At 43.3% G+C, this 135,234-nt stretch overlaps 1 protein-coding gene across 1 annotated transcript; it reads right to left on the reverse strand.

The window, feature by feature from the left end:
- Positions 1 to 50,080: 50,080 nt before the first annotated feature.
- On the reverse strand, positions 50,081 to 120,143 carry HECTD2 (HECT domain E3 ubiquitin protein ligase 2). Its single transcript, XM_054982977.1, has 21 exons — positions 119,901 to 120,143; positions 104,865 to 104,988; positions 102,961 to 103,099; positions 95,924 to 96,026; positions 92,421 to 92,510; positions 81,291 to 81,355; positions 80,826 to 80,871; positions 78,726 to 78,835; positions 76,301 to 76,449; positions 74,948 to 75,071; positions 72,317 to 72,413; positions 71,230 to 71,337; positions 66,754 to 66,886; positions 65,496 to 65,584; positions 63,367 to 63,525; positions 58,297 to 58,371; positions 57,260 to 57,347; positions 56,971 to 57,077; positions 56,078 to 56,193; positions 55,841 to 55,984; positions 50,081 to 52,851 (listed from the first exon to the last, which is right to left on the reverse strand). The coding sequence occupies exons 1-21, from the start codon at positions 120,141 to 120,143 to the stop codon at positions 52,731 to 52,733; spliced, it is 2,430 nt and encodes an 809-aa protein (XP_054838952.1). The 3' UTR covers positions 50,081 to 52,730.
- Between the last annotated feature and the right edge of the window lie 15,091 nt (positions 120,144 to 135,234).

Below are 135,234 nucleotides of genomic sequence, written 5' to 3' on the forward strand. Positions count from 1 at the left end.
GCAATATGAGATCATTAACTCTCAAAAAAGGCAAACCTTATGAGTTATATCATCCTGCTTTCAGATAACACTGCCAGTCATTGCTGCATCTCAAAATAGTCTAGGAGACTCAAAATTATCTCAGAAGTCTCAGTCAACTTGAGAGGAACAATCCTTACTGAAACTACTCCTTTTTATCTCTCCAGAGAGCCAGCTAAAAAGAAGATAGCAAACAAACTAAGTAACTGCAGACAAAAGTATCTCCTTTTCAAGTACAACATAATTCTCTCTCTCATTGTCTCACAGCAAACATGAGAAGGGGGTGGGAGTGGAAGACAGTCTGTTGTGCCAGCCAGGAAAAAGGTGGGGAAATAGCTTCCAATGTAGCTGAAGGAAATACCAATTGTTTAATTACTAATAGATTGCAAATGCTGAGTGCCATTAATACTGAATGATTATAATGAAAAATAAACTTTGTTCTAAAATTTTACAGTAGCCTGCATTCAAAGTGAAAGAGGGAGCTATGTAGACATGCTTATCTAAAATAGCCTGCATTCAAAGTAAAAGCGGAAGCAATGTAGACATGTTCATCTAAAATGTCAGTTGAAGTGCCTCGCGGTTAGATGGGAAAACAGATACATTCTAGCTAAAATGAGCTTAGCTTACCTGACACCAACACCATATGATGTGTCTATATGCTGTATGTATAAAATGAGGAACTGTGAATGAATCGGGAGCTCAGTTCTTTGTGGCACTAGTCACGCTGAGCTCTGCCGGCAATAAACATCATTCCTTCCTGAAGATTCTGTCTAGTCTCAATTCTTGGGAACACTGAACCCTGCTACACCAATGCTACAAAAAGAAACTTTTCAGCAACTTGAGGAAGCCAAGCAAGAAGTGAGAAGGAAAACAAAAGGGAAAAGGTGGGAAACTGCCTCCAGAGCTAAGAAAAAACCCACTTCATAGAGCAAACTGTATCCCAGCCACACCAAGAGAAGAGGCAGAGTGGAAAACACTAAAATCTTCACAGCTATTCTGCTGTGTCTGGAAAGAAATGGGGAGAAAGTCAGCTTCATGGATGCAATAAAAGGGAGGAAAGTAGGGAAATTCTGCTGTAGCAACGCGCAGAGCATACTTGCTGCAGAGGAACAAGTGCAGGGAAAAATACCTCTGCACTAGAACCTACAACTATATAGCCAAGCTTTTAAGGTTTCCTCAAAATCTGAAAATCCTTTAAAGAGTTATGATGACCTCATCCAATCCTTCAGGCCACTTTTGGTAGGTGCTCGAGAGGGAAAACTGGTCAAGACCAATTTGTCATCTAAACCTGGGTTTGATCAGAGCTGTATTTGTGCTAAAAATGCTTTAATCTATGCCTATAAGATAGCACTGAGAGCTCATGAAAAGACCAGACAAGATGCATATCGTTCTCTTTCATTTTTTAAAAAGAAATATAAATCACTGGTTGCCCGCTGTAAGAAAGAACATACCAGAAAACTGTGGGCCAATATAATTGAAGCAGCTACGAGCAAAAACTCAGTGGTGTTCTGGAAACTAGTGTCAAACCGCGCCTCCACAGCTGCCTCCCCCTTGGCTTCCTCTATCCCCCCCAGATAAATGGACTTCTTTTTTCCAAAAAATGTATGATGATCCTATTCAACCCCCTCCTGCCCTAACAATAGAAAATCTGGCCAAATGCCCCCCAGTTCATGCCGAAGAGGTAAACGCTTATATTAGCCAGTTAAAGAATGCAAAGGCTTGATGGAATATCTCCAGAATTACGAAAAACAAATAAGGACTGGTGGGAAACTTTCCTAGCCTCCCCATTTACTTATATTGATGAAACCGGCTACATCCCCAATGATTGGGGAATGGCTATAGTAGTCCTCTTCCATAAGAAGGGAAAGAAGGAGGATCCATCCAATTATAGACCAATCAGCTTACTAAGCATTGTAAGCAAGTTGTCTACAAAACATCTGCTGAAGAAATTTTTAGACTGGTTAGAACAGGAAGATAAAATTGCTGATGAGCAAGCTGGGTTTAGAGCTGGCAGGTCAACAATAGATCACTGCCTAGTAATGCAAGACCTTGTAGAGAAATACGCTACAGAAAACCAAGCATCACTTTACTGGGCAGTTGTTGATTTAAAAGCAGCTTTTGACACAGTCTCTAGAAATAGACTTTGGAGGAAACTGCAGGCCTCCTCTATTAATAGGCGACTGATGTCCCTTTTGGGGGCTATGCACAAGCAAACTGCCTTGAGTAAGGTGCAGCCGAATTGGGCATTTGACTGACCCCATTCAAACTTACAGGCAGGTGTGCCTTCTAGCCCCCTTTCTGTTTATCTTCTACATCAACAATTTGGTAAACCTTTTGAATGCCCCTGGATTGCATCCTCCCAAATTAGCAAATAGGCACATTCACGTACTGCTCTATGCAGATGATGCTGTATTACTTTCTAGGACCCCCATAGTGCTGAAACGAGCCCTAAAAAAATTCTCCCAATTCTGTGATACTGAACACCTTCTAACTAATTACCAAAAAACTAAGATCCTGGCTTTCGGTAAAAATCCAAAGACCAGACGATGGGAGCTTCAGGGGCATCAGTTAGAACAACTTACCAGCTTCAAATATTTGGGTGTAGTTTTGCAAGCCTCAGGTACCACACATACAAACAACACATAGCAGCTTCATTGCTGATGTGGGAGAAAAAACAGCACACGGTATACTGAAATTCTATCAATCACAAGGGGGGCAGTATGTACCGGCTGCGCTCAGATTGTTTAAAGCCAAACCATTAGCCCAATTAGTATACGGATCATTCTTGGGGCTGCCATCCTCCTCTTTCTCTCAACTTGAGAGAGTGCACTCCAAATTCCTTAGAGCTCTATTACAAGTGCCCAAATGTATGCCTAACTCATGGGTTAGACTGGAAACAGGAATGTTAAGGGTAGAGTTGATCAGGACGGAGCCTGTTGGGAATCCTTGCAAGCAGGGGACCAGACACAGAAAAACAAGCCACACCATTCCAGATTGTGAAGCATAACTGTGAGAGCCAGCCAGAAGAAAGGCACCAAAGACACCCAGCAGAGCTTCTGGCCTGTGTAGGCCCAAAGCTGGCACACTCTTGTTTTAATCTTAAAACAGTAGATCAAGCTTAAAGAAGGCAAGCACAACAACCAATGCTGAACCCCCCCCCCCCACCATCAAACATTGTCTGCCCAACCTGTCCCCCAGGCCATGCCAAGAATAAACTGCAACACCTTTTTGCAGAGGCAGGCCACAGCAGCACATTGCCCAGCATCAAAAAAATACTCAAAAATTTTAAAAAGGCCTACCAGGTGTCCTCTCAGGATGTCCAGCAGCACAGTTGATCCTCCAGGCAGATGTCCTCCAGGCTCCAGGTGCAGTGCAGTCTCTCTTCTTCTCCTCTCTCGGTCAGCAGCAGCAGCAACAGAGGTGCTCCAGACAGTCTAGCTCCAAATTTAAACCCCCTGCTGCAGCCTCAGCCAAAGATTTAAATCTATTGGCTGGCATGAAAATACAGCAGAGGGATTGGTGACTCCTAAAGTCCCCCCTCCCCTGCCTTTCCCCACCCACACTCCAAGAGCCACCCTCCTCCTGCTCCCCCTCCCCTACTTGTTAGTTTTGGCGGGAATCTCTGCTGCTTTGCAAATGCAAAGTGCAATGCAATGCTTGCACCTTGCATTTGCAAGGCAAAGCAGGATTCCCTATCCTCCTTTGCAAGAGGGGTGGGGGGTGACAGAAGGAGTGAGTGATTCACTCCTTCTCCCCCCCTCCCCTCTTCTAAGAGCCTGCAGGAAGCCTTTGCTTCCAGCAGGATTTTGCTAGCCGCTTGCTAAGGCAAACGGCTAGCAAAAACAAAATGGCGATTCTCGAATGCCGAAAGAATGCCGAAAGAATCCCGAAACGTTTCGGCTTTTTCTTTCGGCTATGCCGAAACGTTTCGGCATTCCCCGAAACGTTTTGGGTTACCCGAAAGAAGCCGAAACACTTTTGTTTCGGCATTCTTTCGGCATTCTGAATGCCGAAACGCACATCCCTAATTCCCTGCCAAATTTTTACAAAAAAATATATTCACCTACTTTCAACTCCACTAACTGCCACATGCAACTCTTTTATGTTAGGAGGTAGCATCCCTCTATCTTGGTCAGAGGCTGAAATAGTAGTTACTCCAAAAAAGGACAACCATATTACAAATACTAAATCTTCTCAACCAATACCCTTCCTGAATCAAGACCAAAAGATCTTTACAAGCATATTTGCCAAAACATTGTCTAAATTTAAATAACCAACTACATTCACCTTGACCAGACAATACACATAACACTTTAACTATAATTAATTTCTGTGAAGCATACAAAGCCCCTGCATTACTTCTGGCCTTTGATATAGAGAAGGCATTTGATTAAGTGGAAATACCATATCTAAAACTTTTACTTCAAAAAATGGGTTTTGGCGACCAATTCTAAAATGCCATTAATGCTCTTTATCTTTCTCCAAAAGCTACAGTTAGGACTAACAATGTACATTCAATAGATATACATATAGCAAGGGGAACTAGACAAGGCTGTCCCCTTTCCCCATTTCTGTTTGCCATAACTATAGACAGGGCCAATGCTACCATTAGACCAACTAGGCAGCCGCCTTGGGCACAGACCTCAAGAGGGGCATAGTTTTAAACAGATTACTTTCTTGAAAAAAATGCAACTGAGAAAACCTATTGAGCACGCCCTAAATGGTCCTGTCCACAGACATCAAGCAGCTCAAAAGCTCACTGTAACTTTTTTATTTATTTATTTATTTGATGTATACCCTGCCCTCCCCACAGATGGGCTAAGGGTGGCTAACAACATTAAAAAATACATTAAAATCACAGAAACATAAAATCAATATATTGTCGAAGACTTTCACGGCCGGAGAACGATGGTTGTTGTGGTTTTTCCGGGCTGTATTGCCGTGGTCTTGGTATTGTAGTTCCTGACGTTTCGCCAGCAGCTGTGGCTGGCATCTTCAGAGGTGTAGCACCAAAAGACAGAGATCTCTCAGTGAGACGTCAGGAACTACAATACCAAGACCACGGCAATACAGCCCGGAAAACCCACAACAACCATAAAATCAATAATTTTTTATAAAAAATAATTAAAATGGTCCAGGAGCAGGCTATTTAAACAAATATTGGGAGTCCGTATACAGGCATGGCAGATGGCTGAGGGCAGCTCCGGAAGAAATGGTGGTCTTAGATGGAAGAAGAAGGACACTCGCTGGCACTCAGCCAAAGGCCCAGCAGAACATCTCCGTTTTACAAGCCCTGCAAAACTGTAACAGGTCCCACAGGGCCCAGATCTCCAGCGGGAGAGCATTCCACCAGGCCAGGGCCAGGGCAGAAAAAGCCCTCGCCCTGGTTGACGCCAGATGGATGTCCTTTGGGCCAGGGACCACCAGGAGTTGCTTGTCTGCAGAGCGCAACACCCTGCAGGGGACGTAATGGAAGAGGCGGTTCGGCAGGTATGAAGGTCCCAGTCCATGAAGGACTTTAAATACCAAGGTTAACACCTTGAACCAGATCTGGAACTCCACTGGAAGCCAGTGCAGCTGGCACAGCACATGATGAATGTGTGCTTGGATGGGCGTTCCGGTAAGGAAGCGTGCCGCTGCATTCTGGATCAGCTGTAACTTCTGGGTCAGACCCAAGGGCAGTCCAGGATAGAGTGAGTTGCAGTAGTCTAGCCTGGAGGTGACCGTTGCATGGATTACTGTGGCCAGGTCCTGTGGTGAAAGACAGGGCGCCAGTTGCCTGCCCTGTCGAAGATGAAAAAAGGCAGACCTGGCAACAGTCATGACCTGGGCCTCTGGGAGCCGGTTCCCAGCTCGATTGCCCCATGATCCAGACACAGAACCTCTGTCTTCAGGGGATTCAATTTCAGGTGACTCTGATGTAACCATACCGTCACAGCCTTAAGACCCTTGACCAAGGAATCCAAAGCAAGATTGGACTGGCCATCTGTAATGGGGGGTGAAGGAGTGGGGGGTGAAGGAGATGAATGAGTGAGTGATATGAGTCAGGCTATGGCATTCCATACTTGATAGTCTGTTTCACTCCCTTCTGCAAGAAGGCAAGGTCTTTTGATTTCAAAAGGTTTATTGTGAAAGACAGCATTCAAGCCCAGATGTGCATATTCCAGGATTAGAGATCCTGGCCGAGCAAAGCACTGCTAGGAATGAATCATAGAGCAAAGGTTGTTACATTTCACACTCCCGGAGCCCAGCCTCCCCCCCCCAAGTTCATACAGCAAAACTTCTCAGAGGTGCGCTGAGCTGGCCAAGGTCGAAACAGCAGATAAGACAGGATCCTTTCCCATGGAATCGGCTCCTTGCTGGTGTTGCCTGGAGGGAAAGAAGTCTAAACACTACACGATTAAATATGGCGTTACTTAGGTTAAAACAGTTTCTGACAATATGATTGGTTGAGGACTGAGAGGGTGGGTGGAGTGAATGCAGTTTGAGACTGAGAGTAGAGAGAAAATTTTTAGTCAGAAGAAAGCAGGCTAGCTGTGTGCTGCCTGAATATGTTAAAGTGTTTATGTGAGAAATATAACCTGTGTGGAAGCTGAACTGAGCATGTTTGTGAAAGGACACTCAGTCAGGGAAAGAGAGGCCAGCTGTGTGAATGAGAGTAAATGAAGTAACTTTAAGAACCGAGAACTACGTTTATGAAACCGATACGCTTCTCGAATAAATAAAAGCTTATTTTTGTTTTGCTATATCCCAGTGTAGCTGTCATTGCTATATCCCATTCCTATCTTCAGGGCCACATAGAACCACGAAGGAGCCTGATGCTTAGGAACGTTACCAAAGGGAAAATTTAAATAAAACATCTTGGAATAAAATATTCCGGGTGGCAGCAGACTACCCAGAGGGTTAAGGGATAGATTAAAAGAATATACCCTAAAGAAAGTAAAGGTCATAACACCATCCATCAGCAGATAGAGCTGAGTGTCATCCGCATACCAGTGACAACCTAGCCCAAAGCTGTGAGCAAACGGGGCAAGGGGGCACATATAGATGTAAAATAGCATCGGGGAAAGAATCGCCCCCTGAGGGATGCCACATACCAAAGAATGGTAAGCAGACATCTGTTCCCTGAGTGCCACCCTCTGTCCTAGATTGTGAAGGAAGGAGTTCAGCCACTGCAGGGCTGTTCCACGAATCCCCACATAGGCAAGGCAATGGGTCAGAAGATTATGATTGACCATGTCAAATGCTGCTGTAAGATCTAAAAGTATCAGCAGTGCCGACCCACTCCGGTCCAGGTGTCGCTGCAGATCATCTGTGAGGGCAACCAGAGCCGTCTCTGTACCATGGCCAAGCCTGAAGCTGGACTGGAATGGATCCAGGATAGAGGCATCACCCAGGTATACCTGCAGCTGTTCTGCTACTGCCCTCTCAATTACTCAAAGTTATCTCAGAAGTCTCAGTCAACTTGAGAGGAACAATCCTTACTGAAACTACTCCTTTTTAGCTCTCCAGAGGGCCAGCTAAAAAGAAGAAAGCAAACAAATTAAGTATCTGCAGACAAAAGTATCTCCTTTTCAAGTACAACACAATTCTCTCTCTCATTGTCTCACAGCAAACATGAGAAGGGGGTGGGAGTAGAAGACACTCTGTTGTGCCAGCCAGGAAAAAGGTGGGGAAATAGCTTCCAATGCTACAAAAAGAAACTTTTCAGCAACTTGAGGAAGCCAAGCAAGAAGTGAGAAGGAAAACAAAAGGGAAAAGGTGGGAAACTGCCTCCAGAGCGAAGAAAAAAACCCACTTCTTAGAGCAAACTGTATCCCAGCCACACCAAGAGAAGAGGCAGAGTGGAAAACACTAAAATCTTCACAGCTATTCTGCTGTGTCTGGAAAGAAATGGGCAGAAAGTAAGCTTCATGGCTGCAATAAAAGGGAGGCAAGTAGGGAAATTCTGCTGTAGCAATGCACATAGCATACTTGCTGCAGAGGAACAAGTGCAGGGAAAAATACCTCTGCACTAGAACCTACAACTATATAGCCAAGCTTTTAAGGTTTCCTCAAAATCTGAAAATCCTTTAAAGTGTTATGATGACCTCATCCAATCCTTCAGGCCACTTTTGGTAGGTGCTCGAGAGGGAAAACTGGTCAAGACCAATTTGTCATCTAAACCTGGGTTTGATCAGAGCTGTACTTGTGCTAAAAATGCTTTAATCTATGCCTATAAGTTAGCACTGAGAGCTGATGAAAAGACCAGACAAGATGCATATCGTTCTCTTTCATTTTTTAAAAAGAAATATAAATCACTGGTTGCCCGCTGTAAGAAAGAACATACCAGAAAACTGTGGGCCAATATAATTGAAGCAGCTACGAGCAAAAACTCAGTGGTGTTCTGGAAACTAGTGTCAAACCGCGCCTCCACAGCCACCTCCCCCTTGGCTTCCTCTATCCCCCCAGATAAATGGACTTCTTTTTTCCAAAAAATGTATGATGATCCTATTCAACCCCCTCCTGCCCTAACGATAGAAAATCTGGCCAAATGCCCCCCAGTTCATGCCGAAGAGGTAAACGCTTATATTAGCCAGTTAAAGAATGCAAAAGCCCCTGGGCTTGATGGAATATCTCCAGAATTACGAAAAACAAATAAGGACTGGTGGGAAACTTTCCTAGCCTCCCTAATTACTTATATTGATGAAACCGGCTACATCCCCAATGATTGGGGAATGGCTATAGAAGTCCCCTTCCATAAGAAGGGAAAGAAGGAGGATCCATCCAATTATGGACCAATCAGCTTACTAAGCATTGTAAGCAAGTTGTCTACAAAACATCTGCTGGAGAAATTTTTAGACTGGCTAGAACAGGAAGATAAAATTGCTGATGAGCAAGCTGGGTTTAGAGCTGGCAGGTCAACAATAGATCACTGCCTAGTAATGCAAGACCTTGTAGAGAAATACGCTACAGAAAACCAAGCATCACGTTACCGGTCATTTGTTGATTTAAAAGCAGCTTTTGACACAGTCTCTAGAAATAGACTTTGGAGGAAACTGCAGGCCTCCTCTATTGATAGGCGACTGCTGTCCCTTTTGGGGGCTATGCACAAGCAAACTGCCCTGAGTAAGGTGCAGCCGAATTGGGCATTTGACTGACCCCATTCAAACTTACAGGCAGGTGTGCCTTCTAGCCCCCTTTCTGTTTATCTTCTACATCAACAATTTGGTAAACCTTTTGAATGCCCCTGGATTGCACCCTCCCAAATTAGCAAATAGGCACATTCACATACTGCTCTATGCAGATGATGCTGTATTACTTTCTAGGACCCCCATAGTGCTGAAACGAGCCCTAAAAAAATTCTCCCAATTCTGTGATACTGAACACCTTCTAACTAATTACCAAAAAACTAAGATCCTGGCTTTCGGTAAAAATCCAAAGACCAGACGATGGGAGCTTCAGGGGCATCAGTTAGAACAACTTACCAGCTTCAAATATTTGGGTGTAGTTTTGCAAGCCTCACGTACCAAAACAACACATAGCAGCTTCATTGCTGATGTGGGAGAAAAAACAGCACACGGTATACTGAAATTCTATCAATCACAAGGGGGGCAGTATGTACCGGCTGCGCTCAGATTGTTTAAAGCCAAACCATTGGCCCAATTAGTATACGGATCATTCTTGGGGCTGCCATCCTCCTCTTTCTCTCAACTTGAGAGAGTGCACTCCAAATTCCTTAGAGCTCTATTACAAGTGCCCAAATGTATGCCTAACTCATGGGTTAGACTGAAAACAGGAATGTTAAGGGTAGAGGCCAGAATCACCATCCTTTCAATTTTCAAATGGCTGTCAGGATGTCTAAACCCGCAAGGTCTGCTCCCTCTGTTATTCCAAGACAATCTAATTGGCAAAAGGCGACTCTGAAATCCCTGGGAAAATTGGGTCTTTCCCCTCAAAGTTTGCTAGTCATGGGGTTAGACCGAACAAAATCACTCATTAAGCAGAGAGTGACAGACATTGAAAGACAAACATTTTCTTAGAGCACCAGGTTTTATTTCTTCAGATACTACTAAATATATTGCCGCTCCTGCAGCCTATTTTTACTTTCTTGAATCCAGTAACTCCAGAAGGGCATTTGCTTTAGCTAGAAGTTCAACTCTACCCTCTGCCGTTCTGGAAGGAAAGTTTAAAGCTGTCCATTACTCCCAGGCTTTGCTCCTATCCCCTAAGAGAAACTGACTCAATGAAGCACATCTTCTTCAACTGCCCAAGTCATAGTAAAATTAGAGCGGAAACCATTAGTCTATTAGTGGAAAGATTCCCTGGAAGTTCAAATAAAATCAAACTTGATTATCTTTTGTCTGATCAGAATCACCAGACACCATGTCAAGTAGCAAGATTCTGTGCCCAGGTCTACAAGCAACGTAAATCACATAAGGCAGCTTAAACAACTAATTTATGATGATCTTATTTTTTTATTCTTATATTTATTCATCGTTCTTCCCCGGTTTCCAGTCTCGACGGCTTTTAAACTGATTTGCAAATGGTTTTATATGTACTGGTCGCAGACTGTAATAATAAACTTGACTTGACTACCTCTGCACTAAGAACAGCAGAAATACCTGAGCCTACTTCATGGGGTGAAATATCCTAGCTACCACCAGAAGAAGCTGAGAAATGGAGAAAAGCGGAGGGTGTGGTGTCGGTGTTGAAGAGAACGATAGCACATTGAAAGAGCTCCATCTCTCCCATGCCGGAAATTTAAAATTTATGTTGAAAGGGTAAAGTAAAAGTATTTACCCTTCCAACGTAAAAATACACTAAGAGATCCGAAAGGCAGATTCATATTTATTAAAGGCACTATAGAAAACCAAACTTACACATTTGGCTCAATTTATGCTCAAAAACAAGACAGCCTAATGAAATTCTAAAACAAAGTTCATTAGAATACACATGTATCACTTAGTATAATTTGCTCTAAACCATATTTTCATGACAAACCCAAAGAAACAGCAGCAACATAATCTAAGAGTATAATGGAGAGCAAGAAATAGAAACAGAAGGATTGAAAATATCATGCTCACTAGATTGGAGGCAAGTTCTGACGACAACAGGGCCAACAACAAAGATTCTCAGGTCAAACTCCAAGTAACAGATTCCAAGTCAAGTAACAGATTCCAAAATCAAAGACTGTGACCCACCAAGGCTCAGGCAGCCAGAGCCTAAGAGCTCACCAACAGCCAAGTCGAGAATGCCACAATTCTGACTAGCTAATCCTATGCTAGCTGCAGCCTTATAAAGGGAGTTTCTCCTACAGGTGAGGCTGGGTTCATTAAGCTTCTTTCTCCAAGCTGGCTCATCTCTGCTACTCACGAGGAGTAGATCAGATCCTGTACTGGCTCTCCTGACATTTCCTCAGCAGGGGGAAGGCCGTGGGCTGCCAGGCATGCGCTCCTGTGCTTGGCCCATGCCTCTGCCCTTACCCTCAGCCTTCGCTGCTCCTGGGGTTCTTTGGGAGACAGTGGCAGTTCTGGCAGCAGGCAGGTCCATGCTAAGGCTGCCTGGCTTGATGACTCTGTGGTTGTCAACCCTCCTGGAGATCCCCACAAATTACAACTGATCTCCAAATGCCACTGTCTCCCAAAGAACCCCAGGAGCAGCTTCACAAACTGGAATGGTGTGGGTTTTTTTCCTCTGTCTGGCCCCCTGCTTGCAAGGCTTTCCAACAGGCTCCGTCCTGATCAACTGTGCCAGCCTGCGGCCCACACACAGGTATGCTGCTTTGGCTTTGGTAACCCTTCCCGTTTGCTGGCCTGGCACTCACAGTTTTGCTTCACAAACTGGAATGGTGTGGGCTTTTTTTCCTGTGTCTGGCCCCCTGCTTCCAAGGCTTTCCAACAGGCTCCGTCCTGAACAACTGTGCCAGCCTGCGGCCCACACACAGGTATGCTGCTTTGGCTAAGGTAACCCTTTTTGGTTGCTGGCCTGGCACTCACTGTTTTGCTTCACATTCAGGTTGTTTATCGTTGGTGGACCTCTTCTGGACTGGACTGCACTTGGTGGACATCGGCCTGCAGATCTCTGCGTGGAGGATCAACATTGCTGGACATCTGCAGTGGTGGACTGGTAGGGTTGTTGTAAAATTTGTTTTTTGAGCTTATGTCTGCTGCTGTGCCTACCTGCGAGCATATGCTTTGGCTCGGTCTTTATGGCTTGGGCTGGGGGGGGGGCATTTTCTGGTTGGGCAAGAGGATATTGTTTGGGGGTTAGGGGGGGCCAGCATTGATTGCAGTGCCTGCTTTCTTTCATGTTTCATTTGTCAAGTTTGAGTGTGGGGTGGGCTTGAACTACTGTTTCACAGGATTAAAAAATGAGTGTGCCAGCTTTTGGCCTGCAAAGGCCAGAAGCTCTGCTGGGTGGATGTGTTTTGTTTTGCTGCTGGTTGGCCCTAGCCTTTCAGGGGGGGGGGCTGACTTGGCTTGTGCAACGGGGCCTTGAATTTTGGGGGTTGCGTGTGCGGCGTGTGGTGTTGACTCTGTTAACATTTCCAATTTTCTTGACAGCATCGCGGAGGAGAGGAGGACCAGCTGCAAGACCGCCTGAACATCGCTGGACTGCAGGACTGGTGTTAGTGTGAGCGAGTCCGGGTTCACATTTGGGTGGGCTTGGGGGTGGGTTCTTGCTAGCTTGGGAGGGGGGAGGCTCATCTTCAAAACACCACATCCACACCCCACACCGACATACCACAGATACATTGGTCCCGCTAAATAGTGTCTCTTAGGTAGGTAGGCCAGTTGGTAGGTGATCAGTGGATAATTGCCCTCAACATAATTATTAGGGAAACCAAGCCTAGTTTTTTTAAAAAAACTAAATAGGGACTCAGCAGGGAAAGCATTAGTGAGTGAGTGTTAGGTTTGAATTCTATCTATCTATCTATCTATCTATCTATCTATCTATCTATCTATCTATCTATCTATCTATCTATCTATCTATCTATCTATCTATCTATCTATCTATCTATCTATCTATCTATCTATCTATCTATCTATCTATCTATCTATCTATCTATCTATCTATATATCTATCTATATATATATATATATATATATATATATATATATATATATATATATAAATTTGTAATAGCTGTCAATAGGCTTCCCATTAGTGCCCCCATAACTAGGGTTCCACTGCCCATCTCTGGCACCCGTGGTGGTGCCAGGCCGGCCCGGGCATACTAGTGTGTGAGTGTTTAAGGCTTAGTCACCTCAGTTATTGGGGTTTAGGGCCAACTCAATTCCAGAGGAATTCAGCTGATTGGCAGGCTCAGGTTCCCTGACATAAATAGGGTTGCTTAAAAAGGCACTTGATTGTTCATCTCCAAGTCACAGAGCCACTAGAAGCACAGATTTAGAGCAGGTTAGTTAGGTCTTGAAAACAAAGTTGACCTTTGTTTTCCAAATCTTTTCTGATTAGTTAGGGTAGATTTTGGGAGGGGAAAGTATGTCAGAGAGGAAAGCAGAGAGGGGCCCCGGGGGAAAGGCTAGGGAGAAATCTAGAGGGGAGGAGGGGAGGGGGAGGGGGACTGCTGCGGCAGCCCCCCCATCTGAGCGGAGGAGGCCCTCCCCTGCGCTGCTGCCGTTCACCAGCCTGGCTTCTGGTGACAGGAAGAGGGTTCGCAAGACTCTCTTTCCTGAGGCAGCTGCTGGAGGGCCACCCCCAACCCGGGTGCGTGAGGCAGGGGCTGGCACTGGGCGGGGGCCTGCTGCTGAGGCTCCTCCTCCAGTGGTTGCGAGTCTCCTGGGATGGGCGCGGAGCACATGACTTTCCCTGCGCTCCCGCTCACCCCAGGAACCCAGAGGATGTTGGAGGAACTGCCCGTGAGACCCCCCCTGGGGCGGTCCACCCCAGTTTCCTCTGAGGCCAGCAGCAGGCCTCTCGCGGCTGTGCAGGAGGAGAGGATGCGGGAGGAAGAGGCAGAGACTGTGGTGGAAGAGCCCACATCTCTGCCCCTTCAGCCTCGTCCATCCCCACCTGCCCGGCCGAGAGTGGGACACGGTGTGTCCGGCCAGAGCACCTCACAGGAGGTGCCTCAGGGTGATCCGGAAAGCGCTTCTCCTGGGAAGCGTGGGATGCCCTTTTCCTCCGAAATCTGGAAGCACTTCCAGACAGCGGAGGATCCCCGAGCAGCCCTGTGCCTGCATTGTAGGCAGCGCGTCAGCCGTGGCAAAGATGTGTGGCATCTCTCCACGTCTGGGATGAGGTACCATATGAAGAGGCACCACCAGGCGGTGCTTCTTCAGGAGGAGGGTTCGAGTGGCGCCGCACGGCCGCCAGCTAGCCAGAAGGAGGCAGGCTCCTCTGGTGCTCTCCCCCTAAGGGTACCTGCAGGAAAGGGACGCCAAGCCTCTCTCCCGGAGATGCTTGGTATGCAGGGCGCTAGTGTGCCCAGAGAGGGGATCCGGAGGGCGAGCAGGCGCATCACGCGCCACATCGTCAACATGATAGCAGTGGATGGGCAACCGTATTCCGTAGTTGAAGACTTCGGCTTCTCAGGGCTGCTCCGAGATTGCTTTCCCTGGTACGCCGTCCCTGCTCGCACGTCGTTGAGCAGATTGGTGGTGCCCTCGTTTTACAGGGCTGCCAGGGATCATGTGAAGGCACAGCTGTCCCGGGTTGCCGGGAGAACTGTGCACTTCACATCGGACATCTGGACCTGCCCAAGTGTGCAGCAAGCGTACCTCTCGCTTACTGCTCACTGGTGGGAACCCGAGTCGGTTCTGGGTGGGGGCCGGGGGGAGGTGCCTAGCACAGCTAGACAGGGAAGGATGGGAGACCGCCAGGCCGGCTACTGCAAGGCCTTGCTTCACGCCGAGGTGCTCGACGTGTCCCACACGGCGGAGAACATCGCTGCCACCTTAAGGAGACAGTTGGATGAGTGGATAGGCCAGGGACCCGCCACCGTGGGATGCATGGTGACGGACGGTGGCAAGAACATGAGGGCAGCGGCGCATCTAGTGAGCCAAGAGAGCGTCTACTGTGCCGCTCACAAGCTTCACCTAGTGGTGAGAGATGCGCTGGGGTTGGGCTCCTCGAAGGAACCCGTGGATACCCGGACCCGTGAACTCCAGTTACTTGTCCAGAAATGTCGGAGGCTCACGGGTCACTTCTCGCGCAGCATGAAGGCCACGCACGAACTGCGCCAGACACAGGTCAGGACAGGTGTGCCAGAGCACGCTCTGATCACTGACGTCAGCACTCGCTTGAACTCCACCTGCGCCATGCTTGAGCGCTTGGTGGAGCAGAAGGCCGCACTCCACGCGTGGCTCTCCGAGAACCGCGGTGCGAGTCAGGTGGGTGAGTTCAGCCGGGAGGATTGGCTCACCATCACCCAGACAGTGGAGGTCCTGAAGCCCTTCAAGGACTTCACTGTGGCGGTCTCGTCAGACACGGCGACCCTCGGTCTGGTCATTCCCCTGGTGCACACGCTCCAGAGGAATCTGGCCACCCTTGCAGACCGGGTCGCGCCCCGTGCTGACCTTGTTCCAGCGGTGCACACATTAGTGAGAAGGCTGCAGCAGGGCATAGCTGCCAGGCTAACTCCTCTCACTAAGGAAGAGTCATACATGTTGGCGACCGTGTGTGACCCGCGCATAAAGGGCACTTTCGCCGAGCGGGACGGGAACCTCACCCAAGCCAGAGACGGGCTCTGCTCTTGGGTGAGGCGCAGGCAGGCCAAGAGGGGACGCCTGTCGACAGGGGGGACGCAAGAGGGGCCCTGCCGTGCGGGTCCCTCTGACGCCCCCTCTGCGCAGGCCCCCCCCGAGGCCACCACCGGAGTGCCGATGGAGATGGAGATGCTCCGGTGGGCCCTCGTCCCCTCTGGGGTCGTGAGGACCGTGAGAGAGGATCCGGCGGAGGCGATGGTCAGGGACTACCTCGCGGAGCCCTGCGAGTCGCTCTCCACCGATCCGCTCAGCTACTGGGCCAGGAAGGAGTTGGTCTGGCCGGACCTCTCCCTCGAGGCGCAGCGGCTGCTCTCATGCACTCCGACGAGCGTGGAGAGCGAGCGCGTCTTTTCACATGCGGGCGACATTGTCGGCCCACATCGCACTCGCCTTCTCCCATGGAGAGTCGAGCAGTTGACCTTCCTGAAGGTCAACTCTCGCCTCTTCGATTTCTCAGGACTGGACTTCCAGAGTGACTGAGGTGAGCCCAACTTGTGGCCTGCATCCTCTGTGAGTCCAATCCTTTGGAATCGCGCTCTCCCCTGTATAAAACCCTGTATATACAGTTAAAACCGGCCAGTAGAGGGAGGGTGGTTAGGAACCAGTGGCAAAGGGAAAACACCCAGCAATTTGAAAGCCCCCCCCCCAGGGTATTCAAAACATCTCCCATCACTGAGACAGACCCTGTGGGACCAAATTTATTATGAAAAATAATGCCCCAGAAACATGGATTGCTACTGGAGGGAGAAACAGGTTAGATAGGGATTGCTTAGGTGTTTTTATCAGATGAAATCCTTGTAAAAAAAAAATTGAAGAAGAATTGTTGTACTGTTTTTTGAAAGTTGAAGTTCTGTTCATGTAAAAAAAAGAAAAAAAACCCCAAAAATGTTGTGATTATGTTTTTTAAAAGTTGATTGAATGTTAATGTTTAAAAAAAAAAAACCCAAAAAAAATTGTTGATGTTAATGTTGGGTTTGCATGGTTGGGGGATGCGGGAAGAGTGGTGGATGGGCACCGGCCAATGATGATCTCTCGCAGATGTTCCCAGGTAAATTCTGAGGCTGGTGTGGGGGTGGGGGGAGACCTCTGCAGAACTGCTCCAGAAATACCATTGTCCAGTGCCTTGGAAGTGCCCAGTTCAGCTTTTTGTGTCTGAACTGAAAGCACAGCCACAGGAAATGACATAGGTTCTGCTGGACCCTGTTGCAGTGGTTCCCCCCCATTAAGTCATTTTATGGAGGGAGAGTTGTATTAGGCTGGTAGTTATGATCATCTTCTGTTTCCACGCCCTGTTGTGCCCGCTCACTATGTAACCTGTGGAAATGTTCAAAACTTTACAGTTTGTCCATTTCAAAAGAAAAATTGTTTTTAAGATTCTCTGATGTGTAGTTAATTGTGTTGTGTTGTGCTGTGAGGGACAATAAGTGTAATATGTTGTGTGATTTGTTGACCACTTGTAATTTGAAAATGATAAAATAAGGTTTTTTTTAAACTTAATGATTGTGTGTCTGTGTTCCCTTCTTTGATGGGAGGTTGGTTCCCAGCATAGGGAACAATGGGGCAGGCTGGCCAGCCTGTTCCTGGGGTACTGGGTGTGGGGCAGCTGAGGGTGGTTTTGGTTCTGAGAGGGGCTGAGTGGAGGATTTGGGTCTGTGTGTGGCAGCTGGGGTGGGGGAACTGGGTTTGTGTGGGGCTGTAAGGAGTGGACTATGGGGGATGAGAGCACTGGTCGTCCTTTGTGCCCAAGTAGGCCCCTGCTACTGTCCTGGTGTGGGCTTCCATGCCTCTATCAGTTGCTGGCCCTCCTTTGCCATCTTTTTCTGAAATTTTCCTAGGGCTGCCAAACTCCTGGTTGGGCTTGGAGTTCAGGTTAGAGAGAGTAGTTCCCTAGAGAAACTGGCTGCTTCCAAGGGCAATCTCTTTAGAGGGCAAATATGGACCATGGATTCTGGGGGAGATCCCTACTCAGATTTCCCTTTCCACAAGTCCCACCCCCAAATTGCCAGTAACTTCCAAGGCCAGAGTTTGCCACCCCAGAGAGATCCCGTTCCCACCCTCTTAGCCTTGGAATGAAAGTTGTAGCCCCCATGGAACACTTCCAGGTTCCTGATTCCAAGCTGAATGACACCAATGTAAGACAATCCAGACCTCCATCAAAAATGGATTTTAAGTAGCAGTGGGATTGGGCTGCATTTCAGTCATTCACATATCTGGTTGTGTACCCAAACATTTAGCTTATGTTTTTTAAATCAGCGTATGGCACTTAAAGACACTTTTAAATGGTTTTAAAAACATATTTTTATTATGAAGTATTTAATGTGGCATTGCTCAAGGGCAGGCCTTTTGGCCAAATGAGCAGTATCAGTACAGTAAAATTTAGACAAAGCTCATAGGAAGAAAACGCATTCATACTGTTAAGTGGGAAGAAAGTTTCAATTTACATGTACCATGGACTCCGAAAAAGACATGTAAGTGGCATCCAGACCAAATCAGGCCTGCTTTCTCCCTTGAAGATATCAATTGATGATAGTGCTTATGTCACATCATGAGAAGACAAGGTTCACTAGAAAAGACAATAATGCTAGGAAAAATTGAAGGCAGTAGGGAAAAGAAGAATACCCTAGATGTGGTAGATTGACTTCGGTTTGCAATACATGGACAAGGTTTTTGGGATATTTTGGAGCTCAATAATTCTAAAGTACACCATAAGTGATTTGAATGCATAAAACATACAGACACATACACATAAAATGTATATACCCCCTCCCCACCAAATTAAAGGTTTATCTTATGCCCCGGTTTTCTCCCCCATGGGAACCTAGAGTGGTTTACACATTGCTGTTCTCCCTTGATTTGTTTCACCCTCATCACAACCAGGCTAACAATAGACAGCTGCTCCATGCCTCACATTGGGAGTGACTACATCCACCGATGGCCTTCTTAGTTGTTGGGGGGGGGGAGGAAGGAAACAACGCACTCCAGCCCACTCTATCTGGGGCCTAGGTGACCAAATTGCTTGGCCTTGGCAAGGAGCCAGTGGTGGGGCGGCACTGGTTCTGGGGCCCCGTCCAGAACATTTGTCCAGGGCCCCAAAATCACCTAGACTGCCTCTGGAAAACACAACACAATTGTTTACTTAGGCTGAGCCAAGAACATCCATCAAGCCTACAAGGCACAGAATCAGAGTCTGCCAGATTCTAGACCAACACTCTAGCCATTGCACTACAGTGGATATCTAAAAATTGTTCATACCCCCACCAGCAACTTGAACATTTTTCTCCAAAAGGCACACAACTTGGCTGGGTCTCAAAAAGGACTATGATGCATGGGCCTGTCAATGCATACTGTTACTAAGGCTCTGGCCGGGGGGAGGGGGACATTGTGCCAATGCCACCCTGGCTTTGGAAGGGGACAGTAAAATAGAAGAAATAATCTAGGTTCAGTGCCTCCCCCCCTTCTCTGTCTCTCTCTCTCTAATGTGTGTGAAAACATTACTGACAGACTATACCATCACTGAAGCCTACAGGATACTTAGGGACTGTTCACACACGCATGATCATTTCATGGCAATGCTCTGGCATGATGATGTCTGTTCTAGGAAGTGATGTGATCATCACACAAGGCTGGGGAGCACGCACAATTCACAGCAGGCAGATTTGGGCCACAAGTGATCCTGCTTTGGCCTGTAGGGCCCAAATCAGCCCACTGCAAAGCACAGGAATACTCTCAGGGCAGCCAGATGACATCAGTGACATCACGGCAGCAGCCCCAGGAGCGTACCTTGAAGGCTCATTCCCTGACTTTCCCCCCTCCAGCCAGGTAAGCAGTGACAGGGGGTGATAGGTGAGAGTGGGGGATCCCCCACCAAGGGGAAATGGATCCCTAATTGTGTCTGAGGTTGTGGAAATCAAATGGGTCATCATTACCTCCATATTGCTTCTGTCTTTGAGGGACTTACATGCACATTATATTTAACTCCAGATTTCTTGATTGTCAAGGAATGCATGTGGTGGGGGGTGGTAGGAAGGGTGGGAGAAGGGCCCCTGAGGGTAAGGGTGGCATTTGGCATGCAAAATGCCACCCCTGGCAAGACAAGCCTCCCCCAGCTGTCAGTGGTAGAGATGAGAGCAGAGCACCTACTTGGGGAGGCCATGAAATGCCCCCCCCCAAGTGGGAGCAGGCTGAGCCTTGGTGGGGGGGTGGGAGGAAGGGTGGGAGAAGGGCCCCAGAGGGTTGGGGGGGATTTTGTTGCAGTGGTTCCCCCCCATTAAGTCATGTTATGGAGGGAGAGTTGTATTAGGCTGGTAGTTATTATGATCATCTTGTCTAGTGTGGGCTTCTGTTCCCATGCCCTGTTGTACCCGCTTACTATGTACCCTGTGGAAATGTTCAAAACTTTACAGATTGTCCATTTCAAAAGAAAAATTGTTTTTAAGATTCTCTGATGTGTAGTTAATTGTGTTGTGTTGTGCTGTGAGGGACAATAAGTGTAATATGTTGTGATTTGTTGACCACTTGTAATTTGAAAATGATAAAATAAAGGTTTTTTAAACTTAATCATTGTGTGTCTGTGTTCCCTTCTTTGATGGCTGAGCCTTGGTGGGGGGTGGGAGGAGGGGTGGGAGAAGGGCTCCTGAGGGTAAGGGGGCATTTTGCATGCAAAATGCCACCCCTGGCAAAGGAAGCCTGCCTCTTCATTTTTTCCCCATAGGAAATAATGAAGAAAGATTAGCAGCAGCATGCTAACAATATGCTGCTCCTTCGCTTTCTTATGGGAGGATGGGGGGACCTGCTTTGGGGGGCCATAACATGGCCCCCCAAAGTCCAATCTGTCTGAAACTTGGATGGTTGTTAGAGAAGGGTTAGAGGAAGGTCCCCACCAATTTTGGGCTTATTCGGTGGGAAAACGCCTCCTCCAGGCGTCCTGGAAGACGGAGGCATTTTCCCATAGAAAAAAGCCAAAAGAATGCCGAAAGAATGCCGGAAGAATGCCGAAAGCCGAAAGCCGAAAGAGATTCTTGTTTCGGCTTTCGGCTTTAACGGTAGAGAATCTTGTTTCGGGTAATGCCGAAACAAGAAAGCCGAAAGTTTTTTCCTTGCACACCCCTACAGGGAATCCATCCCTGTCTGAAGCTTTGTTATTTTTTTCAAGGATTTGATAGTGACTGTAACATCTTCTGTTGTGACTGGTTGGTCCAGATATTGTTTATGTTCTTGTGAGGTTTTTTTTCCAAATTTACTGTGATGATAAATAATTTAAAATATGATTAGTGTCAGGATTGTCTGATGTACAAATGGTTTGGTAGTATTCAGCAAATACATCGGCTAATTTTACAGAATTAGTTTGAGTTTTTCCTGGGTGCCTTTAATAGCTTGTATAGAATGTGAGGAGGTTTTTTCCTCTAATTTTCATGCAAGCAAGTTTATAGATTGGGTGGCCTTTTTTGTGTTCATCTTCTAGTTTTCTTATTCTAGATATCATTTCATTTCTAATGTTTTCTTTTTGCTCTTCATGACAGGAGGCAACGAAGATTAATCTCCCTCTAAGTACCACTTCCATAGCATCCTACACGTGGATTTGAGGAATGCCACATAGTTTGTTTCTATTGTTTAATTTCTAAAGAGACTTCAGAAGAAATTTATTTGTTAAATAAAAGTGATTTATTTAGTTTCCAATTTGTTTGATGTCATTTATTCTCAGTGTACATTCTGTCCAAGCGTAGCCTGTCCACAACTTGTCACCCATCCTTGATGTAAGAGTTTGACTAATTAATTTAGGAGATAAGAATGTCATTTAAATATGTAATTTAGAAGATAAGAATATGTAATCAATCCTTGTGTATATATTGTGGATAGAAGAGAAGTATGTATAGTCTGTTACCAGTGGGTTTTGAAGATGTCACTAGATCAATAGATAAAGCCTAAGAGCCATTAATTGATCTTAGCAGCTTAGTAACTGTATTGTTAATTTTAATTGCTTTGACACGATAGGCAGTAAAATTTAAAAGGTCATTCAGAGAGGAGTGATACAAATGTTTACTGCTGACACATCGATTTACCCATGTTGAACGAAAGCAGAATTGAAAGCCAAGAGAATCAAGCACACTCTGCATGAAGACAGCTCGTCAGGTTGTTTTGATCTACAAGCAGCTCTCCACACTGAAAGCAGTGAAAGCAGCTTTCTCAGTAATCATGCTTTGCGGTATTATCCAATACAATTTTTAAAGTTTGTATATGTACACTCACACATTATGCAATGCATTTATATTTGGTATCACTTTCATATTTATCAAAATACTTAATTTCACAGGTCAAGGGATGGTGTCATGGAAATATAAATAATAATAATAACCGTGCTTATATACCGCTCTTCTACACATATTAGTGCCTCACCCAGAGCAGTGAACAAGTTAGTGTTATTCTTATCCCCACAATGGAGCTGGGGCTGAGAGGAGTGGCTGTCCCAAGGCCACCTACTGAACTCATGTCAGTAGTGGGATTCAAACCAGTAGACTGCTGATTATGGTTTAGAACACATACTTAGTGAAACATATGCATTCTAAATAACACTGTATGAACATCACTGTAGTTCTTTTTCTAGTATGGTGTATAACTGGTGCTTCTTTATCTTTGACAGCCAATTAAAAATAGTGAACAGTATCAGATACATGTTCTGTAATTGTTAGCAGAGACCAAGGATGATCTGGTCATGTAACTTTTCTTGTCAGTTTTACTATCCATATCTCTTATCTTACAGCTGGGCATAGTGGTACTTTTGGCTAGGTAAAATGTCACATGATTGGAAATAGTAAAAAAGAATTAAATTATGATTGGTTTGATATTTATCTTTGTTATCATATGAAAAGATCTTAGATTTCTGCATAAGATAATATATAAAAATGGTAATCCAAATAGCAGATCAGGGTTTTGGCCAAAAGAAATCTCATGAAGATCTAGGCAGGAAACTTACCCTTGTAATATGTGCTACGGTAACTTGAATGCATTTCATCGTTAATCTGACTGAGTTAGATTTCATTAAGAAATGTTAGGAAACTTAATTCTTGTTGCGTTCATCTGTTCTATTTTTCTATGTTTTATTTAAATAAACATTTATATTTTGATACCTCACGTAATGAAAACGACTAGCGTTTGTTAATGAAAGAAGCCATTAAACTCTTAGGAGGAGTCTGTCTCCTGGTTGGGAGAGTGCAACAAAAACATACATCCCGTTTATTTTGTACTGAAAAGCAGTTTCTCTAAAACAGAGAAACATGTTTTCAGTTCTCACTTGAAGGTTTCAAGGTGCTCAGGATTTAAGATAAAACCTTCAACCCATCTCTACCGAGTGTTTAATACTTTTTACTTAATGTTTAAAAGTTATGTTTAATATTTATGCCTAATATGATTATAAAAGCAATACTGTTTGAATTGTCTATAAACTTATTTGAGTTGGATTGTTAGTAAAATTACAATTTTATGAAATTTTTACCATTTTATAACATTACAACTTTGTACCAAAAAAGTTTTGCATGTAGAAGAGGTTGCCAAAAATAAAATTGCCCATGCCCATGCCCATGCCCATGCCCATGCCCGTGCCCGTGCCCATGCCCATGCCCATGCCCATGCCCATGCCCATGCCCAGGACGAGGACGAGGACGAGGACGAGGACGAGGACAGCCGGGCCCCCGGGGGTCGCGGCTGCGCTGCTCCCCCCGACGCCCCCCACCTCCGCCATCAGTTATCAAACTCAGTTCAAAGTCTTGACTGTGAGATGGCCTTGGCCTGGCATATTGGTAGGACAACCTCTTCCTCTATGTTCTACCACAGCAGCTTTGCTCACCTGATCAGGGCTGTCTTCAGATACCGTTGAGGAGGGAGGGAGAAAGCTGCCATTTGTCTACTGAATGTAAAGCCTTTGTCCTTCACATATGTGAGAAGCTGTTCTCTTCCACATATGTGACAGGGGGAGGTAAACCGCCCCCCCCACCAATCCTTGCCTTTTGAGTGCTGACATCTACAATGGATGCCCTGGCTCCATTTTTGGGGGTTCACCAACCCACACTTTACAAACCAGTGGGTGAAGAAGACATCATTTGTGCATGTTATCTACCTACCTCTTTGTGGCTGCATGGCAGACAGATGTTTGGGATATAAACTTCCGTGTCCCAAATACCTGGTTCCAGGTCACAGCGTTAGCAAATATGAATGCTGTGCTGTCACAGGATGGCATTGTCAACGATATCAAAAGGCACTAAGAAGTACAGGAAAACAAACAAGGATGCAGTTTCCAAATAAGAGGATCAGTGTAGGGCATTCATCAGGGCAACAAATGATCTTAGTCTGCCATGATGAGGGCAACAATCAGACTGAAATGGATCATCTTTATCACGTGGCAACGGGGGTGGACAGGGTTGCCAAAGAAGCCATGGAAAATGGTTCTTCACCATTGGTCCCATCCCTCTTCCATCAACACTGCCTCATCTGGAGGAGATCCAACAGATAATGGGCTAATATGCAAGTACAAGCAGGAGGCAGCACCACAGTGAAGCCAAGGACTATTGCTGCCTGTCTCCCTCGGCTCGTCTTTGCCTCACTTGCCTCATCGTTGGTCATCTGTGGCTGGTGTCTCTGATCAAGAGGGATCACTGATGGGGAAACTGAGGCAAAGGCAAGCCAAGTGAGGAGGATAGGCAGCATCTGCAGCACCAGGCTTTTCTCCACCACTAGACCACTGGCTGATTCTTGCCTAGCCAGCCTTATTGGCCCTCCTGGCTGCCTGGGCACTGACATGTGTGTGTGTTGTGTGCAGACAAGTGGTACCCCAGACCACCATCCTATAGGAAATTTTCTCCTAGAGGCCATAATGGCAAACCTGATCTTGCTTACAAGCCCTTTATCTGTTACATTCTAGAGTATGATATTTGCTGCTTCACCATCCTCAGCCTCCCCAGTCTTACAGTTGCTGACTCCTGCTTGTGCCAGCAGATTTAGGGGTAATATCAGAGGATGGTGTGGTTTAGGAAGGAAAGGAACCTCGGTGGCATATAATGTCATAGAGTCCTCCCTCCAAAGCAGCTATTCCAGGGGAGTTGATCTCTCTTATCTGGAGATCAGCTGTAATTCCAGGAGAACTCCAGGCTCTATCTGGAGGTTGCAACCTTACCCAGTCTCCTTCTCTTCAAATCAGCTCTGCTGTTCCCTCCTGTATGCTTGAACCATCTCTCCAAGCACCTGCTGACGCTTTAGTCAAAACCCTCTTCAGATACCAATACTTCATGCAGCTTTCCAACCAAGCTGTCACGAATTTTTGCATCACTGATTTTGTTCACATTAATCCACTGTTCACTGTACAAACACACACACCCTTCGCATCATTTTTGCACTCACCTTCATTTTGACCCTCTAACTGAATTGGTCTATGGGAAGCAATCCTTAAAGTGGATTCCTTTTTTTGGTTTATTATATATATTAATCGGACATCTCTTAATTTTTTTTCAAATAAATAAACAAATAAATAACTGAAAAAATAGGACATATTTTTGATTGTTACTTGGAGAATCCAGCCAGGTAACTCCTCTTCACCTGAGGCTAAGTCCCAGGCTACCAACAGATAATTGTTGGGGTGGAGGGAAGCGAAAAACATGGTCTGGGTGTGCTTTCAGTCCCGAGTCTGCAGAAAACTGCAGTCTGTTTTGTGTTGTTCCGTGAGCATATTGGCATAGAAAGGGTTAATTGAAGGGTGCCAGTCCAGAGTTTTCATTTCTAAAATATTGTTCTGGAGTGTCTCTAACACATCCCACTGTTTTTTTGTGGCACTGGCGTTTCTTTAGTGCCCGTTCCGGGCTGTTTTGTGCTGTTCCGGGAGCTTTTTGGCATGGAACGGGTTAATAAAAGCGGGGCCGTCCAGAGTTTTCATTTCTAAAATATTGTTCTGGAGTGTCTCTAACACATCCCACTGTTTTTTGTGGCACTGGCATTTCTTTAGTGCCCGTTCCGGGCTGTTTTGTGCTGTTCCGGGAGCTTTTTGGCATGGAACGGGTTAATAAAAGCGGGGCAGTCCAGAGTTTTCATTTCTAAAACATTGTTCTGGAGTGTCTCTAACACATCCCACTGTTTTTTTGTGGCACTGGCGTTTCTTTAGTGCCCGTTCCGGGTTGTTTTGTGCTGTTCCGGGAGCTTTTTGGCATGGAACGGGTTAATAAAAGCGGGGCAGTCCAGAGTTTTCATTTCTCATAGAATCATAGAATCATAGAGTTGGAAGGGGCCATACAGACCATCTAGTCCAACCCCCTGCCCAGTGCAGGATCAGCCTAAAGCATCTCTGACAAGTATTCATCCAGCCTCTTCTTGAAAACTGCCAGTGAGGGGGAGCTCACCACCTCCCTAGGCAGCTGATTTCACTTTTGAACTACTCTGACGGTGAAAAAGTTTTTCCTAATATCCAGTCGGTACCTTTGTAGTTTTAGCCCATTGCTTCGCATCCTACCCTCTGCTGCCAACTGGAACAGCTCCCTGCCCTCCTCCAAATGACAGCCTTTCAAATATTTAAAGAGAGCAGTCATGTCCCCCCTCAACCTCCTTTTCTCCAAACTAAACATTCCCAAGGCCCTCAGCCTTTCCTCTTAGGGCTCAGTCTCCGGACCCCTGATCATCCTCATCGCTCTCCTCTGCACCCCCTCGATTTTGTCCACATCCTTTTTGAAGTGAGGCCTCCAGAACTGCACTCAGTACTCCAGGTGCGGCCTGACCAAGGCAGTATAGAGAGGGGCTATGACCTCCTGCGATTTCGATGCTATGGCCCCTTTGATACAACCCAGGATTGAATTAGCCTTTTTTGCTACCGCATCACACTGACTGCTCATATTCAGTTTACAGTCCACTCTTACCCCAAGATCCCTTTCACATATACTACTGCCCAGAAGTGTATCCCCCATCCAGTATTTGTGCTTCTCATTTTTGTGGCCCAGATGTAATACTGTGCACTTGTCTTTGTTGAATTGCATCCTATTCACAGCTGCCCACTTCTCCAGAGTATTCAGGTCTTGTTGAATTTTAATTCTATCTTCTTGGGTGTTTGCTACCCCTCCCACTTTGGTGTCATCAGCAAATTTAATGAGCAGCCCTTCCACTCCTTCATCCAGATCATTGATAAAAATATTGAAAAGTACCGGGCCCAAAACCGAGCCCTGTGGCACCCCACTGGACACCTCCCTCCAATCTGATGAAACGCCGTTGACCACCACTCTTTGAGTGCGGTCCTCCAACCAGTTCCCTATCCACCGAACTGTCCTATAGTCTACTCCACAGTCTTCCAGTTTGCCCATCAGAATGTCATGGGGGACCTTATCAAAAGCTTTACTGAAATCCAGATAAATCATGTCAACAGAGTTCCCCCGATCCAGCAAGCTGGTCACTCGATCAAAGAAGGAAACCAGGTTGGTCTGGCAGGATCTGTTAGGAACAAAACCATGCTGACTTCCCCGGATCACTGAGCGGTCCTTCAGATGCTTACAGATTGATCCCTTTAAAATCTGTCAGACTGACTGGCCTGTAGTTTCCCGGGTCATCCTTCCTCCCTTTCTTAAAGATTGGGATAACATTCGCTCTTCTCCAATCTTGTGGCACATCCCCAGTCCTCCAGGAGGCCTTGAAGATAATGGACAGGCCTTGAAGATGATGTTCTGGAGTGTCTCTAACACATGCCACTGTTTTTTGTGGCACTGGCGTTTCTTTAGTGCCTGTTCCGGGCTGTTTTGTGCTGTTCCGGGAGCTTTTTGGCACGGAATAGGTTAATTAAAGGGTGCCAGTCCAGAGTTTTCATTTCTAAAATATTGTTCTGGAGTGTCTCTAACACATCCCCCTCTTTTTTGTGGCACTGGCCTATCTTTAGTGCCCGTTCCAGGCTGTTTAGTGCCGTTCCGGGCTTTTTGGCATGGAACGGGTTAATCAAAGCGGGGCAGTCCAAAGTTTTCATTTCTAAAATATTGCTCTGGAGTGTCTCTAACACATCCCACTGTTTTTTGTGGCACTGGCATTTCTTTAGTGCCCGTTCCGGGCTGTTTTGTGCTGTTCCGGGAGCTTTTTGGCATGGAATGGGTTAATTAAAGGGTGCCAGTCCAGAGTTTTCATTTCTAAAATATTGCTCTGGAGTGTCTCTAACACATCCCCCTCTTTTTTGTGGCACTGGCCTTTCTTTAGTGCCCATTCCGGGCTGTCTTGTGCTGTTCCGGGAGTTTTTTGGCATGGAACGGGTTAATAAAAGTGGGGCAGTCCAGAGTTTTCATTTCTAAAATATTGTTCTGGAGTGTCTCTAACACATACCACTGTTTTTTGTGGCACTGGCATTTCTTTAGTGCCCGTTCTGGGCTGTTTTGTGCTGTTCCGGGAGCTTTTTGGCATGGAATGGGTTAATTAAAGGGTGCCAGTCCAGAGTTTTCATTTCTAAAATATTGCTCTGGAGTGTCTCTAACACATCCCCCTCTTTTTTGTGGCACTGGCATTTCTTTTGTGCCCGTTCTGGCCTGTTCCGTCTCGTTCCGGCTGTTACCCTGTCCCGCCCACTTCGAAGCTCTTGCTGCCTGCGCTGCCCCAGGCCGAGAACGCGCGTCGCTCCAAATCCATGCGCAGATTCTCCCCGTGTTGAACTCCGAGCGGGCACCGCGCGACTGCGAAGGGGGCGCAGCACAGGGCGGAAGAGAAAATGCCTGCTCAGCCTGCCCTGCCCTTTCTAGAGCCTGTTGGATTTCCCCCCCCACAACGGGCTTTGTTGCTAGTCCTACTTTATAGTTCCCTTAGCAGGTTTCCGATGCACCAGTAAGTGCACCAGGCAGGCCGCTTCTGGAGGGTGCCGCTCGATGCCGCAGGTTTCACAGCCCGTTTGGAGGGCGGTGGCAGCGGCACGGGAAAGGCAGCGCGTCAGCAAGCCCTGAGGGAGCAACGGCGGGAGAGAAGCCCGCCACCCTCTGATCCATGCTGGAGCCAAGCCGCACCGCTTTTGGAAGGGACGGGGTGACAGTGCGAGGGCGAAGTGCTCGCTGCCGCGTCAGCCCTGCCGGAGCCAGGTGTGCCACTCTGCAAAGATCCGGGGCTTTGCACGGCAGCAGCACTCCGCTCAGCCCTTGCACCACAGCGGTGCCCCTCTCAGCCCTTCCCGCAGTGGCGCAGGAAGGGCAGCAAGGGCGGCGTGTCAGAAAGCCTCAGGGGAGCCGTGGCAGGAGAGAAGCCTGCTGCCCTCTGACCCCTGCCAGAACCGCGCCGCGCTGCTTTTGGCAGGGACAGGACGAGGGCAAAGCACCCGCTGCCATGTCAGCCCTGCCTGAGCCGGACACGCCACTCTGCAAAGACCCGGGGCCTTGCATGGCTGCGGTGCTCCTCTTGTGGTGTCTCGACCCGGGTTCGAGGAGAGCAGTGCACACGGCTCCTGGGGCCTCGCAGGGCAGCAGTTTTCCACTCTCCTTGGGCCCGGGGAAAGGCAGCGTGAGTGGAGTGCCACCACCCTGCAAAGCCTCTGGAGCCACGGCACTCCGCTCTCCAATCCAAACCCCCATTGCCTCCCTCCCTGCCTTTTCTTTCCACACCCCACCTGCCTCTGACCCCTCCCAAAAACCCCATTGCCTCCCTACCTGCCTTTCCCCTCCACACCTCACCTGGCTCTCAGCCCTCCCCAAAACCCCATTGCCTACCTACCTGCCTTTCCCCTCCACATCCCACCTGGCTCTCAGCCCTCCCCAAAACCCCATTGCCTCCCTAACTGCCATTACTCTCCCCACCCCCACCTGCCTCTGACCCCTTCCCAAACACCCATTGCCTCCCTACCTGCCTTTCCTCTCCACACCCCTCCTGCCTCTCAGCCCTCCCCAAACCTCCATTGCCTCTGTACCTGCCATCCCTCCCCAGACCCCTCCTGCTTCTCACCTCTCCCCAGACCCACCATGCCCCCCACCTGCCAGCCCTTTCTAACCACAACTTCCCACCAGCCCTCCGCAGCCCAAGCTTTCTAGAGCCCATTGTATTTATTTGCACAACGGGCTCTGTTTCTAGTATAAAATAACAAAACTTCACCCCCTACCCACCACCCATTGAAAAGGCAATATAATGTTGATAACAAAAACTATTGAACTCAAATTAATAAGAAAGCAATTTTCATACCAAATGCTAAATCAAAAAACATGATATATGTACAGCCTCTGAGAGACTCTGTGGAAAGTGAACTCATTTGGGCCTGTTGAACAAAAGTGCAAAATCAAGGGCCTGTCTTTATTGGGAGCAAGAGAAAATGCCCCCCCTCCCCGAACCTCAATACTGCTTGGTAGCACAAACTGCTAGTGACATATTAAATTGGTTTTTTAAAAAAGTTTGGATTGTTTCCCCCCTTCCCCACTTATACGGCTTGCAAGGAAATGGGGAAAAAAACAATTTCTTGACTCTGGAATGCTTTCCATTTTGTTGCTCAGTTGTTTCTTACTGGAATTAGTTCCTTTATGAGGAGTAGGGGCTGAATGAGTTAACTTTTTTGTGCAGATTTTGATAGGTCAGTGGAGGTAATGTTGAGTTTATACAGTAAAGCTTGTCCTGATACGATAGAGTACCATACGGCAAATATTTTCAAGTTTAAAGAAATAGCATTAGCAAGGAGCCAAGACATAATTTATCGCACCCACGGGCCATCATTCCAGTCAGGGGCCTGTTATTCCAGTCCCAGAGCCCTTCTGGCACACCCAGGGTCCATCATTCCAGCATAGAGCCTGTCATTCCAGTCCCAGAGCCCTTCTGTCACACCCAGGGCCCTTCATTCCAGCCACGGGCCTGTCATTCCAGTTCCAGAGCCCTTCTGGCCCACCCAGGGGCCGTCATTCCAGTCAGGGGCCTGTCATTCCAGTCCCCGAGCCCTTCTGGCACACCCAGGGCCCGTCATTCCAGGCAGGGGCCTGTCATTCCAGTCCCCGAGCCCTTCTGGCACACCCAGGGCCCGTCATTCCAGGCAGGGGCCTGTCATTCCAGTCCCAGAGCCGTTCTGGCACACCCAGGGGCCGTTATTCCAGTCAGGGGCCTGTCATTCCAGTCCCCGAGCCCTTCTGGCACACCCAGGAGCCGTCATTCCAGCATGGGGCCTGTCAAACCAGTCCACGAGCCCTTCTGGCACACCCAGGCACCGTCATTCCAGTCAGGGGCCTGTCATTCCAGTCCCAGAGCCCTTCTGGCACACCCAGGGGCCATCATTCCAGTCAGGGGCCTGTCATTCCAGTCCCAGAGCCCTTCTGTCACACCCAGGGCCCTTCATTCCAGCCACGGGCCTGTCATTCCAGTTCCAGAGCCCTTCTGGCCCACCCAGGGGCCGTCATTCCAGTCAGGGGCCTGTCATTCCAGTCCCCGAGCCCTTCTGGCACACCCAGGGCCCGTCATTCCAGGCAGGGGCCTGTCATTCCAGTCCCCGAGCCCTTCTGGCACACCCAGGGCCCGTCATTCCAGGCAGGGGCCTGTCATTCCAGTCCCAGAGCCGTTCTGGCACACCCAGGGGCCGTTATTCCAGTCAGGGGCCTGTCATTCCAGTCCCCGAGCCCTTCTGGCACACCCAGGAGCCGTCATTCCAGCATGGGGCCTGTCAAACCAGTCCACGAGCCCTTCTGGCACACCCAGGCACCGTCATTCCAGTCAGGGGCCTGTCATTCCAGTCCCAGAGCCCTTCTGGCACACCCAGGGGCCATCATTCCAGTCAGGGGCCTGTCATTCCAGTCCCAGAGCCCTTCTGGCACACCCAGGGCCCTTCATTCCAGTCAGGGGCCTGTCATTCCAGTCCCAGAGCCCTTCTGGCACACCCAGGGGCCGTCATTCCAGCATGGGGCCTGTCAATCCAGTCCCCAAGCCCTTCTGGCACACCCAGGTGTCGTCATTCCAGTCTGGGGCCTGTCATTCCAGTCCCAGAGCCCTTCTGGCACACCGAGGGCCCGTCATTCCAGTCAGGGGCCTGTCATTCCAGTCCCCGAGCCCTTTTGGCACACCCAGGGCCCGTAATTCCAGTCAGGGGCCTGTCATTCCGGTCCCAGAGCCCTTCTGGCACACCCAGGGCCTGTCATTCCAGCATGGGGCCTGTCATTCCAGTCCCCGAGCCCTTCTGTCACACCCAGGGGCCGTCATTCCAGTCATGGGCCTGTCATTCCAGTCCCAGCGCCCTTCTGTCACACCCAGGGCCCGTCATTCCAGTCAGGGGCCTTTCATTCCAGTCTCAGCGCCCTTCTCACACACCCAGGGGTCATTATTCCAGTCAGGGGCCTGTCATTCCAGTCCCAGAGCCCTTCTGGCACACCCAGGGGCTGTCATTCCAGCATGGGGCCTGTCAATCCAGTCCCCAAGCCCTTCTGGCACACCCAGGTGTCGTCATTCCAGTCTGGGGCCTGTCATTCCAGTCCCAGAGCCCTTCTGGCACACCGAGGGCCCGTCATTCCAGTCAGAGGCCTGTCATTCCAGTCCCCGAGCCCTTCTGGCACACCCAGGGCCCGTCATTCCAATCAGGGGCCTGTCATTCCAGTCCCAGAGCCCTTCTGGCACACCCAGGGGCCGTCATTCCAGTCAGACGCCTATCATTCCAGTCCTTCTCACCCTTCTCACACACCCAGGGGTCGTCATTCCAGCATGGGGCCTGTCATTCCAGTCCCAGAGCCCTTCTGGCACACCCAGGGCCCGTCATTCCAGTCTGGGGCCTGTCATTCCAGTCCCAGAGCCCTTCTGGCACACCCAGGTGTCGTCATTCCCGTCTGGGGCCTGTCATTCCAGTCCCAGAGCCCTTCTGGCACACCGAGGGCCCGCCATTCCAGTCAGGGGCCTGTCATTCCAGTCCCAGAGCCCTTCTGGCACCCCCAGAGGCCGTCATTCCAGCATGGGGCCTGTCATTCCAGTCCCCGAGCCCTTCTGTCACACCCAGGGCCCGTCATTCCAGTCAGGGGCCTGTCATTCCAGTCCCAGAGCCCTTCCGGCACCCCCAGAGGCCGTCATTCCAGTCAGGGGCCTGTCATTCCAGTCCCAGAGCCCTTCTGGCACACCCAGGGTTCGTCATTCCAGCATAGAGCCTGTCATTCCAGTCCCAGAGCCCATCTGTCACACCCAGGGGTCGTCATTCCAGTCAGGGGCCTGTCATTCCAGTCCCAGAGCCCTTCTGGCCCACCCAGGAACCATCATTCCAGTCAGGGGCCTGTCATTCCAGTCCCAGAGCCCTTCTGGCACACCCAGGGCCCATCATTCCTGTCAGGGGCCTGTCATTCCAGTCCCTGAGCCCTTCTGTCACACCTAGGGGCCGTCATTCCAGCACAGAGCCTGTCGTTCCAGTCCCAGAGCCCTTCTGGCACACCCAGGGGTCGTCATTCCAGTCAGGGGCCTGTCATTCCAGTCCCCGAGCCCTTCTGGCACACCCAGGGGCCGTCATTCCAGTCTGGGGCCTGTCATTCCAGTCCCAGAGCCCTTCTGGCACACCCAGGGGCCGTTATTCCAGTCTGGGGCCTGTCATTCCAGTCCCAGAGCCCTTCTGGCACACCCAGGGGCCGTTATTCCAGTCAGGGGCCTGTCATTCCAGTCCCCAAGCCCTTCTGGCACACCCAGGGGCCGTTATTCCAGTCAGGGGCCTGTCATTCCAGTCCCTGAGCCCTTCTGTCACACCCAGGGCCCGTCATTCTAGTCAGGGGACTGTCATTCCAGTCCCAGAGCCCTTCTGGCACACCCAGTGGCCGTCATTCCAGCATGGGGCCTGTCAATCCAGTCCCAGAACAGGTTATCTGAGCCCAGACACTTTCCTTCAAAATCCATTCCACGTTTTCTTTGCACCTCTTTTTTTGCTCTAATGTGTTTCAATGGAGCCCATGCAAGTCAATAGGCATTCCAGTTTCCCATTATTTCCTATGGGCATTCGAGCCTCTCCCATTATTTCCAATGGGCAATCCTGTCATTCGTTTTAGTACATCCCCCCACTGATATTTTTTTTTAAAAAAGAACCCATTCAAGCAGCAGCAGTGAAGATTTTTTGGATGCCAGGGTCAGAAAATCCAGTAGACCCTGCCTGCCTGAGCGAGGAGGGTGGAATAAAAATAGAAAATAAATAAATAAAATAATAAACAACCAACAACATTCTCATCTACTAACTGGGCTGCCAAATGATAGAGTTGGCACAGTAAAAAGATGGCTGCTTGTCACATTTTACAGCTACTGAGCCCATGGGCTGTTAAACTGAGTAAACTGAAACTGAAACTGAGCATGCTCACTTACAATACAACATGCTCAGTAACATTAACTGAAGCCATTTGCTCTTTTGTTGCCCACAACTGGATTTAATCAAAGTTTTAGAAAATATGGTTGAAATAAGTGTAAATTGTAGAAAAGAGGATGTGCCATGTGCTATTTTATATTCAGATACTGCAAAAATTTGAAGATGGGGGAGTATAATATTGTTTCATATTGTGGCTACACAAGTCTTACATTTTAGATTTTTGGAAACGGGCACATTCTAGTAACTTAGATATTACTCCTGCATATTACAGGTACGTACTTTTGTGAAGTTGGATTAAGCATCCTCACATCTGAAATGGCCCTATGAGATGAACAAAAATAAAGAAAACAACACTAATTCCCTTAAATATCGGGAGTAGAATTTACTATATTCTTTTCCTTTCCTGTTACAGCTCTTTTGGCCATAGCCTTAAACCTGTTCCCGCGTTAACAAAGACCAAAATACCAAAACCACTATTGCCAATAATAGTAATAAAAGAATCTCACTCCAGTCACAAAAATTTCCTAATTTTAGGCTGGACTACTAAAAGGTAGGATGCCAGTGACCTGGTAATATATGGGTCCTTATTTTGTAAAAGAAAAAAAGCTCTGATTAATATTTGTAAGCTCATTCTTCGCCCTTACTTCCTCTAGTCGAAGAAGGATACTTGTATCATATGTTAATACAGGTCAATTAATGGTTATTTGATAAATTAATACTTGAATAAAGGCATTTGTCAATAGCCTTTCCCTTATTTTTTCATGGGAAAAGAAATTTTATCTTTATAAATAGGCACAGATAAAGGTAAAATGTGTAGTGTTGAATGGCAACTTCTGGAAGGAAATATCTGTGGAATAAAGAACAGAAAGTTTTGCAATTGTATAGGATTGCAGTTGTGAATCTCTGTCCTATAGGACAAATCTTTGCTTTCTCTTCCATGGCTCCCTCTATGGCCATATTGATGGTATTATTCCTTTTTTATTTTTATTTTTATTATATATTTAGGGAGTATACAAAGCAAGTCTGCTCAGAAGTAAGTCCCATCTCATTGAATGGAATTTATTTATTTATTTATTTATTTATTTTCAATTTATATTCTGCCCTCCCCACATTTCCAGCGGGCTCAGGGTGGATTACAGAAACTTCCCAGAAAGTGCCTTTAGGATTGCAGCCTTATTGTGTGATTTATTAATTATATTTTAACAACCTATAAAGCTGAGTAATATGAACTAAGACAAAATCCAAAATATTTACTGAAAACCAAGACACACTATCCTTCATAAAGTATCTGTAGAAATAAAATATATTAAGATACATTCCCATTTTACTGGTAATAATAGTAATTTTTTTATTTGTGTGCATGAGTTCATGTATGTGTGTATATTTGTGTGTGTGTGTACACACATGTGTGTATAAACACACGTTCTCCAGGGCTTGGGGCAATCACAAAATGAGCAAAACCTTTTACGCCTTATGTGTAAACTCACCCATCTCTAGGTCATATTTTATACATATTTACCTCTTTGGATGTGCGGATGCAGCAATTAATTGCAGCTAAGTAGGAATGAAAGAAACAGGAACCTGAACTGACTGTACAGATGAAAAAGGATTGAAACAAGGGTCCCAAGGAATCCGAGACTGGATGAGAGATTGCACAATGGGCTGAACAAGACTTTGACCGTTTCCAGATGGCTTACCGGTCCCCAGAACGTCACGCCACGTTGCGGGGAAAACACGAAATATCGCGTTTTCCCCGCAATGTGGCGCGACGTTCCGGTGACCGGTAAGCCATCTGGAAATGGCCTTTATGGCATTTGTATGTCCACCACTGGAACTTTCCACCACACTGGCGTTGGGCCGCACAGCACAGGAGGGGGGGCACATAATCCCCCCATCATAATCCCCCTCCATCATTTTTCTGAGTTGTCAGAAGGGCTCCACTGCATGCTGCTGCAAAGGAAAACAAAATATAACATTTCTGTACTTAATAAGTATTTATTTACAAACTATCTGCAAGATCCAAGGAGGGTAACTCACAAAGTGGAAACACATTATCTATTTCTACCTTGTCCTTTAAGGGCTTAGTTCCTCCTCAGTACAAAACCAGAAAACAGGCCACAACTGAAATCAGTCTGTCTCATGCTTAATCAAATGTTGCAAAACTGCTGTGAAGCAGAAAATGTAGAATTTGATGGAAACTCATCTCTGCCAGCTGTATAGATCTGAGCTGTGCTGGCGTTCCTCCTCCATTGCAGGTATTTAGCATAGGCATGCCCAAAGGCAAGAGCTAAAGCACTTTGGCTCTTAATGCATGGCTTGTTGCCCTGCAGGCTCATAAGACCAGCAACAGACCATGTGTTTGTATTTGAATAAACTGATTTTGCATGATTTTGTAAGCCACTTATGAGACGTGGGAGAAAAGTGGAGTATAAATGCTTAAATGTATAAAAATAAATTGGAATTGGACCAAAGCTGAACTCATAGACATTGCTAAATGTCTTTTGGCTACTGGCTACATTTCCAAGCTGTGTCTTGCCACAGAGCTAGGATGCAAAGAAAGGCAAAAGAATTTGCTTTCCCTTTCATACTCAAGCAGAAGAGGGGATTTCAACTGGTGCAGCTTGTCATGCAACTCCTGCCAAGGTTTCTTCGTGTGTACATTGATTAAGAGTATGAGAGCAAGAGGCATATATGAGAAAGGAAGATTAACAGTGCAATCCTAACCCCCCAGGCTGCACTGTCGCTCGTGCGCCAGTGCAAATGGAGTGGCGCTGGACGGCACCCTAATGACTTTCGCAGGACAGTCCCGCCAGCGCCCAAGCATGGCAAGGCAAAATGCAGTGGCCCCTAGGAGGTCCCACCCACCGTTCCCCTGACAACCCCGTTCTCACCAGCCAATGGCCACACCCCTCCCCTCACATCCCGGTGAGAGAACAGCAGTGGCGTAGCCAATGGGGAGGCTGCGATCGTCGCCGCCGCTGCCAATAGGCCCCCATCAGAGGGCAGGCATCCCTGCTAGGGAGGGGGCAGAGGTGACAGTGAGGGTCCATATCGAACCCCCCCTCGCCTGTCCAGCCCCCATTTCTGATGAGGGCCAGGCCAGTAGCCCCAGATCAGTGCGCCTGCACATACCCACTTCCACTGCTACCACCAAAAGAAAAAGGCCCCCCCCCTGAAAAGTAGGGCCAGACAGTAGGGAGCTGATCTCTGTTGCCTGGAGAGCAGTTGTACTTCTGGGAGATCTCCAGCTACCACCAGGAGACTGGCGACCCTAATCAGTCCCCAGGTTCCAGAGAAACAGGTGTGGGGGAGGCGGGGCCGGCAATGAGTGACAGGAATGCCCATTGTGAACCATGTGGGAGGCCGGGAGGCCACTTGGAAACGAGGGGAATGAAAAGCATGCTCAGAGTTGCTGCCACACAATGGGAACACATCACTGCATCTCTACAAAGCGAGAGCGGGGGCTGGGCCTTGACAGCCACGTCCCAGTACGGGGGAGATACCCCCCCAGAGTGAACTGAGAGACCCTCCCCATGCCAAGCCCATCTCTGCTTCCGCAAACACAACCTCCACCCCTTGGCAGCAGCTTTCCATCTGCACCCCATCTTCCTGGCTTATCAGATGTCAGCCACTCAGCCTACCAGAGAATGAAAGTCCTTGGTGCCTCCCCCGTCCTTGCAGACATTTCTGGGCCATGGTTCAAGTCCCACCCCTCTGCCTGACATTACATTGAGGGAGGAAGGGGGAGGGGAGGCTGAATGGGGTCTGCTTGATACATTTGTAGGGATGTGAGAGTGGAAATATGCCACGGGGGTGTTGGGGGAGGGGCTAAGGACAAAGTCAGGCACGCAGACACAGAAGTTAGTTGTTTTTCAATTCGTTTTATTAAACTGGAAAAAGCACCATTGTTTCTAGGCTGGAAAGGGAGCCAAGGCATTTCACACAGCCCTCCTTCTTGCTCCCAGGGGCGAGGCTGAGATGTGGGCTGCTGTGAGATATTGCTTCCTGGGCTGGATCCGAATGTCATTCGCAGAGGATTGGGGGGGTGGGGCGGGGAGGAGCAGATATGCTCGGGACATGCCTGCAAGAGAAAGACACACATGTGGGCTTTGCCTCGGTCCACGGCCGAAGCAAACCCCACACTTCAACATCTGAGAAGATGCACATAGTAGAGAGCGGCAGCGGCAGCAACCAGCTGATGCCAGACCGTCTGGCGAGGATGCACTCTGCCTTGGGGTGCTTTTACCTTTAAGGGAGGAAACAAGCTGGTAGTTACAAACACCTGGTCAAGAGGAGTTTTCTGGGCAACTGCCTCTGGGGTGGGCAGGGATGGCCACCATCACCCCCTCCCCTGCTGAGCCTCATCTGAAGAGGCTAGTGGTCAGGTGGGTTCAGGTGAAGGGGCAGTTAGCACTAATCAGCGGGACAGGTTCGCCGTCACCCCATCTCCTCCGTACCTGTCAGCGGTCCCTTGTTGCTTAACGAGCTGGAACTTCAGTCAGGACACCTGCAAGGAAACAGGAGTGGCTGCTGTTAGTTAGTCAGATATTCTGGACTTTGCCCTTCTTCCCTTCAGCGAGTGCAGTTCTCTCTCTTTTCTTGCAAAGTCCCCAAAGTGCGCCCAGTGCCTGACACTGTGCGACCCTCTCCCCTGCCTCAAAGTGGCCACAGCACACAGCAAATGGGCAGAGATTCCTGCTATGTGCTCACTTACCTGAGAGGTGTGGGCGGCGCTGGCCGGATGTTTTATAGGGCACCTTCGTGGGTGATTGAGTGCGGGGAGGAGGGCGCGTCCACACTGGGCGCGCACGCTGATTGGCCCCCAGGATAGTTCTCATCCTATGCTCCCTCGGGCCATGGGGGCGGGGCGGGGCGCTCGGAGAGGGGTCTGAGTTTTTGCTGTTCCATGGGCGCCTATGGGCTACGCCTTCTTCTTCTGTGGCGTAGCTATTTTGCGCCGCTGTGGGCGGTCCCGCTTCTGGAAGGACTTAGGGAGTGAACTAACTCCAGCCCCGCCCTCCTCCCCACCCCCCTGTGCCGGCACAGGGCTCTACGCCACTCCTCCGCCTCCGCCCAGTCGCCTGTTGCTTGTGCTGGCGCCAGCCTGCCAGTGGTGCAGCGCCTCGTCTCACCGCTGGCGGAAGGCCATTTATGCTCATGTAAGAGCCAGATCTGCCATCGCAAGCCTTAGTTCGGTTCCTATTCACTTTCCCCGCCCCTGTTAGGATTGTGCTGCCCGAGTCTTCCTTTCTATCAGGCCACCTTACACAGATACCTGTAATAGAAATACATATCAAAATATATACTTCACCATGCCAGAACAAAATAACCTCTAGTATTTGTTTCTGCATGCTGGGGAGTCCTCAAAGTCAACACTGCATATTTATGTGAAGGACCTTGATGCCTGCAGGAATTGCCCATGAAAACAAACACTTCTGAACTCTATTCCACATGATTTGCAGATACTTGTGTAAACAGAATTAAAATGCTGTATTAAAGCAACAGCAATACTTACTTTTCAAACGAAACTGAAACTTCTTTTTTCAAAAATGTAGGTTTATTTCAATGGCTATATTTATTTTAAAAGCTTACTTAGTGATTAATGATTGACTTCAGAAGGCAGGGGCACTATTTGGGGAGGGCATTCCCTCCAAAATAGCAAATGCAATCACATACTTTTATTTCTCAGAAGCACCTGCAATGAGATAGCGAAGTATAAAGACGTTGACAACAAATGCTTGTTACACTTTCTGCCAATTTACTCTTCACTATAACCAGGAGTGGCTTTTGAATCTTGCTACTGGACTACTAAAACCTCTATCACCCCCCAGAACCCAGATGGTTTCTGTATTGGGCTGATGTTTTCAGGGCTGGGTGGCAAGAGCTGAACAGATAGCAACATCCCTGCCTTCTATGGAAATAGTTTTTTCCCAGGCTCCGGGTGAGCCTGATCTCATCAAATCTTGGAAGCTAAGCAGGATCAGCCTTGGTTAGTAATTGGATGGGAGCAGGGGTCATTTCGTAGAAAAAGAGCTGGAGGAACTCATTAGCATAACTCATGAGCATAACTCACCTGTTAGAGGCCCGATCCGGGCTGTTTCGGTCCCAATCCAGGCTGAAACTGGCCCAAAATGGCTGAGAGTCAGGTGGGCGGGGTCACCTGACATGTGACCTCTTTGGGGAACTGCCAGAACTGTGTTCCTGCGCGTTCCCTCTCGAAATGAGCCCTGGATGGGAGACCTCCAATGAAGACCAGGGTTGCAAAAGCAGGCAACAACAAACCACCTCTGTTAGTCTTTTGCTTTGAAAACCCCAGCAGGGGTCGCTATAAGTCACCTGCAACTTGAAGGTTCCACCACCAAACAGTGCCCCGCCTCAGATGGCCTCTGTGATGTATGAATTATCCCCTATCAGAAATGGATGTTTCACCAGTTTTAGGCTCCTCCTTTCTTAGGAATCCTATGCTTCACATGTAAATAGTCGGGCTTCAAGTTAAGCTACTTTTAAATATAATGGCTTTACTAATAGGGTAGAAATCGTTCTCAGGACTGATTTGAGCAAGATGGGCTGCTTGCATGTCAGCATTACCACTGGATGTAAGCTGCCTAACTTGAGATAGAAGTGCCACAAAATACCCTGGGATCTTTAAGTTACAGCAGAAGCTGAGTTTAAAGGGGGAAAGTGGGGGGGGGGGGAGAGACAGAGAATCTAGTTCCTGAGCCAATAATTGTTGGCAGCTGTCTCTGTGCCCCTAGTTTTTTTAAAGGAAAGAAGCAGAAAAGTAGAGATTTATTTTGGCTTCCGGCAACTTTTGCTGCAGCCTAACCCATAATTGTTTAAGCCCCAAACCACAGACCCAGAATTATCTTAATTAACCATTGCTTATCAGAGCTCCATCACTATTTTCCTGTACTGGCTAAGTGCTCTTGAAACCACCTGAACTTTCCAGTGCGGATAATGTTGCTTAAAACGGCAGTTTTCAGAGTCTCTCTACACAAGACATCTTACATGGGGACGCTCAAGTGACTTACATTCTGTGTGGTCTTATATTCAAGTGTACTCTGTCTCCCTAGCACTGCATGGGTATCCACAATGGGAGAACAAGTGCAAGACCTTTCTCTTGATCCTCCTCGTGTAAGACGTCTTATGTGGAGAGACTCTCAGTCTCAAACTATGCCAGCTGGGCCACAGAACAACCAAAGCGGAGGAAGATGTGCATGGCCTATGACTGGTATTTCTGAATGCAGACTCCTCTTCTCTCAATACAAGTTAGTAGAGAGATATTTGTTCAGTTGGCTTGTATGGGAAAAGTGGAAAATATGCAATTGTGCACCGCAATTAATAGAGGGTATATTGCCACCTATTCTCAGACATAGCAATCTGATTTAAAATGTTTTTATGGACCCCTAAGCCCTCCACTCCTCCCTCATCTTTATTACCCATATGCCAGACAGCGCTCCCCTTGATTGCGCCTAGAAAGAAAATAATTCTCATTGAATAATAACTTCTGGCCAGATGCTAGTTGAACACGGGTGGGACTGGGACTGGAAAAAATATTCAGACAACCCCACTAAAGCCAATCTTTCCTTTTCTTCTGAAAGGGAAAGTTTTGGCCCCATTCCGTACAGCCAGAGGGGCATGAGAGAGACTTGCACTCTTTCCTTATGCAGCCCCTGGAGTACCTCAGAGACTCCCAGCAGTCCCTGGACTCCAGCTTGAGAAATGCAGGTATGGATCATACTTATTGAACCATGAGCCTGTGGTCCTCAAAATCAACATTCCCATGTAGGCTTCAGTACAACCTCTTATGCCTTATCTGCTATCAATACACTGATGGTGTGCACACAAATTAATTATCAAGAAAGAAACATACTTTTATCTACCTTAGGGTTGTTAACCCTGGGTTAGGAAATTCCTGTGGATTGGGGGTGGAAAATGGAGAGGGTGTGTTTAGTGCTGCCAGTACCCTGGTGGGGGCAGGGGATTCCCTGCTCCCAGCCTCCACCCCCATCACCACTCACCTGGCCAGCAGGAGGAAGGCATGGGGAACGAGCCTGGGAGGCAAAATACCTCCCATGTAAGCCCTCAGCGGGTGCACTCCTAACAGGGCACAATGACATCACTTCCAAGAGTGATGTCATCACACTGGCCACAGGAATGCTCCCACACTTCACTTGGGGCTCCCACACGTCACTTAAAGAATAGGTCTGTTGCAAAGCAAAGGAACATTTCTGGGCTGAGTGCAATGACATCACTCCCAGAAGTGACATCATCATATCAGTGCCAGGAGTGCGCACTATGAAGATTTTCTAAGTGTTGGGCCTCCCTTCCCACCAGAATGGTAAGGGGACCAGACAACCCTAGGTGGGGTTGGGAAGGAAGGTGTTCAGCTTCAGGCAGGTGCCAGTGTCTGCAGGGTTCACTCAGAAAAATGACAGGAGATGGCTTATCAGGATGCCAGAGTCAAATAAATAGAGTCTGTAAATTGTACAAGAGTTGTCAAAACAGGCCAAGGTTGGTTTTCTGAGAAAGCACGTTTGATAATAGCAACAAGACCATGTCCATGGTGTTGGAATATGTGTTGCAAGGCCTGACATTCAGTCATTATGGGGTTAAATGTATTTACTCACTGTGCTATTGTTTGTATTGACCTGGAAGAGAACCTGGCACAGAGCCAATAGCTTGGAAGCCTGGGAAACTGAGATGTGTTTGTAAACTGTTATTGGTCAATAGGTCAGGTGATTTTCTCTCAGGGTCAAGAAGACAGGAAGAATCCCCATTGTTACTTCTTCTCCTTCTCCTTGTGGTCTAAGTTTGTAGTATGTATCAGCAAAATGTAGCTCATAGATTTTCTTATTTTGTAGCAATCCTGTGTACCTATTCCCTTAGATGTAAATGTTTTTTAAAAGTAAGCAGACTTTGACTCTCTATTGATTCAAGATCCATCGCATCTCTGATTTTAAACTATTTTAACCCATTTTCCCCAACACGTGGAACATGATGAAGCCACACCGAAGGGCCCCACCTTCATACTTTTATACACTGTGAGCCCTACACCACGCCTGCAACAGCTGCTTCACGTCTCCTCTGATGATGCCCCTCCTTCCTCTGCAACTTCGGCATAATAATATGGCATTCCAATCCATATTAATGCTTTCCCCTAGGCATTGCAGGGGCTTGCAGTCCAGCCCTTAAACAACTGAGTTATGTGAAATCCTGTTTCAGAAAATATTAATAGTATGTGTGTGACCCCAATAATTAGGCTTGGAAAGAATCATATCAAGCGTCTACAGACCTGAAAGGAAGCTCAAAGGAGACACTGCTTCTCATCTCCCACCTCCCACAAGAGAATGAAAGATATGTGGATTCTAAATGCAGGAAGAACGGAAGTGTTGTGATAACCAACCAGAGAAGTTTCAAAATATCCATGGGGAATTTGCACTGTATTAAATGCAAGTATAGTGATAGCCCACCAAAAGAAATGCTGTGGGATGATTTGCAATTCTGACACATTAATGGCATCAGGTAGACACATTTCCCATGGGAGCCTTAAATAATGGTTTAAGTTGCTTTCCATTACTGTGATTACATTTCATAATTGTGCATCAAGATAAAATCAATTTATGCTAATATAGAGAGATTGCATATGAAATAGCATTGCCCCACGTTTTCATTAAAAACAAGTCTGCTTAAAACTGCCTCTGTGTGTTGGTTGATTGTTGTTCCGTACAAGCAAACATTTCTCTATATTGACTTACTATTGACATTGGCCCCCGCCATGTGCTTGGGCCTCCAGGCTGCTGCTAGCATCACCAAGGAACTCCAGAGCTATTGCTCCCTTTAAAAGTGATACTGGACACAGAGGAGAAGGAGGAGCCAAGGCTTTGCCTCCCATTTCTCAATCAATCTATGTGTTTCAGCTTGCCTTCTTGCAAGCTGAACAGTTGCCTTGTAACTGTGAACAGCAGTTTGGATTAATGGGAAGACATACAAAAGTTAAAGACTGAAATATCATCCTGGCTGCAGGAGATAAGTTAAAAAAATCAAGAAAAATAATCAAGATATTCTAGAAATTAAGACAAAGCAAGGAGAAATCAAATTTAAAAAATGAATTAGGAAAAGAATTATAGGCAAGCTGTTTAACAGAAGCAAATCAAAGAATTGAAGTTTTGGAACTGAAACTCAGAAGTAAATTGGATGCAAAGTATCTACAAAAGACAACAAGATAGAATTTTAAAAAATGGGTTTTTAACAGAAAAAATTGAAATAGCAAGAGGAACGTGGCATGGTTGTCCAGTATCATTGTTATGATTTATTCTGGCAATGGAAATATTGGCTATAAAAATTAGACAAAATACGAGGATTGCTGTAATAAAAAACGATAAAGAATAAAAGATGAAAAGTTATGCGGATGATGGTGTTATATCAGTAATTAAACCAAATATTTCTCTGAGATATATCATGGAACAAATAATTAGGTTTGGAATTTATTCTGGATATATATTAAATAAAATGAAGTTTTATTTAAGTTTAAAACGAAGACAAAGATAATGTTATTAGCAACAACCTTAGCGGAATAAGAAGAGAGAGAAAAAATAACTGAATGTGTTATTACTAAAAACCTATCTATATGCCAGTTTGGTGTAGTGGTTATTAAGAGGGGTAGGGCTCTAATCTGGAGAACTGGGTTTGATTCCCCACTCCTCCACTTGAAGCCAGCTGGGTGACCTTGGGTCAGTCACTGCTCTCTCGGAGCTCTCTCAGTCCCACCCACCTCACAGGGTGATTGTTGTAGGGATAATTATAACATGCTTTGTAAACTGCTTTGAGTGGGTGTTAAGTTGCCCTGAGGGTATATAAATCGAATGTTATCATCGTCGTCGTCATCATCGTCGTTGTCGCCGTCGTCGTCATCATCATCATCATCATCTAGATGAAAAGATCTTTTAAAAAATGGCAGAAAATGAGAAACAATTTTATATGGGGTGGAAAGAAGCCAAGAATAAGGTTTAAAGTATTAAAGGATGAAAAAAGAGGTTTACCTGTACCAAATTTTAAATTGTGTCACCAAGCAGCCGCATTAGTCTCGGTGTCGGAATGGATTATAAATGCAAACTGAAGGAATGTTAAATTGGAGATAATAGATATTAAAGAAGGAATACATAACTATCTATGGATTAAGAAATCACTAAAACAATTCAAAACTAAGATGGTAATCATATTTTGAGAAATAGCCTACTAAAAATATAGTTTCAATGCAGAAATAGGATAAGTCTGCCAATCTTGCCATTGACATCCCCAGCTGACATTTATATAAGAAAGTATAAGAAAGAAAACTGACTATCAGAATATGATGGATAAACTAGAAAAAACACAGAACATAGAAACAGCCACTACCTTTTTAGAAAAGTCCTAGCAGGTACTAGGGCAGTTCTGCTCCAGATTAAAGGAATAGATTCATCACATACACTACAGTTATACACAGTGAGAGACACAGATATCTGAAGGAGTAAGATGAACTCACAAAAGCTCATAGCAAAAAAATGTTAGCCTTTAGGGAGCCACTGGGCTTTTATCTTATTCTACAGTGGTGCAATCTGCTATTGGAGATGTTCAGTGACCTCAATTTATAACACTTTGAGCAATACCCTTTATGTCCCAAGATGGGGTTAAAATGTGTTTCATGTTCCTTTGAAAGGGGATGGTAAAAGGATCATAGTGACCTGTTGATTAGCAGCTTAAAGGAAACATTTCAGCAGGGGAATCCTGCTTCTCACACAGGCTTACAGCATTCACAGTCTACACTGTGTGCAACCCAAGGGTGGCTCACTGCCTCCTTGGCTGGGCCCAGGGTAGCTTGCTGCAGCTGCACTTCAGCAAGGGAGAGGAAGAAGGCCAGCATGCAGGATGGGTCCCATTCTTCAGTGGCAGAGCATGTGCAGCAGGTAAGTGGTTTAGAGGATTTAACCCCTCCCCCCCAACTGTGCTTTTTGTTGTTAAAGACCTTGCTGCAGCCCTGGGGGGTTTCCCAAGGTTGCAGAAGCATCTGCTTTATAGCTTAGTGGACAAGACAAAAAAATAGTGCAAAGCACCAGAGGTTATAAATATTTATAAGGTGATGATAAATTATTATACATGTACCTAAGAGTAGAGTGTAATACAAAATACCAAAAATATTGCACAGAAAAAACAGTGAACAATGTACAAGAACATTGACAATAATGTACAGGAACCACATTAGTTCATGCACAGAACTCAGCAATAACTTTCACAATAAAGCACCAATAACACAGCAGTATATGCAAAAACAGCAGTGGTGGAATGCCGGCTAGTATCCATTTCGAGAAATTCTTCCTTCAACTGTGACCTTGTACTTAATGGCCTGCAGTCAAAATAAACAAAGTCATTTTCTTCTTCCAGCTTCCAGCTGAGTTAAGCAAAAATGTCCTATGTACAATGCAAATAACATTAACAACCAAATTAAAAAAAAAACCTTATGTACATGATTGCAATAGTTTACAGATTTACGGCTGCTATCTGTCTTTTAGGAACCAGCCAAAACATTTTTTACCCAGGTTTAACTAAAGGGTTCCATATATTAGCTGCCTTAGCCTGAAGACTGGATTATGAATGTTCTTTTGAGGCTGTTCAATGGCTGTTTTATACTATTTTAGATCTGTGATTTATTTTTAATGTGTTTTTATGTTTTATAGTATCGTTATTACTTGTGAGTTGCCTTGAGCAGGTCTTTGGAGAGGTGGCATATAAATTCCACGAAATAAACAGATTCATGAACCGTCTCTCCAGTTAAGAAATTTTAATGGCAGTTGTAGGGCTGCTCAGTTCAGCTTCATGTAACCCCCACCCCATTCCCCCAAACTTAAACTCCCCCTGACCTGCTGTTTGCTCCACTGTGAGAGGGGCTGAGAGGCTGCAGGAAACCCCAGCAATATTCTCCACACATGGGCAATTCTGACATCACAGAGGCAAGGCCGGCGTGTCCATGGAGGCAGGTCCGGCAGCTGCCTCGAGCGCTGATGCGCTTCAGGGGGTGCCAGGGGTGGGGGCATGCACCGCGGAGCTGGCAGCGGCAGCACTGGCAGCTGAGCGGGAAGGGTGAGAAGCCACTCACACGCCACTGTGGCCACCTGCTGCGCCTGGCCCGCAGCTGCTGTGCCCGGCTGGAAGCGTGGAACACTCTGAGTGGGTAGCCTCCCAGCCCTCTCGCTCAGTTCCCCGGTGCTGCCGCCACTACTGCCTGCACACAGTTGCGGGCCAGGTGCAGCAGGCGGCTGGGGTGGCGCGGGGCAACTGAGCGGGAGGGCTGGGAGGCCACCCACGAGCCATCCCAGCTGCTTGCTGGCGCCAATGGGGCCGGCTCGCAGTGGCATGCTGCATGATGATGTCACACACAGTGATGTCATCACACAGTCCAGGTGTGCATGCATGTGCACGCGCACGCGCATGTGCACACGCATGTGCACGTGCGCAGCAACAGCCCTGAAGCTGCCCCGGCCCTGCAGAGAGGGATGGAAACAACCCTGAGCAGCACAGGGATGGGGCATGTTTGCAGACACCACCCCACCTGCCATCCTTTCTCTTGCTGCTTGTACAGCTGGAGGGCAGCTTTTCCCATCCCCATGGAGCAACAGTAAGCACAAGGTCTCACTATATTGGCTGTATTTTTTCTTAAATTTCAGACACAATTTTCAGCCAAAGAGGGCTGTTATTTGTTAACAGTTTCAATGCACTGGGATAGTTGAGTTATGAATTGCAGCCTAAAAATGCAAACACTGCTCTAAGAATCAAAGATCAGTGCTTATGATACGTCTTATGTTTATTAGTGCAAGGACAGCTGGTTTTCACCATATCATGACACTCACTTTAAAACAAAGAATGTTTTCCAGCTGTATAATTCATTTCATACTTACCATTGCAGTAACCTTTTCCCAAGGAAGAAGTAACTTGCTTAAAAGGAGCATCACTTTGTTCTGAACTCATGTATATTTCTTCGTAACTGTAACATTATACTGCAGATGTAAAAATCAAGCAACAAACAGGTTTCTGCTGAATGACGTAGAAATATATTAATACTGCATATAAGCTCCCAGTAGCCTCCCATTTGTATGATACTCATTCTTTATATTAGACTTTGGCAACAACATGACAATTCATACTTATGTCAATGTCACCTCCCTTGTTTATAAAGCTACTCTGAAAGAAACTGTTTATTGCAGTTCAATAGATTTTTTCCTAATTCCTTTAGGATTCAGTCAAAGATATTAGAGAGTTAAATAGATTTTTGTTCCAGAAGTTCATTTCTATTGTAAGTACTATGTGGCATGAATTAAGGGCACAACAAGGTAACCTTGTCCTATGCTTGTAGAAATTCCCAGGATGCTTTTAGCATTAGCATTGTTGAAGTTCTACAGACTTATAGCTGTTGATTAGGAAGGCATTATAGCTAAGTTTAAAACACTCAGTGTGCGTAGCTGAGTGAAGAGATGGGAGAGATCTGGAAGAGATCTGCTTGTCCCCTGGGGGGCAACATGTGCTGCAATTAGTACATGGAGCCCTACAGTACACCAAAAGCCCCCCCTCTCCAGCAGTTTCAACTCTGGAAAACAGCAAGGGAGGGAAGGCTAAAGCACCTCCTCACCCCTTGCCATGCTGCTGAGCCAAATCAGGCCCCAGATTTTGGACCCTCAACCTGATTTATGTCATATGTATCATCTAGTTTGGCCTAGAGTACGTATTTAATCAGTACATTTGTTAGAAGGCTAATCAAGTAAAAGGTGTAACAGACAGAAGTAATTTCAGCTCTGCCTCTCCTGGGAAACAGCCAATGAGAGCTGGAAGAATGCTGCGCTAGTGACAGTTGGAAAAGCCGTTAAGGCAATTGCTGAGAGTCTTTCTACACAAGACTTCTGACATGTGCTCTTCACATGTCGGGAGACACAATGTTAGCTGGAAAGTGTAGTTTTAAATGACAGAGCTGACAAAGATAACTCTGGAGGGGATAGATTCTCTCACAGCCCTCTGCAGCCTCTGGCGTGCCAGACTGTCTCCCTTTCCAAGGGACTTGCCAAGGCTTGGTTAATTCAAAGTTTTAAGCAGTGAGGGCAGCAGGGCAAAAGCTCAGGAAGGGGAGACAGTCCAGTACACAAGAGGCGGTGGACGGCTGTGAGACAATCCACCCTCTCTGGAGCCATCTCTGTCTTTTAAAACTATGCTTCCTGGCTAACATTTCCTCTCCTGGCGCTTGACAAACACATGCCCAGGCATATATTGTAGAGAGACTCTGAGAGAGAAGGTGGTTTTGGGGGCTGCAGGAGAAAGTAACAGATAAATACCTGGTTGTAACTGCCTATGTAGTCCCCAAACCTGTCAAGGGAGGTTTATAGTAGGTGGCAGTGTAAAAGGGGGTCACAGAAGGTATTTAATAATGTTGCAACCCTAAATGTTTTCATGCCTGACATATGTAATGATACCGAGAAGGCAGGAGAATACTAGTTCGCAATTTATTGATTTTGACTTGATAGTGAAAAAAATACTTTGGCCTGTGAAAGAAACTATATACAACACTGAATCAAATAATAATGAATGTTAACTTTCCAGGAATCAAACTATAGAGAGCTAAAACGTTTTTATTAGCTAATAAAGGCCAAAATGATTAAGGCAACTTAATCCTATAAGAACCCTATGTTTTCACTGACCCATTATATCAGATGTCATTTGTCAAGGGGAAAAGAGAATTTTAAAAATTTATTAGCATTTTTATCTCACCCTTCTTTCATTGAGCTCTTCCAGAAAAATATGCAACTCAAGGGCAATACCTTTCTCCTGTAATTTGTTCTGAGAAGCTGATAATCAGAAGTATACCGTTCTTGAAAATGGATATACCATTTATCCGTAAATGGTGTTAGGTACTGACAGACCAGCCCTACAAGAATTTGTCTAATCCTTTTTTAAAAAACCATTTAGACAAGTGGACACCTCCACAAGTTATGTCGAATTAAATGAACACTAGAACACACACTATGGTTTTATTACATTTACGTTTGTATAAAAACTCGATTTATTTTAAACCTTGTGTAAAAGATTTACAGTATCAAGTTTCTAATTAAAAGATGCATAATTTAAAAATATCAAAAATTACACTTCTCGTGCTGAGAGGTGACTTGTTTTTCAATTATACAAATCCAGACCTATCAATACACGTTAAATTTCTTCTTTTAAAGTACAGATAAAACATACAACAGCCAAACCATCTTAATATAAATAAACATGCAAACTATCTAATACTGAATGTTTGTTCATGAATATAGATTAATTTAAAATAGCAGCTTTTATATTCCTGTACAATTACACTCTGTTCATCTTTAAAAGCTGAATATATAACATCTGAAACTCGATACGTTGTAAAAATAAATCTTTAGCTGTAAATGGCACTATCAAAATCAAAATTGTTCCACAGGCAGTTATTTACATGCTTTTAAAATAACTACATTCATTTTTGAAAATGAAAACCAGAGTATTTACATTGTATATTTCATCTATACTAAATCTTATTTTTTTGCCTTAACATGAAAAACAACCACACGTCTTGGATTAATGGCAGTTAAAAGCAGCGTGAGTGCTGAATGAATATAATCCCTCATTGGGCTTAACTAATCAAGTGTTCTGGCCTCAGACTTCTTGGACTGATGGTCTCCTTGAGAGCCAGGAGTTACCCTGCTGATTATCACCTAGTCTAAAGCACAGGAGCAGATTTGGTTCTAGAACCCAAAGACTAGAACTTTGTGAACTGGCTGAACCAGCAGGGTTCTCTGTGTAGCCCAGGTCATAAGTATCCTGGAGGGCCCCACCTGTTCCTGGGCTTGCTCTGATCCTGCAAAGTACTATGTGCACTTAGTTTAGGGATCCCATTCCCATAGTGGGGGTGGGGGAGTCCCTGCTCCCACCCTCTGCCCCCTGCCTCCACTCACCTAGCCAGTGGGGGAGGGCGAGAAGGTGCAGGAATGGGCCTTCCTGGTGTGCTCCAAGGGCGGCGTAACAATGTGACTCCTGGGAGTGACATCATCACACCATCCTGGGAACACACTCGCACTTCACAGTAGGCTGATTTTGACACTAAAGAGGCTTGTTGTGGGCCAAAATTGACCCGCTATGAAGCGCACACGCACCATTGCATGATGACATCACTTCCCAGAAGTGATGTCATCACGCAGGCACGGGGGGAGCACAAAGAGCATGATGGGAGCAAGGAAAAGGTATGTGCCAGGAGGGTAAGGAAACTTGGCAACCCTAACTTAGGTAGTGATGTCATCATGCAGGCATGAGCTCAGTAGCTCAGTAGCTAGAACATAGGCTGCAAGCCTGGCACTTCTCCATCACTGCATTTGCCTCCCCACAGGTCAGTCATCTCTGTTGCTCTCCCCAGATGGTCCCCAGGATCTGGCTCTAGAAAAGCTGGGAACTAGCTGCCTGGATTCTGGTATGTCGGCAGCATTGCCAGCACCTGAGCCTTAATGTGTAAGCCTTTTGACTTAGGTCTTGGGATCCAGGGGCACTGGGTCTGGAAGGAGTCCAATGGTGCTGGGTTTGCCTGGGCCTACTGGTCATCCATCAGAATGGGTTCTGGCTCCTCCTAGTCATCATCTGAAGAATCTTCTCCAAAGTCCAGCTCAGGCAGCTTCCCAACACCAAGAAATATATTATTTATATGTTGTAATTCTCAGTTGGAACATGATTTACACTGATTGGCCCAATGTACTCTACAGGTTAGCAGCAGCCAATGGGAAGAAGTTGCCCACTACATCACTGAACTTCCGCCTGCTGCCTCCCCACATCAGAAATAGGGTAACCACCACTGGGAATGGCAAAATATGCCATTTGACCCTCCCTATCAACATGCCCAGTCATCCCCAACCAAACAGAAATGGTTTTAGGAAAGAAGCTATTTTGTGCTAGCAGACATGCTTTTTGATCTGCAAGAGATCATGATGGCTGCTTTCTCTGGGAATTGTTGTGATGATGCTGAAGATGAATATGACTCCAAACCCCTTATTACACAAAAGATGTCTAGAAGGAGGAGCCACAGTTATATTACTCTGATGAGTAGTGCTGCTCTTACAGTTCAAGTGGGAGCAATTCTGATTTACAGAAGACTCATGCAGGATATGTTTTACTTACTGTGAGTTGAAATGCAGCAATTCTTCCTCAAGCCTTTAGAGGCAGTGGAGGGGGGCACTTACCAAATTTCTAAGAATGCCTTAGAAAGCAACTTGGGTAAAAAGTTCAGAAACTATGGTCTCTACTGCTGTGTACAACTCATACTTCATACTATGCTTCAGTTCTGTTCTCAAATTTCTGATATATATATATAAAAAATTAAGATCAACAGTAAAGTACTCTGCACCTCTTGCTTGTATAGTTTGGGCAACCAAGGTGATGGGGTTGGGTCTGTTAACAAGCCTTTCCTCAGAAGGGCGTAGAGGCCATTCTTGTCATATGGACATATAGTGTTTGTGTGTGTGTTATCTACATACACAAAAAGTTGTTTTTACTGTAAGAAATAGAAAGAACATTTTGATATAGAAAAAAGAATACTCTTTTTTCTTTAAAAACAAACAGTCACTACACAGTTCTGAAATAAGACTGTCACATTATAAGAGACAGGGATATGAAGAACTTTAAAGGCACAATGAGAGGAGAGTGAGTGCTACATCTGCTATACTTTTAAAATCTTCTTATTCTATCCCAAAGCCCTCTGCGTTTGAAATTCCAATGGTTAATTTTTCCTTCAACTCCTTTTTGGTCTTGTAAGGAGGCAGGCAGAGCTGATTGAAGCAAGTGTGAGCAACAGGTAACCTAAAAACATTGTAAGAGATAGACATTGTTAATAAGAAATGATACAGTGCATTGATCATCAGTAAAGCACCGGTGGGGATGAGAGGCTGAGACTCATTCCAATGGTACTAAGGACTACAGGTTTTTTTTTCAAAGCAGTTTACACAAAGTAGTTGGCATTAAAAGCTTCAACTGCCCATTTCTGTATATTAAACTTTTATTAAAAGATAGGATATTTTTCTCCATATCTACTGGCAACTCTATGTCTGTCTGTCTCTCTCTCTCTCTCACACACCAGTACTTGACACAATTTTTGCTGTATTCACTAATATCTGGGATTAACAGAGTTCCCCCCTGCTCAGCTATGGGCAATAGGTGAACTGGCAGCAGCAATGCCAATCCAACTTTGTTCTGAGCCAAGTGTGGGGCAGGATAATGGACTGTGGCCAGGTGAGTGGCAGCTGGCCAAACAAAAAAGTTTCTCTGTCTCTGCTCATTCAACCTCCTGTGGCTTGAGTCAGCTGAGGTGGTAGGAGCCCACTCCCAGGAAGAAGCTTGAAGAGAGTGGAGACAGCCCTTATCATTTATTTACACTGGAAGCCAATGAGAGACTGACATATATAAGGAAGAAATTTCTACAAGACTGACCTGTTTATTCAATGTAGAGAGGAATTCCACCAGGCCTTCAGCAACTTCCACCCCACCATCAACCTGACCGTGAACCAATTCACACAGGAAGTACATTTTCTAGCTATCATTGTACAAATACATGACAGATCCTTAAGAACCACCTTATACCATAAACCCACCAATCGGCAAACATGTCTCTGGTCACTATCCCAAACACATCAAATAATCCATTATCTGCAGCCAAGCTCTGCATTATAACCACATCTGTTCCAATCCCGTAACAGATTCTCACCTGCAGGATCTACAATAGACATTTTTGGAACTACAGAGCTGACCTGATGTAGTAAGGAAACAGATTGAAAAAGCTAGAATGATACCAAGGGATAATCTGCTACCAGACAGGCCCAAATGAAACAACAATAGAACACATACAGTTCCCTGCTCAACCTAACCTATGCAACCTATGCTGGACAATGATACTCTTCTCTCACAAGTATTTGGAGGCAAATCTTCCTTGCCCACAGACAGCCCCTAACCTTAAACAATTTCTCACTCACAATAATGTGCTTCCCAGCACTGGCACAGACTCTGGAACCAGAGCCTGAAATAAACCAAGATGCCAATTCTGTCCCCATATTTACTCCGACAGCACAATCACTGGACCTAACTAGACATGGGCATGAACAGAAAAAAACCCCGAACATGGTGTTTGTTGTTTGTTGCCATCCACTAAAAAGGAACAACGAACAATGATGAACACGACCTGTTCACGAACATGTTCGTTGTTCGTGGGGGCCAGCAGGCTCTCCTCCAGCCAGCAAGATCCCTACCACACCACTCCCAGAAACCCTACCTCAGCAGACAGCAGGAAATGTACCAATAATAAATAATAGCTTGGCCCCAGAGCCTGGCAGCAGCCCTGGAACCTGAAGAAGTAGATTCCTACTGCACCACTCCCAGAAACCTGACCTGAGCAGGCAGCAGGAAAGGTACCAGTAATAAATAATAGCTTGGCCCAGAGCCTGGCAGCAGCCCTGGAACTTGAAGAGGTAGATCCCTATCCCACCACACACAAAGAAAATTCAAGCTCCAATGCACTCTCCCTGTCTCTCTCTCAAAATGCCAACAGCAACTGTCTCTCCCTCACTGTCTGCAAAACCAGAGCTGGGAGCCCCCCTCCCTCCTGCTCTTTGCTTCCTTGTAACAAATTTGGAGCTCCACACTTGAAAGGAAGACCTGCCTATCAAGCTAAATTGGGCTTAGATTGGGGTTTCCAGGACAACAGCAGAAGTTCATACAGAGTTCAGGCAGTCCCTGCCTCCGGTTGCCAAGGGAATTGATTGCAGGTGCCAGATTGTCTGGCTTGATGAACAACAAGGAACAGCAACAAATGAGGCTTGCAACGACCACCTGTTTGTTTAGAATGGGGCCTCACGAACAGCTTGTTTGAGAACAGCTGATTGGACTGTTCGTGGCTTTTTTTAGTTCGTATTGCTGTTTGTGTCCATCTCTAGATCTAACAACACTACTTATGCCATCTCAGATTCATTCACTTGTTCATCCTCTAATGTGATTTATGCCATCATGTGTCAGCAATGCCCTTCTACTCTCTACATTGGACAAACAGGCCAGTTCCTAAGCAAAAGAATAAATGGATGTAAATCTGACATTAGAAATCACAGCACTCAAAACCCAGTGGGAGAACATTTTAATTTTCCAGGACATTCCATTGCTGACCTAAAAGTGGGTGTCCTCAAAGTTCAAGGGGAGATTACAACATGAGATTGCTGAAATTGAGTTTATTCACAAATCCAGAACAATGGAACTTCCCCCCTCCCCAGGTCTGAACAGAGAATTAGGATTCTTATCTCACTATGGATGCTAATTTCTGATCAAATCAAGCTGCATTTTACCTTTATATCCTGATGCCCTCACTTGTAACACCCTACCCACATTAGGCTGGGGTATAAAGGCTCAGGGATCTCCATTCTTACTTGTGTCTAAAGAAGGGAACTCAGACTCTTAAAAGCTGACACTGAAAATCTTGTTGATCTCTAAGGTGCCATTGGACTAAAATCCAGCTGTTCTACTGCAGACCAACATGGCTACTCACCTAATATGTCCCTGAATAATCTTTATTTGGAGGATTTCTCTTATTCTCCAGTCCAAAATACGAATGATATACACAGTAACCATATAAATCCATATAATTATATGTAGTACCTTTCAATCAGCAATTAAGATTTTTCAGTGTCAGTTTTTCATGAGTTAAATCATTAAACATCTAAAGCTTTAAAAAAAATCCACATAATTTTTTTTATAAGATTAGGCCGAAGTTTTAGAGAAGTCAAATAAGATGAATAAAAACCAAATCATTTACCAGTTTGTAGATGCTTCACTCTTTGAAATCTTGAAATTCAAGTCAGCCATTCCTCCCACAGGTACTCTATCACTTCCTGTAGCAAAATGTAGGAGCTTTTTTTGAAGTTCAAGAGGAAATTCAAGTACTACCTCCCAGAAATGTCTATAATATGCATAAAATAAATTTTAGGTCTTAGTTACAGTCAGTTTCTACCATATGTATTACCATTAAAGATTCAAAAGAAAAAATATCTACCGGACAGTAACATCTGTTTTCTGGTAGCCATCATACTGAGTGTGTTTCTGGAGAGCATGCATATCCAGTTCAGGACTCCCACAAACTAGAATTTCAACCTCTTCAGGGCGAAGCAGCTGTCAAATAATTGAATTTGAAAATTAGATCACATAAACCAGTTAAGCAAGAAGTACTGGCTTTAAGCTAATTTCTGATTGTGACAGACCTGAATACATGTCCATATTGGCTATACTGTGAGTTACGACGCAAATATATAATAGAGGATATTTTTAAAGGGAAAAAAACCCACCCAGAACACTTTCATTACTATCTTGTACAAAACAAAAAATAATGATGTGTTCTGAAAGGAATCTACATCTAAATATCTCTACTTTGCACGACCATTTATCCAAGGAGCTCAAATATAGGTTGTGTTTCATATGTTCAAGACAAATATTCTAACAGCTATATCACTGTGGTTTCTGTAGAGCTTATCTTTAAAAAAAATCTTTTAATGCTCAAGAAGACGCTGTCTTCCTTTACCGTTCCCCTGCTAGTTTGGCACCTAGGGTTGTTAACTCGAAGTTGGGAAATTCCTGTGGAGTTGAAGATGGATCCTGGGGAGAGTGGGGTTTGGGGAGGAGGAGGCCTTCAGTAAAATATAATGCCATAAAGTACACCCTCCAAAGCAGCCATTTAGTCCAGGGGAACTGAACTCTGTAGTCTGGAGATCAGCTGAAATACTAGCAGATCTTTAGGCCTCACTTGGAACCCTGTTGGCACTCCATACAGCCATTTGGGTATTGAACCAATTCAGCATATTATGCATGCACAATCCCTTGAATACAATCCATTTGCTTCAGACTTTACTGCTGAACAAGCATTGAGAATTACTTTGCAATTTTTATTCTTACCATCAATGCATATGAAGCACAGACACTGTGAAATCCATAATAAAATGCTGCAAACTGTTTGTAGATTGATTTGTTGAGAAGGAAGTCTACATAAAGCTGCACATATTCTAAAAAAGAAAATAACTTGATTTCTATTTTGCTATGCATCAATAACGGCTGTTTATGGCGATGTTATCTTAAACTTGGCTAGAGTTACCTGCAATGCTCTCAGAAACCATCTAAATAAAACTAAAATTTCCATTGACAAAAACCCCTGAAATTTGCAGTTCTGATTATACAATCAATTTACCTTTTCTATTCTGATTGGTAACTGGAATTTTATCACCACCAGGCTTTAGGTTGTAACACTTAATGACTCCAAATTCTTCTTGAAAAACCTGAGGAAAGAAAATAGCAACATCTATTATTTGAAATTCCTTTGTGAGAAAATGTGGGACAATCAGCAAGCAGTTATACTGCATAGGGAGAAATGTTCCTAGTGGTTCAATGTTGCCCGAGTAAAACAGGAGCTAGAAATCTCTGAGGCATTCTGCTGTGCTGTCCCTGAAGCTAGTACAATACAGCTGGACCATGGTGTAGATGTTGAAGGATACAGCAAAAACACCGTGTAACAGATATTTAAAGTAAAAACACTAGGTTTATTTATACCAACACTTGAACATATACCATCAACATACATATTTTGTTCAAACATGCCATCTTCTTTTCAAGATCAAGCTCTGGGGAATCTCTCCTTAACTGAAGAAGAAGCAAGCTATGAACAATGGCTTAGTCGTGCAGGCATAAATTGGCAAAGTTTTTAAAGCTGTAGAAACCTTGCCATTAGGCAGGCCTTTGCATGCATAGTCCCATGTAGGAATGCACGGAAGACCAACAATGAACAATGCAATTTCTCATTATATGGAGAAATTTTCTGGGAAATTTTTCTCATAGAAGGAAAAACAGAAAAGCAAAAGTCAACGAAGCTCTAAGAACTTCAATATTTACAGTCAGAAACACAACTTTTCTGACAGCCCACAACCAGGTGAACAGAATAGAGATGGTAGGGTGATGTCTCTCCCACAAACTGAAGACTATAATTTGCCCCATCCATGGGCAAGGATCTAACTGACTGAATACAACCCAAAGAGGAGGGGAAAAGCTAATGATATAACAATATTGACTGGTGTTTTAGAATACACAAGAGATATATTTCAAATCAAATTTCCTACTTTTAACATTAGTTTAACATACATTTATTTTATTTTTTGTTCAAAATAGGATATAGAAAATGTATCAGATTAGGTTAATACATTCTATTTTACAATAAACATGTATCTTCTATACCTGGAAGGTTGAATAAAAATCTTCTTCAACATTCCCTTCGTATGACAGAAGCTCATTTAGTCCATGAGCCAGCTCCTGCAATTAGAAAAGCTTACACAATATATAACACATAGGGATCAAACTTTATCTGGTTGTTGCTTTCATGTACTTTAAATTTATATATGTACATACCCTTCACAACTGATATGGTATATGGGGGGGGGGAGGTTTTACTCATTTGATAATCACCCACATTTCAGTTGAATGACTTATATCAAGAAAATGAGCAGAGAAAAAAAAAGGTAACTACATTTCCTCCAACACTAGTTCTTCAATCATATGAAGACACAAACACACACCCATCCCAATGTTGAGGCAGCCAATCAAATATCTTGTGCATTCCATGTATTTTTAGTTGTAGGGAATTTGAATGGGCTGTTTGCTTTGAATCTTTTTCTCGGCTTCTTGGAGCATCATGAAATATTATATAAAGTTGGGAATTAAAAAGAAAACAAGACCTAATTGGGCAGAGTTTATCTGCAAAAGCAGTGTGTATGGGGGGTGGGGGGGGAGAGAGATGCTTCAGGGCCACAGTAGGAAGGAAAAGTTGCCTTAATAACATTTCGTTAACTGAAAATGCCTCCAGTCCTTGTTAAGCCCCAACAGAGAAAAAGACTGCTTTGTTAACATCTTCCCCAACTCCCAGGATTAAACCAGTGTGTGCACGAGGGGCTCCTTTTTTATATCTAGTGTAATGTGCAATTTGGTCCTTACTAGGGGTGTGCGGTTTGGATATCCGATTTGGGAAAAAATCCCGAATCGGACCTGATCTGTAAAGATTCGGGATTTCCGGATCGGGGCCAGATTTGGAAATCCCGAATCAAAGCTTTCCAAAGCATTCGGAATGCCTTGGAAAGCTTTGGGGCTTAGTTTAAAGGGACCCACCGCTGCTTGCAAGCAGCGGCAGGGCCCTTTAAACACCATCAAAAACAGCCCCCCACCCCCACCCACTCCCTGCCCCCACTTACCTTGGCCCCACGGTTGGTGGTGGCTCTGGCCCTCCCTGCCGCCCACAGGGCCACAGAGCGGCAGAGAAGGTGGTGCAGCAGCAGGCAGTGTGGCGGCAGAGGAGCCAGGTGGCACCACGCCACGGCCGCCGCGTGACACTGCCGCTGCTGTGGCAGCGGTGGCTGAGTGCTGCTACCACAACAGCCACCACTGAGTGCTGCCACTGCCGCAGCCAAGCACCGCCGAGCGCTGCCTAACAATGACGCTGCGGCGGCCGAGCAACACTGTCACCATGGCCGCTGCAGAGTGACACTTCTACTGCTGCTGAGCGACGCTGCTGCTCAGCTGGTCCCCTCCCCCTTTCCCTCCAACGCAAGGTAAGTGGGTGGGGGTGGAGGGGTTGCCCTAGGGGGGTGGGGGTGGAAGGGTTGCCCCGGGGGCGGTCGGAGGTGGGGGTGGTGGAGTCGCTTCGCTATGCTCCAAATATTTACGGAGCATACCGAAGTGAATAAAATACCATAATTCCGAAGCGCCTTGCCACTTTAGAATTATGGTATTCCCGAAGCGACCTGGCCACTGCAGATCCTTAGTCCTTACATTCAAAAGAACCAATTTTCAATGAGGGTTGCAAAGTCCATATTGTAATAAGCCCTTCATGATAATATATGTGTTTCATATGATTGCTTTTTATGCTACCTTTTGTTTTATTTTGGTGCTGCTTCTGTTACTGTTGGGTTTTGTTTTACAGATACTATTTTAATTATTCTATGCCATTTTTAGTCTTTGTGTGTCCAAAGGTAAGGCACAATTTTTCAAAATAAACAGTGCAATAAATATTCTTGTGTTAGGAAGTAGGGGTGTGCAGTTCGGGAATCCGAATCCCGAAAAAATCCCGAATCACCCTGATTCGGAGTGATTTGGGGCAATTCGGGAAAGCTTTTTCAATGGGAAAAAGCCTCCCCCAGGCTTCTCTGAAGCCTGGGGGAGGCATTTTCCCACCGAATCAAGCCAAAATTGGTGAGGGCCTTCCTCTAACTCCCCTCTAACAACCCCCCAGGTTTCAAACCTATTGGGCTTTGGGGGGCCATGTTATGGCCCCCCAAACCAGGTCCCCCTATCCTCGCCTATAAAAGGGCATAGCTTTAGGTTGCTGCTGCTAATCTCCTATTTTGTGCTTGCTGCTGCTGATCTCCATTATTTCCTATGGGGAAAAATGAAGAGGCAGGCTTCCTTTGCCAGGGGTGGCATTTTGCATGCAAAATGCCCCCCAACCCTCAGGGGCCCTTCTCCCAACTTTTCTCCCACCCCCACCAAGGCTCAGCCAGCTCCCACTTGGGGGGGCATTTCATGTCCTCCCCAAGTAGGTGCTCTCAGCCCCCAAAGTCCACCCCCTATAGCCCCACACAAACCCAATTCCCCCCCAGCTGCCACACACAGACTCAAATCCCCACATTAGCCCCTCACAGACCTAAATCCACCCCCAGCAGCCCTATACCCATAACCCCAGGAACAGGCTGGCCAGCCCTCCCCCTTTGTTCCCTATGCTGGGAACTTCTAAACTCTCTTTCCCAGGGCAATTCCACACAGCCCAGGGGTGCCACAATGGTGGGCAAACTTCTGAGTGCCAGCTTGTCCCTGGGAAAGAGCACCTGACCTGACACACAGACAACCACCCCCTGACACCCCCACCACCTACAGAGGAGGCTGGCTAGCCTCCCCATTGTTCCCTATGATGGGAACCAACTGTACAACAAAGAATAAAACACGAACAACACAAAAAACAGTTTTTAAAAATTTATTTTCTCCCTTTCAAAGTACAAGTAGGCAAAGCATTATGACACATTACACCAGCAGTCCCCCACACAGAAAAATAACACAGCTCTCACTTAACATCAGAGAATCACAAAAACACAATTCTTGTCAAAAACACTTTATTTCTTTAACTGCTTTAGGTTACACAGTAGAAGGGCATAACAGGGCATGATAGCAGTGTACTACACAAAATAATACAACCTACTTCACCGTTTTTGACAGCAATTGTATTTGGGTGATTCTCTGATGTGAAGTGAGTTGTTATTTTTGTGTAGTACACTGCTTTCATGCCCTGTTGTGCCTTCCTACTGTGTAACCTAAAGCAGTTAAAGAAATAAAGTGCTTTTGACAGCAATTTTTGGGGTGATTCTTTAATGTGAAGTGAGTTGTGTTATTTTTGTGTAAGATACTGCTGCCATGCCCTTTGGTGTGCCCCCCCTGCGGTGTAACCTAAAGCTGTTCAAGAAATAAAGTGTTTTTGACAGGAATTGTGTTTTTGTGATTCTCTGATGTTAAGTGAGTTGTGTTAATTTTTCTGTGTGGGGGACTGCTGGTGTAATGTGTCATAATGCTTTGCCTACTTGTACTTTGAAAGGGAGAAAATATATTTTTTAAAACTTTATTTTGTGTTGTTCGAGTTTTATTCTTTGTTGTGCAGTTGGTTGCCATCACAGGGAACAATGGGGCTGGCTGGCCATCCATCTCTGTAGGTGGTGGGGGAATTTGAGGGAGGGTGTCTGTGTTTCAGGTGCTCTTTCCCAGGGACAAGCTGACACTCAGAAGTTTGCCCACCATTGTGGCACCCCTGGGCTGTGCAGAATTGCCCTGGGAAAGAGAGTTTAGAAGTTCCCAGCATAGGGAACAAAGGGAGAGGGCTGGCCAGCCTGTTCCTGGGGTTATGGGTGTAGGGCTACTGGGGTGGATTTGGGTCTGTGAGGAGCTAATGTGGGAATTTGGGTCTGTGTGGCAGCTGGGGGGGTATTGGGTATGTGTGGGGCTGTAGGGGGTGGACTTTGGGGGCTGAGAGCACCTACTTGGGGAGGCCATGAAATGCCCCCCCCCAAGTGGGAGCAGGCTGAGCCTTGGTGGGGGTGGGAGGAAAGGTGGGAGAAGGGCCCCTGAGGGTTGGGGGGCATTTTGCATGCAAAATGCCACCCCTGGCAAGACAAGCCTCCCCCAGCTGTAGGTTGTAGAGAAAATGTCACCTACTTGGGGAGGCAATGAAATGCCCCCCCCCCAAGTGGGAGCAGGCTGAGTCTTGGTGGGGGGTGGGAGGAAAGGTGGGAGAAGGGCCCCTGAGGGTTGGGGGGCATTTTGCATGCAAAATGCCACCCCTGGCAAAGGAAGCCTGCCTCTTCATTTTTTCCCCATAGGAAATAACGGAGATCAGCAGCAGCAAGCACAAAATAGGAGATTAGCAGCAGCAACCTAAAGCTATGCCCTTTTATAGGCGAGGATAGGGGGACCTGGTTTGGGGGGCCATAACATGGCCCCCCAAAGTCCAATAGGTCTGAAACTTGGGGGGTTGTTAGAGGGGAGTTAGAGGAAGGCCCCGACCAATTTTGGCTTGATTCGGTGGGAAAATGCCTCCCCCAGGCTTCAGAGAAGCCTGGGGAGGCTTTTTCCCATTGAAAAAGCTTTCCCAAATCGCCCCGAATCGCCTCGAATCGCCATTCCCGAATCGGGAAAGCCGAACCACTGTGCCTTTGCACACCCCTATTAGGAAGCATTAGCAAATAATTTGCTTTAAAGAGCACCAACACTCAACTTTGATTTTTAATATAAATGTACAAAAGGAAGTAGGGCTGTCTGCTAGGGGTGTGCTATCTGGAGATACTGCAGCCAAAAATAACCCCAAAATGTCCTATTTTGGGCTGGCTTAGGGATATCTAAAAACACCCAAACGCTCCTGAAACTCTGGGAGCACCAAAAATTCAGGAGTGTTTTGGGAACCAAGAGGGAGAGAGAAGGAACCTGGCCCGGCCAAATAGTTGTTTGAAAGTTTTTGGGGTCCCTTTAAATTTTAAAGGGACATTATTTTCTATCTGAAGACCTGACCTCCAAAATTGGGAGGTCAGGTCTATTCCTATAGAAAATAATGGTCCCTTGTAATTTAAAGGGATGAGAGACACAGACTAACAACGGATCATGTAGACCTGGCCTGAGAGGTTAGGTCTCCTGCTCATAGAAAATACACAGTCATTATTTCCTATGGGCACTACACGACAAGAACGATTTCTTACAAGTTTTTTTTAAAAAATACATACTTACCGGCATAACCTGACATAGGTCATCTATCATAACACTACCAATTCCTACAGGTGTATTTTGGTCACAGGGTACAATGGGAGGACTAAGCAATTTTTTGTAACAACATGGTGGAAATCGAATATCCAGTGTGATGCTGTTGTAGACTGCTAGTCCCATTAGCTAAATGTTGCATGTTAAGTTTAAAGCCACACTCATCTATTAGGATATCTTAATATACATATAGTAATAGTTGAAAAAGAAAATCTAAAGATAGCTTGTAAATAATAAAATAAATGATATATTGTTGAAGGCTTTCATGGCCAGATAACGATGGTTGTTGTGGATTTTCCAGGGTGTATAGCTGTGGTCTTGGCATTGTAGTTCCTGACGTTTCACCAGCAGCTGTGACTGGCATCTTCAGAGGTGTAGCACCAAAAGACAGAGATCTCTCAGTGTCACAGTGTGGAGATGATGTTGGCAGGTAATATCATCTCCACACTGTGATACTGAGAGATCTCCGTCTTTACCCGCCAACATCTTCTCCACACTGTGACACTGAGAGATCTCTATCTTTTGGTGCTACACCTCTGAAGATGCCAGTCACAGCTGCTGGCGAAACATCAGGAACTACAATGCCAAGACCATGGCTATACAGCCTGGAAAATCCATAACAACCAATAAAATAACTGACAGATGAGAAATTGACAGTTGAGAAATGTTGTTCATTTATGTTTAAATGACCAGCATTTTAGGAAACTGTACTCTAATGTTGTATAGTAGCCAATTAACCAATTACAATAAAACATTTTTAACAAGTCACTAAATACCATTATATTTTAGAGCAAAAATGTATGAAAGGAAAAACAGATAACTTGAAAAAATTGAATGTGAAATGATAAGAAATCTGAAATCTAAACTAGAAAAGTTTCATAATTTCAGCCTTGCAATTTGCCACTGCTGAGTATCTTCTAGGAGGCAAACTGTACTTGCATGTGCATCCCTTTCTGAGAGCAGTTCTACGTTTCAATCAGCAATCATGTCTCAGTAGATACCACAATGTCATACCAGTGTTTCTTGTGGCAAACACAAAGTGAGAACAACAGACATAAATCCTCAAACATGAGTTTAAGGACATGTATCTGTCATTCATATGTCATTCATATTTGCTGCAGAAGACACCAGGGTACATTAAAAAACAAGGTTGCTGCATGAAGTGTGCACTCCTTTCCCCAATAAAGCAAATAAAAGAAAATAACGCAGGGGAAGTCTTAAGTCCCCTGTTCCTGCATGCTATGATTCAGATCAGGCCTCCATGTGGCTGGGAACTTAGTTCTGAGCATTGAACTCCCAGTGCACATCAGATCAAAAGTACTTATGGTGGACTTGGGTGTGACACAAGGATAACATAGGGTGCCATTGGGCCTCAAAAGACAGCGACTGTCTTACAGTCACCCAGAAAGCTGCATGGAGTTTCCCAGATCCTAGTTTGACATACTACCACTATGCCATTTTGTCTTCAAATTCCAAATACAGCATCAGAATACGGAATTTCAATTTACTCCCCAAACCCCAAACAGAAAACCTATACTAGCACAGTAAAGGTCAGAGTGCTAGGTTCAATTAAAATGTCCAACAAACATACCAGAGTTTGTTCATAACAAGCATGAACCTGATTAACTATCAGGCTCATGCATTCTTTCCTTCCCCTCTTATACAACCATGCCAAGATAAAAATCCCAATTTTTCAATGATCTCTACTTAGTCATGACAACCAGATGTGGCCAGTAATCAGGAGGACTCACATTTTAATCCTGATTAAGAATACCAGTTACTGCGGAAAAATAAGTTTTGGAAGGTGCATTTGAACATAAGAACCATCTAGACTCAGTTAATCAATGAGCACCACATAAGTGGAGGGGAAATGGAGTGTGTGAGCCAGTGATTAATTCATTCTTGAATTTTACATTTAATGAAATACAGATGGTACTTTTTAAATTCACAAATATTTGTACACAGATATTGACTTCACAAACAATGCAATGATTCTATGAAAGACCCCTCCCCCAAAAGAATACATAAAGTATAAAATATTCTTGATATTTTTCTGTTTGCTATGCATACAGCACCTTCTAGTGGGCAGTAAAGGATACAGCGCCAACCAATCGGAATTCAGAATAATTATCACAGTTTAAGCTACTAAACCAATGACAGTGGGAATCCTTGTGATATGTAAACATGCCTGTAGAAGAGAGCAAACATTTTATATTAACTAATATCTCAAATACAGGGTGTCAAAAGTCAAGACAATTTAAGCAGGATTCTTTCAAACTGACTTAAATAATCACAAATCAGTCAAAGGTGCAGCACTTTTAAGTGGTTTATTTTGTCAGATAAGAGCTTTCATTGACTAAATTCTTATGATATCTGAGCACTAGAAAATAAACTCCATTAAATAATTGCATGTGGCTCACAGATGGTTTAAACAGTTGCTTTTATTTCCAATTGCTTTTCCTTTCATTATTTATCAGAATGTATAATTGTTAAAGTAAAACACAAAAATCCTAAACAAGATAAATTTGGAGACTGAGTAGAAAAATAGTGCTATAAATCTAACAAACAACAACATCAACAAAGTTATAAGGAATGATTTGGCACAGGTAGCTGATGCAACAGTGGCTGTCGTCACACGGGCCCTTATTTCGTCAGTTTTGCACCAGAAATCATTTCTTCTGTTATCATTATTAGAACGGATTCTCCCATCTTTTGATGACTGCTTGCACTTCCAATCAGTCACATTAAAAGGGAAAAGTGCAATTCGACGGTCAGTCAAAGTGCCTCTGGAAACAGGGCCCTAAAAATCCCGCCCCTTAAATTTTTTTCCTGCATATTTGCACTATATCGCTCTTCTGTTAAAACAATGTTGTGCTGGGCCAACCCAAAAGCCAACCGTGATAGGTAGCAGAGGTTTCCAGCCCATGGCAGAATATCACTATAGCGCTATAAGGCTGATGTTTTTTAAAAAAAAAATACTTTGAGGCTTAATTGTGGGTCGCGCTGGGGCTTGTGGGAGAGTAGGGCAGGAGAATCAGTGTTAGGTGAGACAGATGATCAGGGAGAGTGAGCGTTTTGGTCTTGCAAAGTGTTCATAGTCAATCCAGGGCATTCACATGGAAGCGGATAAAGACGACATAAAGAGTCACAAAGCATGAATTGGGGAGAATGGCGAAATCGCAAGAGAGCCGGAATAAGGTGAGCATTCAGCGGGAGATGGCGCTAGTTTGGTGCTAAATTTATGGCCGTGTGATGATGGCCAGTATTCATTTTGCTTTTCAAAAGAAGACCCCTTTACATTTATTAACTCTCATCTTATTTATGCAATTTTAGAAGAGCTTCAGTTTAGATATTTACCATAATCTGGATGAAAAATCTGTCGAATCAGAAGCAGAAACCATTCTTTTGTTAGGCCACCCATGTCAAGACCAGCCTCTCCTACAAAAGTAACTTTTAATTTTTTTTTCAAGTCTGCCCTCTTCCTTGTCAACTATTTAAAAGAAAAAAATATAAACAGGAATACAATTGAACTGAATAACAAAGACAAATAGATTTTCTTTAGCTTCCTTCCGAGCAAAATATCATTTCTATCATTCTTATTTAACACAAAATATTAATTTACTGGATTCTCTAAAGTTCAAACATGGCTAAACACAGCTGGTTGGCTTTAGAGGACTCATTCTCCAGGATGTGGGACTGGGTTTTCTTCACTCTTTGAATCAGAGGGAAATATTTGAATGCCATGGTTACAGGAGCTCAAGCTATGCTTTAATGCACTTAGTTTCCATACTGCTTCTCTTATGGGTTCACAGTGTAATTTCCATGGGAAAGAAATGGTTGACATACTGAGGGATTTTTTTTCATTGCCAGCGTGCAGCAGTCTGTGTGTGTGTGTGTGTGTGTGGAATGATATGGTATAACTTGATCTTGAAAGCTAAGCAGGGTTGGTACTTGGATGGGGGACCACCAAGGAAGACTTTGGAGAGGAAAACAGTGGAAAACCATCTCTGCTTCTCATTTGCCTTGAAAGCCTTTGCTGAAGTCACAAGTCCATTGAGACTTGATGGCACATACATACATGGATACAGCATTCAGGGAGGCCTGCCTGCAGCAATAATCCATTAAAACATGCATGCACATGGAATCAGTCTCTACACAAAATTATGAGACCCCAGGCAACATTTTGTTCTTGAAGTTTACAAGAAGAACTTCTCATAGGTCTAATGTAGCACTATCATTTTGTCTAACAGCCAAAGACTGACCCCCAGGTGAACAGCCATATCTGTGGAATAGGATCCACCATGGCTATCATTTAAGATTCTACAAACCCAGGGGAACCTAAAGTACTGTGTGGAAACTAGTGGTGGCCAGGTCCAGAAGAAGAGGAACAGTAGGTGGTAGCCAACTAGAGAACGAAGCAAGGGGCGAGAGCCAGCAGGAAGGGAGGGAACAAGCCAAAAATGTAGCCAGCAACAAAAGGAAAACTAGGATTATTACCTTATATCATAATACATAAACATGTGTGTTGAAGAGTATTAGGTACTAAATACTTCAGGTGAATTACTAAAGATAAAGGAAGAGTACCTTTAATTATCTTGTTCCATGTAAGGTTCACAAAGATGTGTTTTACTCAGTTCTTCCAGTACTATCCATGTTTGTGGTAGCATTAAATTGATTTACACACACTGTGGTACAATTCTCACATCAGTAAGATATAAATATGTTCCACAGTTTTCAACTGAGGCAAGCAGTACTGAATAAATTATGCATAGTTTCTTAAAATTGTTTTGTATGTGGTATTTCTTCAATTACCTTCCCATGTCTTCCAAGATTTTATACCACAGAACATGACTGTGGAAGTATAGAATCATCTTTATTTCTCAGAAGGACTCAGGCATCACAATCTTGAAGGAGGGACTGGAAGCCAATTAGGAGCTATGCTGGCGTATCCTGGATTTACGCTGGCATAACCCCGCCCCCCATGATGGCGCAGTGGCCCATTTATTAAACCAGGTGTGTACACTGCACTTAAAGCCTCTAAATATACAATAATAATGCCAGCCTGCACTGTGTACTCTACACTTCACTATATTAGCCAGCTTTTCTGTTGGTCCAAGATAGAAAAGAAGCCCCTTTTGACCTCTCGAATGGCTATGCCTGCAATTGTGGGACTCAAATGAACTAAACGCTCTATAGGATAGGGTTGCACTGTGGAAGTGAACTGTATGATTGCCCCTCCTTACTCTTGTGTCAGTGGAAACATTTATTTATTTACTTCATTTAAACTAAAGCAGCTTACATCATTTTTCTCTGCTCCATTTTATCCTCTCAACCCTGTGCTGTGACAGTGACCAGTCCAAGGTCACCTAGCAAACTTTCATGGCACAGAAGGATCTCCCAGATCCTAGTCTGCTACAGGTCTAATGAAAACTTGTATATTAGTAAGGAGGTGGTGGCCTAAATGTGTTTTAATTGAGTTGTCCTGTTCTGAGTTAAATTATTCAATATGTTTATATTTTATATTTTTATTGTTTTATATTTGTATGTTTTATTTTTGCTGTACACCGCCCTGAGTCCTTCGGGAGATGGGCGGTATAAAAATTCAATTAAAGTTAAAGTTAAAGTTAAAGTACATCAGTAAAGAGATGTGTGTTAACTCAGTTGTGGGCATCAGCACTCATGTAGATGTGCCTGAACACAATTATAGAGTACGAAGAATCAGTTACATTCTGGAAAAGTAGATTGATGAGCAAGGTATTTCCAGGATGGTTGTTGTGGGTTTTCCGGGCTGTATTGCCGTGGTCTTGGCATTGTAGTTCCTGACGTTTCGCCAGCAGCTGTGGCTGGCATCTTCAGAGGTGTAGCACCAAAAGACAGAGATCTCTCAGTGTCACAGTGTGGAAAAGATGTAGGTCATTTGTATCTACTCAGGAGGGATGGGGTTGAGCTGAGTCATCCTGTAAGAGTTTCCCAGGGTGTGGAATGCTAATGGTGGGAGGCTTCACTGTATCCTGAGGAGGTTCTTTTGCATATGGATTGGTACTTGATGTGCTAATCTTCTCTGCAGGGCTATTGTCGGGGATAGAATGTTTTGTTAGCCTGGAGTTTTTCAGAACTGGAAACCATGCTCTGTTCATTCTTAAGGTTTCTTCTTTCCTGTTGAAGTTTTGCTTATGCTTGTGAATTTCAATGGCTTCCCTGTGCAGTCTGACAAAGTAGTTGGAAGTGTTGTCCAGTATTTTGGTGTCCTGGAATAAGATACTGTGCCCTGTTTGAGTTAGGCTATGTTCAGCCACTGCTGATTTTTCAGGTTGTCCAAGTCTGCAGTGTCTTTCATGTTCTTTTATTCTTGTCTGGATGCTACGCTTTGTGGTCCCGATGTAAACTTGTCCACAGCTGCAGGGTATACGGTATACTCCTGCAGAGGTGAGGGGGTCTCTACTGTCTTTTGCTGATCGTTGCATCTGTTGTATTTTTCGGGTGGGTCTGAATACTTCTTGAAACGTCAGGAACTACAATGCCAAGACCATGGCAATACAGCCCGGAAAACCCACAACAGCCATCGTTCTCTGGCCGTGAAAGCCTTCGACAATATTTCCAGGATACCAATCTGAATCTGTTAGAATATGAAAGTGTCAGCAATATTTTCCAACAATCATCCTACTATATAAAAGGCTAACCGTAATCCTGACAACTCACTTCATACCAAGATGCGCCTCCAGAGGCCACTGCTGTGGAGGGAAGCCCAGAAGAGGCAGCCTGTTCCTCTAGAGAGCATGCTGTGGTGGGAAGCCCAGGCTAGGATTGGGCGTGGAGCAGATAGCAATGCCCGCCCCGCCTTCACCTAGCTGGGATCAGGAGCAGAGCAGGTGGCAATACCCCCCCCCTTCACCCGGCCGGGATCAGGCGCTGAGCAGGAGGCAATGCCTGCTCCCCCTTCAACCCACCAGAATCAGGTGTGGAGCAGGTGGCAATGCCTGCCCCCTTCACATGGAAAGAATCATGGAAAGAATCATGGAAAGAATCAGCAGGAGGCAATGCTCGTCCCCCCTTCACCCATCTGGGATCAGGCGTGGAGCAGGTGGCAATGCCCGCCCCCCGCCTTCACCCTGTTGGGATCAGACACAGAGCAGGTGGAAATGTCGAACCCCTCTTCACCTTGTCAGGATCTGGAGCAGAGCAGGCAGTAAAGCCCTCCCCCCCCTCATCCAGCCTGGTCAGTAGCTGAGCAGGCAGCAATGCCTCCCCCCTGCCTTCACCTAGCCAGGATCAGGTGTGGAGCAGGAGGCAATGCCCAGCAATGCTCCCTTCACCCAGCAGGGATCAGGAGAGGAGGAGGTGGCAATGCCCACCCCTCTGCCTTCACTCAGATGGGATCAGGTGTGGAGAAGGAGGCAATGCCTGGCCCCCTTCACCCACCCAGGATCAGGTACAAAGCAGGAGGCAATGCCCACCCCCCTTCCCTCAGTCAGGATCAGGCATGGTGCAGGTGTCAATGCTCCCCTTCACCCAGCTGGGATCAGGAGTGAAGCAGGTGGCAATGCCCGCCCACCACCTTCACCCAGCCAGGATCAGGAGCAGAGCAAGTGGCAATGCCTGCCCTCCTTCAACCTGCTGGAATCAGGCATGGAGCAGGCAGCAATGACTCCCCCCCCTTCACTGGGCTGGAATCAGGAGCAGAGCAGGTAGCAATGCCTGTCCCCCACCTTCACCCCACCAGGATCAGTCATGGAGGAGGAGGCAATGCCCGCCTGCCTGCCCTCCCCTTTCTAGTGCCCGTTGTATTTTTCCCCACAACGGGCTTTGTTACTAGTCAGAAAATATTTTACATACCTCATCCAATGAATCACTGACTAGATGCATTCTTCTCACTTTCACATTTAGGAACAACATATTCATATCAGGCCTTTGCCTCCGTGATACTTTATCCACAAGGCTTTGCTGTTTAGAATTCAAGAGAAAGAAAGGTTAACATATAAACCCTTTACCAGAAACTACAGTATATCATTATCTAATAGCCTTTGGGCTCCCATCAAACAGAGTCCATGGGATGGCCGCTTAAAGTGATACCACACAAACATAAACATATGCCAGTTAAAGACACTAGCATCATTCCTCTGTACAGTATTGGTATGCTGTAGTGGTGACAAGAAGAATGATGCACCTAGCGCAGCACAGCTAGATCTACACTGTCAGAAAACAAACTAATACCATATACCCAATATTCAGTAACTGTCAGCAAATTATAAATATCTTAGCCCCCTTTATAATTATCATTCCCTTGCATCTGGCATCACAATACTTAGAATAATCACTAATGGGAGAAAAGAGAGAGGGTGGGTGAAAAAAGAGGTACACCTGCCTGTACAGGTAAAATTGCAATCCTGGCAATCATGACTTGCCATTGAGCCAGTCCACCCCTGGCATAAACAAGAAAGCAACTGATTAGATGTTTCAGATAAATGCTTTCCATTTTCATTAATATCTCAATCGTTTTGTTATAGCTGTTGGTTCTGGTGGAGATGAAGTAATACTGCAGTAGGTGAAAATATTTTAAAATGCAAGGCCTATCTTGTCTGTCTTCCTGTTCTGGAAGCGCGCTCCACACATCAAGTTCCTTACAAATAACTTATATAATCCAAATTATAAATCTGTTGCAAGTAAGCCAAGTTACAGGCTACAAGGGAAGGCCAAAAAACAAACAGCAAAAAACCAACCCTACAGCAGTTCAAACTTTTCAAAACCTCAAAGATAGAGTGCCATATGCAGATGAGACAGACAATCCTTAAAGGTCCACTCTTTTTAGGCTCAGCTTTCTGATGCTCAGATGAAGTGTCCAACCAAATGCACAACACCACACAAAGCAATTCATGACACTGATTTTAATAATCTCTATACTGTCATAAATAAGAACACATACCCGTGCAATATTTATCATTTGTTGTTCCGAGTCTCTTTGAATAATAACTTTTTTTGCTGCTATAGAAATAATGAATGGATATTGACAGAAGGAAAACCTAAATGATAAAGCAAATAAAAATGTAATCGCTTCCAAAGTAGTCCATTAAAAATTTTCATAGTGAATTAGCTGTGAAATACCTAAAAGCAATTGTCAAAACTGAGGTTAACCAATTTTTTTTCAAAATCACAATTTCTTATAGGTGTTTGCCTACTTAACGGGCAAAGCTATATAATATATCAGTGAACAATGGAGTTAAGCTCCAGGACTGATGAAGAAGATGAATGCAGAATGGTGGGGATTTACAAGGCAGAAATCGCAAGTAGTGTGAACCTACAACTGCTTCCCCACTGCAACCCCTCCTTTCTCTTTTTTCACTTTACTCTCCGATTAGGGTTGCCAGCGGGGCATCCCCCGCTCCCACTCTCCACCCCCGATTACCTGGCCAGCGAAGGAGGCACAGACATCCTGGAGCATGCTCCCGGGTGGCATAGTGTTTTCCTGCAGGCCCGATCTGGCCCGGAACAGGCTCAAATTGGCCTGGATTGGCCTGGAATGGGCCCCTGTGGAGCATGGGAGTGCTCCCACATGATGCAGTGGCCCATTCTAGGCTGATTCAGGCCCAATCCGGGCTGATTCTGGCCCAAATTGGCCTGGATCAGGCTGCTGCAGAGTGGGGGAGTGCTCCCATGCTCCACAGCAGTCTGTTCCAGGCCATTTTGGGCCTGATCTGGGCCCAAATTGACTCGGATCGGGCCTCTACAGAGTGCAGAAGCACTCCTGTGCTTCACAGAAGCCCAATCTGGGCCAAATTGGCCAAATTCAGGCCTGATCTGGCCCTGATTTGCCCCTCCATGAATCGCAAGAGCGATCCAGGGGGAAGCTGTGGCCCATGCGATAACATCACTTCCTGGAAATGATATTATCATGTGGGCCCTGGAGAAACAAAAGGGAAGGTAGGTGCCATGTCCTCCACCTCCCACTGGGAGGACAGGGGGACCTAGCAACCTTAGGTCACAGACAGGAAGTGTACTGGTTAATGGCAAAACAGTCTGTAGGGAGGAAATGTGGGGAAAGAAGCAGACAGCTGTCTTCCACAACAACAGTGATCTGAGCGGAATCTCATCTATACATTCTCTCTAGTGGCAAATAACTAGAGGGGCAGAAAAGAAAAATGTTAACATGGAGATCATTGCTTTGTATGAGTTCTGTGCTGACAGATGCTGAATATGTAACACAGTTAGAGACCTAAAGCTTATTATTTTGCAGTAAAATTACTGTTTTCTTCTATTTTTAAGTCTTAAACTGGAACTTGAACAAGATCATGCTGCTTCCCCAGAATCAGACGATGGTCTTGAGCAGAAAGCTCCTGTCCCAGAATGATCAACTGCCTCTGGGGTTACCTTGCTCCTGTTGCCTTCTCAACAAATAATGGACTGCAAACGCATGTTCACTGACATAATACCTTCACTCACAGACAATGCACTATGAGCTCTAAGTCTTCCTTTCAATTATCTACAGTTACATACCAATTTAACATGCTATGAACTTTTACATAATTAGTTGTGAACCTACTTTTATGAGGACTGGAAGAAACAGTCTGTTAAAGTGGCTGAATGGAGGTATTATCACATAGGCACAGAAGCTAGCAATGCATAATTAATACTATAACATTCCCTCTAGTAGTTATATAAGTGGCCCTGTAGTGATCAGTATAGCAACATAATGGACCTATCCAATTAAATGCGAAGTAATTTCTATACACCCAGAAAACACTGCAAGAATGCAGATAAGCATTATGTAGAAAGATGCACACACGGTTCTATTTACCCTCATATTGCCATGAAAACCTGGAAGCCTGAAGGCAGAGTGCAGATATATGTTATTAGTGTGCTGAATGGCCTCTTGGATAAAGGGAAACACTTGGTCTGCTGCTTTGTTTTCTGTCAAACTAGGACCTAACGGGGAAGTGAAACTGGAATATTTTTATTTATTTATTAAAACATTTATACTCTGCCTTTCTACATAGTTCAAGGCAGTTTACAAAATGATTAACAAATTTCCAAATTAAAACCAAGATGTTTGTCCAATGAAGGGAGCAGAAGGTCACCACTGGTGGTCACATAAAGATCTCAGCTCAAACCAGTTCAACACAGCATGAATGACTTACAACCTGTGCTGGACAAGGATATTCTTCTATTACAAACTTCCTATATTTGCATTTGGATGAGTATTGAGTGAATGTTGAGAAATTAACCCAATGAAGTCTTGTGAATACTTTGAAATGCACAAAATAACAATGCTGTCTGAAAAAAACTATACAATCTACTTATAACAAATGAGACGTAAAAAAAGTGAAAATCTGTACTTTTGCAAGTCCAATTATTATTTGGACTAATTTGACAATCTAATCCATTATTTATTTTGCAAGATAGCTAGCAGTTTATTTTGAAAATAACTGCAGTTCAAGATGATGCCATAGCCATAAATAAACATGAAAAAAATCATATTAATAAAAAGCAAACACATATAATACTTCAAAGAACAACAGTGAAGCTACACACTTGTCTAACAGTTACTTTTTCTTCTTACCTCTGAGAGTTTCCATAACATTGCCAATTATGATATTCTTCCATAAGATCAATATGATCCAGTGTAGAATTATAGAAATCTGTATATGGAATAATTGGAGGATTCACTAGAGTATTTGCAGCATCTGTAAAAATACATTTAAACAGTACATTTTTGGCAATGACTTGAAATTAGCTTGGTTTAGAGGCAATTTAAACTGAGATGTTGCTAAAAAAGAAATACTCTTTATTTATGACTTACAAGACAACATTAGATCTATATTTATGTCAAAGATAATTACATATGAGTCCAATTGTTCTAAGACCAATGCAGGGAGCCCATTTCAGGTGAGACAGACATTTACTACAGCTCATGCAGATCCTTTCTTGTCTACTGCTCCTTGAAGCTCATCTTTGGTCAAAAAGCTAATTTACAGTGTCATACCCACTCATTCATATTTCTGACCTCTTAGCTCACCCACGAAAGTTAAAAAATGCTACTGTAGAAAGAAGGCCTTTAAAACTGTAGGCATTCTTTGCCTGTACACATCAATGTTTTCAGTTTGAAAAGAAGCGTTGTAAATTGGGGACTGGCTTTGTACTCTCCTTTGGAGGATGGATTCAGGGCAATCACAAATTTCTAATTCGTTTCCAAGGCCAGTCAGAACATCCAGACTGGAAATTCTAGTCTTAATAAATGGTAAACGAAACATAAAACAACAGGCCTAGAGAGTGACAGGCTTTCTCTGGAATCTGCCAAAGCCAAACATACACTTCATGATGCTTATTCAGCAGTTAAATCTTTACTTTATGCTACACAATTGCTCTTTGAATATGGAAATAAACTTGTAAAAGTGCCTGATTCATCTCATAGCCGGGAAGGATAAGAATAATAAAATTGTAAATTACAAATAGCTACGGAGAACACAGATACAAGCATTATATATAGTGAACAGGGATGAAATAAAGACTTTAAGATGATTCCAATAGCTAAAATAAGGAACATTTAGATAAACCAATTTTTACGTCAGAAGGAAAAATAGAAATGGAAAATCACCAGGACTAAGGTGCACCAAATGATTTTTGCCAAGAAGAATTATCCCCATATTTAGAAAAGTTATTCAGCACAAATAATTGGTTGCCCAATATAGACACAAGTGGTTATGCAATGATATTTGTTGTATTAAAGAATAATCTTGATTTTTAATTAATACAAGTTATATATCTCATTACAATAGAAATATTCAGGCTCCTAGATCTGACGTACTATCTAGACTGCAAAGCTTTAGTTGCAGTATGATAAAAAGTAATGATGGTAAGAAAAGCATTGTGTTAGAAGAAGGAACAAAAACCAATTGCACCTGGGAAAACCTACTAAATAAAGACAAGACTTTGGTTGCGGATGGAATCCACCAGTTACACTTCTCCACAGGAGGCAGTTCTTCAGGTTTTGCAGGAAATAGACGTAAAGAAATAAACTGTAGTAATCTGTCTATGACCATCTTTAATCTCTTCTGTGACATCCTAGAAAAATATGCTGAAATTATTTTGATTTAATAACACCAGTTAGATCATAAATTCTTCATGAAGCTATCAGTTCTTTGGAGAAAATTCCATATTAGTTGTATTGCAGTATGCATGGGAATATTTGGATGTTTTGAAAAAGATAAGAAACAAATCTGCTTTGATGTAGTGCCAAACCATGGTTTTATGCTATGTGAATGCATCTGGGAGATCCCTGGATTTATACATCCTTTCTTTCCCTCAAACATGGTAAACTGCTTTCAGTGTAAATGAAATTTCAGGGAAAGCACAAGCCATAGTTTGATTGCACAAGCCATAGTTTGATTGTACCGATGTAAATGCAAACCATGGTTTGCTGTGAACAAAAAACTGATTACCTGAAGAATGTGAGGATCCCCCAAGGCTAATGCATGTAGCATAAACCTGCCTTGATGGATAACTGTCAGTAAATTGTCAAAGTTTTATTCAAGAGTGACAAATGCATAGCATTACAACTAGGATGGCCCAGTGGACAGGATAACAGTCTCTTGGTCATGAGAGATTGGTCTATTATGTGCTATGTAGGAAAAGTTCTTATTCCTCCCCCTCCTCTGCTGAATATATTGATATACCCAGGGGCGGTGCAAGGGTTTGCGGCACTTGTGGCTGGCCGCCCGGCCACCCCCCCTGCATGCGTGCAGGTGCGCACGCACCAGCCTGTGTGATGATGTCATGCATGACGTCCTCACAGGAGCACGTGTGCCGCCGCTGGCCCAATCGCTGTGGTGGGCGGCCTCTGAGCTCTCCCGCTCAGTTGCCTGCGCTGCCGCAGATGCCTGCCCGCAGCGGCTGCACCCGGCCGAGGGCTTGTGCTGGCAGCGGCGGCGGCGTGGGGCGGGAGGGATAGGAGGCTGCTGCTTTGTGGCACGCGCTCCCGCCCCTCGCGCCTCCTCTGGCGCTCCCTCCGGCACCCCGCGCCTGAGGCCACCGCCTACCTGGCCTCAATGGGCACGCCAGCCCTGGATATACCTCTGAGATATAGGGATGGATGAAATAAAAAGGATGGGCTATAAATCTAAATAACCAAGCCCCACAAAATCTTTTCTTATTCTATGTGCATCTTACAACTTCAGTGCATTACAATAAATGAATGAATAAATAAATATTTTGAATAAATAAAACTAAATACATGGTTCAGATGTAACTACATAATGCAATGTTTTACTGGAACACAAACTTCAGTTTACAGGAAAAACAGTTATTTTTGTCCTACACATTTATTTTTTAAAACTACTTATACCTAGCCTCATTCACTTAAGCTTTAATAATATTTTTACAAACTGCAACCAAAACTGGTTTGGTACTACATGAATGAACCTTGGAGGATCCCCGTTTTCTTTTTATCTGCTCTTGTAATCCAAACAACCAGTGGAGGCTGTAATTCTGAGAAGTGCATGAAAAGCGTTGCTTAATTCTTTCCTTTGCGGTTCTTTAGCAGCTCAAATATGTCCAGGCTACATTGTTTCTGCTTTGAAAAAAAATCAGAATCAGAGCACTTAGAGCTTAAGTCATGTTTTTACAGTGCACTCCAATGTAAAGTTACTCCAGTCTAAATTCACTCATTTCAACTGGTTTAAATTGGAATAACTCTGCATAGAACTGCGCTGTAAAAAATCCTGTCTACCAGCAAAACAATTACATGATTTTTGAATCTTTAAATTAAATATATAAATTATTCTCTGTTTTTTAACGTAAAAAGTTATTTGGCGTTCTCAGTTCTAAAGAAAGGATTCTGTATAACATGCATATTACCAAATGTGTAAAATTTACCATGTACTATATATGGTAAAATACATGAACAATGAAAACTTAAGATATTATTCATTTTCAAGCCAAATAATTGAGATCTGAAGAAAATAAAAATGGACATACTTCCGCATAATTGCATTGGTTGGGTGGTTAGTTTTTATACTGCAGTTCCAAAAATGAACAAGGTATAACTACTATGTAGAACATTCTATAATTTATGGGCTGGGATCCAAAGTTTTTTTGTGCTAATAGTGATGCCTTCCACTAGTAGAACATGTGTAGTCCATTAGCTCCTTACACCAATGAAAACTCACTTCATCAGAAGAAATGGGATCTAAATATTGAGCTGCGTGCTTTAACAGCTGCTGGTATCCCAGTGATTTTTAAAAAACTAAACAACTAATCCAATGAATACTAGCTAGATTGCAAAAGAACTGATTGTTAATTAAAACAGAGAAACTGTGCAGAAACAACAGATAAGGGTTTACTTTTTAAACCAGTGAACTAAGAAGTGATGATCTCCTTCTGTTAAAGCAGAAATCTGTCTTAGCAGGTGAGCATAAATGACATATGTTGATGCATTACTAAACAGAGGATTCTGAAAAAAATATTAAAAGTACTTCGTTAGTATAAACATTAGACTTTACTAAGAAACACAGTAATAATACTATTGCAAAAATTACACAGTACTTTTATTTGCTTGAATTGAAATTGTTATAAAGTAACAGATTTTTCCTCTCCACCATCCTGTTGCCGCAAGCTGGTTCCACCCACTGCACTAAAGTCACACACTGAATTAAGACAGATTTCCTACACCTTTAGCAGCTATCTAGTATAACGTTAGTGTCTTCACAATACTTCATACTGAGCCTGGTCACTGACAGCCAAACTACAAGTGATGCCTTACACAGGTTGGACACTTGTCAGCTTCCCTCAAGTTTTGATGGGAAATTTAGGCGTCCTGGTTTTACAGCTTGGCTCTCCATTACAGTTGCAAGACCAAGATGCCTACATTTCCCATCAAAACTTGAGGGAAGCTGACAAGTGTCCAACCTGTGTAAGGCGTCACTTGTAGCTTGGCTCTGAATAAGATTCCACTTTCTGAATTTTATTGCACTAATTGGTTCTTGGGGGTGTTAGGACATTGTACTTTATGAAGCACATCCAAGATATGATGGAAGAACTCCTTTCTGAGTACAAAGTTTGATACCCCAATTATATACATTAAAATGATGTTGAAGTTAGCAAAGCAGCTTGATGTGGCACCTTCAATGAATCAACAAGTGTGCCCTAGCGTTGTCTCACACCAATTCTCTGTTCAAATAAGAAACACATTGCACTCGCTGGATAAATGCCCAGATAACAGACAAATTTAAGGAACGTTTCTGCCTTGCATACTAAGTAACTAGTACACTGCTTGGAAAGGTTAGCTTCCAAGTGAAGTTATTCTTTGGCTGGTCCTAAATCAGCAAGTGACACTAAATCTGATGTTTTAAAAAAAAGGCTTTTCACATGGGGAACTAGCAGTCAGAAATCACACATCTGGATAAAATCTGTCCATCAGAGTTCTGAGTATATTGACTCTATTTTTAAGGCTAGTAACTTTCTAAAATTTTTTGAAAGGGTTCCACAAACTTCTATTAATACTGAACCAGAGTTGAAGAGTCAGAATGATTTCTATTTTTTTCTCTTAAATGGAATGCATTGCAAGTATATTTTTCATTCTTTTTAAAAAATATACATCTTTTTGGGTTAAAGGTAGACTGATATATCTCTGCAAGTTCAAATACAGCCTCATGTGCTTATATGCTTGAGTAACACTAGTGATAATTAGACGGAGAGTTGCCAGACTGTTTCGTACTAACTTTCCCAGGACTCCTGGTCTTTACTGTTCCAAGGGAGAGAGGGAAGGAATAGGCAGAGCAGCTTTGCTTCAGCTGAGAGCGGAACCACAAGTGACAAAAGCCACAGGTTGGACACTTGTCAGCTTCCCTCAAGTTTTGATGGGAAATGTAGGCAGCTTGGCGGAATGTTGGACAAGTGACAGTTGAAAAGTCCATTGGACAGCAGTCAGAGAGCCAAGCTGCAAGACTAGGATGCCTACATTTCCCATCAAAACTTGAGACAAGCTGACAAGTGTCCAACCTGTGCCTTTTGTCACGTAGTTCCACTCTGAGATGCTGAGAGATGGCAGTTGATGCCCAGTTGCCAACCTGTGTGTTCTTTATTCCCTTCCCCCTTTTCCCTTCCCCCAGGACTTCTAGTCTTTTCACTGTCATACTCCTCAGGTGAACATTTGAATAATGATTATCCATAACTTGGTGCACTAATGTGCAGATTGAAGCAATAAGCTATCATAATTATTCACAAAAATTATTCACCAATAGATGTGTCAATGTGCCTTTTTAAGTACATCTAGTCCCTAATTGTAGTTATACTGATTTTGAGGCAAAATCAATACAAAAAATCAGCGAGCAATACTGTAATAAAGACAATAAAAGGAAAAATCACCAAATGTACTGTAACAGAAAGGCTCTAGAGGTGCATGTATACTCCCATAAGTAAATAAAGGTTTCTTTACTTCCTACCTGTAGAAGTATAAAATATGCTCTAAGATCATCTTTTGTTCGTGGCCTGAAAGCAAATGAATAGACCAGCAAATGAAAGTTACAATCTGAGTGTGCATACATACGTCATAAATGCATTTAAGATGCAATTTCAACTTCTTTTTTAACCACAAGGAATTGGTGTGTGCACGTACAAAAAATATTATGCTAGTCCTTTATACATTTAATAATTTTCAGCTAGTTATAACTGTTTATAATTTTAAGAGAAATATATTATTGTAGGGGAGAGAGAGAGAGAGAGAGAACAAAAATAATAGGGCTGGCTGTTTGAGAAACAAAAGACTAAAGCTCTTGTGGATATGTAGAACAAGCAGTGAGGTTCTCTGTATAATTTGTTCTGTTATAATAAGATTTTCAAATTTCCATTTCAGCAGAAAATATAAATGACTTGCATGCTAGAAACATGTATTGGGTTGTTATAATTACCCTTTCCATTCCTGTAATAAACCATTAATTGTTCCCTTTAGGACACACTTCTGAATATCTTGAGGCTAGAACAAATGAGAAGAGAGGAAAAAACACTATAACTAGCATTTTATCAAAGGAGCCATTTCTACATTTATCGTTATGACCATGTGGCTAGATCATCACTCAGAAAGTGTTCTTATCAAAAGGCCTGGGAATAAAGCACAACTCACACTGTTATCATCGCAGAATACCAAAACAAAACAAAACAAAAACAAGAGAATATAATTCAAATTTTGAGGAAACTTTTAAATCTACTGTTGCTATTCATTTTTATATATGTTCATTGAATTATTACTTAACACCCCCCCCCAAAACCTGGATAGGATATATCCTATATTTTGAATTCTTTATTTTTCCAATATGAAAGTCATCAAGGTCTCTTTCGCTGCTCTGCATTTCACTCTCCCCTCCCATGGTTTTACTGGGATATCAGTGATGCAAATCCTATGACAATGTCCACCCAATGCTTAGTGGGGCAATGCAAGTGCACAGGCTTGCATAATTCCTAAAGTCTCATATTTGCCATAGTGAAGGGATGGCATTCGACTGAGTCCGTGCACGTATTCCCAACTGTAACAAAGGCAATAATCGATGGGTAGGCTAAGATTTAAACTATACATTTCAGGCAAATACATGTAATAGTGTTACTGAATAACAGTTTATCATTTATACTATGCTTTCACTGTTCAAAATACTTCACACGCATTATCTTGTAGTTCTTATGACAGACTTGTACCATAGACCAGAATAATTATCCTCACACTGTAGATGTGGCTGAGGCTGTAAAAGTGAGTCATTTGGAGAGGGAGAATGATTAGCAAAGAAAGAGTTAACAGTACGCCTTTTGCTCTCTCGCCCCCCCTCCCCCACAAGCCCTATATCTGTGTCCTATTTTCACCTTGACAGCTTGTAGGGAAATGAGCATAATTGCTCTGGCAAGAAAAGACTGATAGGAACCATTCCATCAGAATAGTCATGACTTTATAAAAGGGAAGTTAGCTAAATTACACAGAGAAACTCTTGTGCTAATGTAGGTTAGAGAACCATTGACAAGGAAATACCTTGGATGATGTTAAGTTCAGACTTCCAAAGGCAGATGAAAGAGAAAAGCTGTACAAACAAGCTAAGTATGTGTGTAAAAGTATACATAAAGCTGCAGTGAGTGAAACTGGCATTAACAGCTCAATTCTAAGGAGGGGGGGGAGAAAGTGTTCAGGAAGCCAATGAGCCCCCACGATGGTGCATTTGCCCGCTATACCATTGTAAACCCCATTATGTTGCCATTCCCCTTTGGCGCCACTGTGCATGGGTTCCCTGCCTGTATGTGGCTGCAGCAGCCAGGCACGGGCAGTCCTGTGGAGCAAATCCTTGAGCCAAGCTGGGGGGCAGGGCAGGAGCTAGTTGGCTCCCTAAGCTGTTTTGGGTATGAGAACTTCCCCAGCAGCAGTGGAAAGTTACACCTCAAAAAAGGTGGCGTAGTCCATAGCAACCCATTGTAAGGGAAAAGTCACCCAGAGCCTGGTTCTGCCCAAATGGCCCAGTAGAACATAAGATGCCAACTACCACGGTGATAATTTCTCCTGCCTCCCCCTCCATGGTGGCCAAGTTCCCTCCCTGGAGCTCAATCATTTCCCCGTCCACCCTACATAACCTCCGGCATCAACCTCTTCCTTTTCTTTCCCACAAATACACTGTAGGCAGCAGGGTGGGACTTTGAGTGTTGCCTATATGTGTCTGGTAGTGATGGGGCACCATGGAAGATTCTCCACCAGTACTGCCGCTGCTGGTGTCTGATAAGCCAGGCAAAATACTGGTGCATGTGGGGGGTGTTTGATGCTGGGATGTGGGGGTGGAATGTGGAGCGATGTCCTGGGATCTCTGGGGGGATCCATCTCCATAAGTCCAGGCCATTCTCCCTTTAGCTGTTCACGGGGGCAGGGAACCAGACCCGGAGCTTGAGCCTGCCTCTCCCCAACCCTACTAGCCAACTCACCATCTTCACACTGAGCCATGCTTATCAGAGTAATACTCTCTGTTTGGCCCCAAATAGCTCCTAAGGACATCACAGCTGCAGGGGTGGGGGAATTCCCTCCCAGCTTTGGGAGGTTCTGAAATGAAAGACAAGAATGCCCATTGGAATCAACAGGAGAGACTAGGAAACCCATTGGATATTGAAAAGGGATTTATTTTATAGTACTCGGCATGCCAATTCAACCTGCCCTCCCCCTTCAGTCAATAACCTCACACAGAATTAAGACACCAAATCAGTGATCTATAAAGAAAATGTGTTCTTTATTGTTTATAAATAATCCAGATGCATATTTCCTCTCTCTCTGGATTATATGCATAAAGACCTGTTACATCAGGGGATCTTATATAGCCTTAGTGCTAGCTGTTTACAGAATAATTGCCATTGGTTTACAGAATAAAAGATCAAAAAGGTTAATATAAACACACTTTCAGATGCAAAATTATGCATTGCCCAGAATGCATGGCATCTGACAAGCTTGAGTAACAAATAAATTACACAAACATTTGAAATGCTGAAGCCATATTTTTGTTATACTTCTCGGAAGAAGCTCATTCAAGGTTAAATCTTAATCATAACCAGCAGATGTTTATACTTTGCTCAGTGACCCTTCTCGCCTACCCAAGACCTACATTTTTCATTTTTTAAACAACATATATAACACATATAACACATATAACTTTTTTTCAACATCAATTCTAACATTTACAATAAGAATTTTTTGTGATTTGTGATTTTAGTGTCTTTGAGAGCTTTTTGAGAGGTAAAGTGCTGTGCTATACTGTGTTGAACTTTATTTGCTTGGTTAAGGAGACTTTGGTGAAACCTTTTGTCATCTTGAGTAGGAGTGTGCACTTCAGGTTTTTTACTTGAGTCAGGCCTCATTTGGAATGATTCAGAATTTCTGGTCCCAGCATTGCTGAGCTGATTTGGAACTACTGAAACAAAGCTTTCTTTTCCCGTCCTCTTGCTTTGTGTAGTTGTTCTAAGTGTTTTATTTGGTCCATTATTTCTTGTTTTTGTGCCACTTTGTTCTTGTTCCGAAATGAGGACATTGAGATTAGGTGCCCTTTTAACACCACTTTTAGAGCATCCCATATTATATGTTGTGGGGTCTCCTTTGTTGTGCTTTCTTTGAGATATTTCTTGATAGGTTGTTCTATTTCTTTGGTATTATTTGTATCATATAAGAGTGATTTATTTAGGGTCCATTTTCTTTCTTTGATGTCCTTTATTCCTAATTCTAGTATACAGTTTATCCATTCGTGGTCTGTCCTATATCCGAAGCTTTCACCTTATTTGTTAGAGACTTTGAGATAAGGATAAAGTTGATTCTTGAATATGTATTGTGTCTCTTTCATTGTTGTGAGTCCTTGGGAGTCCATCAAAGTTGTCTTGTGTTGAAATCTTATGTTTTTGGAGATCAAGATCAAGACTCCCCCAGATTTTGTTGAGCCTTTGGCATGATATTGCTTTTGGATTCAATTAGCTTTTAGTTTGAAGTTATTGGTGGAGTGGATATGAGTTTCTTGAAGTAGTGTTATTTCAGGTTTCCGTTTGGTAAGGTTAGCTAGTATTCTTTTTTTTTAATTGGGTTGTTAAGTCCTTGAACATTGAGAGAGATGATGTTCATTTTTTAGTACATTCTGAAGTTTTACCTGTAGTAGCTTCTTTACGAAAGAAGTGTTGGTTAGGTGCAAGATCAACAATATTAAAGAAAAGTTTTTGTTAGCTTCATGTCAATTGGTAGTGGAGTGAAAATAAAAAATAACAATAATTACATACAGAGTGTATAGTAAGAATAGTATCGTAACTAAAAGTTACAAAACCAATATGTATATAAATGTGTGTGTGTATTTATTCTTTTTTAGCCTGAGTTATATATATAAATAATTTTATTACTTTTTATTTTAAATATTAAATTTAATTTGATTGTATATTTTTATATTAGTTTTATTTAATTTCCCCCCCACTCTACCCTGTTTACAAATACATTTAAACTACAAATAACAATATAGAACTTTCAAGTAGCGATGCTACAATTTTCTTGTTAAGTTCAGTAACATTAGACTTATCTATATATCAACGAGTTTATCAAAATAAATATATTTTTTAACTTCAGTTGCCCTTTCCCACTTTGTGTAGCTATTCACACTTATTGTTATGCCTTGGATCACCCCAGTTGTTATTATTATTGTTTGTAAGGAGATGGAACAATTTATCTATCTTGGTATTTAAACAGTCAATTTTATCTAGTATAACACTGACCGTTTTAGCAGTCAAGAAGGAAAGTTCTTTTAAAGTATCAGCAGCAGCGCTTTCTTTAACTTGATAGTCTCTTTCTTGTAACCTTGTAGTAGAAACTCCTCCCTCTTCTATTTCCCCTTCTCTATGTTGTTCAACAATATTGTCCTCTAGCACCTGCTCAGCCAATAGGGCAAAACAGTTTGAGGTTGGAATCTCAGACAGAATATTGTCTTTGGAGATAAAGAAATCATCCATCTTGGTGTAGCTATGCTCTGTGTAGCTATGCTCTGTTTAATGGAATAGGTTGTCCCTCCCACCTCTTTCCCTCCCTTAAATACTCGAACTCTCACACAGGATAATCCTAAATGCCTTTTACTTGTTGTTTTAACATAAAAAACCCTTCAAATCTAAAAGCCTATATTAGTTTCTTTCTCTAAGTTGTAGTGAACATTTGGATGTCTACTGCTTAATCTAATTTAATAAAAGAGAGATTAGTGAGATATTAAATTTAAATGCTTAATTTCTAACACAAACCAAAATATACATCCCTCTATAACCTGAGGGGAATAATTCCACTCAGAATATTGGTAAATATACCGGACAGCAACAGTATTATTTCTTGGAGAGCTTTTTGAGGGATTTCCTTCCCCTTCCTTCCCCCCAAATCCCAATATGAATTCCAACAATATCTGTATATAATTAGCTATAAATCCTCTTATTTCATTTGCATTGGTTTTTTGTAACTTTTTATGTATTATGCCTAACAGGGATCTTTCTCCCTTTGTGTGAGGTAGATGAGTGTTCCATCTTGCTTTTTTGAGATGATTTCTCAAGTTCCATTGGGATGGAGATGTTCAGATCCTGTAATAATAATATGCCTGGGTCATAATCGAGATGAAATATTGTCTGTCTTTGTACTTGAATTGCAGGTTGGTGTGGTTTGTCCATTTGTAAGAGATGTGGGCTTGTTGTAATGTTTCTGTTATTGTTTTAAATACTTTTCTTTTGTTTAATATTTCACTTGGTAGGTCTATGAAGACTGAGATTGGTGTTCCATTGAAGGGAAGTGCAGATTGAGTTTTAGCAGTGTCTAGTATTTTCTTTCTTGTTCTCCAATCTGGTATGATTACTAAGATATCTCTTGGTGTTTTTTTCTTTTTCAAATTGTTTTGTGACCCACTTTGATAAGCTTTAACTATTATGAGTGCAAGACCTTCTTCTAAGCTCATAACATTTGCCAACCAATTTGCTAAGAATGAAGATCTACTGAGGATGTTGAATGCTCATCAATACCTCTGAATTTTAAATGAGCTTGCTGAGATAAAAGATCTAGATTAAGTATTTTCTCCTGCATACAGCTGATTTCCCTTTGAAGCTCTTGGAGTGTTACTCCTAGCTCTAGGGCACACTCAGCTTTTTGAGAAGCTTTGTTTACTGAAATGTTACGCTCCTTGGGCTGATCTGCTAGGGGTTTAATTAGCAGGGTCATTCTTTCTAAAATGCTGTTTTCCATTGATGACAGTAATGTAGTTAGTGTTGGGTCAGGAGGGGAAGTCCCCAGTTGACTTACCGGGCTTCCCTTGGCCACCATTTACTCCATGCTGCTTTCGTCTTTGCTCTGAGGGCTATGAAAAAAGTCTTGAAGGTTTTTTGCAGTTTTATATTTGTCTTCTTTTGTTCTGATTCGTGTTTGCCCATTTTTTAGTTGCTTCAAAGGAAGCATAGCTCTTGTTTTAAGGGTTTTAGGTATACCCTTAAAGCTCCTGAGGAGGGTTGGAGCTTTCTCCTCAGGCATCTATTCTTCTATGTGCTGATACCACGCCTCTACCCGAGACCTAGATGACCTGCAGGATATTACAGCAGGAAGAACTAGAGCAAGCCTATTGTAATATTTGTGCTTTTAGCTGGGATGTATGCTCACAACAAGATTTTATAGAAAGAGGTCTAAAAACTCCTTTAACAAATATGATGGGGCATGAATGCTCATTGACTTGCATTGGCTCCCTTGAAATACATTACTGCATTGAAAAGATGTGAGGGAAACGTGGGATGGACTTTGGAAATCTTGCTCTGGGGATGAGATGGTAGCTCCTGGAGCAGTTTCTCTGGTCCCAGGGGCCATCATCCCATTCTGAGGACTGCCATTCCATCCCCAGGGCATTACTCTCGAGGTCTACCCCATATTTCCTTTGCATTTTTTCAATGCAGTAATGTATTCCAATGGGGCCAATGCACATCAATGGGCATTTGTGCCCCCCCCGCCATATCCAATAGACATTCAGTCCTTTCCTATTGTTTCCAATAGGCATTCTTGTCGTTCGCTTCAGTGCCTCCCCCCTTCTTGTCTCCAAGGAGCCACCTCTCCAGGCTCTGAGACTTGAGGGGCTGATCTTGTGAGCCAAGGGCTGTGGGCTGTGGGTTAGACCCTAGACAAGTCCTACTGCTTTTCTTGTTTTACTTTTCTGGGAGAGGGGTGCCCGTTTCTTTGAGTGGTGGCTGCAGGGGGAGGGGAGGAGGTTTGTGAATGAATGGTGCTTCAGATGCCAGCCTGGCCCTGGGGAGGGCGGATGGGTGGGTGCCATGCCTGTACCTCCAGTGTAATCCCTCCCCTGGTGGAGCAGGGCTCCTCTTGAGGCAGGTGCCTTTTTTGGGGTCTGGTAGGCCCATTCGTAGGGGTCTCATTGCCCTGCGCACCTGCACTCTGCAAGGCAGGTGAGTAGCATTAGCAGCCGGCAATGGCAATTGCAGCCTCAGAGTGGCTACACCTTTCCCTGCCACTTACCATGCTGTCAACTGCTGCTGCCCTGCAACTGATGGAGACTGGTGGGGTTGCTAGGGAAACCATGGAGTGTTTTCTCCTGGCTTCACCTGATGGGGCTTGCCACACCAGCATAGTACACCTGCGCAAGTTCTTTGGGAGAGACTGAGCGGTGCAGGAAATCTATGGGCGGCCACACAATGGTGGCAGACCAAGACTTGGGATTGTACAGCCAGTTATCTATCCTTTGTATGCAGATGCATCCTTTGCTAAATCTCTGTTATAAACGCACATGTTGGAGCAAGTTATTATTCCCTCTTAAAAAGGAAAGTGAAACTGACCGAGCCTTTGGGAAGCAAACTCAGTTTCCTGGCTAATATTGTGACTCCCTTCATGTGCTCCTTCTCATGTAATTTGTCTCTTGTAGATCGGCTCTAAGACAGACAAGAGTTTGGGCAGAAACAGTTCTAACTCTCTGCAGGTGCTAGGGACAGAAGGGGCTTTATGGAGGAGGCTGATGGTTTGGATAGAAGTTCCAGTATATCAAGGCATTAAGATATAGGGAGTCTGATTCGGTTTCATTTTCCCAGCCATGTCGGACACTCCTCTCCGCAGGTCCGGGAGGAAGCGCCCGAGCAGCCTGACCGGGTGGTTGACCTGTGAGGGTTAACCCCCAGGACTCCCAGTGAGGGAGTCAGGGTCCAGAGTGCTGCGGGAAGAGCCCCCTGAAGTCGATGCAGGGGGTAAATTGCCCATTTGCTCCAACGGAGGCCGGCAGACTTGCGCAGCACATCGCGTGCTGCCGGGCCATGGAGAACGGCAACAAGCAGATTTAAGGTGAAAACCTGTAAGTAAGCGAATCCCTTCTATTCTTCCAAGCGTATGCGAAGGATTGGTGGGAGTTGAAGCTAAGAAGGCTCGGATATCTTCCCCTTCATTGAGTTTTGAAACTTAGTTGGCGTACTCCCCCCCCCTAAGATGGCGACGAAAAAGCAGAGTCCGGCCGTGGGCAAATCTGTTTCGGCTGCATTGCAGGGGAAAGGAGAGTCTCTTGAAGAGGTGGTTAAACGGTCGGTAGTTGAAGCTATGAAGCCCTTTGTTGATAAGCTAAATGAAATCGGTCAAAGGGTTGACACAATTAAGAACAAAGTGAAAACCATTAAAGACGTAGTGTCTGGGGCAGAGCAATCTGCTTGGGAAAACGCAGCACTCATGAAAACTACAAATTTAGAAGTAAAGCTTTTGGAGAATCAACTGATAGGGCTACAAGTGGAGCGTGCTCAGACGGTATTGCGTCTTCAGAATGTGAAGGAGGAGGAAAGTGAAAATTTAAAGGACTTGGTGTCGGAACTTTTGGCGTCATCCGCAAAGGCAACTAAAGAAGAGTTAAAAAGCGATATTCTGGAAGTCCGTCGGACATCTTCAAAATATGCAACGAAGCGTCAGCTTCCTCGTGAGATTATTATTGACTTTTCATCTAAGAAGACTCGGGATACCATTTTATATAATTCGTATAATGTGGACTTGGACTTTCTGGGTAACAAGGTTAAGATATTGAAGGACGTTCCATTTTTAGCTCGGAAAAGAAGATTCAAATACAAAAGGCTTGCAACTCTTCTGAGGAAGCGTGAAATAAAATACAAATGAACCAGGCATCTGGTTCAGTTATAAAGATCAAGCCTACAAAATAACATTGGAAGCACAGCTGAGGGACTTTGTGTTTAATCATCAAGAGTTCCAGCAAGGAGAAGATCCAGAATCTGAAGGAGGGAGTGGGGAGGACGGAGTGAGCACAGCTATTGTAGCTGTTCAGAGAGAGCTGCGACCGAGACGCAGGGGGGGAAAGAAGACCTGATCCTGACTGTAGTTCGTATTTTATGAGATCTACCAATCTAATAGCATATTAGAAAGTTTAATTTTAAATAATTGTATTATGAAGGGAATGCAAAACTTGTAGTTGTAGTGTGTGTTTTTTATATGTTGTTTCTTCCCTCTCCCCCTGTTCCCCTTTTCCCCTTTTTGTAGTTTTCGAGTTTAGTAATTAAAAAATAAAAAAAAATATTAAAAAAAAAGATACAGGGAGTCTGAGAGCTGAAGTGACTGTGATGGAAGAATGCAATGATCTCAGAAAGAGGAACCTGAACAGACTGAAAACAAAGTAAGAAATGATAATGAACCAAGGAACAGAGGCAAAAAAGGAGCAAGGAGAAAAGAGGCTCCCCAAAAAATCACAGAGTTCATAACAATACAATCCACTGTCATTGTAGCATTATGACCTACCAACCTGAGAGGATAATTTGGGCTGATAAGTAGTGGTCAAATTTGTTGGGTATTGTGATGCACAGGAATGATTCCAGCTCTACCTCTCCTGGGAAATAGCCAATGAGAGCTGGTGGAATGCTGGGCTAGTGTCAGTTGGAAAAGATGTTAAGACAGTTACTGAGGGAGAAGATTTTTGGAGCTGCTGGAGAAGGCAACAGAGATACAGCTGGCTGTTGACACTTGTTCTGATACATTGTAACATTCTCTATTTAACCACAATGTATAAGTTTTAAAATCATTCACTCCAGTGTTCTATGTTGTAAATAAAAGGTATTCTTATTTCTGGTTTAACTTTGGCTAGCTTGAAGTGGTTGGCTGTGGGAAAAATAACAGGCACAGACACATGAAATTCAAATACTCTGGACATGAGACTGGGCCAAATTTAATTAAATGGTGGCAATGTATAGAGAAAGTAATACTCCTAGCTCTAGCTCTATGAAAAAAAGTCTTGAAGGTTTTTTGCAGTTTTATATTTGTCTTCTTTTGTTCTGATTCGTGTTTGCCCAGGCAATAGCCCTGGGCAGTAGCTGGGTGAGGGAAAGTAAATATAGGGAAAGGGCTGCCTGTCTGGTTGAGCCTATGGGGACAGGAGAGAGAGGACATGATATCTGGTGTGGATTTAGATTAGGGTTTTCTGCCTGATAAATGGAAGTTAGGCAGGTGGTGCATTGTGATGGCCCTTAACTGTCTGTGAATCCCCAAACCTGTATAGGGAGGCTTATGGTGTAAGGGAGTCACAGGTATTAATAGAGAAAACTGAAGAGCTGTGAAAGGTGGGTGATTCCTGCCTTCTCTTGGGTAAATTACTCCAGAATGAATTGCTTACTTTTGACTTTTCCGTATAAAACACACTCAACTACTCTCCTTTAGGAATACTATATTCATTTCTCATTTTAATAAAACAAGACATTTAGTAACCAATGGATTCCTGCCTGTCCTTTCAGACTGGAAGATGAATGATTTATCTATATGTGTCTGCAAAATAATAAATGTGTACATTACCTGTAGTGATGGGCAAACTCCTCCCAGCTCATTTTGTAATTGGCTGAAATTGCCCGAGAAATATCAAAAAAAGTTTGGGTTTTTCTAGAGTTCTGTTCCAGCTCATATTGTTGTTGCATTCTGAGCTACGGAACTCCCCACCGGTACTTTCCATCGGTCCCACTCCTCCTTAAAATATATCATTTTTAAGGGGGTGGCGGTTAGGATAACTGAGGAGGACTAGCAGCAGTGACTGGTAGAAAAGTGTAACAGCATCCTGAAAGGTTTTGCTGCTCACATGAAGTATCCACTAATACTGAAGGTGTGAAGGGCTGACACCAGGTCCATTATAACTAATACTGAGATTTTATAAGTTGGTTTGGGCCTGGTATTTTCAAACTGAGGGTTTTCTTTCCAAACTTCTGGGAATTTCCATTCCAGATTTCAGCTGTATTAATACTTTATTCTGAGTTAGTACAGTTTTGTTGATAATCTTTAGCATGCCTTAATAAGATGCAACTGTTAGCAATGCTTAATAAATGCTTTAAATTTAAAAGGCTGTCATAGTAGCAAATATATTCATAGCATATAATTTTTGCGTGGAAGATATTTGAACAATAAATTAGTGGTATAAGAAGACAACATTGTTCTAATTATAAAACAGCTGTGATCTGTACAAGAATGTATCTCCATATTCACAATATTTAATAGAAAAATCAGATTTTTTAAAAAAAATCTAATTTTTACTTACCGCAATTAGCAATGCATTATAAACAGCATTCACAAATTTAATATCAACTCCACAGTCTTCAATGGAATCAAATGAGGCATCAACATATTTCTGCAAATGTAAATAATACATCAAACAGCTAACTAGTTTCATATATTTCCAAGGTTGCATTACAAATACAAATTCTAGAACTGTTCAATTTATTAACCTTACCGTGCAATCCTAAGGGAGGGAAGGCTGAAAGTAATCAGGAAGCTGACTAGGAGTTATACCAGCACATCTCAGGCTTATGCTGCTGCAACTCCTTCCTGTGATGGTGCAGCAGCCTGGCACCACTCTGCCTGGGTCCCCATCCAGAGCCCAGCAGTGATGGCTAGGAGCTGGCAGAACTGGGGTGTAGCTCTTTGTGCAGGCGTGCCAGGGGGCAGGGCATGAGGCAGTCTGCTCCCTAAGCCATTTTGGGCATGGGGACGTCCCCAGAAGTGACAGTAAGTTATGCCTTGAAAAAAGGTGGTATATCCTATTGGTGCCCACAGTAAGAGAAAAGTTACCTCCTTCCTGTCCAGCCCTGCCAATCAGGCCCAATGGAGCAGAAGATGGTGACTATTGTGTTGACCAATCTGCTTGTTCCCCTGTGGTGGCTGAGCCCCCTCCCTGTCAATCATCCCTCCCCCCATGCTACCTAACCTCCAGCCAGGCCTTTTGGCACATGTGGCGGAGCGGGTGTCTGCCCTGGGGCATGCAGCCTGAATGGAAATGTCCACTCTGAAGAGCTAGAGTTACTCCTTTGGGCTGGCATAGAAGTGTATGCATGCCCTCATGGGCAAGAACACCCCAGGGCAGAGACGGTTATGCATGAGCGAAGACCAAGGCACTGGCTGGGTGGGGCCTGGTGATAAACCTCACTTCCTCTTACAAGCGCCCTTGCATCTCTTGTGCATGTGAACTGCTTGGCGAGGGTGCTGCTTCTGAGCCCACGGGTGACATGGTTGCAGAGGCGGGTGGGGGTGGGATAGCCCAGGGACAGTCTGGCCAGCACCAGCTCCAGGAGCAGTCGAGCTGGTTGCGAGGCTCTTGTCGAGGGAAGAGAGGCATCCTGCTGCAGACCAAGTGCTTAGTTCTCCCCAACTCTCAGCCTGAGGGGGGAAAGACAGGTGGAGATGGAGCTGGCTGATGCAGGGGATGAGCCTGGCACCAGGGAAGTGGACATGGAAGGAGATGGAGGTGAGGAGAGAGCAGCAGGGCCTGGGTGGTATGCCTGGGGTACGGCCACCCAACCTGAGCTCCTGATTTTGATCCCCCTGGGGCCAACAACACACACATTCACTACTGGAGTGGTGGCAAATCTCTGAGCCATGATCGCTTCATGTTGAGCCACAGCAGCAGGAACAGCTGTCTGCCCAGACTCTCGGCAGGTCCATGGAGCCAGTGATTACAGGGATCCTGTGCTGCGGGCAGGTGCCACATTGTCCAAAGGGGGCAGGGCAACTCTGCTGGGGAATGTGAGGGGTCCAGTGAGCCAACGGGGCAGGAGGACCAGGAGCTGAGTGATCTGGGCTCTGGACCAGAGGGAGATGTTGATCCCATGCCAGGGGCACAGGGCCCTCATCCTGCTCGGTACATACCCCATCCTCCACCATGTGGGTGGCAATTGAGAGGGAGCAGCTGGAGACCCACCACGGGTGGAGGGAGGCTGTGTCCCAGGGACATGAATGCATAGCTGGGTTGGCTGCATCTGTGGTGGCAGCTACAGACCACCTGGGGGATCTGCAGGCTGTCATATGTGAGGGCCAGACACGCATTGAGAGGCTGCTTGGGCAGCTTATGGCTGCAGCTTGCAAGCCCCCATCCTGCCACAAGCCTCCCTTCTCCCACCAGCAGGGGTGGCCTGGGGCACCCAGCCCTGGTGACATGGCCGGACCCCCACTGGTGCGAGCAGCATGCCATTGGGTGGGTTCCAGCCCCCTCCTCATCCACCAAGGAGTTTGTACCCTCTGCAGCATGCTCTGGGACCACCCCAGCTGGACCCCCCCCCCCGCTATTCCTTCCCATGTAAGGGGGAAGTTGCCCCACATCTCCTTCACAGCAGGCTGCATCTTCTGGGGAGGGGGTGTATGAGTGCATCCTGGGAGGGAGGTGGTGGTGGGGCCCAGGTGCATGATGTCTCAGCTGTTGGTCTGACCATTGCTGAATTATATACCGATTTATATACTGCCCTTCAGGACAACTTAATCCCCAGTAGTTTACAATGTGTGTTATTATTATCCTTACGACAATCACCCTGTGAGGTGGGTGGGGCTGAGAGAGTTCTGAGAAGCTGTGACTGACCCAAGGTCACCCAGTTGTCTTCAAGTGGAGAAGTGAGGAATCAAACCTGTTTCTCCAGTCCTGCCACTCTTAACCACTACACCAAACTGGCTCTCACAGTTGTTGTGACCCACTGTTTGGTCTCACATTGACCTCCTGGAGCAGTGTCAGACCCTTACAAACTATTGAGTGAGTGCCATTTTGTCCTGTTTAATGTCTTTAAAACAAGGACTGGTAATCTAATAACACAGTCCAATTGCCTTGCTGAATTTTTTGCATTATTCAGCCATCAAGCCAGATCTTGGAAGCTAATCAGGGTCGCCCTTGGTTAGTAGTTGTAGGGAGACCTCCAACAAAGACCAAGGTTGCAGAGGCAGGCAATGGCAAATCACCTCTGTTAATCTCTTGCCTTGAAAACCCCAGCAGGGGGTCACCATAAGTCAGCTATGAATTGACAGCACTTTCCACCAGCCATCTGCTACCCTCAAATAATCTTCTTTAGGTATGATCTTTATGCTTTCTCTTATTATTGAAAAACATTTTACTAAATTACATAATATCAGTCTCCCATTTTATGAAAGGCCTTGCTTAGATATGCCAAACAAAAATTTAGTCTGATACAAGACAGGGATATAGTCACACTTACAAAAGTGGGAGGCCAGCATTAATGGGGAGTGGTGGGACTGTGGCTCAGTGGAAGAGTCCTTGCTTTTCATCTAGAAGGTCCCAGATTCAATCCCCAGCATTTCTAGTTAAAAAAGGATCAGGCTGTAGGTGATGTGAAGGACCTCTACATGAGATCCTGGAGAACCGCTGCCACTCTGAGTAGACAATGCTGATCCTGATGGACCGATGGTCTGATTCAATATAAGGCAGTTTCATGAGTTCATGAGACTACCAAGGTGACAGAAGCTGTTAATGAACTGTTTCAGCTATCTGATTAAACTACTCATCATAGCATCAATCACATGTTTCAGCTATCTGATTAAACTACTCATCATAGCATCAATCACATATAAAAGTGAAAAGGATGAGTAGATTTACAGTGCAATTCTAAAAAGAGTTATTCCAGTCTTACTCTATTTAGGATTGCACTGTTAATCCCTCACCTACCAAACAGAATATTCTTAATTCATCTAGCTACTATTTTCTGTTCCTTGGTTTTTATAAATAATGTATATTGCTAGCCAATGTTAAAAAATAAGCTTTTTTTTTACCTTAAATGCAGTATTGACTTCTGGAAAAGAATCAAATGTTGTTGAATAAAACTCATACACTGTTTTCCAGTCTCCTGATAACTTAGCTTTTTCTACGTCCTCTCTAAACAGAAAGTACAAAAATGCAATTCATTTTAAATACAGCTTTATAGAACATTTTACAGAAGCAACCTCATCTACATTTTAGAGATCCAACAGTAGTAAATAGTAACCTGAGTAATCTCTTTCCTATATGTTTTAAACATCTAAATTCTGCCTAAATTGGTATAATTACATTTATATCAAAATAGCATTTATAACTATACAGAGTTTAAAATGAGAAATATTTACATCCTTTTCGCATGACAGAACAGAGTACACTGGGGATGGGATGCAAACAGCACAACTACATGCTCAAGGACATGATGTATTTCTTGGCTCAACATGGCACATGGCAAATTCATTTTGTGGTGGAGAGGTTTCTAAACTCAGTTTTTGATTTGGCATGATGTCTGCTAGTCAAAGAAATAAAAAATATTGTGTTGGCATGTCCAAGCCCTTGCTTAGATTTGAACTTGCTCTTTCTATCCTAGCCTGGACATTTTCAACATAAACAGCTCTAAAGGTCTAAGATCAGCAGAGTCCACCCTTTGAAGCTACCATTTTCTTCAGATGAAGCAATCTCTGTAGGGTGGAGATCAGTTGTAATTTTGGGAGAATTCCAGGCCCCACATGAAAGTCGGTAACCTGAAAGAGCAGTGAAAAAACTGCATCACCCATCTCTTTTTGTGTACGCATAAATCTGCGGGGAACTATTCCATTCTAATCACTAGCTTTTAGCCAGGCACAAACAGCATGGCAAGTAATGAGCATTGACTGCACCTGTCACGTCATCATACATCAACCTTAGTCTTCCATAGACCCTGGGGGGAAGAGGAGATAAATCATGCCCCATTTACCTCCTCCCATAGATTTTATTTATGTATCTGCTTGTATGAACTGAACACATACCATTTCAAATCATTTATTGCGCTGAAAATTTTAAATGTAGAAGATCAATTGACAATTAGATGCATTCACATTTATTTACTATTAACTTGTGAACAAAATTAATCCATTTGTGTCAAGCTATAGAAAGCCTAATTCAAGAGGATTCAGATCTTGTGTCCTTACCTGTCTACCTGTGACTTAACTGCAGTGATCCAGGCAACGGTCATCTCTAGGTTAGATTACTGTAACTCGCTCTATGCGAGCCTACCCTTGAGCCTGGCCCAAAGATTACAGCTGGTGCAAAATGCAGCGGCGCGTATCATTATGAAAGCACCAAATAGGGCGCATATTACACCAATATTGCGTGAGCTGCATTGGTCGCCAGTGGAGTATCGGATCAGGTTCAAGGTCTTGGTATATTGACCTATAAGGCCCTGTGTGGACTGGGGCCAGCGTACCTGAGGGACTGTCTCTCCCTGTATATTCCCCAGAGGACCCTCAGATCGGGAGAAAAGAAATTATCAGTCCCTGGCTCCAAGGAGGCCTGCCTGGCCTCGACTAGAGCCAGAGCTTTCTCAGTCCTGGTTCCTACCTGGTGGAAAGCTCTATCTACTGAGACTAGGGCCTGACAGGATCTACTATCTTTCCGCTGGGCCTGTAAGACAGAGTTGTTCCGCCAGGCTTATGGCTGAGGCTGGGCCTCTGTTGGCTGGAAGATACAACATCTACCCCCCTCCCTATGAGAACTGCCCACCACTGTTCTTAAGCTGCTGCTATGTTCAACTGTACTTTTGCACTATTTGTTATTAACTGTATTGTCGCCATCAAGAAAAAGAGTGCTATTGTTATATTTTTGTATGATGCTTTTAAATGTTTTATATGGAATGTTTTAAATGTTTTTAATGCTGTTATCCACCCTGAGACTGCTTGCGGGGAAGGCGGAATACAAATACGATAAAATAAAAATAAATAAATAAATAAATAAAACTTTCTACTCTGATAGCTAAACCAACATCTTGTTGAGGACATAATTGTCTGTTATTTATGTAGCACTCTATTAAGTACAGTTCAAGATTTAAAAACATTTAAAAATGTAATACTATTAGCATGGAACAGAAAATGGAAAAAGACCTGGGAAGACTATTGAAACAAACTGAATGAAACTGATTGTAAAGGATAAGAGAAATGTCATGAATGAGAAAAGATGGTTCCTTTTTTGTAAAGTAAGTGATATCAGAGAAAAGAGAATTATGGCTTAAGAAGAAATGAGAGAAGATAAAACAACAAATAAAAGCCAAAAGGAGGATTGTGTCAACAAATTAATACAGACAAATAGAGAGGAGGTGATGGTAATAAATAGGAGATTACCAAATATAGTAAGAAAAAGGAAACCAATGAACAGGGTGGAAAAAGAAGAGAGGTGTGATCAAGATTTATGACATGAAACTGAGTTTAGGCAAGGGTCAGAAAGTTGAGATGATTAAAAAAAATTACACAGCCAAGGTGAGATATAACAAAAAGGTCTTGGTAGAGTAGAAACTGATTATTTTAGGGATACCAAGGGAGAAAAACACCTTTGTTTGAAATCAAAAGTTTTAGCTAAACTTTTCTTGGCACAATTTACACTGTGTGAGCAGGATGATGACTTTTTCACCAACCTTTGGATTTTAGGTTAGGGACTGTGAGTTTATTACCACAACTCCTTCCCAGATCTAAAAATCCTTTCTAATATTTAATATATTTTTATTATGGAGCTTATAAAATAAAGAAAGCATAGTTTGGTACCAGGGTATGATTGTAAGGCACAAGTTCAACAATCTTGCTGAATGTGGGTCTGATCAGTGCTTGGATGGGATACCTCTAGAGATTCTTATGCATGCTTTCCTGAGTTCCATTATGGAAGAAAAAAAATAAACAGAATGAATGTGTGTATGTATTATGTGCTGTCATGTCATTTCCAACTTATGATGGCCTTATGAATGAAAGACCTCAAATGTGTCCTATCTCTGCTCAGATTTCGCAAACTGAAGGTCTTGTGGCCTCCTTTACTGAGTCAAGCCATCTCATTTTGGGTCTTCCTCTTTTCCTACTGCCTTCTACTTTCCCAGCCATTATTGTCTTTTCCAGTGAGTCAAGTCTTCTCATGATGTGACCAAAGTATGATAGCCTTAGTCTCATCATTTTAGCTTCTAGGGAGAATTCAGGCTTGATTTGATCTAGAAACCACTCATTTGTCTTTTTGGTTGTCCAAAGTATCCATAAAACTCTCTTCCAGCACCACATTTCGAATGAATAAGCTCTCTTCCTGTCAGCTTTCTTCAGTGTCCGACTCTCATATCCATACATAATAATGGGTAATACCATAGTTTGGATTATCTTGATCTTGGCCCCCGGTGACACATCCTTATCCTTAAGGTCTTTTCTAGTTCCTTTATGACTGCCCTTCTAAGTCTCAATCTTTTTCTGATTTCTTGGGTACAGTGCCCCTTTAAGTTGATGACTGAGCCAAGGAATAAAAAATCTTTAATAATTTCAATTTCTTCATTATCAACCTTAAAATTGTATGATTCCCCAGGAGTCATTACTTTTATCTTCTTGATGTGCAGCTGTAATCCTGTTTTAGCGCTTTCTTCTTTAACCTTCATCAATAGTCATTTCAAATCTTCACTATTCTCTGCCAGTAATGTAGCTTCATCTGCATATCTCACATCGTTAATGTTCTTTCCATCAGTTTTCACCCTAGCTTCTTTTAAATCTAATCCATCGTTCGTTATATGTTCTGCATATGGGCTGAACAGATAGGGAGATAATACATTGTTGTCTGACACCTTTCCAATTGGAAACCTTTCTGTTTCCCCATATTCTGTTCTAACAGTAGCCTCTTGTTCAGAATACACGTTGTGCATCAAAGCAATCAGATGTTGCAGCACACCCATTTCTTTTAACACCCTCCATAGCATTTCTAGATCCACATAGTCAAAAGCTTTGCTGTAATCTATAAAATACAGGCTAATTTTCTTCAAATTCACGGGAATGCTCTTTTAGTCATTGCAAATTTGCAACTGGATCTCTAGTGCCTCTTCCTTTTCTAAACTGAGCCTTAATATCTGGCATTTCTTGTTCTATATATGGTAAGAGTCTTTGTTGTAGAATTTTGAACATCATTTTGATTGTGTGAGAAATTAATACTGCATTCTTTGGCATCCCTTTTTTCATAAGTGGAATGTACATTGAGTGTTTCCAGTCTGTGGGCCATTGTTTTGTTTTCCATATTTGTTGATATTTTCTTGTTAAGATTTTGATGGACTCAGTTTCTGTAGCTTGAAATAGCTGTATTGGTATACCACCTGCTCCTGGTGATTTGTTTCTCCCAATAATTTTTTCTCCCAATGAATAAATCAAAGCATTTAAAATGCCCATAACTTTTATAACACAGAAATGCCAAATCATTTTAGTGATTTTGCCACATGCCCTAAATATTACCAAGGGGATGTATACCAAAGTTAAATCTAGAGAGGCTTCATTTACTATCACTGAAGTTGAACTGAGCTTCTGTGGAACTATAGAATTAGAGGAAATGCAGAGATGGATCTTTGTTCCAGAAATTGCCCCGGTAACTTAGCTACATTTGAATTTTCAGAAATTCCTGTGGCTCTTGCCTTACTTGTAGCAGCAGCTCATGCTGGGAGACTATCAGCTTCTATCATCGAACAGAAGTATGGAGATTTATAGAATCCAATCCTCCTACAGAAGGACATCAGGAAGTGGTAGTGCTATCAACTCTCATGCCTCTGCTGCCACCTCATGAAATACTCTGGTAACGTAACCGTGTCAGTGCTCTGTAGGGCAAGCTGATACCCCTATAGAAAATCACAGCATGGCCCACTGATGTTTAATTGTGTTAAACAGAGCAACAGGAATAGGCAAAATTAATTGGATAACCTAGATCTAGATACTATATCCTACTTTGTCAATGTAATTTTTATTCCTATATTTTCTTTCTACACAAACCTATATATACACAGTGTTATGGATATAGCTAGAACGAGGGGAATAGTTGCTGGATATGACCAAGAAAGTAATTCAAGATACCGTTAGGGAATTTGGGGAAGCCCCCTGTATACCAGTTGAAATCCATTGATTTAGATTACTTAATGCTTGTGAATGAATTATTTCTACACCCTTTTTGTTTAACTTCCTTGTTCCTATAATTAACAACAACAATGAAAAGGCTTCAAAAAAGCACAGCAAGTACTGCAAGTAATTTTCAATACACACCAAAGGTTATAATTGTTTATGTCTACGATTTTTAGTCTCAGTCTTGGGCATGTTCCTTCCTATGTTATGTTATAAAACATAATGGTGCCATGCAGAGTGTTTTTATTACAGTGACCTTTCTAAATGCTAGTCATCATGACCTATCAATTCATTTGAGGAAATCATGTAACTTTGATTTGATTATTTGAAGACCTGTTTGTTTATAGAACCATATGAGATCCTCTGTACTGTAAACAATATTGTTTTGTGTTGCTGGAAAGGTATAAATAAAGATGCTGACAACTTATTGTTATGCATCCTACTGTAATAAGAGTGTGCATCAGGATTATGTGAGAACTTCTCATAATAAACCTTTTCTGCTTCTAAGATCACCAAGTTGAAGCCTTGATTTATTATTCAGACAAGGAGAGAAGGCGGACCTCAAAATTGGCAACAGAGGTAATAAACATCCCCCCTATCTTTGCACACATAAACAGGGCTAGCCTGGCTCCATAACTGGACAGGCCACAAAGGGAGTCTAGAGGCCTAGACTCTAACAACCTCGGGGAGTGGCATAAAACAATAGAAGCCGACAATTGTATTGCTATATGTAGATTAGAAGAGTTGTCTAACTCATATTAATATATACAATGTACCAAGGCCCAGGTGCAGGGAGTATCTGAGAATGGCAGGGATGTCTAACTTCATAGAAGCTGGCAATATTACAGAGTTACTGGAGAAGGGTCCAAAGATATTCAGATGTATGAGAAACCTGTAATCACTAATTTTATATAGACGATGGTCATTTTCATATATCTTAACCATTGTGCAAAATCATGCAAAACTCACGGAATGACACGATTTCCAGTCATGACTTCGTTTTATGGCATGATGACGTCAGAAATCACACCACGAAATGGAATCATGATGGGAAATAGTGCCATGAAGATGCCGTCAGTCTGTGAGTTTTGCACGCTTTTGCGCAATGGTTAAGATGTGTGAAAATGGCCTTTGTTAAGACAAGAAGTAGCAAGAATGAACTATTATTATATGTTTCAAGAAGATGCTTCAAATATGGATAACCTTGTTTGGTGTACAAAGTCATAAGATAATAAATTAGCCAAGAATTTGAGTCTTTGAAGCAGGATAGACATCTGTTAAGAGAAGGTTCTGAACCCCTATAAATATGACAAGTTTAATTGATAGAGAGCTTCTGAGAATGGGCTCCTTGCCTGTGACCTTTGTATCTTTGGATAAAATTTTGTACTCATGTAATTGCTCTCCTTTAATTATCAATGTAGTTTAAATGAATGGTGTAATTTTCTGTTGATTGAGTTGATATTAAGAATACTGAATGATTACTTTGTAATAATAAAGGCTTAAAATGGAAGCAGTGACTCCATAATTGTGTTACTTGTGCACGATACCCGGTAATGAGCCTAATATGTTAACTGTGGTGCACCTCTTCCCAGGAGTTAAATGATCTGATATAGGAAAGCTATCTAGACACTCAAGGCTTCTTAAGTACATGTCTACTATATCTGAATCAGGCCTGACCTGAGTCATCCAGAACAACTGATTTATAATTTTTATATCTGAGTATATATTGGAAGAGAAAGGAATAACACCATCCCCCAGCCTCAGATATTATTTTATTTTTGAGGTGAAGGGGACTCCATGGCAAACTGTGACATATAACCAGGTTACTAATTCCAAAGTTATATCAAGCACTATTTACAATAATTATATTATAACAATAAAAAGAACACAGCAAAATTAGTGCATTTACTCAAAGCAATAATGCCACTTACTGGAAGTCTTTCGCAGTTTTGGTTTGGATGGGAAGAGGAGCTTCTGAAGAAACAGAAACTTTCATTTCTACTGGAAGTGTATCTATAGAGTTGCGCTGTTTTTGCCTAACATCATGGCCAAGGGGAGGAAGCTCTTTCACTGAATGAGAAGTAAATAAAAACAATTTATGAAATCTCAAGTCCAAACAGTTTCTCCCTGTGTTAATCTGATTCTCCTCATCTAAAATGATAAAATAATGACTTCTGAAGAAGCTGATTATCAGGTAATGAAAATAAAGGGGAGCGGTTGCTGTCCTTTACAACACAGAGAGGGAGAGATAAAATTACTCCCATAGGACAAATGCACTAAACTACTCAGGTTCCTAGGAGAGCTGGTAGCTACTCATCTAGGCTCAGAATGTGGCAGGTTTATTCTACTATATTACAAGGAGGAAATTTCCAAATTGTTTATACTTCCCACACAATTCCTTACAGGCCTGCACCTTGTTGCAATCTAGTAGTGCTAGCCACATTATTTTTCTTAAAGAAAATATTATTTTTAAAGCTATTTGAAGTTAATTGTTTCTACTATGAGTCTGAGACCCAGCTTTATTACAGGTGAGTTGGAGAATGCTGTGAATGACTTTGTGGAGGTGGTAACAGGTGGAATAAAGATGATCACCATATTAAACTCAATTCATAAAAGATTGAGGTATTGTCAGTCAGTACTATATTTAATCATCCTCTCCTAAACAAGATTAACACTATTAAAATCCCAGCCAATAACAACTCAGAAAATTAAAAGTAGAATGAACCCAGAAGTATAAAAACAGCATAAAAACCTAGAGCATTGGTATAAAGCACTATGTGTGATGTTATAATTAGCCATACTTATAGGATCAAGATGGTGGCCTGTCTGCAGGCAATACAATGCATTTGTTTTCTTTGCTGCTGAATTTTGCTTTTGGGCACAGCTTGTTATTGTTCTAATGTATATGTATATTTTTTAGAATTAATTTTACTGTATTAAGTACTTCCCCCCACTCATCCTCAAAAAGGACCTAAGAGGTCTATCTCCTTCCTTTAACAGGCAGAAGCTTCTCTCAAAGCCACCCATGACTGAGCTTGTTCCACTCCCCTTCCACCATCCAAGTATAAGACTCTTATCTACTGGACAGAGTTTTATATTTGGATGGCAGAAAGGGGTGGGGGATGGAGACAGCAAAATGCAAATATAAGTTCAGTCATGAATTACCTGAGTGGCATTGAGAGAAGCTTCCATCTTTTAAACCAGAAGATGGATCTCTTATACCCATTTCGAGGATAAATGAGCCAAGTACTTTGACAATGAATGTACAATAAAAGTAGTACTAAAAAGTATACATATTTTTACTACAGAGTTTCAAACTTCTGCTTATTCCTGAGGTCTTAGAACAATGTTCTTCCTTGCCCCCAATGTCAGCCCCGACTGTTCCCAAACACTTGAGAAAAACATTTTGTTACGCATGAGAACTATGTTATTTAAGTCCTTTCTGCAATCCCTTTTCTTCTATAGTGCTTACAGAAAGAAACCTGACATTTGAGAATAGCTAAGTAGGTGGCAAACTATCATTACCACCACTGATTAGCTTACTACATGAGCAAATTGCACACACTAAAGCTCATTAGTTACTTTACCCTACAATCCACCACTGATTTATTTATCCGAGTTATCTGTTTCGTCTTGCATTTTTTGAATGCAAGTTCTTACAGAGGAATGTCATTTACTGTGACTATACAATGCTTAACACAGAGACAGTTTCTCTAGCAAGCACCAAAGGCACTGTCACAACATAAATAAAAACAATGACAGCTTCTAACAATAATGTACTGAGTACCTCCTGGAGCCACCAGTGACTAAATAATGAAACCTTTTCTTCTCTTACCATTTTTTATATCTGCAATAACAAACTGTGTAGGTGAACTTCCAGCATCTTCTTGTTTCTGGCTGATTGTGGAAATGAAGCTGTTGAAAGGGGAAATATCACTTTTGGGTCCCCTTTCTAACCCCTGCAGTTAGAAAAAACAAGGCAAATGTTGTGATTTACAAAGCTTCTAGTACATGGAACACTCTTTTGTTGAAGACAAACATAATAGTAATGGTTTATAAAAAGCTGGAAATAGCTCAGAATGAACACAAGATCACCAAAAATATTGTCATAATTACAACCAAACATGAAGACTGCAATCCAGACAAAATCTGCTGTGTCCATGTCCCACAGGATATAAGCACACAAGCACTTTGGTTCTATAGAAATCTACTTTACACATTATGAGAGACAAACATAGGCTTGGTACAGCATTTGATGATGGCAGGGATTGACAAAAGTCACTCATGTCCTTGTGCCTGCTGAAATTCTAGCTGGCATCTAAGCCATATATTTTAAAGACCTGTCCTGGCCAGGGAGCCATGGCTCCTGAAGTGCATATTTATATTTAGTTTACATGTCTTTCAAAGCATGTTTGGTCTATCATACATTATGTTCTCAATGTGTATACATAAAAATCCAACATGTGCTAGCCTCAGATGCATACAACGTTCTCTGAAGTCCACATGTATCCAGTACAAGATTTAAACAGATATAGCAGCACTTTGCAAGCAGATGTAGAAACTGATTTAGAGAAACCTGAGTAAATAGACTTGTTGAGGACTATCTGGAGACTGTGTATATCCGAGAATGCCAATGTGACCACCCACAGTAGAAACCCTTGACGAGAATTGCTGTTGTCAAGGATTCATTGACTTGAAGCAAAGACTGTAAGAATCTCACTGGCTCGGACTAACACTACTTGCCAGCTACAGATTGAAAACAGACACTGTCTAATCTCTAAAATGAGGTGCTTTGTCAAACTCTATCCCTCCCCACTGTATATCCAGAAACGATGCACATATTCTGCCATTTCAACAATATACTCCTACCATCACTATATCTTGTGTTATTGCTATATTTTTCAGAAACTAATTGTACTGTTTTTTCCTGTCTAAAATTGTGCCTTGAAGCAGTCTTTATATAAAAAAGAAAGCCAGGCAGGTGTTGTACTTAAGAGTGTTGGACTAGGATCCAGGAGACCCAAGTTTGAATCTCCATTCTGCCATGGAAGCTCGCTGGGTGACCTTGGGCCAGTCACACACACTCAGCCTAAACTACCTCACAAGTAAGATTGCCATTCCCCCTGGTGGGGGTGGTGATCCACTGCCCGCATCCTTGGATTTGGGCTGAATTGGGCCTGAATTAGGCCAAATTGGGCAACTGTGTAGTGCAGGAGTGCTGCTGCACTCCACAGTGGCTCGATTCAGGCCCAATTTGGCTCACTGAGGAGGGTGGGAGCACTCCCAGGGTGGCCTGTGGCTTGCGCAATGACATCACTTCCCAGAAGTGACATCATCATGCAAGTTGGGAGGGAAAGGTAAAAATACAAGGTAAGAGCCAGGTCCCACATCTCCCGCCTGGGGTGGGGGGTCTAGGGGGACCTGGCAACCTCACCAGCAACCCTACTCTCAAGGTTGCAGTGAGGGTAAAATGGAAGAGAGGAGAGCAATATAAGCTGCTTTGCGTCATCACTAGAGAGAATGGCAGGGTATAAATAGGGTTGTTAATTTCCAGTTGGGGTCTGGAGATCTCCCCTGGAGAAAATGGCTGCTTTGGAGGGTGTACTCTATGGCATTATACCCTGCCATAGGTACATCCCACTCACAAAACCTGTCCCCAGGCTCCATCCTCAAAATCTCTTGGGGTTTCCCAACCCAGAGTTGGCAACCCTAGGTATAAATGAAGTGAAATAAAAAAGTGAATAAAACTAATTCAGATAAAGAAAGCAAACAGGCAGGCAGGCAGGAAGACATAGCTTCAATAAAGTTGTTCAATTATACCCTGAATTTTAATGTATAATATTTTGACATAGTACTCAGATCACAAATAGCTCATGCTTCAACATGTATTTGTATTTATGAACAAACCATTTTTGAGAGAAGAAAACAAAAAGTACCAATATTTTAAATTAATTAATTTAATTTAATTTATTCAATTTATAGTTCGCCCTCCCCACACCAGTGGGCTCAGGGCGGATCACAACAAGGCTTAAAAACACATTGCACAATTAACCATCATTACCATTAAAAACATAAAATACTACATATCATTCATTTAAAAATTCATTTAAAGTGCTTCCATGTAGCCAAGAATATGGGCTTTTTGATGAAAATATGAAACAAGTGTATTTAATGAAACAACCAATGAATAATTTCCCCCCATAGTTGACAATCACTTAGCTTAGAAACAAGAAGTTAAAGACTATAATTTCTCCTATGGTGCTCTGAGAGTACTAATAAACTACTTTTCACTTATCAGTCAGAATTCTGAATAGAGCATATGCATGTATGCTGTGATGGAATATGATGAAATTTCACTCTAGGCAGGTGTTCTGGAGGTAACAAAAAACTATTCCTTGGAAAAATAATACTAAAAATACTAAAAAAAAAAACGCCCGCTAATAATCATCATTTAAAAAAAACCATCCTTTGGGGAAAAAATCAATGGTCTTAAACTGGAGTAACTTTGCTTAGGATTGCATAGACATGTTGGGCTGAATTGCCATAAACTATCAACAAAAAAGCCTTTTATAGTACAAATACTGATTTATATTCCACATGCTAAATACTGGAGTCTATTCCTTTAGAATAATTTTTGGCACAGTAAACCTTTGAACTAGTCATCAAAACTTCAATTCATTCCTTTCATAAATGGCAAACTTGAAAAGAAAAAGCAGGGATGAAAAGCAGTATCTTCCATCATTTGCTTAATCCACTGGCTAATAAAAATACAGCAATCACTTTGCTAAATGAAGTTAGAAAATTCTTATTTTCAAACACATTAAAGAGTAGAAGCATCAGTATGATGTCTCAAATAGTTTCTTTTTGATGAGCTATGAGACTTTGTTACAGGTAGGTAATTTGTTACATTGCAGGACTCATAAGTAAGATTGAAATTATTCCTTCCACTGGTTCTAATGGTGGAAAAGCCAACCTCACAATGATACACTGCAGCAACTAAGATGAAGAAAACTCTGACAGAGAGAATTAGGTCTTCATCATTAGCTTTTCATCACAAGGTTATCAAAAGGGCAGAGTACTGAAAGTACCTTCAGCATATTATCTTCTCACAAACAAGGAACTTCACTTTTGTTTGGTATCCTCAACTTTGATTACTTCTTTCTTTCTACACAGTTTTCATAATCCACACATTCATCTCACAATGTTTTAAACCCAGAAAGCATCTACTGATGGACTGCATAATGGGAAGTGCAGAATGATATTATTAGCAAATAGATTCTTCTTTTATGTTGCCTCAAAGATCATTGTCAATTCTAAGAACACAAAGAGATCATCAGCCTGAACTCTATGTTGGTAAAGCTGGACTTTGTAATGGAAGCTGGCAACCTTGTCTTGATTTTTGAGAATATTCACAATATTTCTTTGAAGTGAGAAGTTCATCTTATTGAGCTCTGCAAAAAAAAATCTGTAAAAAAGACCAGCTCTAGAATGAACGAGCAGGGGACCCAAAAGGACTTGTGCAGGTGGGGGAGAGATCCCATTCTCCCCCTCACTATTTCCTCTTTCCTTTCCTTGAAAGCTCCATTGCATCTCCTCTCCTACTTCCTTGTCTCCTTCCTACCCACCAGACGACCTCCCTTTATCTGCCTCCCTATCTACAGCTCCTCCCCACTAGTATCTACCTAGCAAAACTATGGCCAAGTTGCAGAATGTCAGACATTGGGCAGGGCCCAGTTGCACAGTGGGAAGGCTACCAGGACTTTCAGGGGGCACCTCACTTTCTCCTGTATTCCCTCCCTGTCCTATTTCCTCTTTCCCTCTTCCTGGCAACCTTTCCCTGCTTTTTTCTCTCCTTCTCACCTACCAACCAACCTACATTTTATCTGCCCCTTCCATCCTCAGCTACATTTATTAATTTACTTAATGAGGACCCAAACCAACTTACATCATTCTCCTCACCACCAGTTTATCTTCACAACAACACTGTGACACTGTGAAACTGGCCCTAGTATGCTTCCATGGCAGAGTGGAGATTTAAACCTGGGTCTCCCAGGGTCTAGTCTAAAGCTCTAACCACTATACAACACTGGTTTTTGTATCAGTGGCTGCTGTTGAATTAAGTGAGCAACTAAGTCTGGCTCAGGTAAGTCTTCCCTCCATGGTCAAACAATCCTGGAAAGGGATCTATCCCTCCCTCTGCTTTTAAGGGACAGAAGGCTGACAATATTATTGTGGTTGCTTAGCAATCCCCACAAATGGCACTACAAAGGGTATTTTTCTTAAAGGTAAGGGTGCTGCTTCTATTAGTTTGAGTTTTTTTTAAAAAAACTTCAATACATTTGTTTTTAGATTTCAGATTTTTCTGCAATCCTGAGGCGTTCCCCAGGTTTGTAGAAAGATCTGCCTTGTTTGTTCATGCTTCCAATCTCTAGATTTAAGTATCCACAGATGGGGCTATGTTGAAAATTGGATATATTGATATCTTTACAAGAAATTCTTGTTGTTTAGCAGCTCTTCTCCCTTTCCAAGACCATGTTCATTTTTTTTCCTGTTGCACCACACAGTTTACGACTTCCCCCATGATAATCAGCAAATAATGGAACAGAAATGCTCTGAATTTGACTTTAAACTCATCACATAATTTTGAAAATTCTAAAGTTTGTGGCACTGCTTCAGATACAATTAACAATTTTATGAATGTTAATTATATCTGAAGCAGTCAATGTAGATGTCAATGAGACAAGAGGGAAGCGTCTTTAGAGGAAAAGCATATCAATGAAGTAGACAGCAGTTGAATGTGTGGTGCAGGGGGGTGACCTGTACCTGTATCACGAATGCTCAGAACCCAGAATGCCCATAAAAAAGCAGTGCCCCCATATGTGTATACTAACAAAACACTCGTTCCAGCTTTTTGTTTGCAATAAATTTCCCCAGTGTCCTGAACAATTTTTTCCCTACAAGTTGTTGCAGTCCGCATGGCAGTTCAGAGAGTAAGTATCTTCTTTCATGGACTCCCCTTTCAGATACTGAGCATTACACAAGCAGTTGTACACAAGAAACATCTGTTAATTCACCTAATTGAACTTTTTATTATGTTGTGCGTTATGTTATGTTTTGTAAGCTGCCTCAATTGGATTCTCTGGACAGGTGGCATAGAAATTTTCTAAAAGGACAAAGTAGAGGCTTATTTTCATTTATGCCACTACTTGATACAAAAGGTCTTTGCTTATCTCAAAGATTAAGATTCTGATGGTGTGTGATGTTCCCTTACCCCCCTTGCAGGGCCTAGGATGCAAGGCTGTTATTATCGCTTCTCTGATTCCCCAAGCCTGGAAGCCAGAGGAACCCCTTTCTTCCCTTATAAGCCCTGGCAAAGCCACTAGACATCCTGTGCTGGGTCCCAAGGTGGTCTTACTTGACTTCTGTATAGAAATATATAAATTTTATTGAATACTTAATTAAGCAAGTTAATTAAAAAACAGTACAATTCTCAGCAGATCTGAAGCAGTGAAATAAGAATGCTACCTGGTCTAACTAATATAGATGGTACATGGAGCGGAGCTGGACATCCACTCCAAACATACATCAGTTAGTTGAATAGCAGCAGGGCATTCAGGCCAGCGGCTTGTAACATTTGGTAGAGATACAGAGAGTGCCCCATACATAGATCCATAGGCCATTGCGTAAGGCTTCTCCAACTGGAACGCAGGTAGGTTAGAATGGGACTCAAGGCAAAGTATAGATTTCTGGATGCTCTGACTGGTGTTACCCAGTGGAAAGTCCAGCTTCTGGGAATCTTCCATACTTACCACATCATAGTTCCTTTCTCCCCCATCCCAACTCTATAATTAACCAGTGCCATTCTTCTGGATGAACAACCTTAATGAGATACCTGGGAACAAGACCATCTCAGCCCAAGTATGCCTTGCTGAGTTGTTTGTTGTTAAGTTAACCCTTGATGGGAAATGGCTCTATTGCATCACATGGTGTCATTTGAAAGTTAAATCTGGTTTACCTTTCTCACTTGTTACTCCTCAAAGACAAGCATTGTGGTTTCTAATAGACATGGCTTGACAAGATCCTTGACAATTGTATGGGACTTCTTTCATTCAGTAAGATGGAGAATATTGTGATAGGAAGTTTCAAGAACAGCTTTATTTGTCTGAGCAAAGGGTCCACTTGAATCCATGCAGGAACATTACAGAATGCACTTCTTGTTAAAGAATGCAGTATCTTTAGCTATGGCCTCTAAATGATTGTTCAATGTGTTTTTTCAGTTTTCTGGGTTTAAAATGACTTCATTTTAAATACTGACTTTTTGAATGATCTTGTTAACAATGCTTATTATCTATTGTAAAATGTTCCTTTGTATAATACTTTGTTTCCTAAAACTCTGATTGTTATGTCTGGGATAAAAGCTGTAGTTATTACAGGTTCATCCCTTTCTACAATTCTACACTTCCCCTCAGTGAAAAGCTACATTCTATGCATGCCTACCCAGGGGTTAAATTCAGGATAGACCTAAGTTTGTACAGTGTTCACAAAAGGAAACAAGGAAAAGAAAATCAACAAATAATGAATTCAAGTGCCTTAGCATAAACCCTGCTTTCTTGGCATACAGCAACTAGGGTTACCAACAGTCTGGAGAAAAAAATGTCCTGTCCCTTTAACAGAGGCTCAATGGGATTTTATTTACCTGCATGCCATGAAAAGCTTCAGCTGCCCACTTCTACACATTAAGCCTCTATTTCTTCTTCAGGCTGTTGGCAACCCTAACAGTAACAAAGAGGGAGTCTGCTGCCAGATAAATGCATTCCACTGGATTCTAACTGTGAATAGTTCTATAAGAGAGAGCAGCACAGGCCTTGCAGTATTGCCACATAGCAGACTGGTGGCGAAATGCTTGATCGCCCAATATCCAGAGAGGTATACACAGACACATTGGCTAAAATCAAAGTGGGCACTTCGGGCTCACTAACACGGGATATCCCTGTCAACAAGGGAGTGAAGCAGGGGTGTGTTCTAGCCCCCCTACTTTTTAATTTATAGATTAATAACATTGTTCAGAGACTGTCAGGCCCTGAATTTATTGCTCCCTCCTTAGATCAGCAAAAAATATCAATCTTACTATATGCAGATGATATGGTTTTGATCTCTTTAACCAGAATGGGACTGAAGAGGCTTTTGCACAGTCTAGGTGAATATTGTAAGGAAGAAAAACTGATAATTAATTACTCGAAAACCAAAGTTACGGTTTTTCAGAAACGGCCCAAAGTGTTTAAATGGAGCATACAAGGTACTCCAATAGAACAATGTAAATCATATAAATACCTAGGTTTAACTTTTAGTGAAACCCTCAAGTGGGATGTTCACCTAGAATCAGCTAAAGCAATAGCCCTTAAGACGATGGGAGTTGTAATGAGATTTTATTACACCAGGGGAGGTCTCCTCATAGACCCAGCATTGAAACTTTTTGTTCGTAAAATTATCTCCAAATTGCTGTATGGTATTGAGATCTGGAGGTGGAAAGATCAATTACTTCTAAAGTCAGAAAGAATCCAAAACCTCTTTATGAGGCGGATTCTGGCACTCCCTAAAGGGACACCGGCTGCCCATTTACGAGCTGAGTTGGGACTCCCTTCAGTGAGAGCTCGAGCCCACCTGATGATTATAAAATTTTGGGGGAAAAAACAGCTAAAAACTCCTGACTCATACAGTAAACTTAGTTTCCATCTACTGAATAACAAAGATAACGCTCACCTTCAATTTATTAACTACATCGTTGCCAGATATACTATCCCTGATGATTTATTGCAGCCCTCAGGGAATAGCTTTGACCTTCGCGATTGGGTCTTTAGAGAAGATGTCCTAACTGATGCTTCTCTGATTTCCCAATCAAGGTTTTCCCCCTGGTTTAATATGATTAAAAAAGATCATTGTAAGGCCTCCTACTTAACCAACATAACTGTGTATAATCTTAGGAGGACCTTTACTTCATTGCGCTTTCAAACAATGCCTACGGGGATGCTAGTGGGTCGATATAAAAAGACGCCAGTTGACCCAACGCATCTGTATATGTGGTCATTCAGTGGAGGACCTCCCTCATTATATCCCGGCTTGCCCTTTATACGCAGAACCTAGGAATAAATTCCTGGCTAAGATCTTGTTTGCTTTACATCCCCTGTCTGACTTTCATAAGATTGTTACGATGCTCTCTGACAAGGATTCTTTTATTTCCCTAAGACTGGCGCTTTTTGCTTTAGATGCTAGGAAGATCAGAGCAAAGGAATCCGCCATTGATTCGCTGTGATTGCTTTTAGAAGGTTTTATTAATTTTAAGGTTTTTTAGTAGGGAATTTTATGCAGTTTTGAAGCGTTTGATTACCTGATCATTTTGATTATGTATTATACTGACATCCGAGAGTGTTTTGATATTGTGAAGGCCAATGGCCATATACAATAAAACAAATCTGAATCAATATCGAGAGGGATATCCCAAAATCCCAAATGACAGAATGTTCATTGATATTATTACTCCTAATATTTATAGATAAAAAATGAGTAACTTACAAATAATTTACTGGATCCATGTTACCCTCAAACACCCCCCCCATTACCCTCAGATTAAGACCCCAGGTTTTAGAGCAGGGACATTCACTGCCTTGGGAGCCATATGTGGTCTTTGGCATGTCACTGTGGATCTACTGGGCAGTGTTTCCCAATGTGGCACTTGCCTCATGTTTCAGGAAAGTGGGCAACCCCATTACTGTGTAGGGCTTGTGGTTAATAGGTGCCTCCCATCTTGAAACAGGTGCCACAGTAGAGATTGGAGGCTGGATAAGTGGAGAACTGCAGGCCTTGTGCTAGTGGGGGAAGAGTTCATCCTCTCCAACAACCCCTGCTCTTTTCTGCAGCCTCTTCACTCATATCTCAGCACCCAAACCGCTTCTGGGAGGGAAGCAACAAGACAGAGAAGAAAATGAGAGTAAACACCACCACCATTGTGGCAGCCACCTGGGAAAAGAAAAGCAGGCCACAACCGGGGTGGGTGGAGGCACTCCTCTTTCCCCCAGGACCGGCTTGTTCTCCTCTGGGAGTCTTGGCCAGGTCACTCCCTCATCTGGGCTACTGTGCCTCATTCTGAGGAGAGCACTCAAAGGCAGAGAGTGAACTTTCACCCTCACTTGAGATACATAAGAGTTCAACAGCAGAGGTGAGACAACCCTACATGCTCAGAAATAATCTTATAATTGAAAAGGTTATAATTGTATCTCTAGGACATCTTATTTTATTGCATCTGCTTTGTGAGGTAGCACTTAGTGCATACAGTAGTCATCAAGCAGCTCTTTTGGTTGATAGTATTGGTGAATGTGCCTCTCCAAGAGACACAGAAGGAATATAAGGTTACCAGCTCCCCTGGTCATGGAGGGGGGTCGTGGGGGGGGGGAAACTTACCTTGATGTCATTCCCATCGTGACAAGGAAGGGAAGGCTCCTATAGTCTGAGATTTTTCCTACACTTTCATAGAACAGTGGCATACACAGCCCTTTTTGTAGTCTCAGAGATCTGCAGTTTGAGCTGTGTGAATATTTATAATACATAAAATAAATATAAGGCAGAAATTCACTTGGGTTAACTGAGGTCTAGTCCAGTAATGATTTTTCCCTTTTCTCCTTAAAAATGTTTTATAAGCCCTGACGTTTGTTTTGTTACAAAAATATCACTGTGTTCCTCTTCCATCTGTTCCTCTGCCATTGATATAATGAAGCATTTGTGTAGCATAGTGATAATTTTAAGAGTTTTTTAAAAGACATTTTTTTTATTTCCTCTTCACTAGCTCCACCCGAGCCATTCACATGAATACATTTTATATACATGTGTATTCACTATGCATCTACTAATATACATTTACTGGCTTTTTTCAGCTTATTTACATATTTTCTGAACAGCTGAACAATAAGAACCAATTTTAACTTTCATTTTAAATTTGCAGCTTAGCTTCACAGTCTTTCCACCCCTGCACACTTCTGCCCAATATATGACTAGCTTCTTCCCTGAAGCAGCTACAACAAGTCTCAGCTTTACAGAAACCTATTTTATGTAGCATCATACAACTATTACTGTTTATATACAAAAAAAAATCCCAGAAGTTTGTCTTGGAGTCTAACCACTTGAGATGACATAGTTGACTATTTAGAAGATAGTTTCAGGTGGGTAGTTGTGTTGGTCAGCAGTAGAACAACAAGATTAGAGTCCAGGAGCACCTTAAAGACCAACAAGATTTTCAGGGTATAAGCTTTCAAAAGTCAAAGCTCTCTTTGTATTTGAGGAAGGGAGCTTGGATTTTTGCAAGCTTATTCCCTGAAAATCTTGTTGGTCTTTAAGGTGCTCCTGGACTCGAATCTTGCTACTTAGGAAATAGGCTCTTAACTGCATCAAAAGTGGAGGCGAGGCAGCAAAGCAGCCTCCAACAGCCTCCTGGGACCAACTGTCATTTTGTTTCACCTCTCTCAAACTGCTTCCATAAGTAGCCACTCCACTTGGCTACATTTAGGGAGAGAGGCCATCAGCCTGCCTTTCGGGTCCTCTTCCCCAAACTGCTTTCATCAGCAGCAACCATTCCAGGTAGCTACATGAGTGGGAGAACTGAGACAATGAATCCCATTCTATTGTCATTTGAATCTGTACTCGCCCCAGAACGGTCTCCTGAAGTTGCATTCTGTCTGGTAATTGTGAAACAGCTATGTAAATTCTCTAAGATTTGGTGAATGAACTTGCTTGATTTTCTGTTCCCTTTTCCTTCTGTAGGTGTCATCTTGCATTGAAAACCACATTGAATGCAATGACAGAATATAGACAAAGGCCATGCCTCCTTATTGCTCCTCCTGGATCTATCTACAGTCTTTGACACAGTATACCATGCCATCCTTTTGAGGCATTTATAGACAGAAGTGGGCATCAAAGGATGTGCCTTGGATTGGTTTAAATAATTTCTCATGGAACAGACTCAAAGGGTTGCCATCTGAGATCAGCTGTCTCCAGAGTGGGAGCTATCTTGCGGGGTTCGGCAGGGCACAACTCTATTTCCCATGTTATTCAACCTCTACATAAAGCCTTTAGGAGAACTCATTTGCAGCTATGGAGTTGGATGTCATCAATATGCAGAAGACACTCAACTCTGTCTCTCTCTATCCAGATCCTCAAACCATGCAGTAGAAATCTTGGATCGCTGAGTGGCAGCTGTGGTGAAATGGCTGAAAACAAACAAATTGAAATTGAACCGAGACAAGATAGAAGTGTTGCTTGTTGGGAAGGCAGAGATCTTGAAGGACACTGAACTCCCCACTTTCAATGGAGTTCATCTGACCCTTCCAGACCCGGTTAAGAGCTGAGGGGTAATACTGGATCCAGTGCTACTACTAGAAAAACAAGTTCAGTCAGTTGCAAAAAATGCTTTCTACAACCTCACTCTAGCCTGGAAGATGGCTTCTTACCTCAACCTGGCCAACCTGGACACCTGGGTCTATGCTATGGTAACATCAAGACTTGACTATTGTAATGCACTATACATAGGTCACTCATCTAAGTTAACTATAAGACTCCAATTGGTGCAAAACACTGTGGCTTGACTGTCATCAGGAGCAAGCGGGAGCATGGACATCACTCCCATCCTGTAATCACTCCACTGGCTACCTATCAGTTACTGTGCTCAGTTCAAGGTAATGGTTATCACATACAAAGCTCTTCACGGCCTTGGTCTGGCATACGTATGGGACCGCTTCCGTCCTTATATTTCTCCATGGCAACTTCGCTCATCTGAACAGGGTCTCTTGCACGTGCCAGCCTGCACATGGGCAAAATCAACAGCAGCCTGTACACAGGCTTTCTCTGTCGTGGCCCCTACCCTGTGGAATGGCCTGCCTGAGGAGGTCAGGAGAGCCCCCACTCTCCTGGCTTCCCATAAACAATGCAAAACCAAATTATTCAAAAAGGCTTTTTACTCAGATAGGAGGGCTGTATTGTAGGGAGGGGGTCTCAAATGCTTCACTAATGAGTTAGGGTTAGGGTTGCCAGCCCCCCACTGGAGGCAGAGGATTCCCCCACTCCCACCCTCTACCCCCTACTCTACTTACCTGGCCAGTGCGGGGGAATGCACTTTCCAGGGTGTGCTCCAAGGCATGCTCCACAGCGACCTGTTTGGGTCCAATGTAGCCCAAATTGAGTGCTGCAGAGTGTAGAAGCACTCCAGGGCCTACTGCACTGCCCCAGCAGTGTTCCTGATTTGGCTTCCTGTACAGTGTGCCTACGCGATGATGTCCCTTCCCAGAAGTGATGTCATTGTGCAGGCCAGAAGCGTACATGCGCACAGCAGCACTGGAGAGGTAAGTTCCAGGTCTCCTATCTCCCGCTGAGAGGGTAAGGGGACCTGGCAACCCTAGTAAGGGACCATAGACTTCACTACTATGTTGCCTTATATACTATCTGTTGCTTTAAATATGTTCTCCTATGAGCTATCTGTGGTTCATGTTGTCTAATGTCAGTCCTAGAATTGATTATGTTCTGTTTCAGCATTTCTTTAACTCTGTATTGGATTCTTGCTAATACTAGGTCTTTGTAAACTTGTATTTATTTACCCTATGGTATTGTTTATGGAAATGTCCATGACATTGACTGTACTAATCTCACACTGTGTAATCCTCCTTGAGTCTCAGTGAGAAAGGTGGACTATAAATGACATAAATAAATAAATGTATCAAATAAATAACTTCAGTATGAGTTTATCAAAAGGTTTTCACTAAAGTATAACCTGAGTCATCAGCACAAAAGTAACCAATTATAATTTTTCACCTTTGTCTATTTCTTAATGTTAAAAATTAAGTATTTCAAGATGTAGAATTATTTGCCAGGAAAATAAATAATTCTTAGTATTAGTTGGACTGATTAATGGATCTTATCTCCTGCTGCTTTTTCCTCCAGATGGCAAATTACATTTTCATGTAGCAGGAAAAAAGCTGAAAGGAAATAGTATGAAGTTCCTTCTAGTTACCTGACACAAGAGTCATCATATAAACATTCACTCACGGAGGACACCTTTTAAAAATCATTCTCCCATGAGCTTTATTGCCCCATTAAAATCTTTGAAAGACTCTTTGCTTTGGATACCATCCACTGCACTGTTAGGTCTGGCAAATGTACACTGTTACAGACATCACCTTCACCTTCTCCTTTTACCTTCTAGTGCCTCTGTGGTAGGAAATTTTGATATCTCCAGTAATAAAATCGTAATTATTTTGTCACTGATAAAGAGATTTTGTTTCATTACCCTGTGGATCTCCTGTGCTCATAAATGTTGAATGGGATATGGTTGTAAGAGCTTCGGTACCTGTATCATCATAGTGAGGAGGAACTCCTTAGCATCAAGCCCATGCATGCTATTTTGTGCTCTCAAGAAATTTTATTTTAGAATTTTTGTAGAGAACGAGCTCATCATTACTATATTACTCAAATGTATGAGTATTTATACAAACTTTTAATCACAAAAACACGGAGCATAACAGCAAAACAATCACAACGTCCCTGCTATTTTCCAGATCTTTTCCTCAGTTTTATTTTGAAGGCTGTGAACTCAGAATTCAGTAGATAATTCTTCTCACCCTTCAAGTATAGGATGCAGAGGAATTAGCCGTGTTAGTCTGTAGTAACAAAATAGTAAAGCGTCCAGTAGCACCTTTAAGGCTAACCAACTTTACTGTAGCATAAGCTTTTGAGAACCGCAGTTCTCTTCATCAGATGCATGACGAAGAGAACTGTGTTTCTCGATATGGTTGTAAGAGCATCTGACAAAGAGAACTGTGGTTCTCAAAAGCTTATGCTACAGTAAAGTTGGTTAGTCTTAAAGGCGCTACTGGATGCTTTACAAGTGTAGGATGTTTTATGTTTATAATCAGGAAAATATGCCTTAATATGTGGTGGGTAATAGAAGATTCTGACTTGGAGCAATAGTATAGACTAAGATGCTGAAGGCCATTCCAGACTCACTATATGTTGCAAATTTCTTTTCATTTTGTGGGCCAATAAACAGTTAATCAGTTGATCACCTTGCAAATAGAAAGTTCTAATCACTAGCTTACCTGATGACTTCAAAACAGCTACAAAAATAATTTCTCCAATCACTTCAGCTATTAAATGATGAGGCAAGCTATAGATGAAAAATGTTAAATGCTGAAGTATACAGTAAATATTAATGCATTTCAAATGCAAAAGGTAGTATAAATATTTATAGTTATGACTAGCTGATATGTGCCTTAACATCATCTGTTGTTTAAAGACATCGTCACCTGCTTGCTTTGTTCATAAATAAAATAATCAAAAGAAAACTGTGTGCGTGCACATGCGCACACCAAAAATATGAATATGTTATCACAATGGTAATTCATAAGTAAGCAAAAGTCTATCCGTTGGGATCCCATTCTTTTGCCATGCTCCAAAAGGCAGCAGTGTTGGAGGACATGCACGTTCAAGATGTCCCAGTTATTTCAAGCGTGCGGCCAAAAATGGCAGGAGCCTATGAAACAGTGACTCTCCCAATAACTTATGATAATAAATGCATATATCATGTCAAATCAGTAATCCATTGGCACTCTTACTTATTTCTATAAAGTTGTTCAATGAAATTATATGCTAATACACTCGATAATTATTAAGAAAAAAACCACGAGTCGCTTTCATTTATCACTACGTGCCTTTTTAAAAAAACATGTAAAAGTCAAGACATTGATCCAAAGCATCTTTTGAGTGCTCAGGAAAAAATATCTGTAGGAGTGGAAGCCTTTTAAAGCATCTGTTAGAGGCGCAGTCGCTCTGTACATACCCCAGAAGCGGTGCTGGATTCGGTCAGATGGACAGGCAGTTTCTCGCTTTCCTTCCCCCCTTCTTCCGCCTCCTCTTTCGCCGCTGCCACCCCCGATTTTTGTTCCGTTCCGACAGCCTCCGCCGACGGGGGATCCAAATTCTCCTCATCCATTCCGCACGCCAGCAAGAAACGTTTGTCGCCGGCCGCGGGCAGCAGGAGATCCGAGGCGGCCGTGGAAGGCTGCGGGGTTTGCAGCGACATGGCTCCCGGAATAGCGGCGCGCTCTGTCAACAAGGCATCGGGGGCTGCAGCCCTCCCACCCCTCCGCAAAAGCGCCGGCACGAAGTCCCCCTCCCCGTCACCTCAGACAACCCCCTTACCTCAAGGAGCACGCAGGAGGACCCATGCCCCGCTGACTACTACCCTCCTAGCCCCTCTTCAAGACCAGAAAAGAAGCAGTCCCGGTCGGACCCCTTTCTCCCCCCCCCCCGCTCAGAACTGCTTCCCACCACAGCTCCAAGGGTTAAAGCCCCCCGCTCGCGATTCCAAACCCGAGCGCCGAAAGGAAGGCAGCCCCTCTCCTCGCTCCCGGCAGCCCCTCCGCTCCCTCAGAACAACGACGACCTCTCCAGGCCGCCCCCGGCGCAAGCAGAGGCGGCGGCACGGCAGCAGCGAAGCTGGGAGCCCTGCCTGCCTCGCCGCTACCCGAGACACCCCCGCACGGAAGAGACGAGACGCGAGTCGTGGCGGTAGCCTCAATGCCGCCCCCGCTAATTTCCCCACCGGCTGGCGAGGAAGGAAACTCAGACGGGGCTGTCAAGCCGACAGCCTCTCCCCCCTCCCTCCACTCCCCCGTCGCCGAGCCAGGCGCACAGCTTCTCCACGCCCCACACCACCGCTTCGCCACCTACAGCTCGGGGCCAGAAAGTGAGGCCGCCATATTGTGGAGGGGTGGCCCCTTTATCATTATTGTTATTTTAAAATTAAATTAAAAGGCCAAGCGGCTACGAAAACTCGGTAATGACAAGGAGAGGTGGGGGGGGGGGAGAAGAGCTCGCCGGTTCTTTACGCAGTTTCCGTAATTCAGAGAGATTCTCTAAAAGGCGACTTGACAACAAGGCTCTAAGGCATGTATTTAGCGGGCACTCTAACGATGCCATCTGGTCTCCGCTAGTAGGAAGGGTGAATGCAGAGAGCCATTGACCCACATGACAAGAATGCCTATTGGGAACAATGGGAGATGCCTGAATGCCCATTGAATATAATTGTGTTGGTCTGCAGTAGAACAGGGGGTTATTAGTGCGGTGGCACCTTAGAGACCAACAATATTTTCAAAGTGTAAGCTTTTGAGAGAGACACTTAAAAGTTGCAAAGAAAATGTAGGCCTGGAATGGCTGCCTCTGGGATGAAATGAAGGTCCCTGGGACCAAATAAACTGCTCTGGTGCTGGAATGATAGCTCCACAAAAGAGTGGATTGAAGGTATCAGTGCTCTGGGACTGGAATGACAGCGGAATAATAGCCCCTGGTACTGGTATCAATGCTCTGAACCCAGAATAACAGGCTCCAGAGTGGGAGGATGGATCCTGGGACTAGAATCAGTGCTCTGCAACTGATCTTTTAATTATTTGATATAATTACTTCCACCTCCCTACCTATGCCCCTCTATGGCAGCTTCACTATCTGAACAGGGTCTCTTGCAGGTGCCAGCCTGCACATGGGCAAAATCAACAGCAGCCTGCACACAGGCTTTCTCTGTGGTGGCCCCTACCCTGTGGAATGGCCTGCCTGAGGCGGTCAGGAGAGCCCCCACTCACCTGGCTTTCCGCAAATGATGCAAAACTGAATTATTTAAAAAGGCTTTTTATTCAGATAGAAGTATTGTAGGGAGGGGGTCTCAGATGCTTTGCTAATGAGTTAGGGACCATAAACTTCACCACTAAATTGCTTTGCATATTATCAGTTGTTTTGAATATATACTCCTATATACTACCTGTGCTTCAAGGTATCTAATGTCAGTCCTAGAACTGATTATGTTCTGTTTCAGCAGTTCTTAAACTCTGTATTGGATCTTTGCTAATGCTATGTCTTTGTAAAATCCTATGACATTGTTTATGGAAATGTCCTTGATACTGATTGTACTAATCTCACACTATGTAATCCGCCTTGAGTCTCAGTGAGAAAGGCAGACTATAAATGACATAAATAAATAAATTTAATTAAATAGCATAAATGCACTCTGATCTGGATGCTAGCAGTAATTTAGATGAGGCAGAAGATATGCCTATTACACCAAATTATCCATTTATGGACCACTTTGACCCGGTTACAGTGATGGACATTGACAGGATCCTGGCATCTGTGAAGGCCAGTACTTGTATATTATCCAGAAGAATTAGCTGTATTAGTCTGTAGTAGCAAAATAGTAAAAGGTCCAGTAGCACCTTTAAGACTAACCAACTTTATTGTAGCATATAAGCTTTCGAGAGCCACAGCATGCATCTGATGAAGAGAGCTGTGGCTCTCGAAAGCTTATATGCTGCAATAAAGTTGGTTAGTCTTAAAGGTGCTACTGGACTCTTTACTATTTTACTTGTATATTGGATCCTTGGCTACTAAAATCATGTAAACACTGCATAAATGATCACTTGATAAAACAAAACAGTTTTTGGTAAGTAGCCATGTTGGTCTGCACTAGAACAGCAGGATTCAAGTCCTATGGCACCTTAAAGACGAACAAGATTTTCAGGGTATGAGTTTTAAGAGTCAGAGCTTCCTTCACATACAAGTAGGAATGGAGATCCCTGAGCCTTTATATGATATATCCCAGCCAAAAGATAGATGGAATGTTACAAGGAAGGGTATCAGAATGCAAAGGTACCGTTCAGCTTGATTAGATGGGAGGAGTGCAGGGAAGGAAGATGCCAGCATACAATGGTACAATGCAGCTTGATTAGAGTATAAATTAGCATCTGTAGTGAGTCTCTGACTCTGGTATCTCAGGAACAGGTGAACAATTCTCTGCTTTCTTCCTTCACTTTGACAATCCTGACCACCTCTCAATGTACACTCTCTTACCCCACCCCCCAATTCACTATGGCAATTACAGGAAGGATTCATAAATGAAAATTACCCATAAAATATGAACCTTTGAACAAAACTGGTTTAATATTAAATTCTGGTGGCTGATGGTAGGCAAGTGGTATGATGCCATCTTCTGCAGCTGCAACAGAACACCATGTAGTCTTCAAGTATGAAGTCCTGGCATTAATCTTCTGGGCGTGTTGACCATCTGCTGGTATCTTTATTGACTAATTATAAAAAAAATACTATAGCAGAAGTTGTCCCTGTATATATATCTTGGTAGCCATGGAAATAAGTTGCTGGTATAGTTTCTGGAAGGAATCAAGAAATTGCTTTTGCTGTGTGTTCCTCTGCATTTGCAATTCCTGTGAAAACCAATGTTTACTCCTATCCAGTTTTGGTCCTGGGACCATCATTCCACTCTGTGGGCTTCCATTCCATTTCCAGAACACTGTTACTAGTGCCAGAGACTGTCATTCTACTGTGGGAGATGCCATTTCAGTCTCAGAGTGGTCTGAAGCTGTTGTCCCAGTACCAGAACATTCACGCTACTCACAAGGACTGTCATTCTACTCTGGAGGCTTTCATTCCAGTCTCAGAGTAGTTTATCTAGCTCCAGAGACCGTCATTCGTCTCTGGCAGCTGTCATTCCATTCCCAGAGCACTTATAGTAGTTTAACAGACCTTCATTCTACTCTGAGGGCTGTCACTACTGGCCCAGAGCTGGTTTCTCAAAGCCCATTCTACATTTTCTTTGCAACTTGTGTGTGTTCTAATGTATTTCAATAGCACCCTTGTAAGTCATTTGACATTCCTGTTTCCCGTTATATCCAATGGGCATTCAAGCATCTCCCGTTGTTCCCAACTGACATTCTTGTCATCCATTTCAGACTATCTTCCCAGCTACATTCAGCTCACGGAGTACAGATTTGAAAATAATGTTCAGTGTCAAATATTTTTCCCATGGTATTTCTTTCTTAAAACCCTGCAGTCCCAGACTACATGTCATACTGAAAAAGTATAAAAGGGTGTGTGTGTCAGATTTTGGTCTAACATTTATTTTATTGAATGAAAGTTGAACAAAAGATATGATGTGATATCATGATGCTACCGTTTTCCAACTAAAGAATCCAAATAGGCAATGCAATGTGATAATGTCATATTTTGTGTTTTTTCAGTTGCATGTTTCCCAGGAGATTCCTGGCCATGGCACCCTTGCATCTCCTCTGTTATGGAAATTTTTTAAAAGTACTCTGCTTTAATTTTATTTTCCCTAACAGCCGTCGCCCTCTCTTAATTAAGACACCAAATTGTGATCAATGAAGAAATATAAGCTTTATTTCATGAATAAAACCCAGATGCTATGCCTTATTAGGATATAAGCATAAAGATCAGCCATAGCAGAGAATCTTATATACTTTCAAAGCTAATTGTTTACACAATAAAAGATAAAATTGTTGTACAAAGCTAATACAAATAATTCTTCAGAATCAAATTCTTCTGGAGACATGGCACCAAAACAGGCCTGATTGACAAGACAGTAAACTCTCTCTGTAATCTAAACATGCTAAATATCTGGTGCCACAAAGGAGTTTGGGGTATCTTCCTGAGAGTCTGTGTATCCAAGGTTAATTCTTGAGTACAACAAAACAAAACAAGAGTCTTTACTATGGGGCTTCCTGACCTGCAGTGTTGCTTACGAAAAGCTTTGGCCTTCTGTGTTAGAGGGCAGCTCCAATAATGTTCATACGTAGGTCTTTAGGCTAGGAGTCATAAAAAAATTCCTTTACATCTTCCAATGTACAGTTTGGACCATTCATCTTTGAGGTGAGTAAGCAAGGAAGCATTGACATGTAACCTCGCAGCATGCCATTTGAGAGTGTGTTCCTTCCACTTGACTAGGATTCATTGTTCTTTAATTAGGGGAACTGAAGTTGAACATATGTTGGTGCTGGAAAGGGCACTTTATTCTAGTATGGCCATAGGAGCTTGAGATGTCCCCCAAATGGTGGTAGTTGGCTCTTTTTGAAAGAAAGAATTACAGAGGGATATTCCCACTACACTCACCTGAGAAGACATACTACTGAAAGAAGGACCCTGTGCTCAAGGGTCTTTTAAGCGTCAGAGCTGAGATGAAACTAGTTATAATTTTTCAGAAATATGAAGACATTACCTCCTTTTAGCATTTTTTAGTACTCTATGGAAAATAGTTGCTTTTTCTGAATATTATCCTCATTCCCAATTGTCTTCATTTACCACCAGTAACATCAGCATGCAAATAAGCTTAATTGGCTATATGGCACAGTTGTGATATCGCCCCATTCACAGTGTGATCCTTGATTGACTGTGATCATTCATCTGGGTATTGCCTTCCCAGTTGCCCTTAGAGATGTGATCCCATAGTCAAATGTGATGGGTGTGGTGTGATCACCTTCACAATGTGATCCCTGGCTGGCTAGGGTCAGCTATTTGTTTAATCCAGAGAAGAATAAAGGCCAAACTTGACAGCAGGATTGAACACTATGAAAATGGCGCAATTTAAATACTTTTCTGAAATAAAACTTGTACTTCATCACAATTGCTATTTAGGATCCAGTAACTGAAATTAATGAATGTTCATCACAAGCATAGTAAGAACTATGATTCTGGATTTCCCCCCCTTCCTAAAGAGGATCCTCAATTTGTTTTGCATCTACAAAATAAGGGAATCTAATAAGCCAATGAATTTCCACAAAACCTTGAAGAATTATGTGCCTATATAGGTGTATGTTTTGGCAAAAATGATGTTAACTAGCTCAAGTATATTAGGAAGCACTTTAAGATACTTGATGCTGTGCCTCTCCCTTCTCTTACCATCAGGGGACAGTCACAGACTAGCTGAGGCTCCATTATTTTCCACATGGTGATAGAAAATGCAGTTACCACATGCACACCAAGAAGGCTGCAATACTAGTTAAGCTCCATGGAACAAAATGAGTTTTACTTCTGAGTAAACAAGCATGGGATTGGATAGTAAGTTATATTTTAAATTATAATATGAACTCAGTCTGTGATAGGCAATTAGAGTTTTTTCAGTTCCTTTCAAAGTCACCAGAGCTGCTGAGCAATTATGTCATTTCTATTCAAACAAGATCTATTTATAATAAGCTTTCGGGAGGACGATGCTTATTCTTGTTATAGAGACTTTATAGCTTTATTCTTTGTCTTACATTGGTTTGAGTGTCACATAAATAATGTAGCTCAACTGCCGTAATATTTCTTGTATGCAATTGACTATCTCATTGCTCTAAGTTGGAAGGGTTTTTTTGATCCTGGTAGTTCAAAATCCATGCATTAAACTGAACATTGTGGCATTCAATCTGTCACCCCAGGTTTGCTCTAAAAATAGAACAAGTCATGGCTTTCCCTTCAAGTATCAAATGATGTGTTTATGTAGCTCTTTTATGTGCACAGTATTCTGAAGGCATTGCAAATTAAGATCAAAATACCTTATTTTTATTTCCAAGAAGGTATTGTCCTCAATCAGTCAAGAATAGTGGCAAAAAACCCCACAGTGATATCATAGCAGTGAAGATTATAGTTCCAGTCCACATATATTCCAAATAACACTTCATCAGAATACAATTATTTTTAGTAGGTAGGCGGGGATCCATAAAAATTGCAGGGGGGGTGAGGGAGCAAAGAGAGACATCATTTGGCTCTACTGTTTTTTCTGACCACTTGAAAAAGAATATGAATTTTTTAAAATGATTGTAGATGTTCAGAACAATGGATGCCCCTGGGCTGAAGAGAGACCTGTGATTCTTGTTTGACAGCATGTCTGGAGGACTTAACAAGGACATTTTACCATATGTGGTGGACATGCAAGGATATACATAATTTTGGGGTGATGGTACATATGTTATTGCAAGCAATTTTACAGGTGTCAATACCTTTTAAACCAGAGTTGTTTTTCTTGAACTGTATCCCAGATTAATTTAGTAAGGACTATAAACACTTTATAATACATGCAGTAACGGTGGCGAGAATTTTACTAGCATACTATTGGAAACGTCAAGTTATTCCTACACAAGAAGAACTAGTGGCGAAGATAATGGAGAGAGTGGAAATGGACAAACTGACTTCAATATTGAAAGGACAAATGGAAGAAGACTTTGCCGGGCCATGCACTTTATTTTACGATTGGATTAAAAATAAGCATAAAGATTTGAGTGTGTTAAGGATATAAAGGCTGTAATGTAATTTGTTTCAGTTATCACAGTTTACTGATATGGAGTACTAAATGATATGTAGAGTTCTGTTGTAAGCAGATTATATAGCGAAATTTCTGTTTTTTTCTTTCTTTCCCCCCCTATCCTATCCCTTTCCTTTACCTTTCCTGTCTTAACTTTCCTGAAAAATTAATAAAATATAATTATAAAAAAACAAAACAAAACAAGGACTTGAGATTTCTCAATCAGGCATTAACTAATTTAGGAAAACTAGGGAAGTTGCATTATTACCAGCTAATACTGTTGTGAATGGTTTTTGCACCTTTCTTTAGTAAATTTGAATTTTACATAATCACCTTTCAACTTCCTGACTTTCATGGCCTTTTGACCCTGTTTATTCCCCCTACAACTTTATATGTATCTGCATATGGACCCTCTACATGCATATGATGGTGGGCTGTAGTCTACTAAAGCTTATGCTAGAATTTAAAAAATTAGTCTTTAAGGTACCACAAGAGACTACTGTTTAAAATACCTAGGAAACGGTCTCCTAATAACTGACCTTTAATGAAAACTTGGACAAGGTGATCCCTCCCAGCTGAGGGGACAGAATTAGTTTTGTGAGTGTATGGGAAAGCAGCAGGTTTGGTGTTTAGAGCTGAGAGAGAGAGAGAGAGAGAGAGAAGCAGAGAGGTGAAGTAATGAATTGACTGTAGGAGAAGAGGGGAGGTACAAGGTCTCTCTCTCCCACTTCGACTTAGTGATCTGATACAAGTACTAGACTTGCTACCTTATGAGTGCCTCTTGGCATCCCCATGTTATCGGTAAATAAAGCATCCCGAATGCTTCCATTTAAAGGAAAATCAAACCTGGTAGCACTGTTCGTGGAACTGCTTACCACATAGAGAAGTGGGGAGCATATAACACTAAGTGCAAAAAACCCCCAGAAACAACAAAGTTACTTGATTATGTCACGGTGGGAATGTGCAAGCCATCTAATTTGATGCCCTAGTGTTTCAAGCATGTTATACAGAAGGAGTCGATGAACATCCTTTGAATCAGTTCCAGGTAAAGTACTATTTGACAACAGTTCTCAGAAATCAAGCCCCATCATTAAAATCAGGATTCCTTGTGCCTTCTGGCATGGATTTGTCTCTTTTGACTGGCATTCTGGATGACCAGAAAACAGATTCTATGTTTTATGTGTACCCTTCAAAAGACCTTTCCCTCATATATAACTCATTCTCATATGAAAACACGTCCCACTTTTAAGCTGAAAAGCTTATACAAACCAGTCCTTTGATATGCTCAAGTAATGTTTGTCTTACCTCTCAGATTTGGTGCTGAGGATCTTTTGGTTTATTGTCGAAGGCTTTCACGGCCGGAGAACGATGGTTGTTGTGGGTTTTCCGGGCTGTATTGCCATGGTCTTGGCATTGTAGTTCCTGACGTTTCGCCAGCAGCTGTGGCTGGCATCTTCAGAGGTGTAGCACCAAAAGACAGAGATCTCTCAGTCTCACAGTGTGGAAAAGATGTAGGTCATTTGTATCTACTCAGGAGGGGTGGGGTTGAGCTGAGTCATCCTGTAAAAGTTTCCCAGGGTGTGGAATGCTAATGGCGGGAGGCTTCACTGTATCCTGAAGAGGTTTGGTGCTACACCTCTGAAGATGCCAGCCACAGCTGCTGGCGAAACGTCAGGAACTACAATGCCAAGACCACGGCAATACAGCCCGGAAAACCCACAACAACCAAAAGATTTTTATAATTAGAGTAGGTTTATAATGAAAAGAGGCATAATGAAAACATTAGTGGATCGTGCAAGACGGATATGTGAGCCGCACTTTCTCAATGAGGAAATTAATCATCTAAACCACGCACTTCAGGCAAATGGCTACTCCAGAAATGAAATCCGAAGAGCAATCAAACCCAGGATGAATCAAACAACCAAGGAAAAACAGTCTCCTACAGGAAAAGTGTTTTTGCCATATATCAAAGGAATTACTGATCAGATGGGAAAGCTTATGAAAAAGCATAACCTTCAAGCGGTATTCAGACCCACCCGAAAAATACAACAGATGCTACGATCAGCAAAAGACAGTAGAGACCCCCTCACCTCTGCAGGAGTATACCGCATACCCTGCAGCTGTGGACAAGTTTACATCGGGACCACAAAGCGTAGCATCCAGACAAGAATAAAAGAACATGAAAGACACTGCAGACTTGGACAACCTGAAAAATCAGCAGTGGCTGAACATAGCCTAACTCAAACAGGGCACAGTATCTTATTTCAGGACACCAAAATACTGGACAACACTTCCAACTACTTTGTCAGACTGCACAGGGAAGCCATTGAAATTCACAAGCATAAGCAAAACTTCAACAGGAAAGAAGAAACCTTAAGAATGAACAGAGCATGGTTTCCAGTTCTGAAAAACACCAGGCTAACAAAACATTCTATCCCCGACAATAGCCCTGCAGAGAAGATTAGCACATCAAGTACCAATCCATATGCAAAAGAACCTCCTCAGGATACAGTGAAGCCTCCCGCCATTAGCATTCCACACCCTGGGAAACTCTTACAGGATGACTCAGCTCAACCCCACCCCTCCTGAGTAGATACAAATGACCTACATCTTTTCCACACTGTGACACTGAGAGATCTCTGTCTTTTGGTGCTACACCTCTGAAGATGCCAGCCACAGCTGCTGGCGAAACGTCAGGAACTACAATGCCAAGACCACGGCAATACAGCCCGGAAAACCCACAACAACCATCGATCTTTTGGTTTGTTGTCCTTTGGAACTTCAATGCTCATACTGAGACAGCCCTGATGGGAGTAGCTCAGTACTTTATGGCCACCTTGACAGCCATAAGGGAGTCCCTATGCATATAGTTGGAGGTATGCTTGATGTGGTAGAAGGTCTGTTAGGACAGTTTAGTCTAGGAGGCTGATGAATCTGAAGGGTTTCCTGATGTCTCTTGGAGATTTTCTGGTCTGCAAGACTAGTGAGCCTGTTGCAGCCCTGGTCATTCTGTAGGATGCAGAGATGATCCAGGTGGTGAACACGATTGTTCCAGAGCACCCTGTCCTTTTCTGCAGAGCCCAGAACACCTCTTATTTTACCAAGTGGTGCCTTTTCCCGAGCAGACTTCTCTGCCCCCCCGCTGCTTCCTTAATGGTTTTCACTTCGCTCTCAATTAAGCCCACCCTTTGATCTGTTTCATTCAGCTTGTCAACAAAGGGCTTTATGGCTTCGATAACCGACCTCTTCACCAAGTCCTCGAGCGACTCTCCTTTCCCCTGCAGGGCAGCCGAGATTGACTTGCCCAAAGCGGGACTCTGCTTTTTCGCTGCCATTTTAGGGGGGGGGACCGCCAACCGAGTTCTGAAACTCAGCAAGGGGGAAGAAACCCGAGCCTTCTTAGCTTCAGATCCCACCACTCCTTCGCGTGCGCTTGTAGTAACAGAAGGGATTCGCTTACTTACAGGCTTCCGCCTAGTTCTGCTCTTTGCCATTTTCCATGGCCCGGCAGCACTCGAGGTGCCGCGCACGTCTGCCGGCCTCCATAGGAACAAATGGGCAATTTACCCCCTGCATCGATTTCAGGGGGCTCTTCCCACCGCGTTCCGGACCCTGTCTCCCTCACTGGGAGTCCTGGGGGCTAATCTTTGCAGATCAGCCACCCGGTCAGGCTGCTCGGGTGCTTCCTCCCGGACCTGCGGAGAGGAGCGTCCGACATGGCCGAGAAAACGAAACCGACTCTTCCTTACAAACTTGATGTGCTTTTAACTAGTACTTAAAATAATACATTGTGTGGAGAGCTTTGTTTCATGCCTTTAAGAAACCAGCCAACCAAGGGATGGTGATCAATTCTTTCCAGGCAGGTGACCCTCTTGTATCTGAGGAACAGCCCAATTCATATTCTTTATGAGGGCCCCATTTCCTGCCCATTCATCTTTTTAGATGTTGTAGGATCTAAATAATAATAATAACATTCGATTTATATACCGCCCTTCAGGACAACTTAACATCCACTTAGAGCGGTTTACAAAGTATGTTATTATTATCCCTACAACAATCACCCCGTGAGATGTATGGGACTGAAAGAGCTCTGGAAGAGCTGTAACTGACCCAAGGTCAACCAGCTGGCTTCAAGTGGAGGAGTGGGGAATCAAACCTGCTCTTAACCATTACACCAAACTGGCTCTCATCTACCATCTCAGATGTACTTAACTTTCCATTTTTGCTCTTCAGCTCTAATGTTTGAGGCACATTGTGATGGATATAGCTAGAAATATTGGAGAACAGTTGCTGGATTTGACTAAGAATGTCACAGAAGATGCCTTTGCACCCAGAAACAGGGCTAGCCCAGCCCTGTAACTAGACGTGCCTACAAAGGGAGTCTAGGGGTCTAGAATAGAACTATCTTGGAGATGGGCATGAAACAGAGGGGCAGCATAGTTGAATGGCCTTGTGTAGATTAGAAGAGCCATCTAACTCATATCACTATATACAGTGTATTAATGCCCAGGTACTGAGAGCATCTGAGGGCCAAGCTACAAGTGATGAATGACACAGGTTGGACACTTGTCAGCTTCCCTCAAGTTTTGATGGGAAATGTAGGCATCCTGGTCTTGCAGCTTGGCTCTCCGACTGCTGTCCAATGGACTTTTCAACTGTTACTTGTCCAACATTCTGTCAAGTTGCCTACATTTCCCATCAAAACTTGAGGGAAGCTGACAAGTGTCCAATCTGTGTCATTTGTCACTTGTAGTTTAGCCCTGAGAATGACAAGAATGTCTAATTTCACAGACGTTAGAGATATTACTCAAGGATGTTATGTATTGGATGTGGGCCAAAAAATATTCATATGTATGAGAAACTTGTAATCACTAATGTTACATAGACTGTGCTAAGATTAAATGTAGCAAGAATGAACTATTTTTATATACTTTAAGATGTTTCAAATATGGATAATCTTGTCTGGTGTTTGAAGTTATAAGATAGTAAGTTAGCCAAGAATGTGTGCCCTTTAAAATGTGTGCCCTTTAAAATGGGACAGTGAGTTATTGTAAGGAGATGTTTCTGAAACCCTATAAATATGAAACCCTATAAATATGAGAAGCTGAATTGACCGAGAGCTTCTTTTTAGAAGAGGCTCCTTGCCTGTGACCTAATTGCTCCCCTGTAATGATCTATGGAGTTGTTATTATGGATGATTTGATTTTCTGTTGATAGAGCCAATATTAAGAATACTAAATAATTATGTTATAATAATAAAGGCTTAGAATGGAAACAGATACTCTATAATTGCGTTACTTGTGTACTAATTATTCCTTGTAACAAATCTAAACATTATCTGTGGTGTACCTCTTGACAGGAGTTAAATGATTGGATATAGGAAAATAAACTAAATGCTTAGGGCTTCTTTAGTGCACACCTATATCTGAATCAGGCTTGACCAGAGTAATCTAGAACAACAGGGATGTGACTCTGACATATGCCGTTTATAATTAGAAGCTCTGAAGGAAATGAGATAGCTCAGATGCCTTTTGAAGTTATTAAACCATGTGTAGAATGGCCTAATTATGTTACTCTGAGATGTCCCACTGAATTCAATGGAACTTACTTCTTGGAAAATGTCTTTAGGAATGCAGCCTGAGTGCGCCTCAGATTTTTGGAACACCTGAACCCTTGTGGTAATGAGATTGGAAACAGCCTGTGAAGGCCAGTGCAGTATTTAATCTGTGTTTCATGAACATTTGGAAATATATCTCTGGGCAGTAGAAGACTGTATGATAGTTTCATTTATTACCAATGGCAAGAAATTTCGAAAGAAAAGCAAAGTAGCATCTTGTGTAAAACCCACTCAAATTGGTGTAAGAACTGGCAAATTTTTGACTTTCACTGAACTCTAGTGTTCATACACAAACCTCAGTTATTCCAACAAATAGGTTCATTTTACCTACCTAATGAGACCAACAAGAAATTGAGCCAAAGAAAACAAGTACATTTTGAGCTTGTTGCTTTGGAACTGACACATGACATATCATGCTACCCTTCAAGGGCAAAGTCTCCTAGTCTAGTATTTTGACAAATACAATTAAGGGTACATGACTTCAGTGTCATCTGAATGGCAACGGTTAGGATTAGGAATGATACCTCTGGAGTGAGATATGTGGTTTTGGTTCCCATCTAAGGAGCTTTAACATGTACCTAAAAATACCCCATGTTGGGTGCTGAGAAATAAGCAGTGTGCAATGTGAAAGACAGGGTGTCAATTGTCACAGAAGAGGAGGGAGTACTGAAATCATAGATTTAAAATTTTAAAAGCTAGCAAAACATGCCAGTACTTGTTTCAAATTATCTGCTTTCCCTCTCCCAATGAAAAAAATTATCTATAGTTAGAAATGATTCACAGGTTCTGTGTTACATTTTCACCTAAAGTTCTATTTTTATTACAGCACATAATGTATATTTTAACTATTTTATGAGTTATTCTACCCTTTATTTTGTACATGGTGACTTTATATTATTACTCTAGGTTGCCACCAAGTTTTTTGCATATTTACAATGATTGAATATTAGCATGAATAGCCAGCCTTGCTGCTTCTTCAATAGAGAATCAGTTAGTTACCTCGAAAAGGTTATGTGTTCCTCTCACATAATAAAAGCTGACACCACACTTATTTTGTGTATTTTCTTCCTTATAATCAAGATTGCAACAACTGCACGATTATTAGCATTGTTCTAAATCAGGTCCACCCAACTTGTGAGCAACCTACCAGCTCTATATTGGAAACCACGGGTTTTATTCTCTCTTGATTTTGTTGTTGGGACAGCAAAAACCAGCAAGGTGATTTTGGATAGGTCTCAAACCCGTGGCTGCAGGCCCATACTTGGTTTTATGCAGATTAAGCTGAGCAAGCCTGCTCTAACCAGACTTTAAAAATGCAATATAAAAACTCTATCTCATTCCTAATATTCCATCATCTGCTAGTGTGACAAACAACTCAGGAAAGATCAGTGGTGACAGAAACAGGCTTGATTATGAGCTTGCTGAATGTCCCCAAGGTCAAGAAACAAAATAATGTCCCTCTTCACATAAAATACACTCACCATTCACTACTATGGGGAAGAGTAAAGCATTTCACTTGGGAACAACATTGTGATAAGGCCAAAAACTGTCCTTCACCACAGACGTTAGCTAGCTCGGCCTTCACATAAGGGTTGCCAACATCCAGGTCAGGCTTGCAGATCTTCTGGAATTACAGCTGATCTCCAGATGACAGAGATCATCTCCCCTGGATGAAATGGAAGCTTTGGAGCGTGGATTCTGCAGCATCACATTCCTTCTGAGCGCCCACCCTTCCCAAAACATCACCCTTCCCAGGCACCTCTCTTCCCCAAATCTCCAGGAATTTCTCAACCAAGGATTTTGCAATCCTAATTGGAAACGATGCTTGTATAGCTGTGCTGCTGAGTATGGGAGCAGCTATTTCATGAGCATTTATGCCCCCTGGAAAAAATGCAACTTTGGGGTGATTTTTACACTTGTTTGGGGAAAGTTGAGAAACTGCACACTGGTCATCAGGGGACAGGTATATGAAAACATACTTCTTTTATTCAGGCAACTAGGGAAATGTTCCTTCAACTTGATCAAGCCTCACATAGATTTCATTTGATTTGATTAATGTACTTATACCCTGTCTACTCATCCATAGGATTTTTTGTGGCAGCTACTTAACTAGTTGGGCATAGGGTACATGTTTGCAGGCTCATTCTTCCTCAAGTAGTCATTGGTAACTGTGCAAGAACAGAGCTTGAATGGGACAAAAGCTCTGAAAGTTGGTGAGTGTGATGACTGGGGGAGAGGAGATGTTTTTTTTTTTTGTCTCCTTCCTCTCTCAGCCACACTACCATGAAGACGAGATTAGGATTTTATATATTCTTATCTACTGTCTTTGCCACCAATTACCCTTAAAGTTAAATACCCTTTTAAAAGATTTGTACCTTGGTAAATAATATTACTAGTAGACAGAGGACAGTGAGACAC

Source organism: Eublepharis macularius, chromosome 6 (genome assembly GCF_028583425.1).
Source record: "Eublepharis macularius isolate TG4126 chromosome 6, MPM_Emac_v1.0, whole genome shotgun sequence".
In the NCBI taxonomy this organism is placed as follows: Eukaryota; Metazoa; Chordata; class Lepidosauria; order Squamata; family Eublepharidae; genus Eublepharis; species Eublepharis macularius.

Coding starts and splice junctions, on each gene's coding strand:
- HECTD2 (XM_054982977.1), bottom strand. CDS start 120,143: ATGTCGCTGCAAACCCCGCAGCCTTCCACGGCCGCCTCGGATCTCCTG. Junction 96,027..102,960: donor AAAACTGCGAAAGACTTCCA/GTAAGTGGCATT, acceptor CTTTCTGTTTAG/AGAGGACGTAGAAAAAGCTA. Junction 63,526..65,495: donor AATTCCGATTGGTTGGCGCT/GTATCCTTTACT, acceptor TGCAACATTTAG/CTAATGGGACTAGCAGTCTA.